Genomic DNA, 144,179 nt, shown 5'->3' on the forward strand with positions numbered 1-144,179 from the left:
GGGCAGCTGTGGAATGGATATACAAGTGACGAAGTGCCGCAGGGAGAACAGAGTGTCTGGATCCTGAAAAACAGTGAGTATGCTGGTTTTTGTGTGCTTTCTTGTGGGGTGTTCGGTCAAGTCCTCAACGGATTTTTGCCCTTCAAATCGGCAAAAGCGATATGACGCTCCCGCGTCTCGCGCGCATATCCACTTGATAGATAGGAGACAACCGGCCGGTGCGCGAGAGGTTTGACCCCTCTGTCATTGATGCGCGTGCACATAAGGCAAGGTCTCTCTCCCACTAACCCGACTATCACCTGGACATCCTAAACACATATAGGATAGTAACGTTACTGACTTTCACCCTACGGGCTCACGAATAGGCTCTCAACTTTACTTCACTGACAAGGGTAGAGCTTAGTATGCTTCCTCAGGGAGAGCAGCAGTCCACCGGGGAAAGCACGTATGTCTAGTCATTCCGTATTCTGGTGATATTTCTGACAAGTGGTCGCACGAATTTCTTTGACAGATTGTTCTAAATAGTCTTACATTTGAACTGTTTAATATTTTAACGTTCATGTGAAAACACTGCAGTTTTAATGCAGTCATTTGTTTCTCCTTGTGTGTGTTTTTTTTTGAGTTGCGATCAAATGATTAATCAGTTTTCGTCATATCTTGTGTATCCGCAAGTGCAAAAAATAAGTCGATATTTCAAGTTTTTTTTTCACAACGTGTTTTTTCCTCGCATAAAACACAGAAATTGTGTCATTGCTGAAACTCACAGGAACATAGTTTGTTTTAGAAGTGTAGCATATTAAAACAGGTCACAGTTTAATAAACATAATGCTTTTCAGATGCGAGAATCAAATACATGTCATTAAGTCTGTAATATCAGAGCCAGTGTGCTGAGTTTAGTAATTGAGGTGCCTTCTTTCTTGTAGCTCAGATTGCCTGCTTTTGTGTGCCACTTGTTACTGGGCAATCAAGATCCAAGGAATCTGCATGTCTTCGGCTTATTAGGAGGAATAAGCTGACTTTTATTGTCCAGCGGGCTTAACATTGCTGCAAATATCAGAATGCTTTGATTGCTGTGAATGCCATATGTGTCGTTGGTTCAATTACTTTTGGTGTGGCTGCCGTTCTACTCGTTTCTCTCACCCATCTCTCAGTGTCCAGGTTTTATATAGGGTACTCAGTGCATTTGACAGCGCTTCACAAAGCCTTCAGCCACCTCCTACCTAAATGTTGAAGTTCTGCTGGTGACCTGCATGGGACATTAGAGTTGGTTTGACAGCCTTAGACTATTCCCCATGGGAAAGCCAGGTTTTTGCAGAAGCCACCTAAAGGCTTGTCTGACAGGTTTGAAGGTGGCAGGAAGGTGCCGGTGATACTGGAGGAGGGCGCACCGTTTGGGCTGTCTCAGAGATTGCTGTTGCTTCAAAGTCCTCCCCAGGTTATAGTTGTTGACTCCAAGAACATAACCACCCACCATATAAACACACACATACACAACCCACCCCCCCAAAAAAACCCTCACTTGTTTCAGTTGAAGCAGCACAGCTTGAGGGCATTTTGGGACGACTGCCCAACAGGAAGCTGGCCTAGAGGTCTTGAAAAGGCACATCCCAGGGAGAAAGCGAGAGAGAAGCCAAATTGCGTCCTATTTTCCCCTCGCCTTTTCAAGCCCCCTCCCTACGGTATTCGGTGCTTGCCAGACCCCAGCTGTTCTGAGGAGCCAACTCCTACATCCAGCCCTGTCATGTCTATGCATCAGAGCTGTGTTACATCACCCTACGTACAAGACTGAGACTGACTGATATTTTTTCACAAGACTTCAGAGCAGTTGGAAATTGACTACATTATCTAACGTCATGTAGCGATCGTTGATTTGTTTGCGGCAGGGCGATATCAAGCCTCAACTGAATGAAGATATCACATTTTGATATATTAGAAAATTCTAATTCAAGATCTTTTTGATCATCATTCATAATCATTTAGATTTTATGATTTTAAACTTTAATCATACCCGAAAACCTCCCAGAAGGACTTACCTTGCCCTTTAAACTTAATTAAATGTCAAAAAAGAGATATAGAAGCAATTAGCCTCTCTATATTCCAAAATATGTCTCAACAAGTGTCAAAAAATGGGTTTCTAAAATCCACAAAGATATTGAATATTTCTATATTTATTATTTAACTAGTGAAATGAGACTGGCAAATGAATGTTATAAACGGACCTGTTGAAGGCTCGTCAAACCTTTTCACCATGGTACGGTTTAAATAACCCCTATAGCCTTCTGTTCTTGCTGTCTGAAGCTCATAGGCATATAAAACTGGAATTGAATCTAAGTGAAGAGGATGGTAGCAGTCGGCATTACTTTCCTGTGGTACCATATTATTTGTCAACATCACTATGCAAAGTGAGACTTAAAATCTTGACAGTGTAGCTTCTCAGAGAACTAGAGTGCTAATGATTTTCAGCAGCTCTGCATCCTGTTCTTCTCCTTGACGGTTCGTATTTGTTGATGTTGTCTTCTCACTGCTCGGCAGTGGGATCACTGGGAGGAACAACTCAAACGCTGGCTGCATCTGGAAATAGCAGGCATTTTACTTTAAAAAAAAAAAAAAAACTCAATGTATGCTACTGGGGAAGACGCTGAAGCAGCAAAACTGCTAGCTTTGAAGCACATAAAGGCTTGCACATGCGCGCGAGACATTTATGTTTGTGATATATTTTTTACCAAGATATTGATGCCTGGGGCTGGCCCACTGCGAAATCGAGGAGATTTGTCTTTCTTTCATATGATTTCAGCATTATGGATGCACCAAGCAGAGCAGACATTGTCCATTTGCAGCTAATGAGAATAAATGTAGTTAAGTTAAGTGGTATTATGTTCAGTGTGATGTACCAAACTCTTTTGGAAGCCCTCATTGTGCACGTAGGGTTTAAATAATGGAAGCCACTGTCTCAATGACAATTCTAGACCTGGTTTCACCTTTATTTTTACCCTTGTTTATAAACTCCTGTCCCCAGACGATTGTATTGCCATTCACACTCCCAGGGATACTCTCAGAAAACAATAGATTCGACTTTTGATCCAACTTTATGTCAAGGCAGGGTTTCGGCTCATCCACAAGGTCGACCTCAAAGGCATGCGACAGGAAGTCAATGGTGCAATGAAGCCACAATTTTAAATAGCTTAGAGTGGAAGTGAAGCAGTCAGTTAAGTTTACATTATTTAGTAAAGTGATTTCCACTTTGATTAAAAAATATATAACAAACATGATTAATGTAACCGTTTTAAAGAAAAAAGGTTGTTTTGTTATAGCTTTTGGAGCAAGGGCGCCGCCATCTTGCAGTACCACAGCGTGTGACGTCACGGGGTTTGTTCGCTCCGATGGAAGTATAGTAATATATGCATTTCTTAAAATTTTGAACACACGCTTGTTTTGAAATGGAGGAAGATGACCTTGAAAGCACTTTTGGGTCCATAATAAGTGCAATTGCCTATGCATTTGAGTCAATACGGCGATGGGACCGAGCAGTAGGGGTTGGAGAAGTCGTGAACCTGCTGGTTTGGGGTAAAGTGCGGATCGGAAACAATACTCGTTTACGTGAATACTCCTCAAGACTGTCATTCTGATTTGCTTTTGTGTGCATTTGCTGATGAAGATGCGAAAGAAAGCTCAATTTGGTACTCACGTGCTGTCTGAGCCGAGCTGTGGCTTTTTGTGTGTGTGTGGTGTCACCGGCGCGAACAGAAATGATCTATCACAACACGAGAGCACCGCATTTAAATCTCTTTCAGAAAAGGTCTATCACAGCATGTAAGTACCGCATTGAAATCTATTTCGTGCTGTCTCATGCTTGAATGGCTTAAAACATTTTAATATTTAAACTGACAAGGCTTAAAACACGTGAGAATGATACACTTTGAGGAAGCAGCACTGGCCCGATGGTTCAGAGAGGTGATTAGTTAAACACTACGGCCTGTTAACAGCAGGAAAGCTAATTGTATTCGCAGGTGAACATAAAATATGATACATACAACTGATGAACCAGTCAATGTAATGCATATGTCTGAATGGTCTGAATAACAATAAAATGCGACATGAATGATATTGTATGAAGCGTTGTTCGTTTACATCAAGTTGCGCCTCGCATTATGAAAACAATGTTTGGGATACCACGATCAAAACTTAGCATATAGACAGTTTGATGTTGAATATTCATCCAAATGATGGTGAAAACCAAATTATTTGTGTGTTAAAAATAACATTTGTGTGTTCAAAATGTAAAGAAATGCATATATTACTATACAGGCCATCGGAGCGAAACAACCCCGTGACGTCACACGCTGTGGTACTGCAAGATGGCAGCGCCCTTGCTCCAAAAGCTATAACAAAACAACCTTTTTTCTTTAAAATGGTTACATTAATCATGTTTGTTATATTTTTTAATTAAAGTGGAATAGGGATGCGTGGTATACCGGTACTGGAAAAGGTATTTCATACGCTGCAGTTTGCGTCCCAAATTACTGCGCAACCGGTAAATGTGACAACAGAACAACGTGATGTATCAAGCAGATGAAACTCTATCAACGCACCAGAAATGAATAAATAAAGAGAACAGTAGAAGTGAAATATGGCATTACTTTGCAAACAAAACAAATGACAAAGGTGAACGAACAGACTTTACTGCACCTCTATGCAAGCATTGCTATAATGTTGCCACAGGGACACATCAAATCTTTTTAAGCATTTATCGCTTGCTCATCCTGATCTTTTCAGAGAATTAAGAGATCGACAGGTGAGTGTATCATTCATAAATTCAGATTTAATTTGAACTTTTATTTACAACTGATCAACGCATCAACGCACATACAGATGTGATACACTAGCTCAAATGTGGATGTGAGACATGCTAGAACCAGGGAAGTTTTGCTCACATACTATATGCACTTGCATTTCATACAATCGAATATTAATTGGATTTGAATTGACAGGGCTATAGACTGCGTCCAAAGCGTCTGCTTCATACAGTGCGAACTTCAGAGCCGCGGCACATTGTAGCAGGAGTCCGATTTCACTGATCACGTGAAGAGAGGCACTTTCAGCGCGAGCGCTTCATGGGTAGAGCCTGGTTTATACTCGTTGCGTCAGCACGAGCGCGAAGGTGCGCACAGCGGACGGAGTGCAACGGAGGATTTGGTTTAAAGTAAAAGACCGCTTCTTAAACCAGAGAAGGTGAACATGTTGGCATTCTTGTAGAAAAACAAAACAAAACAAAACAAAATATGCAAGGGGGAAGTCGTGGCCTAATAGTTAGAGAGTCAGACTCATAATACAAAGGTTGCGGGTTCTGAGTATGGGTCACCATACTTGGCCGTATGTCACTTCAAGTCCTGTCAGCGACAGCCAATTTTGTTTTACTTTTCTTTTGTTTTCGTTTTGAAAAGCTTGTTATCTTTGCTATTAACGCTATGGAGGATTTCCTTATTTTTTATATTTTATATATATATATATATATATATATATATATATATATGTTGTATTATTATTTATTTGATTCCTCAGTGTTTGCTAAACAATTTATTAGTCGGTGTATAATACAGCATGTGTTGTGTCCTATGCCATGCCTCGTCTTATTCGTTTTTGTTAATAAATGTTATGTAAGACAGTTTGTCATTGCAGCCTACTATTTTCTTGTAGTTGTGCTTTTTAATTAAGAATAACAATGAATCCATCTTTTGTTTTAGTCTTAAAAAGTGAAAGGTGTATAGATTCAAGCAAAACAGACAATTATCTTTTCTTGTAAAACATAACACCAAGATCGCCAATGTGAAAGTGAAGGTGAAAGCGCACGAAAAAAGAAATTCCTGTTCACAAAATTTAAATCACAAATAATATTGATGAAAAAGAACGGGTTGAATGTTGAACACATTCATCAAATCAAAAATTCATTATTTCATTAATCAAATGTTGTAGCAAAAAAATAAAATAAAATTGCGACCAAATTATGTGCTCGTGCAACCAACTGAGAAAGTTAGTCGCAAAAGTGCGACCAGTGGGAAGAATGAGTCTAGAACCCTGATTGAGCAAGAGTTTTGCTATATTAATTTTAGTATCAATGATATGAAGGGACTGTTTCTGACGCGCTGCCGATCGCTACTATGAAGCTGAGAGAGTGAGATTTATATTTAATGCTTTTTCTTGGGCTGAGTCTGAAATCTGAGAGAGAGAAATAATAACGTGATTTTGAATATTACTTTGACTGTTAGAATAACACTTTACAATAAATAGGGGTGTGCGATATGACGATTTTTGATCATGGACGATAAAAATGTCTCCACGATCTGCTTTTGAAGAAATATCGTAGTATCGTGCAACAGAACACATTCTGTCAAATACAGTTCTGGTCTCCGTCTCTATATACTGTACAACACGACATACAGCAGTAGAGTTACTCTGACAGGACACTGCACTTATTCGCGATCGCAAAAGTACATTATTTGCACACAAGCCTTGCTGGTTAAATGTTTAATTCGCGCGCTGGTCTGACGTGCGCTTTTTCTGAGCGGATACACCTGAAGCACGCGCACTAAAAAGCCTGTCTAACAGCGCCTGATTACTCAACTAAGTTATATTTTGCGCTAATACTGTCAAAACACACAAGGTTTACATACAGACTGAGTTGGTTATCTCTAAAATTAAAGTAAATAGTTAAGAGAGAAACGGATGCGTGCCTGTATATTAGATGTGTGCAGCTCTTAAAGGGACAGGACACTAAACATGCTGTCGACTGTCATTAAAGGGATAGTTCACCCTAAAATTTAATTTCTGTCATTATTTACTCTCTCACATGTTGTCCCAAACCTCTATTAATTTCTTGTGCTGAACCAAAAATAAGGTATTTTGAAGAATGAGGGTAACCAAACAGTTGCTGGTCTACATTGACTTTGATAGCAAGAAAGAAAAATCCCATGGAAATCACTGAGGACCAGCAACTGTTTGATTTTCCACCTTCTTCAAAATAGCATTTATGTTCAGCAGAAGAAAGAAACTCATTCAGGTTTAAAACAACTTTTGAGTAAATGATGGTATAAAAATAAAACATTATGACAGAATTGACAGACAGATGACAGAATATTTATTTTTGGGGGAAATATTCATTTAACGTTAACAAAACAACAAAACGCAAAGAGAAAAATCACTCACTATTCTTGACTGAAAAACTTTAATACAGTTGCTTTAGGAATCAGTCTATGTAGTGTTTTATTTTTATATTTGTTCATTCACTAAATACACCTATTGTACCTGAAAATAAAGCACTTTTTTTTATTTGTATATTATGTGTATTTGTAATGTGTATCTTTGTTCTTATTTTTTAATAAGAAAGATAAAATAATGAAAAAGATTTTTTATCTTCACCCACTTTGGCCTAAATATCTGCCGTGCATCTTTGTCTTTCTAGTTTGGCTGTAATGCTCAGACAACTTGTAAAACCAAAATAGTAAAACTAACATGACAAAGAATCGTGATAAAATCGTGAATCGTGATATTTCTAAAAAAAATCGTGATATGATATTTTTCCCATATCGCCCACCCCTAACAATAAAGCAATATTTGTTTCATTGATTGCGCAACTTCAGTTGTATTTTTTCCCCCTTCAAACTCAGTCAAAATGTAACCCATGTTCCCGGTAGGTTTTTTGTTACATTTTGAGACATTTTGTTTGCACTATGTGTTTGCACTGAAAAGACAAGAAGATTTGAATATATTTTCATCTTATTACTTCAGATAGCCTATTTTTTTTTTCTCCAACATCAAAATGTAACCTATGTTCCCTGTAGGTTTTTTGTTAGTTTGATACAAAGGTATTAAGATATGAATCTTATTATTATTATTATTATCAATAAAATTGTTTTAAATTCACTTATCTTTTGAGGCTGGTTACTTATCACCTATGGTGTCGATTTAGTGTCGATACCGAGGTATTACATTCTGGTATCGTACCGGAGCCAAAATTATGGGATCGAGCCATCCCTACAGTGGAAATCACCTTACTAAATACTGTAAACTTAACTGACTGCTTCACTTCCACTTTAAGCCTTCATCACTTTACGTTACACACTCTTTGACAACCTTCTGATTGCATATATCACCATATTGTATCAAACCCCTGATTATTGAACCGAAAATTGAAAATAAAACATTTTATAAAGAATGGACCAAATGATCTAACCTCTTTGTTCAATTTATCACCTACTTCCGACTAGTATTTCTGCTTTCCTTCTAGCTATTCAATATCCTGTTTTTGCTTTATTTGGCTGTGAAAACACTCGGACCCCCCGCTGTATACCGTGACAGAGTGACATGATATTTAAACACAATCTCTCCCAATGCGCAACACACATTTTCTGTCTAATTGTCCTGCACTAGGCTGCCTGGCATTTGTCCTTAATTTGTAGCCTTTTGGTCAAGTTGTATTTTTCCCCCCGTCTCAAATGATATGTGGTGGAATGATGTCTTTGTCTTTCGACCACTGGGCTTGATTGCTCATCTAAATAAGTACCTTAGTGAAAAGGGAACAAGAGCGAACTGTTATTTCGCATCTGTTAACATCGTGGCTTGAAATCAGCTGTAAATTACCCTTGCTTATCGGACAGGCGTGAATGTTTTTATTTTTTTCCTTTTTTTCTTTCTCAGGCCATTGATTGTAAATCCCTTTTTGTTCCAATGTAAACTGACATTTTATCTGTGCTTGATGAAGTCTGAGCTGTGGAGTCCAGAGCCTCTGAAACTAAAGCTAGCCAAGCTCATCCTGGGTTCGAATTAATCCGACATGATGTCTTGTGGGGGTGGGCGGATGGTAGGGTGGGGTTTGCAGGGATTCCCTCCTTCTCTTTCCCCTGAGCTAGACAGACAGAAACCGGCTCCCCGCAAGCATCTGAAATTAAATCTCAGGGGCCTCCACAGATGTGATTTTCAACGTAGGGCAATATGGATTGCTGCTGCCACTGTCACTTTTACTCTTTGGTTCTCCACTCTCTCCTCCCTCCCACTGGGCTTTGGGATATGATTCAAATTAAGCTCCTCACCTTTGAGAGTTATTTTTTTTTATTTATTTTTTTGTCTCCTGAGTGGGATACGGTTTTGTGTTTGATGAGATGGATGAGTTTTTTCAGCTCTTTTCAATTGTACCTCAAGGAGGAGGCATTAATTTAACATGGGTTCACGGCAAGAGGCTTCTTTGTTTTGGACGGGGCTGTTTTCTGATGTTTCACCAATTTATGGAAAATGTGTTGTTTGCTGAGGTAGAAAGACTTCCATAGGAAATTTTTATTGCTCTGAGGTTGCTCTGTCACAGCTCAGGGGACTTAATAGGAGACTCAGATTCTTTTAAAGGAATATTCCATGTAAAAGTTAAGCAAAAGTGTTTGTAGTATGATGTTCATTACAACAAAAATGATTTATGATTTATGAGAAAAAAAATCAAGGTTGCAATGAGGCACTTACAATGGAAATGAATGGGACCAATTTTAAGAGCATGTATAAGCAGAACTGTGAAGAATATTTTATAACCACATTAACATTAACTTTAATGTGTGTATCATTAGAGTTGTAAAGCTGTTGTAACAGTAATTTTAGGGTTTAATAGCCCAACTTTACAAATAAAAGTTTAGTAAGTGATTATTCTTGCTCAAAAATCATGTGAACACACATATGTTTACTTGTGATTATACTATTAATATAGTGAGTGTTTTAACATTTATGGATTGGCCCCATACAATTCCATTGTAAATACCTCACTGTAACCAACATTTTTTACTTTTTTTTAAAGAAAAGAAAAGACAAGTGGAAATACATTTCTGTAGTTATCAACATTGCTACAAAGGTATCAAATCAACAAATCTATTGAGCATGACTTGTACTGAACCCACAATATTCCTTGAACTTTCAGTTAAAAATGAAACAAAATCAATTATTGCAAAAAGACAAAATATATATTTTAGATAGATAACATTGAGGTAGGGCTGCACGATTCTTGCTAAAATGTGAATCACGATTTTTCTCCATGGGAATTGAGATCACGATTCTCCTTTTTTCAACCAAAATGTATTGCACTCAAGTACAAAAAAACAGACAAAAAAACCCCACAGGACATTCAGTATAATAAAGTGCTGGAGTAACAAAAAATTGTCTCTTTTCTTTATTTTTTACACGTCACGTGAGTGACAGCGGAACGTGGCCAATGAGGGACAGGAGAAAAGTGATCAAGATTTATGTTTGATTGGTGAATTAATAGTGTTTTGTTACTGTGTGAGTGTGACCAATAACGCGTGAATGCAGCATGATCTGAATGCAGGGAAATACATGGAAGTGAATCGCCATCATTTAGAAATGAGATCGCATTTATGTATGAATCGAGATCGTAATTTTTTTTCGATTAATCGTGCAGCCCTACATTGAGGCACTAAAAAAAATTGTACACAAAGGACAAATTTTGGTCATGTCGAGTATGACAGTTACCCTGTTTGCCAAGGCTCTTAAATGAAGATGGTGTGTAATGGACTGGCCAGAAACATCTGGCTGTGATGCTCTACTCCGAGACAATTGTTATGGCTAAAGGCATTGTTAGTGTGAGGAGGACTAAAGTAGATACTGTATCTGTATATCTAAAGTAGATATCAATTTTTGTAGATATAAAAATGAATGTGGCTGTCATAGCTCAGATAATTTGGTCTTGGAAGAATTAAGCTTTTAAATAGCAATGATTTCAATACTTCGGTTTCTGGGTAAATCCGAGAGCATTGTGTGACATTGTTGAGATCATTGTGAAATACTAGAGGAGACACTTGAGATTGTTTGGGTTTTCTTCTTATAAGACTTTCACAAAAGTCTCCTTTTTTTCACAAAATTTTCTCCTTATTTAATCACATTGCTGGAGAAATAAAACAATTGGGAGGTCTCTTTTTCTTACCAGCTAGTTCCCTAAACCTGTTATGGCTTGGAACATATGTCAGGCTAGCATTCAGAAGCCACCCGGTTTACTCGTCAGAGCCACACTTAAAGTGATTGTATTGAAGATGAAGAAGCTCATTTGACAGATAAATCCAATGACATCAGTATCAAAGGATGAGAAGAGTGACTACGAAGCATTCAACTGTAACACTCACCCTGGGATTGTTTCTCATTAGCTCTAATAAAGTGCAGGGTCCTTGTGTAATGAAATAAGCCTTCAGGTGTGTTGTCAATGCTTTTTTGTTTATTATGTATCATCCCCCATTTTATTACTTTAGTCCTCTTCACACTAACAATGCCCCTAGCCGTAACAATGCTCTCGGAGTAGAGCTTCACAGCCAGATGTTTCTGCCCAGTCCATTACTCACCATCTTCATTTAAGAGTATTGGCAAACAGGGTAACTGCGCTGTCATACTCAACGTGGCCAGAATTTGTTCTTTGTGTGCAATTTTTTTTCAGTGCCTCAATGTTATCTCAGGATCTGGGAATGATATCTGGTCAGGGACTGATACAAAAGCCAAGTGTGTGGACTGTGTTTTTAGTAACTGCATATGGTCAGTATTATTGGAGATGCATTTTTAGAGACAGTGTTAAGACAAGACTTCAAAAACAAGGATGTGGTTGCAGGATGAAAATAGAGATTATATGAAAGTTGAATTCAAGGTTATGTATTTTACATCAACAGTGAAAGTGAAGTTGCGAGAAACTCTGAGACCACAGCTGGAATTTTGAGTGACGCACGTTGGCTTTATCTTAACATGCATTACTCGCTCTAATGCCATCAGTCAATCAAGGCTTAAAGTGGAGAGCACATCAATCACTACAGTCCGAGGTAGATTCACTTTTGTATGAAGACGCTGGGGTGCATACTGATTGTGCCAAATCTTGTCTTCTTGACTTTTATATCCATGTAGCGAATGCTTTGTGATTTGGGAAATGTGTGCTTGTATCAAGAAAGCCTTATTGCTTCACCAATGTTTGTGATGAATTTGACCATTTTGTCTTTTTCGAAATTCACAGAGCTAACACTCACTATAATGTTGAATTTGTACAAATCTCAGTTGTAGGAATTCTAGCTGAGCAGCTGCCAGGTTCATACACCAGTGAGCGAGACGACCTGCTCTGCTGATGCCGAGAAAGTTATCGCTTCAGGTCACCGAACCGAGATGGTAGGCTACTGGCAGGCCATCAGTAAATTTAATGTACAGCCAAACATAACAAAGATATAACACTCATTGATGGCACTGTTCCAGATTCAGTGGCATCTCAAATCTAGCTGCAGAACCCGTAAATGAGTACAGCTAATTTATTAATGATGCAGTCATAGTTATCTATAAAGCATGCATACATTTTGCATTTATCAGTGGATAAAGAAGAGCAAGGCGATAAAAGCAGCAGTGCTGATAGCGCATTTTGCGCATAGTTTTAAAATAGTGATATCATCCAATATAAGGCTCATTAGGCATCCAAATGAAGACAACAGATTTGATAGATCATATTACAGTAGAGAGTAGGGATGTCAAAGGTATTAGTATTTTTTGCCAAGATGCTTTTGAACCTTGTCATGTGAATTTATGTGGATGTTCTGTGAAGAGCACTTACTCTTAATTTTAATGATGCTGGAACAAAAATGGCAATTCTGTAAAATACTGTAAATGCAGCACATAGTGTTAATTAATGTTATCTTAATCAAACAACAGTATTAATGAGAAAATGGCTCTCTGTTCTTAATGTATTCCTCTCACCTTGTTTTATTTAAATATTTTTTATTAGAAATTTTGTGACAACCATGAAAGGAGACAATAGGGCCCTATGAAATCCATTAGTTTTTTCTCAAATTCAATTTTTTTTTTTCAAATAATGTTTTTCCAATTTTTTCCTTTTCAAATTTTCTGGAATCCTTTTTTTTCCATTTTAATTTTTCTGGACTCATTTTTAATTGTTAAATTAAATTTTATTAATCAAAAAGCATGTCTAATTAATTAAAATCATGAGAATTATACAATTTAACATCAAGTTTAACAAAAACTACATGTTTAGAGCCTTATGAAATGTTTTTTGTTTTTTTCTCACCTTATGTGTTATTATTGCTAAATTCTGTGTTTTAGTATGTCTAATTATTTGAATGCATAAAAACAACAATTATTTTATTAAAAACTATTTTTAAATAATGAAACATTTTATTTACATTTATTTAAATATTTTATTTTTGGCAAATAAAGGAGATTTACTATTAAAATTAAAACATGTAAGAAATATCCTGTGATGATTCCTTAAAGGTCCCCTGAAATGCTTTGAAAGACACAGCGTTATTCTATGTGTTGACATCATTTTAACTGAAACAGGAAGACAGGGCGGGATATATCAAGCAGCCCCGCCCCTCTTTAAAATAGCCATAAGCGTTTGTTTATATCACAGCTTGGGCTAAAGCCGTTCAGAGCCGTTGAGCTCCGTAAAGCCGCATTTGACAGGGTATGACAGCCACAATCTCATCCATATTGCTATAAAATATAGCATTCTGTGTAGAATTCAAATAGGTCCGATACATTTTGTGGTCTGCACCAACTCGTGCATGTGATCCGCTCCGTGCTATCCTGTCTCTGGACCGGAGCAGAGTGTGTGTGCAGTGCGGTGGTTAGCGTGACACAGCGCAAACTTTTGTGACGACTTTTTTTCCTCAATGGAAAGCATATTTACACTGTCTGAATCGTTCCCTGACCCCTATATAGTGCACTACGTGCCACTCACCGTACAGAAAATACTAATTCTGTGAACAAGTGACCTATTTCAGCCGCAGGCTTCATTGCACAGAAATTGCGCTGTGAGACACGTGCACATTGCTTGACAGTGTGTGCTTCTACCCGCCGTGTTTTACTTTAGATATGCTTTAGATATGCTTTCATTTATACCGTTTGGAATGCAGTACTATTAGTGGCACAAAAACCGCGCACTGACAGACTTTCACATGCGCTTTATGTTTGTTTGTCCTGAAGCTTGATTGCGGCTGCGGTTAAATACACTTGCATTTTCTAATACTTTTTTACAAAATTGATGTACACACAGCCAGTTTTGTTTTCAGAGCAGGACAAACTATCTGATATATCGAAATAGATCTGTGCATTAGTCTGAATGCAGCCTGTTAAAGCTGCCACTGTCGTCTGATCTCATCAGAATAATCAAACGGCAATAATGCTGAGGAAAAAGGAAAAAGCCATAAATATTGTCTGTAAACTTTCGGATAATTAAAGAACACTTATTTTAAATAAGTAATTGTTTTATAAAGTAGCCTGCTTATATAATAAAATATAAAGTAAATTTTGCACAAAATAAATTTGATTTAAAATTTAAATGAAAATGTAGCCATGTGCAGTAGGCTAATATTGAAAACTGAGAGTGTGATGCATCGTGATATTGAGTTGATAATGATAATCGTAATTGAATTGAATCATGAAACCAAGATTCACACCCTTACTTTTAAGATGGTAATACTGACACCCAGAGATTCCAACTATAAAAAAAAGCATAGAAACTGCAATTTTGGTTAAGATGTAAAGTTGTAAATATGTATTTGCCCAGCAGAAGAATTAATTGGGGAAAAAATGTTGGATCGTGACTCCCAGAATCGGAATCGGCCTGAAGATTCCCACCCCTAGATGTGACGTCAAAAAATCGTTGAGCCGTTTTGGCGGAAGTGATGAACTGCAAGCTTTGAATGCTTATATCTTCTAAATGCAAATTTTGTCACTGTTTTGGAACACACTGGCATACAGATAACCTTAAAGGGAACCCCGGGTATTAAGACTTGTATGGCTTAATATAACGTAAATGATGTCTCTTATTTAAATATGTAGTAGAAAACCCATGAAAATGTATGTTATTTAAAAAAATCTACATAATTTTTGGACTATGGGGGGCGCCATTATTTTATGTGCACAGTACATTCTGTGTCGATGACGTCAAATGGTTGCACTCGGTGAGCTACTGGCGCTTATTTCTATGGTCTTTGGCTTTTTACCGCAACACAACTCAGAATACACAACTCAGAAAATAAAATACTGATACGATACCACATTAGATACACTATCCATGCTAGATGCCATCTGTTAGGATGTAAACATGGCGTCGCTAATCATGACTCACGGCCGCTAGAGCAGTTCCTCAGCGCTGATTTCCCTCAATATTCGGGACATTTAGACTCCTTGTGGGGAAAAATCAATGGTACAGCATTTGGTTTAAACCTATACTTATATCCATCACCACCTGTAAGCTCTTTCAGTAGCTGTGGTCATCATATCAGTATTTTATATTCCAAGTTGTCTATTCTGAGTTGTGTTGTGGTAAAAATAGCATCAGTTAGCGCTAGTAGCTCACGGAGTGCAACCATTTTACGTCATCAGAATAATGGCGCCCCCCCATAGTTCAAAATATGTATAAAACGATGTGATTTTTTTAAATAACTTAATTATTTGATGGGTTTTCTACTACATATTTCAGTAAGAGACATCATTTACATTATATTAAGCCATACAAGTCTTAATACCCAGGGATCCCTTTAAGACTAACATATTTATACTAACACCCAAAAAACTTGGATTTCATGGGACCTTTAAAAAATAAAGTTTTATTAATTTGTCAACCGTAGTAGAACATTCTACTAAATAAAAGTAATTTACTTCTGGCACAATGTCTTCAAGTTAAACTGAACTTTTATTTGACGGGTTGCCGTGAATACCTTTAAATTTTTCTGTGTATATGGTATGATGCTATTTGTACTCAAATTAAAGACTCAAAACTCTCAGAGCAGTTCTGGAGATGTTGTCCGTGTATTTCACATTTAGTGAGATGGCAGACTCTAAAATTGCCGCGAGCGTCACATTGTAAACAAAACCGTGTGTCTGCGCCATTCATACACACAGAGACATGCTGGATTTATATTTACATAGTCTTTGCTGCTTCATATTTACAGATACTAGTCCATATCATGTTTTGATTTAAGTGTAATGACCTACTTTTGATTAATTAATTCAAACTCCATGACATTCTGCTTTATAAACTGTAAATTCCGTTTTTATAACTGGATTCCTCAATTCCGTCTGCGTTTTCTGCATCACGGAAATCATAGCGCTCTAAGACTAACATGCATAGTGCATGATTTAACTTGCATCAGGGTAACAAACTTAATACGCTACAAACTCAAATCTAACCTTTAAAATACAGCCTTATTGATTAAAAATACATATACAGTGCCCTCCAAAAGTATTGGAACAGTAAAGACAAAATTGCTCTGTTGGCTGTGAAGTCAAGACATTTACAAATATGATTAAAAGATGAATATGAGACAAAACTACAGAAATGTCACATTTTATTATTGGGTGATTCAACACATAAATATTTTACCAGCTAAGAAGTTCAGCACTTTTAGAGTTTCATCCGTCTATCTGATGTGAGCATAAGTATTGGAACAGTTGCCTCACAGGTCTTTCTAAGTGATCAGCTGTGTGCTGCATTAATTCTTCAGATATTAAAAGCAGGGAATGTGTCGTATCAGTTATATCCATTACTTCTGCATTCTGAATCTTGCATTCAATGATGACACACACAAACCAGGATGAAGACGAGGGAGTTGACTTTGAGAGAAAAGCAAGCAATTTGGATGCTAAAAGAAAAGAGGAAGTCCGTTAGAGCTCTAGCAAAAACTAAGGGCATGGAGAAATCAAGAGTTTAGAAACCACCAGCGACACCAGCAACCAACAACTACCTGATCGGCTGAGAAAACAACAGTAGTTGATGACAGACCAATCATAAAAGCTGTGAAAAAAAAAATCCTAAAAGACGTGTCTGTAAAATCACCAACAACTTCCAGAAAGCTGGGGTGATGCTCTGACAATCTACTCTCCTCAGGAGACTTTGACACAGAATTACAGATGCTACACAGCATGATGCAAACCTCTGACCAGCACCAAAAATAGAAAGGCAAGATTAGAGTTTGCACAAAGGTGAGTCAGAAGAGTTTTGGAACTGTGTTTATGGAACTGTGTTTATGGACCGATGAGACAAAGATGAACCTTTATCTAAGTGATGGGAAAGCAAAAATGTGGAGAAAAAAAGGGAACTGCAATGATCCCAAGCATACAGCCTCATCTGTAAAGCATGGTGGAGGTGGTGTCGTGGCATGGGCATGCATGGCTGCCTCTGGAACAGGCTCTCTCAACTTTACTGATGACTTAATGTATGATGACAGTAGCAGAAATGCCACCAGATTCATTGGGAAGTGCTTCATATTGCATCAGGACAATGACCCAAAACACCCTGCCAGTTCAGTCAAGGAATTTATAAGGGCAAAGAAATGGAAAGGCTTAGATTGCCCAAGTCTCCAGATTAAAATCCAATTGAACATGAATTTCACCAGCTGGAAAGGAGAGTAAAGGCAGAAACTCCCCAAAACAAGCAACAATTGGAATTGGCTGCATTAATGGATGGGAAAAGCCTTTCAAAGGATGAGACCAAGAGTTTGGTGATGTCTATGGGTCACAGACTCACTTCTGTGATTTTGGATCTGTAACTAAATAATAGCTTTTAATCTTTTATATTTGCCTTATGTTCAACTGTCCCAATACTTATGCTCACATCAATGAGTGGGATGAACTCTAAAAGTGCTGTTCTTTTTATTTGGTGAAACATATGTGTTGAAACGGCTAATAATAAAATGTGACATTCTGTAGTTTTGTCTCATATTCATCTTTTAATCATATTTGCAAATGTCTTGACTCCACAGCCAACAGAGCAATTTTGTCTTTACTGTTCCAATACTTATGGAGGGCACTGTATTGACCCAGAAGTCATGTGAATAATGCATGGATTTATTGAATCTTCTGGATTCTTGTATCCAGTGAAGAGTCTCTTTCTCTCTCTCCCCTCTCTCCCTCACACTCTATATATACAGTATACTGTATATAGGCCTATATATGGGCAATTCCACCGTTACGGACATGTGTAGGCCACAGATTTCTGAAATCTGAAATATAAATGATATTTATCACCAATATATTAAACCATCTCTTTATATTTTTTAAACCCCTTAAAATAGAGTCCAGACATCAGAAAAGTATCAGTCTATAACCCTGTTTTATATGTTAAATGTGAGGAAACGCATGCATTACGGACGTGATTAAAAATAACATGAGTTTCTGGGAGACAACATATTTTGTAGACTTTCTGCGAAGAAAGAAGTAACAACATCTGCCGAATGGAGAAGGGTTGGCTATTTACAAAGCATTAAATATCAATTTTGTTAAAATTTTCGTTTTTGTGTTTCAGAGGAAAAAATCAATGTTACGGACGTGACATCTCTCCGTTACGGATGTGACCAGTCTGAAAGCGGAATTCATCATATATATACATATATATGTGTGTATGTACATTTTTTCACATAAGACTAGTGAATGGTACAATGTGGCCCACACACACCACAGATAACTAGTAGATGTCATCAGGGACAGTTCTATTAGAAATACTCGACAGCCTCATGATCGACTGCAGCCTTGGAGATTACAGTGATGTGGCCTGATGTGGTAAATGTTGTCTAAAATCGGTTACATCAGCATCGGCCTGCATGCTTTGTGCATGTCTTTTTACAGCTTTCTTTGTTGAATTCTTCCTTCATGTAACAGAGCATTGCCATATTTGTTATTATTATACTCAACCACATCTATTATTTAAAATGTACTATTTATGACCAAATTTGTGTTCTTACTCAAATCAAATTCAACATGTAGTAACATCCATAGTGTTGGATTTTTTTTCTTCTTCTATTTCGGTTTCTTTACAAATACCACGATATATAAAAGTTCAAAATTCTAACTTATTCAATCATATTAAATATATAAGTGTACTAATTTAAATAAATTATGGATAATTAATATCTATTGTATATTTCTCTTTATTATAATTTATTATTAAATATATAATGTATATTAAATATTATATAATTTAGGGATGCATGATATTATCGGACTGATATCGGAATGTAAATGTAAATATCAGCATCGGCCTGATATGAAAAATGATGCCGATATGTCTTGCCGATTAGAGGAGTGTGTTAACTCACATGTGCTCAGGCTGTGCTAGTGATTAGATCACGTCAGTGTGTCTCATTCTTGAAGCAAAGTTTTGTCTGAATGACGATTAGATTGACTGTTTTGGATCGCTGCATTTAGTCTGTGAAAGCATCTACAGAATGACGCCTTTGATGTGTGATAGAGTAAACAGTAATAGCTCGTGCAGCGGCAGTGGCAGCCTCCCCTGGGTCCTAACGCCCGTTGGGTAAGGAGCTTTAATCTGTAGGGGCGCTGTTGGCCTACTTCTAATTAAATTAAAAGTAAAATACCCTACACAAATGACTAGACTGTGTTTCTTATTAAATAAAGCAGTAATTGATGTCATAAAATAATGATTGTTTTGATTTAATGGTCAGAATCGATTGATATAGTTTATTTATATTTATTTTCAAAGCTTCAATGTACTGTTAAAAAACCTTTTTGAATGAGTTTATTTTATTTATTTATTTTTTGCGTTAGAGATAAGATCTTGGTAGAGGCCTGCCTTGAAAGTAACGTTTTATAATTCGCTTTATGCAAAATTTTAGTCCTTCTCCATTTTGGTGTGAAATATCAATCGGACATGTTCTAGATTTTGTAAGATTCACCCAGTTTTGATTAAAGGTTGCATATTTATGAAAAAGGCTATTGTTCATTAAATCCTGAAGTGAGTTGCCTCTGGTTTTGTCTGTTTCTCAGATATAATGTCAGCTGTGCAAGGAAACTCAACGTGTTGATTGCGGTTCACCTTGAGTGTATTTTTTTGCTAAATTTGAAATGATGTTGTGATTTGTAAACCAGTGACTGACCCTGTTTAAGTATGAGAGTTCCATCTGCATGGTGGAGTGCGCCCTGAGGCCCCTGGCCGGCCTGCAATTCCCAGCAGCTCTCTTTAAGAGCCTGTGTCTGAGCCAGCTAAATATCAACTCATTAGCTCAGGCAAATGGGACTGCAATATAAAAAAACAGAAAGTGAAAGAGAATAATGAATCCATTTAAGCCCTGGTGAGAAACACAGGAACCACTTGCCTTGGAAAAGGTTGGAAACAGAGTTTTGTTAGCATTCTTCTTGCATATTTTTGCTTGTTTTTCTTTCCTGTAACAGACCTTCTTGCCACTGTCCTTGGTCTGTCCTCATATTTCTTGTTCCTCCTCTCTCGGTTTCTTTCCCCCTCACTCGCTCCCTGATTTTTTTTATTTTTTTTGGTATGTCTGTTCCTCCCTGTCTGTGGCCTATATCTTTTTCTTTCACTCTTTCCTTCTGCTTGAAACCTCTTTCACTTTTTGTAATCTGTAATTTCCTGTATAATATAGCTATGCTGAATTTCGCCCTCATTTTCCCAAGCCTCTTTTAAATCTGTTTAACTAAATGATTGTTAAGAACACTGGAAACAAGGTCACAGTGATGCCTGTTGATTACTTTCCCCTTGTTGCAGAATACAGCAGAGCCGGCCGGCATCTGTCGATTCATATGCTTGGAACCTCACAGATACCGTAACACTTTTTTGCTTTTAATTTTTAACACCTCATTTACAACAACAATGCTTTTTTTCATCACGTCGTCCTTTTGTGAATACAAAAGATTGCACCCGTGCCCAATCAACTGAGGCGTTCTTTTACCTTCAGTGTATCGTTTTATATTTCACTGCCTTTGACTTCATCGTGCTTTGGGGCTTGCTGGTTCTCAGGTACAATCTGCTCTCTTGCAGCGACACACTCTTGAAGAATATACATGAAGTAATGCGTCTGTGGTGCAATAAATTGCAATTCCGTGCTCCTTACACCGGTGGACTTGTGCCAAACTGCGTGGAAGACTGAATGAAGTTGTTTCATTAAATGACAGGACTGATTTTGCCAGGTGGGTCTCTGAAAGAGAAATGGCAATTTGCACCAAGGAACTAAAGATGGGATTATCATACACAAAACAAATATGCGATTAAATATTAATTTAACACTGTAAAGATGGGTTTGTGTGTCGAGGCATGCTCTGAAATTAGTGCCTGTTGCATAGGGGATGGAGGTGCTCTGAAGGGCTGGCACATCGGCATATGAATTAGTATTTTTTTAGGTGTGTGTAGTGCACGGAGTGCCACCCCTTTTGCGAGGGACAAGGCTGGGCCTTAGTGAGAGGAAGCCATCTTCAGCTGCATGAAATTCCATCTCTGTCAGAGCAGGGGCAGTGCCGTGAAAAGTAGTTCAGTCTTGACAGAATTTAATTTGTTTTTCTTCACTTTTCTCCTCCTTTCTTTTGGGTCGAGGTTGTGCAATATGTTGCTAAGAGGATGTTTTTGTTGGGAGGGGATCTTCGGCTTGATTGTGAATACAAAGATAACACCTCACTATAGAATCCTTTTCCACAGAGGAGGTTATTGCACCGCGTGGAGAGCACTTGTGCGTGCTCTTCTGCACTAGCAAGACTGAGGGGATGACGGCTTACATCAAGGTCCCCTCTGTAATGTATTCAATGAATTGGGTCTCTAACAGCAGGTTTTCAAGGTATTGCATATTATTATGTCATTAAAACATTCCTATGCGGAGGCGTTCGGGAGACGGTGGTGGACTCTGCGACCTCTGGAGTGACCGTGGGTGGACATTTTTTCATGTATTGCATTGTACAATAATATGACTCTGAACTCTGTGTTGTAACCATATATAGGCTTGTGCACTGTGAAATAGGAACTGTTGGAAAGGGCAGTGGGATCCGTCTTTATTAAAGTCAACATGAAATCGAAATTGACCTTATTTACTTGCTTGATACACATTTCTGCTCATATGCATGATTCATTGATGCATGTTATTCAAAAGAAAAAAAAATGCTTTTGTGTTCATATTTTCTTTGTATTTCTTTCATCAAAATGTAATAACCTCTGCTCCACCTCTGAAAACAGCTCCTTTTTGGCTGATGCCGACAATTCCTCTCATTTTTCGACCCCTTCCACCTGACCTCATTCTGATATGTAATGTCCACTTTTTACAATCAATCAATTCCAATAAATTCAATTGAGTTCTGCCCTTCACTGATAAGAATAAAAGTTTTCAATTGATTCTTTGTTGGAGAGTATTCTTCCAAGAAGAAACTAACATTCTGAGAACCTTCCCTTTGAACAAAATGTTCTCACTCTTAAAAATAAAGGCGCTTGGATGAACTAAAGAGGGGTTTTAATAGCAGTTCCACAGAAGAACCATTTTTGATTCTACTCAGTGAAACATTCTTAGTGTTTTTCTTATTGTGAAGAACCGTTAATAATAAACATGAATCTTTTTCCTCTCCGTTGATGGTAAAGGTTCGTAATTAAACCACAATGCCAACAAAGGGCCTTTATTTTCAAGAGTGACAAAGTGGGCAAAAATGGTTCTCCTTCACTGAATATTTATTTTGGGGTACCAAAAATGGTTCTCTTTTTTTTTCTTGTTTAAAATCTGATTTCACTCAGAAATAAATGGGTTATGGCTGTTGGTTTAACATTTACTTTTTGGTAACACTTTCTATGAAGCCCGTATTTATAATACATTATAAAGGTATTCTTAAGGCATTATAATGAATGCATAATGCATTATAAATAACTTGATAATAGTTATTATATATGTAACGATCATACTAATAGATAATAGTATGATCTCATGAATATTCATAAGAACAGTTTTAATGTATTATAATAGTTACTTATTTGTGGTTATAGCTTTTAAGAGTATGATGATTTACAATGAACATGATCCATCCGCTTAAGTTACAATGGATTATATTTATTATAGTTATAATGTATTATAAGTCTCATATCTTGCCACGTTACTTATGTTACTTTACTTAAAGCAGACAAAGACCACTTATAAGTAATAATAATAACAATAATAAATATTTTTTTTTCTCTCAAACAGCCATAAGATCAGATATCAGATCAGATGAATGTGTAATATGACACATTTGCTTTGAACCTTTTTTTTTTTTTTTTTTTTATAATATCAGTTTGATTATTTTGATGGCAGCCTTCAGACAGCTGTTGATAAGTAACTCTGCAACTACATGCCAACTAGCAGTCATGAGAGTATTAGTAGTGTGTCTGCTGAATATACTGTATGCTAACACTTTATTTTGATGGTTCCTCAATAGACATACTGAGTATAGGATACTTTGCAAGTACTGTATGTGAACATTCTACCTGCCTAAAGTCTACTAATTCAATTAGTTTTATATATATATATATATATATAAACATTGCACTCAAAAGATGTATTATAAAGATAAACAATGTCAAGCTATGATATAGCCCATTATAAATGAAGTAGATTTAATATGGTGTTCATTGTGTGTTATAAATAATCATACTCTTAAAAGTTATGACCACAAATACGTAAGTACCATAATGTATTATAATTGTTGTTATGATTATTCATGAGATTTTATAACACATAGGGTTTTTATCATGCATTATGCATTCATTATAATGCCTTAAGAATACCCTTATAATGTATTATAAATACAGGCTTCATAGAAATTGTTACTGACCTTTTTTTAAACAAAGGGAATGTTGAATGCATCCCTGAGAAGTCTTTGTAAAACCTTCGCCATGAGCTGTGAATGATGAAGGGCTCGTGCTGTTAGATGAGACACAGCAGTCTCCGCCATAACTCATCTCCATGTCCGAATCACAGACGACCGCATGTTAGACAGCGCTGCGCAACGCAGACAGTGATCTACCCACATCCCTTGTAGCAACAACAACAACAACAACAAAAAAAGACCTGCAGGGATGGCGGCTTACACAACATCCAGGTCTTTCACAAAAAAGAGACTTTGATATTGAAGATGTTGAAGTCAATACCGGCCAGACATTGAAAATGGCATGGAAGAGGTTCATGGTGGGCTTTTTCAGATGCTGATGCATGACACGGGGCTACCCGGATTAGTATCTCTTATATATTTATTTATTTTTCACTTTTTTTCACCCCGAGAGAGTCATAAGTGCTAGAAGCATAGAAGCACGGATAAGTGCTTCTCTCTGGAAAGCACTGCACTGCAGACCTATGATCTGAACAAGTGACCATCTGTTCAGCCCTCCATTTTTTTCCCCCAACAAGCAACATGCACATGTTAGAAGAAATCTGCAAGCTATTCAAAACTCAGCGCACAGATGCTACGGTGCCATACAAGAATATTTTTAGGGGTTCATTGAGGAACACTGAATGACTTTTACATGAAAGTGCGCTGCTGTAAATTTACCTGCAGCAAAATCCTTGTGAAGTGGTGGGATGGGGACACAGCAGAAGAGTGAATGATCCCAGAGATGTCATTTAGCGAGAATGTTATTTAAAGGTGCGTTATTAACATGAAAATGCCCCGAAGAGCCAGCATTTTCCAAAGCTGTGAGTAAAGCGTTTTTTTTTACAAGAAAAAAAAAAAACAGGTTGCTCTGAGGATACCAAAAGCACAACCAGTGCTTGTCAAAGCACTGTACTTCGCTTTAGACATTCACAGAAGCACAAATTGTTGTTTTGAAAAGAGTGCAATTTTGGATGTAGAATACCTGTGACTAAAAGAGCAATGAATTCTTGTTAGCTTTGTGAATAGATCCTGTTTTTCTTGGGTACGCCAAGTCATAATCATGCTGGCAAGTCATGAGGACTAGGAGAACGGATTCCAAGCCAGTCAATTTCTCAGAGTCAGTCAGTCGGATACAGAGCTCCACAAATTTACTGCCGCGTATACTAGTACCTCAAGCAGAACCACGCTGAAAAGAACCTACTTGTTGAGCAGCGAGTAGCTCTTATTTGATTTTCGCCCTTCAGTTTCCTTGACAAGTTCCACAGTTTATCTTGTTTGATGTAGTTCTGAAAGACTAAAATAACAATTCTGAAATTTTGTCATTATTTACACACCCTCATGTCGTTCCAAATCTGTGTGGTGTTGTTTTTTTTTTTTTTTAGTGCTGGTGAGTATAAGAAAATCCTGTCACTCTTTTCTATATATTAAAAGTGAATTGAGGCTGGGGCTGTCAAGATAAAAGAAGCACCATAAAAGTATTATGAAAGTGGTTCAAACAACTTGCATGTTCCAAGTCCTCTGAAGTCACACAATACATTTGTGTAACGAAAAAAAAAAACAGTTTAGCCTAATTTATAATGAAAATAATGTCTCATAGTTCATTATTGTAATCGGAAAGATGATTGACTCAAATACCGCTTGACAAACACAATATTGCAATATAGCCTACATGTTGTTTGTATTTCATAAAACTGTCATATTTTGAAAGCTAAGACTTTGAAATATCCCGGTGCTTCTAATCCGGGCCATTTGCATGCGCAAAAGACTAGAATAGCCTGTCTCAAAATATTATAACTATAATCTTTTTTCTCGAAACATTTAGACTTTAATCTCAAAACATTTTGATTTTATTCTAGTTATATTTCGACTTTATTCTCGAAACATTTTGACTTTTTTCTCGTTTTATTTCGACTTTATTCTCGTAGTATTTCGACTTTATTTTCGTAGTATTTCGACTTCATTTTCGTAGTATTTCGACTTTGTTCTCATAATTTCGACTTTATTCTCGAAATATTACGACTTTAATCTCGTAATCTTAGATTTTTTTTATTTTTTAACGAGACACTAAAACGCTGTCGTATAATTCAGATCATCAGCTCATTAAGAGAAAGCTTCTGAGTGTGCCAGATAAGAGAGATATACAAAATGTGCAGAGCAGTGGATCTGGATGGCCAAAATTCAGAACCACTGTTTTATTTATTTTTTTCTTAACTTGATCAAAACATTGATCATGAAAAATGGTAAGATTCAAAAGCAAACAAAAAATGTTTATAACGGGGTGAAAATATCGAGAGCTTGTGAATTGGAATCTAATCAAATTGAGAAATCAGTTCTATTCCTATTACTACTTCTCTCATGAAGCTTTTTGTAGAAATGTTAGTTTGGCTCATTTTGCTTCAGATTACTTTGCTTTAGATTATTGGTTCAGCTTCTTGAGCCCCAGAAACTGTCTCTACAGTACATATTGGAGAGCAGTGATGTGTTAAGATGTGGTCAACACCATGCAGAAAATATATATTGCTTTACAGTATGCCAAATAAATCTCAAGACATTTTTTTCTTTGACTCATTTCATCATGAGGTCACTCGCCCCCAGAATGAGTCAATTCTACTTATCAACACTGAACGGATTTGCACTGTGCAACCTGTGTGTCGAGACTGAAATATTTAATGCCATCATACTCTTGGGGAAACAACATGAACTCACACAACAATACCCCACAGGGGAAGGTAAAATTGCATACTATCCCTTTAGAATCCTATTTACGTTTTTTTTATATTCTAAAGTAGCATAATTTGAATAAGACTTTAAATTGTGGGGTGGTAGTTGATTTATTTCAGACCCGTGGCTTGCTCTGAGATCGTAGTATAACATATTTAAAGCTTGTTTAGCAGCATTAAGTTCTCTTTGTCTTTCAGTAGCTGCTTTGTCACAACATCTAGCTTTAAGTAATGTATATTTTCTGAAGAACAGTAAAAAAAAAAACATCATTTTGTTTACTAAATGATTGTGAAGTTACTGCTTGGTGGTATTTTCATTTCTATATGCAAGTTTAGTCGCCAGTGTGCTTTCATGAAGGTTACTTGTCATTTAGTAGAAGATTTCTACTATTCTACACAAATGGCAGGAGCTGTTTCCCTAGAGCAACATGGTATTAAGTGTCTTGATGAAAGACTTGATTGTGTTAGGCTTCACTTAGAAACTCCCCAGTTTATGTGTCAGTCCTGCCCAGAATCACATTTGTGACGTCTGCGTTATCAGCACAGAGTCTTAGTCACCAGACGGCCACTCACAGAGGCAGTGACTGGCCAAATTGCCTGACTTAGAGTGTTTTCACACTTTGTACGATTGCTTCAGTCCATAACCAATTTCAGTTGTTCCCCTCTGGTCTGCTTTCACACTATTTTCTGATGTGCCAAATTGCTTCCGTCATCAACATGTGGCAAAAAGCTTTTAAAAGCTCATAAAAATAGAGAACAATGCTAGTTTCACCTTTTCGGTTTTGCAAATTTATTTCAAGGACATTTCAAATCATTATTCATATTGAATAAATTAATATTTATGAACTTGGAGCAATGTACTTGTGTCTTGTATGTCTTAAAGCTTTTAATTTCTGTTTAGAAGTGCTTGAACTACTGTCTGGTTTCATTGTCGATATCGTAGCTGAATTCAGTCTTCCAGAGTCAAAAGCAGCCCACTCTTTAAGCTTGTCTTCAGAAAGTCAAGCTCACAGACTTTAAGGGCAAACAGAATAATATCTTGCTGTTTTGTCGATCATCTTAGTTTTTGCCCAGAGTAAGAGTGTGATATAGCCTAAACGTTTGTGAGCAGATCGTCAAATAAAAGTGAACATTACTTATTCAAATCCTGCACTGCTGATTTACTGTAACAGTGTTGGCTATGCATGAGTCCTGTAGATGCATGAATGTATGTCTACAATTGAAAATAGACATTTATAAATAAAACATAGAACAATTACTATTTGAATGAAATAACATTTTGAATTATTTTTGCAAAGAAAAAAATGTTTTTAGAGTCATGCTGCACGCGTCCTGAGGGCACAACCACTGGCGTAGATGACAAGAACCCTCAACCTCATTTTCACGAGAAGTCATGCGGTTCCTTGGTGTATACAAACCAGACTTTAGCATCAAACCAATCTGAGCATTTTTGACACTTGCACCTTTACAGAGTTCATAATTACCATGTTAGCCTGAGATAAAAAAAAAAAAAAACCTTTGGAAATATCTATAGTGGCTATAAATATTTACCCTATCAAATATTTAACCTCCTTTTCAAATTACTTCATGTTTAGAAGTAAGTCTGATGATTTTGCCTAAATTATGTGTTGGACTTCCTACTCTACAGTGTTTTTTGCACTCTCTTACTAATAAACCATTTGAATCGAACATAAGGAGCTATATACCGCCACAGCTTCATTTATAATCATAGTTAACTATCCAGAACAGATGCTCCTATCTAGACTCGGTCTACTGTACGGGTTATTGTTTTCTTATCCATCCGTTACTTCAAGTTTCAAGTTTATTTGTATAGCGCTTTTTACAATAAAGATCGTTGCAAAGCAGCTCTACAGGAAATTAAGTTTCCACAATATATTTATATATTGCAGAACCTTAATATATTTAACTTATGGCAAAATTTGGTAATTCTGTATGTCGTCTGAGCGTTGGCATCCTCTGAGCATTATCTTGGCATTATCTTTTATCTGTTCGGTCATCTCAGATCATTTAAGGGTTGGATCCAGACTGAAGCTTCTGTAATTCCTAGTTACCACGGGATGTTAATCCTGTGGCAGAAACAGAGAAACAAATAGAGACATAATTAGCGTAGCTGCTGTTCCATCTAAGCAAAAATGATTTGTTCAACCCAAGCTAAAGAATAATAATGTACATTTGATCAGATATAACTGCAGTACAAGATTATAAAATGCATTATGTGAATGCTTGGCTAAAGAGATGTGTCTTTAATCTAGATTTAAACAGATAGAGTGTGTCTGAACCTTGAAAGTTATCAGGAAGGCTATTCCAGAGTTTGGGAGCCAAATGTGAAAAAGCTCTACCTCCTTTAGTGGACTTTGCTATCCTAGGTACTACCAAAAGTCCAGAGTTTAGGGAGCGGGTTGGATTGTAGCGTGGTAGAAGACGAGTTAGGTACGCGGGAGCTAAACCATTTAGGGCCTTATAGGCAAGTAATAATATTTTGTAAATGATACGGAACTTAATAGGTAGCCAGTGCAGAGACTGTAAAATTGGGGTAATATGATCATATTTTCTTGACCTGATAAGAACTCTAGCCGTTGCATTTTGGACTATCTTGTTTATTGAAGCTGCAGGACAACCAGCTAGCAGTGCATTACAATAGTCCAGTCTAGAGGTCATGAATGCATGAACTAGCTTTTCTGCATCAGAAACAGGTAGCATGTTTCGAAGCTTGGCAATGTTTCTAAGATGGAAGAATGCTGTTTTTGTAACATGGGAAATATGATTTTCAAAGGACAAGTTGCTGTCTAATATAACACCCAGATTTTTTTACTTTAGAGGACGTAACAGTACATCCGTCTAAATTGTAATCCAAGAGATTCTGTGTACTGTTTTTTGGTCCAATAAGTAATATCTCTGTCTTATCTGTATTTAATAGGAGGAAATTATTGGTCATCCAATCTTTTACATTTTTTTACACAATCTATTATCTTATGAGATATATAGTTGAGTATCATCAGCATAACAATGAAAACTAATCCCGTATTTTCTAATAATATTACCAAGGGGCAACATGTATATTGAAAATAGCAGAGGACCTAGGACAAATCCTTGTGGTACTCCATACTTTACTGGTGATAATTGAGATGACTCCCCATTTAAATGAACAAAGTGGTAGCGATCGGACAGGATCTAAACCATCTTAAAGCCTGCCCTTGAATACCAGTATAGTTTTGTAATCGATCTATGAGTATGTCATGGTCTATAGTGTCAAACGCAGCACTAAGATCAAGTAATACTAGCAATGAGATGCAGCCTTGGTCTGAAGCAAGAAGCAAGTCATTTCTAATTTTAACAAGTGCAGTTTCTGTGCTATGGTGAGGCCTGAAACCTGACTGAAATTCTTCATAGAGATCATTTTTTTGCAAGAAGGAGCACAATTGAGCAGACACAACTTTTTCTAAAATTTTAGACATAAACGGAAGATTTGAAATGGGTCTGTAATTTGCCAGTTCATTAGAATCTAGTTGTCGTTTCTTAATAAGAGGCTTAATAACACCAGCTTGAATGGTTTTGGTTTATTTTTTTATTTATTCGTTTATTTAATAGGGACCATGCATATTCATGAACATTGTTGTATAAAAATACACCATGTAAATACGCCAGAATTAGTAACAATAACTACTTTTCATCTGCAGTCCCTAGGCAGGTAACATAAAAACAGCCAACAATAATACAACATTCGTTCACTATAAATGAAAAAATACACATAATGATAACATATACATTAACAACAAACAACAAGCAAAACAAAAATACATAATGGAAAAGACATTAATAAACATGTTGTTGGTTTAGATGCACTGATAAGTTTATTTAGCTCTTCCTGTCCTATAGTTGTAAAGCACTGCAGTTTTTCTTTGGGTGCGATGAATGAAGCTGAAATACTAGACGCAGTAGAATCTACATTTGATATTGTATTTCTGATGTTATCTATTTTATCAGTAAATAAGTTCATAAAGTCATTAAACTATGAGGGAATATTTAGATCGGGTGGCGTCTGTTTATTTGTTAATCTAGCCACTGTGCTAAATAAGAACCTTGGATTGTTTTGGTTATTATCTATGAGTTTGCGGATATGCTCTGCCCTGGCAGCTTTTAGAGCCTGTCTATAGCTGGACATACTGTTTTTCCACACAATTCTAAAAACTTCCAAGTTAGTTTTTCTCCATTTGCACTCAAGATTACGAGTTTCTTTCTTGAGAGAATGGGTATAACTGTTGTACCATGGCGCAGTACGTTTTTCTCTAACCTTTTTCAATTTGAGGGGGGCAACAGCTTCTAATGTATTAGAGAAGATAGTGAATCTGTCTTTGGTGGCTGCAACAATACTTCTGCCCAGACGATAACGCGGAGCCATATAATTAATATCAGTAATGCGCGATACAAGGAAATGATCAGTAACATCATCACTTTGAGGTACGATATCTATATCGGTAAGATCAATTCCATGCTACATAATTAAATATAACGTATGATTAAAACGATGAGTGGGCCCGGTGACGTTTTGTTTGACTCCAAAAGAGTTTATTAGGTCAGTAAACGCAAGTCCTAACGCATCATTTGTATTATCAACGTGAATGTTAAAATCTCCGACAATTAGCACTTTATCAACATTAACTAATAGATCTGAGAGGAAATCTGCAAATTCTTTTAGGAAATCTGTATATGGCCCTGGTGGTCTATACACAGTAGCCAGAGCAAGAGATTTTGCATATCTAACAGTGTAACATTAAGCAGACGTATTGAGTTAAACCTCCTGTATCCTGTTTTCTGAGTAACATTGAGAATATTACTATATATTGTTGCCACACCGCCGCCACGACCAGCTTAGACCGAAATATTCATTTGGTTTAAGCCAGGTTTCAGTCAGGCAGAGTACATCAAAATTATTATCTGTGATCATTTCATTTACAATAACTGCTTTGGGTGCGAGTGATCTAATATTTAGGAGCCCAAGCTTTAAAAAATTGTTTTTGTTAATTTATTTAGCGTTTTTCTGGTTTATCAGATTTTTTTCTAGATCCTGTATTAAATATATATTTTGACCACGCTATTCGGGGAACAGACACAGTCTGTATAGATCGGGCAACGCGAGTACTTCTGTCTTTTAAATGGGTAGAACAAAAGTCATGATAGCAGTTATTTGAGAATTGGCTTACTTGTCAGATGGAGCATAGCGTCCTGGAGATGTTGTCCGACAGGAATTCCGCTCTGACTCTGGGGTGCAGGCCATCAGCACGAAAAAGCCTAGGACGCTCCCAGAAAAGATTCCAATTATTAACAAAGAGCAGTTTCTGTTCTTTACACCATGACAATAACCATTCGTTTAAAGCAAAAAGTCTACTGAACCTTTCATGTCCTCGTCGATACGTGGGAAGCAGTCCTGACACGATGATCGTCGTCTCGATCAGGCTCCTGAAGTCCCTCTTCAGTGTCTCCGTCTGCCGCAGCTTGGCGTCCTTAACCCCCGCGTGCAGCACGACAGCACCAATGCTCTCATTGCCCTTCAGGATCGCGGGTATCTGTGCAGAAGCATCGAGAACACGAGCACCTTCAAGCAGTGAGTGTGCACTTTACCTTCAGCTAACGTAGCATGGACGTGCCGGATGATGGATTCTCCGACGATCACAGCGCCGCGTTCCGTCTCGCGGAGGGGAGCGAAGCGGTTCCGGGTGGAGAGCTCGAAGACCGGAGGCGGTGGAGGGGGAGAGGTCGTCGCCCGGGGCCTGGCTCGCATCTTCCGCTGCTGGTGCACCCAGGGTCCGTGGTGTCCCGGCGCCGGAGTGAAGGACATTTGGGAAGATCGCGTCGTGGGTGCACAGGGTCTGTGCAGAGAAACACACGGAGTAGAGGTGGTGGGAGTGTTAGCAGCGTGCTGTATACTTACCCCAGACTTATGTGCATCAGCCCGGGATGTTTCCAGCATGGCTCTCCGCTCTCTCAGCTGGGCCTGCTTCTCCACCAGGTCGTGGATCTGCTTCTCCACGACCTCCAGCACCAGCTGCACCGAATGCAGCTCGAATGTGTCCTCCCCTGCACTCAAAGGTAGACACAAATCCGCCATTTAAGCAAGTAACAGTGAAACAATGGTAATGTGTGTGAATAGAGTATTAGCAATATAAGCGAGATTAGCGGCAGCCACGCTGCCGATGCTAACGGGCTATAAGCTAATAGCAGACTCGAGAAATCAAAATAAAACTAGTGATAACAAGGCGCTCTGATTGGTTTTGTTTTAGAATGCTATAGGGGATATATTCACGTTATAGAAACAAGAATTCATATTTCTTTGAAGCAGAATTATAATTTTAATGGATTTTTATGCTTGATGCACAAAGAAGTCACCTTCTCTGGTCCACAATCCCTTTGGATTTCAACACACCAAATGAGAACTGAAACCTATAGCCCTTTTGCCATCCACTTTAAGTGCTGTGTGCTAGACATAATAACACAAGAGCCAAATACATTTTGTTTGTGTTCTTTCATTTAGTGTGCAGTATTTCCCCCTTACTCGCCACTGCAGTCTTTGCCTATAGGCCGGTGTGAATGCTGTAATGATGTGCTGAATTATGCAGCAGACCCTCTGATATGCCCTTTCGCCTTAACTCAAAACTCCCTTTTAGGCATCTGTCCTTTACATTATTGAACTCGCTCTTAAATATTTCTCTTTTTACCTCCTTTGCTCCTCGTACCTCAAACGCTCCCATCCAAATGTCCACATATCTTTAATTTTTTTCACCCCCTCTTCTCTGCCTATTGGTCTTTCCCAAACGGATCTTGCTTTTCCAAGTCTTAATCCCCCATTCTGTGTGTCTTTTTCCCCAGTGTCAAAAGAACCACAAGGAGAATTAATGGTGGAGAGAGAAGGAGGGAAATTAATGAAGAATTTATGACGTCAGCGTGTCTTCTGGTTCAAAGCTATGACATTAGCAGCTCCGGCGCTGAAACATAGCCAGTATGATGGAGAGATAGATGTGCATTTGTGTTTGTGGGTGTGTGAATGTGCTGCCAAGCCCTGAGTCAGTGCTTTACTTAATATGCGAATATAGGTACGCTTGTGATATACATCACACGGTATATCACACTGTTGCCTGTCTGTGCGCTCACGTACACATCATTTGTGTGTAAATAAGTGTGTTTACTGGGAGGTTAATTAAAGAGAGTGTATGTGCTCGTCTACAGAGAAGGCGGAGGGATGGGTGGGTAGGTTTTGATGGCTGGCATACAAAGTGACTTGAAAATGATTCATGGTGTTGCTGGCGCTTACATGGCCTGCCATTTGTATCAGCACAAGCACGCCGTCTCTCCCTCCCTCTCTCGTTCTTGTGTACTCTCGCTTTTTCGCTCATTGTGCGAGGAACACAAACAAAAGGCGCGGAGGACAGCCTCATCCCCTCTGTTTTTCTTTATATTTACTTTTATTTACTCAGTCTGTTCTGAATCTACCCAGGCAGGGATGGATGACCAGGCAGATTAATAGCAGAGAATCGAGATACTCTCCTGCATTGAAGGTTCTAATGCATGAATCAGTGCAGGAGGAGTAATGATTTCCCATGTTCCCTGGGGAATGGTGGGGTTCAGGGAGGTGAGATGTGTTAGCTTTCTTCTCCAATCCCCGTGCAGGGACTAAACTACCGCTGCCAGGTTAATGTATCTTAGTGTCTGGTGGCGTCCTAATTGATGCTGATGGACTGTATGCTGATGGCTTGCCTTTCATGTTTTCCCTCTGTTCAGTTCAGTTACGGAGTGTCTAACTGTTCTTCTTTCTTTTTATCCTCAAGGTCCTGCATAAAGTGCTACCCACCCAAGTAACTCTCTGGCTGTGTCATGGCGGCGAGACCCGCCCTTTCATTCTTATTGGCTGTGCTGGCATGCACTGGGCCGGCCCAGCCCTCCCCCCCACTGCTGCTCCGGCCCCGGGAGAGAGAGAGGGACTCTGGAGGGGCTTCGGGCGGAGTCAACATCGCTGTGGTCCACTCCGGCTCCTCCCACCTCCCGGAAACGAGCGCCGGGGTGGGGGGCGTGGGCGGCGCCTCTTCGATGGGCTCCGGCTCTGGTGCCGGGCCAAGCAGCAGCAGCAACTCGGGGACGGGTTTTCTGAGTCGGGCCTGGTCAGGACAGGTGGGTGAGAGCGTGATGACACCATGGGGACCCGCGAACGTGATCTGGCTGGCTGTGAACGAGAGCAGTCCTGGGAGCCTCTTGCTACAGTTGTGCGAGTTACTGGCTACCACTCCGCTACAAGGCCTTGTGTTTGAGGAAGAGAAGCCGCCACCACCCAACCGGGCACCATTGGCACCTATGCTGGAATTCGTCTCGGCCCAGACAGGAGTGCCTGTGATTGCTGTTGGAGGAGGGGCTGGCTTGGGGAGGGAGCCACAGGTAAGAGTTAAGATTCGTTCTTGATGGCTTACATTTAGGGATGGAACGTTCATTAAATCATGATAAAATTCCCCATGGTTAGTATAACCATTTCATATTTTAATTATCAATAAAACCATATTCAATTACCGTGACTTGAACAACTCAGGATAAATAAAAACTCTCCAGCATTATGGGTGGGACAAAAAATTTATGTGCAGATTTAACGCGATATTTCCGGCCGCGAGATGTTATCGATACTCTGGCACCAACAATCGATATTTTTTTAAACATACAAAAGACCTAAATTCATACCTACACTGTGTCCACTTTGGCTTAACGGAGCGGCAGTACCTCCAGACTTCTTGTGGTGGTGCTTCCCAGATTGCGAATGGTCAGATGAACAGAAATTGTAATTCACAGTGAAGAAGAAATATGAGCGTAAAAGCAGACCAACAACAAATCAGAGATGCACCGGCGTCTTATGTTTATGGAGATGAGAACTAAAAAACTGCCCCAGAACAGCTATCAGCGTGGAATATAGGCACTGATCACGTTATTATTGCAGAGCGCATATTTAGTCCGTTAGTAGCCTAACCTCTCAGCTCGGATTGCAGGTGGATTTCCCTCATATGAGTGAGAGAGAGTGCTCTCTCTATTAGATATTACAAGTGCAAGTTATGTAGTGTGGGCACTGACTGGCAGAAATATAAATCTGCACCTATGGCATGGACAACGAAACAAAACCTTGTCAGAGCCGTGATGTGGCGCAAAAGTGTGCAGTGGGTCTGCTTGCCGCTCGTCTACATTTGAAATAACGAACTTGAGCACGCAAAAGACGCGATGTGAATATGTCATGTGTCCGGGGCTCCATTTTTATGATGAGAGGAGGAGAAAGGTTGAGAAAGCACTCCAGGTAATTTTTTTTTAAATGTATATACAGGTATATACAGTCGTGGTCAGAATTATTGGCACCCTTAGTAAATATGATCAAAGAAGGCTGTGAAAATTAATCTGCATTGTTAATTAAAAGGATTATGATCTTTTATTTAAAAAATTTACAAAAATCTAACCTTTCATTGGATAATAAGAATTTAAAATGGGGGGGAAATATCATTATTACTTTTTGAAACCTCCATTTGCCAGTTTAACAGCTCATTTTCTCCCATAATGCCTGATGAGGTTAGAGAACACCTGACAAGAGATCAGAGATCATTCCTTCATCCAGAATCACTCCAGATCCTTCAGATTCCCACATCAATGACGGTACTTCTCTTCAGTTCACCTCACTCATTTTCTATAGGGTTTAGGTCAGAGGACTGGAATGGCCATAGCAGAAGCTTGGTTTTGTGCCCAGTGACCCATTTCTGTGTTGTTTTTGAGGTTTGTGTTTGGATTATTGTCCATTTGGAAGATCCAAATATGACCCATTATAAGATTTCTAACAGAGTCAGTCTCTTGTTGATTTTTTTATCTGTTGGTATTTGATAGAATCCATGATGCCATGTGTCTAAACAAGATGTCCAGGACCTCCAGCAGAAATATAGGCCCACAACATCAAAAATACAACAGTATATTTCATTGTACACATGGGGTACTTTTTATCCCCGTGTTCACCAAACACATCTTGAGTGTTTGCTGCTAAAAAGCTAATTTTTTAGTTTCATCTGACCATAGAAGCCAGTCCCATTTGAAGTTCCAGTCATTTCTGACAACTGAATATGCTGGAGATTGTTTTTGGATGAGCTAGGAGAATTTTTCTTGAAGCCCTCCCAAACAACATGTGGTGATGTAGGTGCTGTTTGGCAATTTTTGTGAAGGTTTTTTTGACCCACGAGACTCAACTATTTTTCTGCAATTCTCCAGCTGTGGTCCTTGGAGAGTCTTTAGCCACTCAAACTCTCCTCCTCACCGTGCATTAGGACGATATAGACACACGTCCTCTTCCAGGCAGTTTCGTAACATTTTCTGTTGATTGGGAATTCTTTATTATTGCCCTGATGGTGGAAATGGGAATTTTCACTGTTCTAGTTCTTCCTTAAAGCCATTTCACTAATTTGTGAAGCTCAATTATTTTTTGCTGCACTTCAGAAATATATTCTTCCTCCTATTTATATTTCTGTGAAACAGGAAGCCATGGCTGGATAATTTCATGTTCATAATCACCCTGGAGTGCTAAAGTCTTAGATTGCCAATCTCAAGTTAATCTTCAGATTTAAATCCGATTGAACATTAATTTCACCAGCTGGAGAGGAGAGTAAAGGCAGAAACTCCCCAAAACAAGCAACAATTGGAAAAGCATTTCAAAGGATGAGACCAAGAGTCTGGTGATGTCTATGGGTCACTGCTGTGATTGTGCGCAAGGGATCTGCAACTAAATAATAGCTTTTAATCTTTTATATCTGCCTTATGTTCAACTGTCCCAATACTTATGCTCACATCAATGAGTGGGATGAACTCTAAAAGTGCTGTTCTTTTTATTTGGTAAAACATATATGTTGTCATATATGTTTTACCTGCTGTAAGTTTGTGAAACACTTCAAGTTTCACAAAACTAAAAGTTAATTTTACACATTTGAGAGCACTTTTAAAAAAGATTGGGCAAAGGTGGAATTTCTGTTATATAATGTGATTTATTTGTTGCTTGCAAAAAAATGTTTTCCCTTAGAAATCCACAGATAGAAAATTGCCATCAATGGAGAAAGATGCTTTTTGTAGTTACGATATCATCTAGCAGGTGCTGCCTGCACTAGAGTAGCCAGACAAATCCTGACCCCTTGGTGCAATCTAATTGGAAAAAAAACAAAAAACTGATGCTCATTACTATTTTCTTTAGACCTAATTCTTTTTTTTTTTTCCTGGAATGCACAAAGCACTTTCCCCAGAGATGTAATAGTATTTGATCATTTTTCAGCCATGACCTCAGTTGTCCTCTCTATGTACACTGCTCTCAGCGGCCTAGAAAAGCACTGAGCTGTCTCCGAGATATGCCTCTTCTAATTCTAGTGAAACAGTGGGTAATTATTCAAAGTATTAAGCATTAGTCAACAATACAGGTCACCCAGAGTTGTTTTAAACAGTGCATGGGCAGTAAACAGAACAGAATGTTGTGTAAGAGGCCTGTGTACAATAGTAAAGTGTTTTACCAATGTTATGGTAGATACGTTTTGAGTTATGGTGCCTATACACACTGGAATTTATCTACGTTATGGCTTAGAGGAAAAAATTTAAAAAGGTTTGTGAAAGTTGATGCACCATCATTTGATCAGAAAATTGTGCCTTTTGACTTCTAAAGTTGTATCAACCCTCTAAAGACAATTCAGAATGACAGATCAACCCTCTAACTTTGCGAGTAGGGTATCAGATGTCCTGATTCGATTCGATTTCAATTCGCAAGCTTTCGATTCGATTATCGATTTTTTTTTAATTACATTCAGTGAATATAGTTTTATACAAAAGCTATTGATATTTCTAAAAAATTAACAGTAAACATCAGTTTACAAATGGTGAATTAATAAATAGAAATTAAGAACCACAGGCCTGTATTTTAAACCTATTCTTTTTTTGAATGGGGTCCTTTCTTAAACAATAATAGGGCCCTATAAAATGCTCTTCTTAATTTTTCTGGTAATCAGATGAAGGCATAAAACATTAATTTAATTGATCCTAATCAAATGAAAATTAAACCACACGTATGGCTTTGTTCTTGGTTCTCATCAACAGTATCTCCGCCATGATAAGCAATGAATGAATGACAGGCTTTCTGTTTTAACATCGCGCAAGGTAAATAAGGGTGACATCTAGTGCAGAAGACTAATGATAAGAATCAAATTAATCAGATCTTGTTTTAAATGTGCGCTGAGATAAATACTGGAAAAGATCGATTTGCGGCTTTTGAGAATCGATATCAAATCGATGTCATTAAAAATAAGGATTAATCAAAAAATATTTATTTTTTTGCCCAGCCCTAATTGCGAGTAAATCACTCGCATATGCGACTAAATCTTCACTCTGGGCGACTAAATGATGACTATAGCTATAGATATTAGCTACTGGCTAATAAATTCTCAGATTTTACTCGCCAGTGTGTAAGTTGGAGGCTAAGTATATAAGTTTAGCACAGATATATTTTAACTCGCCGAACACTATGACTGAGTGCTTCAGAGCTTCACTCTCCATCAAGCAATCTGTGCTTTTTTTTCTTTTTCAGTTCATCCGAATAGATGCGCAGAGCACCTGTGTTTGATGTACAGTAAACTCTAGTGTGAAGGCGCATGTCTCGTCGTCGAACACGCAAAGCAAGAAAGAGCGAGAGAGTCTTACATAACATGCAGAATTGACACACTACATGTAAACGATATTCTTTGTTGTATTTTCCCGCCAAAGTTTGTGCTCTGCATTTAACCCATCCAAAGTGCACACACTCAGCAGTGAACACACACACACCCGGAGCAGTGTGCAGCCATTTATGCTGCGGCGCCTGGGGAGCAGTTGGGGGTTCGGTGCCTTGCTCAAGGGCACCTAAGTCGTGGTATTGAGGGTGGAGAGAGCACTGTACATTCGCTCCCTCCAATTCCTGCCGGACCTGAGACTCGAACCTTTCGATTACGAGTCTGACTCTCTAATCATTAGCCCACGACTTCCCCAACAGCACCACCACCACTCCTAAGTTCAGTTAAAATGACTAATATGCATTCATACATGGTTACCAAGTTTTAATTCTAATTACTAAAGTTCTATCATTAAATAATAGGCCTACTTGATTATCATATTATAATGCTTAACTGACTGATGTTAGAGTATACTTTCACATATTTAAAAAGCTTTCACACATATATATATATATATATATATATATATATATATATATATATATATATATATATTTATTTATTTACATACATACATACATAGTATATCAGTCTGGCGAGTAAACAAAAAAATGTACTAGCCAATTTTTCATTTTTGCTGTTTATAGACCCTGGGGCTGTCAGGTAGGACATTTCAGGACACATTTTAGTGATAGGCTGTTTGCAAACACGTGATTCTGATGACGCGCGAAATGCAGCTGGAGGGCAGGAATTTTTTCTCCATAGGAATCAGTAGCAGAAACTCAAGATGCCTGTGTTTTGCATTGTTTATGAATGCTCAAATCGGTCAAACGGAGAAAACACAAGGAGATTTTATCGTGTACGAAAATGTGTTGTTCATGCGGAAGGAAAAATCAAGAAATTGACTGAAAAACGCTGGAAAATGTGGCTTGTAAACCTGCGTCTGCGGTCCGGAGGAGCCGATCGGATAATGCTCGTGTGTGCAAATGGTTAATATAAGTTATAATAATATAAGACATATATAAATAGATACAAGGTGACCCAGTCCGAATTCACTCAGTCCTAAACGCCACACGTAGACACGATGTAAATAAGATAATATTTGCAGTTCAGAGAGCTTCACTGATTATAAGGAACCACAAGATTGTGATAAACAGCATTAGTGATTACATGGAAACGCTATTTGCTCGTTTTCTCGGCTATAATCAAATCAGAATTTAAATAAAAGTTGTTTTACGTGCTGCTAACAGGACCCACAGCCACAAACCTTGTACATGAAGCAAAGTTTTGGGAGTTGACATATATCCCATATCCCTCATATAAATACGGGATTCACTTTCGAAATAGCTTGTTTGCAATCAGGGTTAGTTGCTTAGCCTATATCCACCGCTTCAGTGGCTGGCAAGTATTTCAATTTAGTTCAAAAATTGCTCCTCTTTATAACATAAGGATCACATAACATTGTGTTTTTCTGTTTATACCTTTCTATTGTTATAGCACCTAAACCAGTACAGTACAGACTTCTACGGAGATCTCATCCGTTCCCTGTCGATACTACACTCGTACTGCGTCGCTAGACGCTATGGGGAAAAACTCCTTTTTCTCCGAGGACTGAAGACTTTTTCAATCACGCAGTGTGACTGCACGGCCATTGGTTCGTGCAGTAATAAAAAACGAACCAATGGCTCGTCAGTGGTACTGCACGAGCCTATGGCGGCAAAGCCCGCCAGAGCCCGCCAGAAGGGGTGGGGTCATCTGGCTATATAAGCGGGCGCTTTGCCATAGGAAAACAGATCAATTCTCCTTCAGCGACGACGATCATCCCTTCGCTGACACTCGAGACTGGAAGACGCTCGCCGTAGAAACGCCTCGCTGCGGATAGAGGCTGCCTTTTCCTCTGCACCTTCTCGCTGCTCTGCCTGCTCTTCGAGCCTCTCCAGCGACCTGTGCAGATGCCAGCCTCGTCCCCTGCGGCCATCTGGTGAGTCTAAAATCTAATTTTTTTGAAAGAGCAAATTTCAAGCGACGTTGTTGCAAATGTCGCACTGCGAGTGTGGCTCGCGCAGGGAATTCTGCACGATGCAGAAGGGCAGTGAGCGCTTCGCCTCTGTGGGCAACGCCCACACAGACTGCGCGTTCATTGAGACAGAATGCTCACTCGAGTATGAGTCTCGCTCTTCTCCACTCGCTGGCCTTCTAGCAAGGCAGCTCCGCTCTTCCGTTTCCTCTCTCTCAGCAAGCTCGGAGAATGAAACGATAGGGCCACGGGGCTAAGTAACCGGTTTTGAGTGATCCCACGCCGGCTCAAGAGCCCGCGTGCTCACTCTTACCGCAGCACTCTGATCCGCCAGTGTTTTTACACGTGAGAATCACTGCCCCTCGTTACATGAGCGGCTATATCCTCTTGGGCGGACCGGAGTAGAAAGCTATCTTTGACAGCTTTGCGTGTGCGTGTGAGTCGCTAAAGCTGCTCCCTCACAAACAGACTGCTTTCGTCGAAAGCCGCCCCTGATTCGCTCACTATAAGGAGCCACTGCCTTCCCCGCTTTCATGTTCCTCTTCTCCCAGACACCTCGGAGGAAGGAACACTTAACTCGCGGAGCGATCAGGCTTGAGTGATTGCACGTCAGTTTATCTCGTGTGCTCACTTTAATCTGCCGGAGTGTGTTAAACACGCGAGGATCAGCGCTCCTCATCGCACTGAGTGGCACAATCCATTTATACAGATCTTACAATACTGCGCTGGTTGGCCCCGCCTTCCCCGCTCTCACTCTCTGGAAACTGAGAGATCGCGGGCAGGCTCGAGTGATTTTTGCGCGCTGGCATAGCCCCGCGTGTTTCACTCTGCACACAGCGCTTTGATCTGCCGGTGTGTTTGCACTAAGGATTAGCGCCTCTCGCAGCTCTTTGATCTGCTCGCGCTATTTTCACTATTAAGCTGTCCTTGCTGCGCTCGCGGTTGTACTACTTCAACGAAGTTGGCCCCGCCTCCCCTGCTCCCGTGTTTCTTCCCTCCCAGTTACCTCGGAGAAGAAATATCAAATCGCGGGTTTGAGCGTTCAAGCTTGAGTGAATTTACGCTGGCCAAAGCCCCGTGTTTCACTCTCCATACAGCTTTGATCTGACAGCTGACAGTCTGTGTCTTGCCCTGCCTCCCCTCGTCCGCTACGAACGGATCTGATGGGATGCGTGCATCAGTTTTTGATCTGCCAGGGTGTTAACACACAAAGATCATCAGCACCCCTCTTCTAATGAGTGGTTTGATATTTTTAGGCAGATTGATAGAAAGGGCTGTCATTATGATTATCTCTGTCAGGTTCAGACTTTAGACCCCGCCCACGGGGGAGTTAACTGCTCTCCTGATGGAAGCATTGAGTCTAGCGCCACGAAACGGCCTCTGTCACGCCTCTGAACACCCCGTTTAGCTCGGTGTGTCGACGGCAATGTGTTTGTGTACATACTGTTGTGAACTGGGCCCATTTATATAGCGCCCACACAGCCGATCACTACTATAGTGAGGAAAAATAAAACGCAAACATTTTCAAAGGAATAATTTTCTCTTAACAGGTGTGTCGAGTCCCCACATGGCGACTCGCCACCCAAATTAATTCCAACACCCTTGCCACACGGGCCGAGGCCTGGCAGGCCATCCCCGGAGTGTCACAGTGGGTTCTGGGGATTATAGAAAGAGGTTATACACTTCAATTCGTTCGAGGACCCCCGCGGTACAGCGACAGGGTCCCCACCTTAGTGCGAAGCAGCAACGCTCATGTTCTGCGAGCCGAGGTGGAGAAATTGCTGGTGAAAGGAGCTATAGAAATAGTTCCTCCAGCTCAGAGTGAATCAGGCTTCTACAGCCGTTATTTCCTCGTCCCCAAAAAGGATGGCGGCCTCCGGCCCATCCTCGATCTCAGACGTCTGAACCGTGCCCTCATGAGACGGCCATTCAGAATGACTACATTGAAGCAGATCCTCTCGCAAATTTGCCCAGAGGACTGGTTCTTTTTGCTGGATCTGAAAGACGCTTATTTTCACATCCAAATAGCCCCCCATCACAGACGATTCTTGAAATTCGCCTTCGAGGGTGTGGCTTATCAATACACGGTCCTGCCCTTCGGGCTGGCTCTAGCTCCCCGCACTTTTACGAAGTGCATAGACACGGCTCTCTCCCCTCTGAGACAGATGGGAATCCATGTCCTGAATTACCTCGACGACTGGCTCATTCTGGCACAGTCAGAGGCAGAGCTGGTAGCACACAGGTCCCTCCTCCTCAGGCACTTGGAGAACTTGGGACTCAGGATCAACTTAGCCAAGAGCTCCCTGTCCCCCAGCCAACGAACTTCGTTCCTGGGGACAGTTTTCGACTCCGCCCGCATGAAGGCGAAAGTCGCGCCAGATCACGTTCTGGCCATACGGCAGCTCGCGGCTTCCTTCAAGATTCCTTCGGTTGGGCCTTCTCAAGATGAGACCCCTTCAGTACTGGCTGAAACCTCTAATTCCGCCTCATTCGTGGCGTCATGGACGCATTCGTGTCAGGGTGAACCGGGCCTGCGTGTCAGCCCTGGCCCCCTGGAGGAACCTACGATGGTTCGAACAAGGCGTGACAATGGGTTTTGGTTTACAGAAGGAAGGTTGTTACAACAGATGCTTCCTACACAGGTTGTGGAGCTCTGTGCAACGGCAAACCAACCTTCGGCTCCTGGACGAACGCAGAAGGACAAATGCACGTCAACTGCCTCGAAATGGAAGCAGTATGTCGAGCTCTTCAGTTCTTCCTGCCAGTCCTGAAAGGTCACCACGTGCTAGTCCGCTCGGACAGCATGAAGGTGGTGTCGTACATAAATCGCCAGGGTGGGCTCACCTCGAAACGCCTTTTTGAGATGGCAGAGCGCCTCTTACTATGGGCACATCTCAACTTGCGTTCACTGAGAGCAGCTCATGTGCCCGGCATTCTGAACCAAGGAGCAGACATGCTCTCTCGGAGCAATGTCCCCTCAGAGGAGTGGATGCTCCACCCACAGACGGTTCAAGAAATCTGGTGAATCTTTGGCAGGGCAGAGGTCGACCTCTTCGCCTCCAAAGACAACTCTCACTGCCAGATTTATTTTTCGAAGAGCGAGGACGCGTTGGCCCACGAATGGCCCAACCTCCTTCTTTACGCTTTTCCCCCGATCGCTCTGATTCCTCAGGTAATCAGGCGGATCAGGGAATGCAAGCACAAGGTGCTTCTATTGGCCCCACTCTGGAAGAACCAGCTTTGGATCCCGGAGTTATCGCAGCTGCTAATAGCGGCTCCGTGGCCTATTCCCCTGAGGCGAGACCTCCTCTCCCAGGCGAACAGAACGATCTGGCACCCCCAGCCCAAGCTGTGGGACCTGCATCTATGGGCACTTGATGGGACTCTGTAGATCTCCCCGAGAATGTCCTGAACACCATTGAACAGGCTAGAGCCCCGTCCACGAGACGCCTCTACACCTCTAAATGGTCGGTTTTCTCCGCCTGGTGTCAAGCCCGCGGTAAAGACCCGACAACATGTGACATATTAGTGATATTGTCATATCTACAGGAGCTGTTGGAAAAGGGCCGCGCCCCTTCCACGCTCAAAGTCTACATGGCAGCTATAGCAGCTTCTCACGCTCCTATAGCCGGACAGTCGGTGGGCCGGAACAACCTGGTTGTTCGTTTTCTGAGGGGATCTCGGAGGCTCAATCCGCCCCGACCCCTCACAGTCCCTGTATGGGACCTGTCCACGGTCCTGAGAGCCCTTAAGGGCCCTCCTTTTGAGCCACTACAATCTGCAAGCTTAAAAACACTGTCGCTCAAAACCGCTCTGCTACTAGCGCTAGCATCGGTAAAGCGAGTAGGTGACTTGTAGGCTCTCTCTGTAAACCCTGCCTGTCTTGAGTTTGGGCCTAACGACTCTAAGGTCGTCCTAAAACCAAAACACGGCTATGTCCCTAAGGCGCTCTACACTCCGTTTAGAGCCCAGGTTATTACGCTCTCTGCGCTCCCCTCTTCGGAGGAGGACCAAGAGCTCAACCTTCTCTGCCCAGTCAGGGCATTGAGAATGTACATCGAGTGTTCCACGCCATTTAGGCAGACGGAACAACTCTTTGTCTGCTTTGGCAGCCGCACCAAGGGGTCTCCGGTCACAAAGCACAGAATATCTCGATGGTTAGTTGACGCTATCGCACTAGCATACTCCTCCCTGGGCCTCCAGAGCCCCATTGGAGTGAGAGCTCATTCCACGAGAGGCGTGGCCTCTTCTTGGGCGTGGTCTAGTGGTGTGTCTATGGCAGACATTTGTGCGGCGGCCGGCTGGGCCTCACCGTCCACATTTGCCAGGTTCTATAGATTGGATGTCCCGGCCTTACAGGCTAGGTTTCTCTCTGCTTAGATGGCACACACCTGTCTTAAAGCGGTCCCCTCAGGCATTGCCTGATTCTCCAAGAACGCTCTTGGCCCCATTCCTGGTGCTGAGGCTGTACTTATGACAGTTGAAACGATTTCTAGGCTGGACTGACCTCTGAAGATTTCGGTCCTCATGCCTCCTGCAGGATGCTTTCTGCTCATAATTGGTCCCTCTGAGCCTTACTGCTCAAGGCCAGTTTTATGGTTGTCATTTCTCTTCATGGCATGGCGGGATTGTATTTGTTCCCCATAGCGTCTAGCGACGCAGTACGAGTGTAGTATCGACAGGGAACGTACTCGGTTACTAACGTAACCTCGGTTCCCTTAGATACGGGAACGAGTACTGCGTACTATGCCATGCCATGCAGCTGCACGACTCAGGTCGTCGCTTCAGTCGAATTGGCCTGTTTTCCTATGGCGAAGCGCCCGCTTATATAGCCAGATGACCCCACCCCTTCTGGCGGGCTCTGGCGGGCTTTGCCGCCATAGGCTCGTGCAGTACCACTGACGAGCCATTGGTTCGTTTTTTATTACTGCACGAACCAATGGCCGTGCAGTCACACTGCGTGATTGAAAAAGTCTTCAGTCCTCGGAGAAAAAGGAGTTTTTCCCCATAGCGTCTAGCGACGCAGTACTCGTTCCCGTATCTAAGGGAACCGAGGTTACGTTAGTAAACGAGTACGTTCTCTTTTTTTTCAGTCACTCCTGACACTTTGCTGCATACAGGGTTTGTGTACATTGGTCCTAGCAGCACGTAAAGCAAAACTTATTCAAATTCTGAATTGTTTACAGCCTAGACAGCGAGTTAATAGCGCTTCTATATAATCACTAAAAAGCTGTCACTCACTTCAATATATTGCAATCTCACAAATGTTCCTTTATAATCAATGAAGCTCTCTGAACTGCAAATAATATCTTCTCTACATCGTGTCTACGTGTGGCGTTTAGCATTGAGTGACTTCTGACTGTCTCACGCTGAATGCTTGAGGTAGCAGCCTTGGATTATCTATTTATATCTGTATTAATATCTTAATATATTAATATCATATCTTATATTAAGCATTTGCACACACAAGCATTATCCGATCGGCTCCTCCCAACCGCAGACGCAGGTTTACAAGCCACATTTTCCTGCATTTTTCAGTCAATTTCTTGACTTTCCCCCCTTATGAACAACACATTTTCGTACACGATAAAAGCTCCTTGTGTTTTCTCGGTTTGACCGATTTGAGCATTAATAAACAACGCAAAACACAGGCATCTCGAGTTTCTGCTACTGATTCCAATGGGGAAAAAATTACTTCCTGCCCCCCAGCAGCATTTCGCGCCACAGCAATGACATCATGTGCAAACAACCTATTGTCAGGATTTGATTTGATGTATTCCAAAGAAAACTGCTAAAGCGCCTTTAATCTACAAACCCGATTCCAAAAAAGTTGGGACACTGTACAAATTACGAATAAAAAAGGAATGCAATAATTTACAAATCTCATAAACTTATATTTTATTCACAATAGAATATAGATAACATATCAAATGTTGAAAGTGAGACATTTTGAAATGTCATGCCAAATATCGGCTCATTTTGGATTTCATGAGAGCTACACATTCCAAAAAAGTTGGGACAGGTAGCAATAAGAGGCCGGAAAAGTTAAATGTACATATAAGGAACAGCTGGAGGACCAATTTGCAACTTATTAGGTCAATTGGCAACATGATTGGGTATAAAAAGAGCCTCTCAGAGTGGCAGTGTCTCTCAGAAGTCAAGATGGCAAGAGGATCACCAATTCCCCCAATGCTGCGGCGAAAAATAGTGGAGCAATATCAGAAAGGAGTTTCTCAGAGAAAAATTGCAAAGAGTTTGAAGTTATCATCATCTACAGTGCATAATATCATCCAAAGATTCAGAGAATCTGGAACAATCTCTGTGCGTAAGGGTCAAGGCCGGAAAACCATACTGGATGCCTGTGATCTTCGGGCCCTTAGACGGCACTGCATCACATACAGGAATGCTACTGTAATGGAAATCACAACATGGGCTCAGGAATACTTCCAGAAAACATTGTCGGTGAACACAATCCACCGTGCCATTCGCCGTTGCCGGCTAAAACTCTATAGGTCAAAAAAGAAGCCATATCTAAACATGATCCAGAAGCGCAGGCGTTTTCTCTGGGCCAAGGCTTATTTAAAACGGACTGTGGCAAAGTGGAAAACTGTTTTGTGGTCAGACGAATCTAAATTTGAAGTAATTTTTGGAAAATTGGGACGCCATGTCATCCGGACTAAAGGGGACAAGGACAACCCAAGTTGTTATCAGCGCTCAGTTCAGAAGCCTGCATCTCTGATGGTATGGGGTTGCATGAGTGCGTGTGGCATGGGCAGCTTACACATCTGGAAAGGCACCATCAATGCTGAAAGGTATATCCAAGTTCTAGAGCAACATATGCTCCCATCCAGACGTTGTATCTTTTAGGGAAGACCTTGCATTTTCCAACATGACAATGTCAGACCACATACTGCATCAATTACAACATCATGGCTGCGTAGGAGGAGGATCCGGGTACTGAAATGGCCAGCCTGCAGTCCAGATCTTTCACCCATAGAAAACATTTGGCACATCATAAAGAGGAAGAAGCGACAAAGAAGACCTAAGACAGTTGAGCAACTAGAAGCCTGTATTAGACAAGAATGGGACAACATTCCTATTCCTAAACTTGAGCAACTTGTCTCCTCAGTCCCCAGACGTTTGCAGACTGTTATAAAAAGAAGAGGGGTTGCCACACAGTGGTAAACATGGCCTTGTCCCAACTTTTTTAAGATGTGTTGATGCCATGAAATTTAAAAAACTTATTTTTCCCTTAAAATTATACATTTTCTCAGTTTAAACATTTGATATGTCATCTATGTTGTATTCTGAATAAAATATTGAAATTTGAAACTTCCACATCATTGCATTCTGTTTTTATTCACAATTTGTACAGTGTCCCAACTTTTTTGGAATCGGGTTTGTAAATCTAAGCTAGTATGTACATTATTAAGATGACATTGTATTTTCATAGTAAAGTGCCATCAATAACTGAAAATCTTTTGAAGATGGTTTAGTACCCACTCTTTGATTACAGTGAGCTAGTGTTATTCGTACACACACACATCCGGTACATCTATTATTGTCAACACATGCCCTGGATTTACAATATTTAAAATCTCTGTCTGTTTCGCACTTTTTTTCTTTTTCTTTCCCCTCTTTTGAACAAACACCGCCTGGGCTTATTTGGAAAAATCCCTACTTGAATTATTAATTCTGCAGCAACTGGGATCTGCCACTCACATGTGATTGTGGACTAAAAATTAACCGTGTCGTACTACTTAATAAGATTTCAGCATAATTAAGATGACCAATTAAACTCGAATAAGTTTCAGGCTACCTATGTTGTTTTATTCACACTCAGGAGACAGCCTCTCCACCACCGCATTTCTCTCCTGTGGAAAAATATTACATTACATTTTCATTTGCTTGCTTATGTTTTAATTAACTACACTTAGAAAGGCTCATGTGCTGTGGATTGGGGAGAGCGTGGGTTTGGAGCCATGGAGTTAACTCTCTCTCGCAGGGCATGTCTCCAGAGACTTCTTTTACCTCTTCACAAACCGCCAACCAGAGCAGGGCACAAAGGAGTCACTTAACTGGTTTAATTAGGACAGTAATTAATTACATCATGTGGTTAAATATTTCGGTGTGAGAAGAAAGTAGATGTTTCAGACACTGTTTTGGCACCCGTCACACTCTGCCAGAGCTGCAAAATGTAATGCTGCAAGTGCAAATCCAGTTTCAAGTGCTCAATGTAGATTGATTTCAGCCGAATCAAAGCTGCAGCATCAGAAGAGACTGTAGTCTGTTAGTACTGGGATTCTTTTGAAAACACAAACACCTCAGGAATTCGCTCTCCCCCTAAAAGAATGAAAAATAAATGTAGAATTGCATATTGCATCTGTTTTAGGCAGATTTTTTAAACATAGCCTTCCAGGGTCCATTTTATTCTCTGAAAGATTTTGAAGAAAATAAAATAACATTAGTCCATCTGGACCTCAATATGGCACATAATGCAGTATAGATGATTATTGCTGTCTCAGGGCCACAAGCTATCACGTGCACAACTTCTGGTTCAAGTATAGTGTGCGCATATGAAACCAGCAGGATTCGGTTGCCATGCCATTATAATGCAGGGCTTTGCAATGCTATAAAATGTGATATTCATGCAACAATGCAATACATCTTGAAGCCTTTCAAATCTCCCTAGCAACAGCACTAAATCTATCACTGTAGAGTCAATTCAAATGTTGTGACCTGTGATTACAAGTGGGTAATTATTAAAACAAAAGTTTATGTTAATAGCTGTAAGTGTTCCATTTAGATTGATAGACCCTTCAGTTGCCTATATGTGATATGTGTGAAAAAATGGCACAAAGCATCTAAATTTCCACTCCTAAAACAATCTAGTTCAAATAGAAAATGTTTCCTGTCACATTTAAATAGGTAATTTTTGAGAGGAAAAAAGAACATTGATTTTTTCTTACCAATATAGAATTGATCTATACGTTTCCAAAAATATGTGTTTGGTTTGGCTGCTGAGAGGTTGCAGAGCAGGCTGTTCCAATTCTCTATGTACAGAATGTAATTTTTAACAGAAGGTACTTCATTAGCACATATAGATTTACATCTGGGGTCATGTAGAGCTAAAATTGATCTAGTTGTTTAATATACTGTATATTGTTTTGCAATTTAATCTAAATCTTCCCACCTGCAATGCATTTAATGCATGCTATAAATCCAGTTTCGAGTGCTCAATGTAGATTGATTTCAGCCGAATCAAAGCTGCAGCATCAGAAGAGACTGGAGTCTGTTAGTACTGGGATTCTTTTTAAAGCACAAACACCTCAAGCAACCCAGTCCCCACCTCCAAAATGAATGAAAAAGAAATGCATTTAAACACATGCATTCAAGTTGGAAAAATAGAAAGCATTGTTCCCTTTCGATATTCCACTCGTACTGCATCTGTAGGACGCTTGTATGGGAAAAACTCATTTTTTCCTCTTCAACTGAAGCCTTTTCAATCACGCAGTGAAACTGCACATCCATTGGTTCGTGGAGTGCAGTGCCGCTTCATTGCCGCGTCTCAGATTTCTTCTCTTCAGCGCCGAAGATTCTTCCTTGCTAACGCCGAGATTCGTAGTTGAAACGCCTCAGCAGCTGGATTGGACCTCTTTGCAGCGCGCAGCTCGCATTTCCCAGGCTATTCCCTGCTGCCATCCGGCAACTATCTAAAAGAGCCTTACAAAAGAGCAAATACTAAAAGAGCCGCGGCGTTGTTTCAAATGCCACGCCGTCATTGTAAGACATGTAGGACTTCCCTGCACGCTGATGACGGTCACGCTGAGTGTGTGTCATGCTTGGGGCAATCCCACGCTGATGCTGCACTCAGCGGGACTGACTGCTCTCATTGCGAGAGTTTCAGTCGGAGTGGCCGCTTATATAGCCAGAGGCCCCGCCCATTTTGGCGGGTTGTGGCAGGTTGCTCAGCGCTGCCGCCGAATGTGCAGTTTCACTGCGTGATTGAAAAGGCTTTAGTTGAAGAGGAAAAAAGGAGTTTTTCCCATACAAGCGTCTTACAGACGCAGTACTCGTTCCCATATCTGAGGGAACCGAGGTTACGATAGTAACCAAATACGTTTTTTTTTCTTGTAATTAATAAAAAAACAAACAAAAAATCATCATCAATTATATAGTAAATACTAGGGGTGTAACGTATGATGGTTCTGTACGTACCTCTTAACGTCACGGTTCAGTATGATTTTGGTACAGCAGGGGGAAAAAATCATTTTTGTATTTTTTGTATTTTTTTAATAAACAGTGGTTAACTGAACAAGATGCTCTTTCTTTAAAAACATTCAGTTATAATTAAAATTTTCTTAGTGATAAAAATATGCCTCAGCTTGTGCTTAAAACCACAGGGAGCCCTTTTACATTATAAGGTTACAATTAGGCCTAACAGCTTAACCCAAACTTAAATTTAATTGATATTTATTTTTAAATAGATGATCAACACTCAACTTAAAAAAAAAAAAAAAAAAATTGTATGCAAACATGTAAATTGCACATAATGCAGTTTTTAAATTAACTTATAAATAATACAATTTCTAGGCTATTTGTTAAAATATATTCAATAACACACTTGCTGTCATAGCATGTTTCATAACAGATTAATTTAAACATAAATTAAATAATTAAGACTTAGTAAAATATGAGTATATAGTGTAATATTTCTCAAAATGCTTCTCTATAGACTTCATTTCTCTAGTGAACTGACAAGCTGTGGACACTGATGACTTGCTGAGGTAAATGAAATGCTACGTGACATTTTATTTCCACGCTGTTTTGTTGATGTTTTTCCACGGTTGAAACACTGATTGAGCAATTACATGAGGCATGACACTTTCAGTCATTTTTATTTGCATTAAAACTAGTAGTACAGAGGAAGGAATGATCGTGTTCACTTGCGCTCCGTTCTGCACTCGTCTGCGGCACATCATGGCTCAGGCACGGGTACCGGAGCTGATCGCGGCCGCTCAAATCAATGCTTGTGTTGGGTTTATACCAGCACGTTTCTGAACCGTCCCAGAAGCGGCTCTCCAAGGCGTTTATTCAGTGATCTGTCATGCCACATCAAAGACTGTCAAAACGCCATTTATTATTTGAATTTTCTGAAGAAAAAAATACTGTGTTTGTCCAGTACACATGCGTACCGAACCGAAAGACCCATACCGAAATGGTTCGGTACGAATACGTGTACGATTACACCCCTAGAAAATATTTATTTTTTATTTGTAAAACCACTTATTTTTTTAATTATATATTTTAATTTCAGTGTACATGTACGTCAGGAAGGTCTGAAATACCTCTCTCCCTCCCTCTCACTCTCAGTAAAATATAATAAAATATGTTTACCTGCTCCAATTTTGGTGTATCAAATTTATCAAGGTATTTGATTCCAATGTGGAGTTGAAGGAAATGTTGAAACGTAGAAAATATAACCTGACCCATTTAGGCGCTTCACTGCTGCAAGTTACAGTACTAGTGTAATCTCTTTGAGCTTTTACAAGCAAGTCTTCATTTAAATATAGAGCAGAGGTGAGCCTTTATGCCTGGTTAATGCTCTGCAGTCGTGACATTTTTCTCCTCACCAGGTTTGCGGCTCCTCTGTCTGGTTATTATTAAAAGACTCAACGTAATAGCCTGGCTTTATTCTTTGGTCACACAGTATGAACACTTGTTTTGCATGTTTGTGTTGTAATGAGTGCCTTGAATGCTGACAGAGATGTTAAAAAATTCCTCTCTGTATTTTACAGGTATGTATCATGAATATACTAACAGTGTAAGTGTAATTATAGAAAATAAACTGCCAGATTGCCAAGGTAACACCTAGAGGGAAATTATTCATAAGGGAAAAGTACTGCAGAGTTAATTGAGATTGTATTTGCATAGGAAGTGCTTGTAATGGGGAAAACCGTTCTAGATGAAGACAAACTTAACCAAACTTAGTTGCCATGGCCGATATTTTGTTGTGCCAGTGTGTCAGGTATCTATACTGGGATAAAAATAAGCCAATTTGGGTAGTTTTTAAACACGATGTCGGGTATATAATAGACTGAAGACATGCTGTGTTAATCTTATCCGACAAGTTGGGGTGCTCATTTACCCAGAAGGCTGGGTTACACATTTAACACAGATGGTAGCTCATTTTGACTGGAATTCTGGGTTGATTTGACTTCATAAAATGGTTATTATTTTAATCTTTATATAACTCTAGAAATAAATTGATTAACCGTGAACTGGAATAGGGTGATTTTGCAGTCACACAATTATTAATTCATATATAGATGACTCAGATCATTTAGACAAAATTGTCACTTTGGCTCTTGAAAATCAAATTAATTAAAATCCAGAAATAATGTCTGTGGAAAATATAGATGTTATAGACCAGAAAATAGATGTTATTCACAGCTTTCAGTCATGTGACTGGCTCGAAATCATAAAAACACTTAAAGTGCAGTAATATATTTAAAACGGTAATATTAAAAGATCAAATTCAGTATTCACCATTTTAATGATGCATGGTTTACATGGGCAAGCAGATGAGGCCGGGAATATGAACACAATAACGGTTCAGTGTTTTCCTTCTAATGGTTTTCTGTGGGAAGCAATTAATGTGAAACTTTGCACATTGCGTTTATATTCTGTCTTCATCTTCTTGACTGTACAAAATAGACATCATCAATAAGGTGTTCACTGAATTTTGTCTTTTAATATCTGCGTTTTACTACATTATTACTTAATGCAATCTGGGTAAAAATAACTGGCGGTCAGTGGAACAAAGCTTCGTTTTGCCACCAGGTGGGCGTTCCTATAAGGGTGTGACGTCTCGTGAAAACTATCAATAGACCAGTGCTTAAGTTAAATTCAATATATGAAAACCTAAGGTAATATTCACTTTTACAAATGGATGTAACACCACTTTATGTGTGTATCATCATCACCTCGATTATGATCAACAAAGCTGTCTATACTGTAACTGTGTGCAGTGACAGCTTTGATTATTATAGCAGGGGCCATCTTGTATGGTCACATCTCTTCACTCGCTCTGACACGGTTGATGTTTGCGTAAACCCAGCAACCCTAGCAAATGAAGTGAAGTTCTAAGTAAAGCTATACCAAAAACGGGCATTTTCTTGGTATATTTTGGTGCAGATAAGACAGGCGTATTTAACCCAGAGGTTTTTAAAGCATACAGACACAAAGCCCTCACTTCACACTTACATTTCTCTATGTAAAGTTCTCTAAAGGCATAAATACACTTGAAATATTTTCTATAGTAGAGTTTCACTATAGTTCCACTATTTCTATAGTGGAAATGATGATTTGTCTGTATGTAATTTGCATCGCTGCAGTTACAATATTTACTCTAATGTATTGTTTTAGCAGCTGCAGTATACACAAAACATTTGCCCAGAAAGGATCCTTCAAAGATCTACAGAGGTCACACTTAGCTCGTCTGCATTTTCAAGAAATAAATTCAATTATAAAGGCGGTACACTTTCTCATTTAATGGCCAGTGTCACCAGCAGGCACAAAACAGGTGTCATGCCACATTCGTGATATATTTGATCATAATTATGATGCATTAGCAAGTGTCAGACTAAGCATTGCTATTTTTCACTATCAGAAATATGGCTTTATGTCAGAGTCATAAATATCCTCGATTGTACAGTGGAATGGTCACCTTCCGGGGTATAGAAAAAAAGATGCTGAGATGAGCTGAAGCAAAGCCGAACTGACTGTTTCGAATCCTAAAGCAGCCAAGGACACTAATGTCACTTGAAACACAGGCTTATGAATAGCAATGAATCCTTTACGTCATGCTGTGTGGGTATTAAGAATGACTGTATTGATCTGAATGAGTAAGACGCAGAGGGTAAATTGAGGGAAGAAAAAAAACCTGATGAATGAGATATACTGAAACAAAGGACTTGATCTAAAACTACGAACAGACGTTCACAGAAAATTTAGGCTGGAAAGGGAATCTGTGATGCCCCAGTCCTTTCAGAAGTTTCTCTGTTTATGCAAAATACTATGTTGCAAAGTTTCTCTATGTCCCACATTTTTTTGTTCTTTCAGGAAAGCGGCTCCGTCTACTTGCAGTTTGTGTGCTCCACTGGCCTGCAGCTGGAGGTTATTTTCGAAGTTCTGGAGGAGTTTGATTGGACGGCTTTCTCTGTGGTTACCACACGCCACCACGGCTATGAGGACTTCCTGGCCATGGTAGAAGGCATGATAGATGGCTCCTTCATCGGCTGGGAGAGAAAGAGCGTGGTGATGCTCAACCTGACTGATGACCCTGGAGGGGCTCGTACACGCAGACTGCTGAAAGAGAATGAAGCACAGGTCAGGAGTGAGAAATAAATGCAGTTGATTCTGAACGTCTGAAACCACTCGTAGAAATGCTTCAGTTTTGAGCGCTTTTGTAACTGAATACATTTCACTTACAAATGTTATTATCAGCACAAACATTTTAGTGAAAAGTTAACATTTTAGTTTAAAAATAAACATATCAGAATAGTATTTGGTTTGTCTCTCTTTTGCTTTAATGACAGCTGCATTCAAGCAGCTGCTTGAACTCAACAAGCTCGTGTAAAACCTGATGATTGTGTTCTCCAGCATGATCTGAGAATGATCAAAGAGCATCTTGAGCATCAATGGAAACAAGAGCATCTGACTGTCTGTACAAAGGAGTCACATGATCACTGTTACAGCTTCACTTGCAGTTGATTAGCTGTATAGAAATAGTGCAGGATTATTAATGATTTTATTTAACTTTTTAAATCCTAAAATGGTTCATTTCCAGAATCAAATCCCAGATTTTCTGATGTTTTGACATTCATTCATTCATTCATTCAAATCAAATCTCAAAATCTCACTTTCTTAATCATCATTTCACGTCTTATTTCTTGGTTCAAAGCCTAGAAATCTTTAATGTGATCTGATGTTTAGATCCCACTTTCTTTCTTTGTAATTTTATTTAAATCCTAAAATGTTTATTTCCAGTTTAAAATAGAAGGCTTTTAATGACATATTATCTTATTGTAATTGTCTCATCATTGTTATTATCTTATCGTAATTGTTTATAAAGAGAGAGAGAAAGTGACTTTTTTATTTATTATTGGGACAGCTCACATTTAAAAAGGCCAAATTCCAAAGTTTTCACAAATAACTTTCTTGTTTAATCTGTTAATTTTTTTCAAATCTTCATATAATTCAATCCATTTTGTGAACTGCACTGGAAGCTCTCTCTCTATTGCGATTGTCCAGTTCATTCTCTTCTCTTTTTTTTCGTTTCCTTTCACTGAACTATCGTTCTCACTCCACCAGCTCCTATTTCATTTTTTTCCCCTTTTTTATTTCAAAGTGGCTTCTCTGCCAGCGCAATTAACAACTGTATTACCAAATCAGTCTTGGTTAATTATAGAAGTATGAATATGACAACGAAAAGAGAAAAGACAGCTCTAATGCCCCAGAGAAATTATTCCATAGCACTCCAAAATCAGCAACATAAGGTAAAGCTCTTCATGCGTTGTATAAGTCACTTCTTCCATATTCCTTGCTTGATTTCTCGATTAACCTTCTCTCTCATCGCTCATGTATCTGTTCCTCTCTTACTCCTATTCTTACTCTCTCGCTCACTCTCCTGCGCTCTTTGGCCTTTACGTGAAGGCTCCCAAAGATAAGGAGGTCACGTGGTCTACGAAAGGGGAGATGGCATTCGTAATGTTACTGAGCAGCGTGACATTAAATGACAGTTTCCATCTAACCAAAAGGTGGCCAACTCAATTCCCCACAGGACTGGCCATGCCAGCAGACATCCTCGACGTTCAACAACTTGACTGATTAATTCTCCACAGTGTCCAAGCACCCAGACTTTAAGACCCTAATCAGTGACTTATACAGGAGCACATTCAAAGTGCCTGTCACAGTTCCCGCATGAAAAATAATGAGGAAAAAATTGGGGTCAGCTTGATGCAATGTGATAGGTACTTTTTTGCTTTTTCTCGCAGTGATTTAAACATCAGTTTGGTTTTTGTAAGGGCCCAACAGACACACGCTACATCAAAGTGTAGATGTTATCGGCGAGCTTTGTTATAAATGTAAAAACCCTGCCTCCAGTGATTTGCTTTGAATTCTCATTGCTATAACAATATACTTTTTTTTTTTTTTTATTAAGTTGTAAAATATGTTTTGATATGAATAATTATTGTTGTATTTACAGTAAATGGTCAAACATAAAAATGTATTAACTTTTCACCAATTTATTTTTATTTATTTTATTTTTTTTCCAAAAATTTAAAACTTTAATTTGGTGTCTATATAGTAAACTTTTGCAACCCTAAATACCCTGTGTCACAGTTTTGCATGATTTGCACAATTTTTAATATAAGTGCTTGGGCCTCTGATGTTAAAATGGGAATGGATGGAACCATCTACAGTGCCAGCATGTCGAAGTTTGCATTGTAATCAACTGCAAGTGTCAATTGCATTTAAGGAGATGTTTATATTTTAAAAATGTTCATTCATTTTTGCCCATGAAACACAGAAAATAAAACCCATAGCCATTGAAAAAAACATTTGGGGGTGTAGTCCAATAGCCAGAGCCCAGTCTTGCCCTGATGGAAGGTCTGTTGATTGCACACTTCTACTTTCGCTGCAGTTGTTATACTGTAAGAATTGTTGGAGGAGTGCAGGTCACCAGTCAACAACCCTCAAGAGTAGTTTTATCTCCCTGTCAGGAGCCTGTGGCTACATGTCGACAAGTGGGATAAGCAACCCATCTCCAGCAAGAAAAACAACACCCCTGCACATCAAAGTAATTTCAAGATGTCTGACATCTCTGACCTTTTTCTGAAACATGTGAAGATAAATCCCTTGAACCCCTCTTCCATGGTTTGAGGTTTACAAAAAAAAAACCCCTCAGTCATGCTAAGGATATTGAAGAACACAAGTTAGCGCATGTATAACAAGCTGACCGGATCACTCTGTTCCGACAGGACAATCTCTGAAATTACAGAAGTATCATGAGCAGCCAGAAAGAGCTTATTGAGCTTGATGATTGTAATACGTTTATTTATTTATTTATTTTTGGCATCTCTTAAAGTCATGAGCAAAGATATTTTTATAGACCCCAAACCCTCTTTTTCTTTCTTAATGTGGCATTTTAGAGTGAATCAGTACATTTATTGAGAAAGAATTGGCTCAAGTTCCATTTTCATTTAGCATTACAATGATTTTTTTCTCTTTTTCATCATTATGCACAATAAAACCATGAAAGAGCATAAAGTAAATACATTTTGATTTAATGTCCACTTTAAAAGCGGTTAAAGTGGACATTAAATTTTTTTTTAGCGGTTCCTTTGAATACTTATTCCTTTCTTGCTCTGCCACTCTTTACAGGTGCGACTGCTATATTGCTCACAGGAAGAGGCGGAGCACATTTTTAAGGCTGCATGGGCATCAGGGCAGGCTACTCCCTCACACATGTGGTTTGCGGTGGGCCCGGCTCTGTCTGGACTTGGTCTTGAGGGTCTACCCAAGGCTCTGTTTGCTGTGCGACCCCAGGGATGGAGGGACGAGCCGCGACGGCGAATTGCAAAGGGTGTGTCAGTATTGACGCACGGTGCTATGGCTTTACGTAGAGAGTACGGCGGAGCTCGAGGGACAAGCTTTGCTGGGAACTGCGTGATGGATGGAAATCAAACACAGAGGGTACCGGATAGAATCAGGTGAGAAAATCTAATTGATAGCCGATAAATTAACGGCTTTGTTTGGTGTACATCCCTGTTTCATCCAAAAAGGAATTGAACGAAAAACAATATACACTGGCATTCAAAAGTTTGGGGTTGGCAAGTTTTTTTTTAAGTGCAAATAGCCCGTCTTGTTGGCAAAGACTATTTACACTAACTCCGCCCACCAACGTGTGATTGGGTTAGTCAACACTAAAAAAAGAAGTTTGTTTCACATCAGTTTCAGTGGCGTAGATGGGTTGATTGCGTCAAAAAGAATGCACCTTACCGAGTTGAGGTATTATTTATGCCTTTTGCCGAACTTTTTTTCCTCCCTTTTCAAATCTCATTTCGCATTGGAAAGGCATTTATTTTCAATAAAAATTAAGGAAATAATCAAAAAGTTGAAAATAAAAGTATCGGGTTGGGTTAGGGTAGTTGTAGGGAGGGCTTTATTGGCCCAAAAAGGTGGCATCCATTTAATAATTTGAATTAAAACTATAATTTACACTCAATACGTTATTATTGCGTACTGTTTTATAATGTACTACAATACTGAGGTGCAGATAATTGCCACTATTTTTATTTTAACATAGTGTTTTTCAAGTTTTTGTTTTGGCCTCTTAAGCTCTCCAAGGCTGGATTTATTTGATCAATAATACAGTAAAAACAGTAATATTGTTAAATTGCAATTTAAAATAACAGTTTTCTATTTTAATGTATTTTAAAAAAACGGTGCAAATGCCAGTAATTTAATGAGCGCAAATGTCAGTAAATCACATGATTCATGCATGATTCATTTTAATACTCTCCTTCCATAAATTTTGCATCTGAAAGGGAAACTCCTACAAATGCATATTCGATAAGGTCAGGCGCAAAAATAACTGTCCACACCTTTTTAGCGCTAATTCGTCACTGCGCGTCTTTGGTAAAACAGTACTATTTTAACGCTAAAAGACGGTTTGCACTGGCGCAAGCTGTTAGTAAATATGGCCCTTAATTTCTTTAAAAAAATAAAAATAAATAAATAAATTGACACCACTGATCTATAATAGAGAACTGGGTTGCTCATGACATCATTAAAGGGGTCATATGATGCGATTTCAAGTTTTCCTTTCTCTTTGGAGTGTTACAAGCTGATTGTGCATAGATAAGATCCCTGAAGTTGCAAAGACTAAAGTCTCAAAACCAAAGAGATATTCTTTATCAAATTTAAGACTCTGCCACGCCCTCCTAAAACGGCTCATTCAAACACGCCTCCACATGTCTACATCACGATGTGGAAATATTTGCGTAATGCCGCCCCAAATGTTCACGCAAAGAAAGAAGGCGTGGTTTCAGTAACCGCAGTAGTGTTGATGCAGCCATGTCAGAGAGACGCTGTGTGTTTCTAGGCGAAAGCAAAAGCACTTTATTTGGCCTTCCAAAAGTAGATGCATTTAGGAATCATTAAGATTACTAACAATAGAACAGCAATGCATTTTATGGACAACCGTTTCGTGAACCTAAGAGAGGAGGTAATTCTGATTTTGCTATGACAATCTGGTGCTTCTGAATCAACGACTGTAAGTATGTTTTGTTATTAGTTTAAGTATTTGCTATAAAATGCAGAGTTTTGCACATCGTGTGTGTGTGTGTCTGTGTGAGGGAGAGCGAGAGAGAGACAGGGTCACATCATAGTGGAGTCGGCTGTCTTAACCACGGCTTGTGTTTTGCAGTCGTAGCCTGTTCCCCTTTCGAGCTTGAACTGATGGTAAAACTAAGAACATTTTTAACTGTCTTTACATTTATTTTGAAAGATGAAGCTTGCGATTATGGAAAGGAGCGTTATATTTCCGACGAGTGCTTGCGGTGTTCGGCCAATCACAATGCACTGTGCCAGTTGGCCAATCAGAGCAGACTGCACTTGTTTGAAGGAGGGATTTTGTGGAAAACGACACGTTTGAGAGAGGCGGGGTAGAGGACCTACAATAATGTACAGTATTTGAAAAATAATGTGTTTTTTGAACATTAAAGCATGTCAACATATTCTGTTACACCAAATACACAAAATAATGATCTTTAAATGTTGTTTAATTAACAAAGTTCGGGAGGAGCACGTCAGATACTTAGCCTAATTAGACACAAGTGGCACGTGATCAAGTTCATCAATACACGGATATATATACAGCCGTCATACCTCCATTCATTTGACGATTAATCAGCATCCCTCCACCACCCCTTCTCCTCCATTTCCATTCAGTTCTCACCACATGGGGGGTACTCTGCGTTCGGGCAGTTCCCGAGCACGGAGCCCTTCCCCAGGACAGCACGCCAATAACGTATTACCATACTCGCCAAATACGCATTACATTTATCGTGCTAAATATATGTAAGTGTGAACTCGTGAATGATCATTATTTTCATCTTTAATGAAAATAATGATCTTTTCATATGACGTTGCTAAAAAGTAGGGCTGCAGCTAACGATTATTTTGATAATCGATTAGTTGGCTGATTATTTTTTCGATGAATCGGATTAAAAAAGGCCCAATTTTCTTTCTTTTTTTTATTATTGACAAAAAATACTTCCACATTCTGCCCAATGCAAACAAACGTGCCAACTGAATGCTATGAAAACATAGAGTGCTTAACAATTTATTAGACCACCTGTCATAATAAAGAGAAAACAAATATTTTAGGAATCTGTCAAAAAAAATTTACATATAAAAATGTTATTTATTGGGAAAATAACAAACAAACAACTAAATATTATTCATTCACATTATAACAAAAACGGCCTCCTATGTCTTTCATAACAGCTTGCATTCTTGTTGGTATTATTTATGCACGTTTTGACTGTAATTGGGTATCTGAAAAAAAAACACTATAAAATGCTTGACTTTTTTTTTGCTTTTCTTTCTTAGATAACAACAATAATTATATAATAGCATTAGAAATAGCCTACTGTTACTAAAGAGCTTATGCACATTGAAGGACTAACCAATACAGAAAGCTTTGGTTAGTTTAGAGCAGCAGACACAAACCTTACATCATTTGTTTAAAACCTTACATAAATTTGTTTTAATAAATTTGTTAAGCACTGTATATAGGCTAGTGAATATAGCCTAGTTTAAATCTCTGTTAAAAATTAAAATAATAATAAAGATAATAAAGACGAATAAAAGCACAAATTCAGTGTTAACCAACAGGTGAGAGGATTGTTCTGCAGGAACACGTGTTGACTTTGATCACAGTCACATCTTATTTCTTTATCTTTTTAAAGGGCGCCTATGAAGCCTCTGATATTTCTATTCAGACAATTACACGCGGTTATCCCTTTTACAGTTCCTACTCATAAAATGCGTGCACCACATGGACTTTTAAACCTTAATTTAATGTACAACAACAGATATTTCAGCACAATGAATATTTTTGCGCTGAATGTTAATTGTCTCCCTCTCTACTGTGTTCCATCTGTCTGACACGAGTGCACGCGCCGACGCTCATTCAGCTCATTCGGACTGTCAGGACGGGCCTTTATGCAAAAATGGAAATGCTGGCATGAATTTGTGACATTTACAGATAAGGATATGATTGTAAACTGAAAGTTTCTAACTCACTGCATTACGCTAATGCAGTGATTTAGTTTAACCCTTTGGGGTCTGAGGTGATTTTGGGGCCCTTGAGATGTTTTGACATGCCCTGATAATTGTGCTTATTTCAACTTCTTATAACATACTATTGACCAACATGTATTTTTTTTTGTATTCAGCACAAACTGTGCTACAATAATATGTGACCAAGATGGATGTACATATTTACAACGCTCTCAGAGGAAGGCAGTTTGAAGTCAGCAGGATTCATCTGTGGTGCAGGTATCTGATTCAATAAAATACAAACAACAAAACAAAAACAAAATTTGTGAGCATGTTAATATCAGGAGGATCTATATATATATAATATATATATATATATATATATATATATATATATATATATATATATATATATATATATATATATATATATACAGGGCTCCAAACTGCGACTAAAATGGTCGCATTTGCGACCAAAAATATTAATTTGCGAGTGAAGTTTTTGCTGAGGTCGCCACTGGCGACTATATATAATTTGCATGAAAGGACTTTTTTCCCGATTGTTTTGCGCTCACATCTTTTGTTATGTTCACGTATTAAACTTACATAAGACGATGCGCATCAAAGTTTTACTGAAAAGAGTTTAAAACAGTCCTCGTCTCTGCCGCACACAGTCTTCTGAACGCAGTGAGAGAGACCTGAAAGGCCCCGTTTACACCTGGTCACTTCATGCATTTTCTCTGATCGGATATCTATATGATTTGTTAAAACGTTTCCCCATTTACACTTGGCCACATAAATGTGTCTTCGCAAAACGGATATAAATCCGTTCTTCAATTCCCGCTTCATATGCAAATATAACGGAGTTCACGTCAATGAAAGCAACGGATAATTTTATTAATTATCAGCTAATTTCAATATCAAGAGAGCGCGCGGCATCAGCACTGGAAAGATAGGCTAGTCTCGCTACTTTTAATGAAGAAGATTGTGTGTTGAGCGTCTGTGGCTTACTTTCAGGTTCATTCAGTTTGCGCGTCGCTTGCTGAAGAAATAGTACTCCGCTACTCATCCGCGGTGATGCTTGTTGCATTGCGCTGTCATATCTGACTATAACATGCCATATAGCCTATAAAACGCTCTCACACGTCTATTATTTTAATATTATGGGAGGAGTAAAATTACCATATGTGGTTTCAACAACCAGATGCATTTACACGTGTCCGGTCGATCTTCTTATCGAGATCTTAGTCTATATGCTGTGTGCATGGACTTCCTGTTATTTGAAGCGCACTTGCCATCCAGTAATCGCAAAAAGCTTTGTGCTGTCTTACTTTTTAATAAACAAAGTATCAGCTTTAAAATGCTACGAAATTCAAATGATGCGGTTTGGGTGCTCTTTAATGCGGACCACAAGCGCACACTTTCGGTAATATAAACACCAGTACCCCGCGTCCACACGGTCCGTGTATGTGTCCGGATCGCGCGAGCGGAGAGTAGCGCACTTAATGCTCAGGCGCGATCTCTTTAGCACCTCAGTTAAAGCAGCAAGTGAACCCATTATATATTTCGATTTACTACTATAGTATGAAATGAACATGATCAAAAGGTAGGCAATAAGAAAGCCTATAGTACAACTTACTGAAATGTTTTATGTAAAAGCTCATTGTTTCAAACTGAGGAAATGTATAAAGCTTGTAAACATTGCATTGTAATACATTTACCTCAGAATAACCACTCAGTGTCCTTAAACTCATCAGTCAGCTAGAAAAATAACTATAAAGAGGAGCGTTTTGCTATATTTATGCGCTGTTGCATATTAATATTTTTACTTATTCTGTTGTAAATGATTCAACTCCTCCTATAAAATTGCATTTTACTAATGAAGAAAAACAGACTGAATGTGTGAAAGACGTGACAACATTTATAGGATGCACTGCACTCAGTTGCCAAGTGATGCTTATGGTCCATGATATTGGTATAGATTCTGTGTAACGAACAATTCTTTGTGACTGTATATTTCAAGTTGTAAAAGACATTTAATTCACACTTTAAGTGAACCTTAGTCCCTCGGTTGACCTGATCATCTACAAGATGGATTAAAATGCTGATAAAGCCTAGAAAAGATAAGACAAACACATGACAAAATGATTGAAATGTTAAAATAGGGGGGAAAAATAAAATGATAATAATAAAATAAACCACTTTTATTCTGTGGCACCTAAAAAAATAATTTGGCGCCTAAGTTTTTCTTTTATAGGAGCCAATGGCTCCTTACTCGATTTTTTTTGTCTGGAGCCCTGTATATATATATATATATGTATGTATGTGTATATATATATATATATATATATATAGGTTTTATAGACTCATGCATGCTTTGTAGACTGTTTGTTTTTGATAATTTTATAATACTTCATTTAAAAGTAAACACTTCAAGCTTTCTATAGATATAAGTCCCATGTTTCTGTGTTGAGAATTCGCTGAGTTACAGTTCATTTTAGTGACGTGTTTCTAAAAGCAATTCGCGGAGAAGGAGAAGACAAAGAGCGCACCCTGTTTGTTTTCTTTTTTTTTCCAAAACCACAAAGTTTTGTTGTAATCGTGAGTGTAAGGAGATTTTTTTAAAAGTCGGAGCATCGTGGTTTTCACTCGATCCAAGAGCGCTCCATCACGAGTACAATTCATGCCAACGACCTGTAATATAACTGCATATTTAGCAAGAATTCACGTTAAACATATTTAGCTTGCTAGATAGAAAAGGATCACTCAAATCAGAAAGAATGTGAAGGCTATGATGACTGCAGTGGACATGAGCGGGAAGTTATATTTCTCAAGGAATTTATTTGTTCCTTCTGAATATTTTCAGCTGAGAGCTGACTTTTTTTTCTCAGAATTGCGTGATATAAACTCGCAATTCTTTTTCCCCCCTCAAAACTGGACTTTAACTCGCAATTCTGACTTTATAACTCACAATTATAAAAGGAAAAAAAGTCATAACTGCGAAAAAAAAGTCAGAATTGTGAGATAAAATGTCGCAATAACCTTTTTAAAAAAAAATTATTCAGTGGCTTCCATAGAAGTGTGATATTTCAAACATACTGAAATACTTTAGATGCAGAGTGGTGTTTCTGATATCAGTGAGTGCGGAGTGATTATTAAATGCTCGGAGCGCGGAGGGGAAATTGTTGACGCTCCACTCCTCCACCGTCACACAAATTTGGCTTTTTGTTGATGACTGTCGCACGATTTTACACAGAGTAACAGCTCACTACCAGTTACAAAATACACTGTAACAGTCAGTCATAGGCAATTCTGGTTGCATTTTTCAACAATTAATATCTTAAATTATCCTTTGACTATGTTCTGGCCTGCCATCTAGTTGTGAATTTTTTTTTGGCCCAAAGCCAAACTTACTTGCCGACTCCTGCTGTACATTATTGTTGCTCTGGCATTATGTCTGCATTTGTGATTGGAGAAACGACAAACAACAAGCACTACTCTACACAGCTTAAAACTCGCGTTTGAAGCGTCAGTGGCAAATTCTTTAAATATGAAAACATACTTACAGGCTGTGAGTCAGAAGCGCCAGACTGTCCTTGCAAAGTTGGAAATACACCAGGTAACTGGATTTTGACTTTCTTGAGCTGTAAGCTCTAATCATCAAAATTAAAACAAAAAAACTTTTGAAATGTCTTACTTTACATGTTATGAATGTAAAATATATATGAAAGTTTAACTTTTTGAAATAAGTTACAAAAAAATAAGTTACAAAAAGTTTTTCATGATATTCATATTTTTTGAGATGTACCTGTAAAATCTTTACCCCTTTCTCAAATCGAGCCGATCTCAGATGCCTGTCGTGTGACATCACAAGGACGAAGGCCGTTCCCACGATAGTTTGATTGACATTAGCGTTTTAGCATAGACTGCACTGGTGTCTTACCTCAGACCCTCCCTGAGTGAGCTGTCATCAGTTGTTTCACCGCCGGAGCAGATGTAGACAAGAATGACTCCTAAGCAATTGAGGTGTTTTGTTGTTGGATGTAATAACGAATATAGCAATCGTCATTTACTCCCGTCATCTGAGCAGCTGAAGAGGATTACGTTTGGTTCTGAAGGGAATACACCCTCGATCTGCCTTAATGCGTCTATGTTCGCGCGAAGCATTCGTGATCCAGCTTTCACCTTCAGAAGAAGTGAGTTCAAGGTTTTTCAGAGTTCAATTTCCCCTGCTTATTAAAAAGATTCATTACAGTAGCGAACATCAGATGAACATGATAAACATCAGACGGACAAGACCTCAACATATATATATAACAAATGACAAAGTGCTCATTCTGAAATCTTAAGATTTATGCTTTGTATAACAGTTACACACATACCTTCATTTACCTTGTAGTTATTCATTGTTTATGTAATTTTGTTATAGTGGTTTTTTTGGTACAGTAGGCTTACTGCAAATGTTTCAACAATGATTTCGTTAACAGCATTCGTTTTGAAGCAGGTAATGATTTAAACGGTGGTTAAATTAATTATTAATTTAGCATATACATAACATTTTACATGGAAACTGTAATGCTAGTAACGTTAAACATATTTCCGTTACATTACCTGTGTCGGCAGTGCGCAGCAGACACACCCAACTAAACGATTTAAATACATCGCCTATCCTGCCCAAAAAGACCATAAACATTTTAAGTCAGTGTTTTAGCTGTGACTCAATGGTGCTCTCTGCCGATAGGGAATAGTAATATGGCGGCTCGAACACTTCCGGTGGCTTCACAGTGTAGAACACAATGAGCAATTCAGTCATTATAAATAGATCAGTGACTGACACCCAAACTTTTGAAACCTCTTAAAATCACTTGACCAGTGCAGATTTGGAGGCATTGGGGAAGGGGGGAGGGGAGGGGAAGGGGAAGTCCCCCCTGCCAAGGGGAAGTCGAGGCCTAATGGTTAGAGAGTTGGATTTGTAATCCAAAGGTTGCGGGTTCGAGTCTCGGGCCGGCAGGGATTGTAGGTGGGGGGAGTGAATGTCCAGCGCTCTCTCCACCCTCAATACCACGACTGAGGTGCCCTTGAGCAAGGCACCGAACCCCCCAACTGCTCCTCGGGCACCGCAGCATAAATGGCTGCCCACTGCTCCGGGTGTGTGTTCATGGTGTGTGTGTGTGAACTTTGGATGGGTTAAATGCAGAGCACGAATTCCGAGTATGGGTCACCATACTTGGCAGTATGTCACTTCACTTATTTCTTTTTGTAGTATGAATTAGATTGGGTTAAGATTGTGTTTCAGGTTTTAGTCTTTTTTCAGCAGAGAAAGACTGTAAATAAATGCAGATATCCACTAAAAGTAAATTCTGTCAACATTTAGGAGTACACTTGCATATTAAGGTTATTGTTTTTTTTAAGTTTTAAATAAAAGGCTTATTGAAGTATGTTTTACAAGAAAATGCTATTTCAGTCTTTCTACTTAAACATTTCATGATTAATTTAATATGTTACATGAACGTCTCTCTTAATTATTTGTGAAATTTACTAGCTGTTTCTGGATGAAAGTAGATTTACCACCAAATTATTTTCAGTGTAAGCTAAAACTTGGGTCCACAAATCATGTATTTTAATTTTATGATGTCTTTATAAAATCATGAACAAGTATTTATTTAACCATGATCTGCACATAATTGTGCAGGGAGAAAAATTTCCAGCTGCATTTGAAAGAATAAAAGTACTAACCCAAATGTAGTCCTCACTCATTCCACTCAAAATGTTTAAAGCATTCATTTGTTAATAAATATTTATTACATTTCTGTTGTAATATATCTCCCCACAGACTCCTAACACAAACTGAAATCTTTATTTCAGGGCGTGCATCACTGCTGTTAATTATGTATGAACACTGCATTGACTTTGTACTGTTAGAGGAAATGGCCCTAAACCGGGTACATCACGAAAAGCAAAACAAAACAAAAAAATTCTAACGAGTTCCTGTTTCACCTCTTGCAGCAGTGCGACTGTGATGACTGTATCAAAAACCTGTGTTGTCTGTTTCCTGGGTCTCTTTTCACCCATCACCCCAATGAGACCACATGTGTTCAGTCACACACACACACACCCTTAACCTGTGTTTGATTTGTATTTGACAGCCCATACTGCAGGGATTTGCTGCCTGTCAGTCATGTTTCTCACAAATCACTCAATCTCCAAAAAACTCTGGCCTCAAACAGCACCGTTGACTAGTCTTTATGGTGGGGGGAAGTGTTCATGTCACTCAGGCATGAACTGAGAGAATCATAAATCTTTTAACCACCTTTAAAAGTCAATCACTTAAACATGCCATCAGGTTAGGTTAGCTGACCCTGCCGGTTCATTTTCATACTGAGCGTTCTCTCAAGCCCACTTTACAAGGACCGTTATCAATCATCAGATTTAGTTTGATGTGACATCTGCATACTAGGTTGTAGTAATCTTAGCTCAAGGGGGAATATTATTAATTAATCATAACTTTTTATAATTAATTATAATATTTGGATAAGTTAACAGAATTAGCTCGATAAAGCAGAATTGACAGTACAATCAATTGACCAGGTCGTCTAGTGAACGTTCAGTATTGATTATTTATGAATTGAAAGAAATCTTAATTTCCAGTGTAAGAGAAATACCCTTTTTTTAAGGTACAGTACTACTCCGAGCATGTAACAAGATCGAAATCGTTAAATTGACTTTGTTGGACGCAGGGAATCAGAAACAAATACTCATATCTATTGTGCACAAAGTTTTATTAACTAAATCACAAACACATAACTAGACTAAACAAACACATACATATATATATATATATATATTGTGGCGGGAGGAGCAATTGACAGACACAGTGGGCGTGGCGTGAAGCCTCGGAGAGGTTTTTATTAAACAATAAGGGATAAAATAACGTGTCCAAAGGGGAAAAAGTGTCCAAATAAACGGGGAATCTGGTGTCCTCGTTGTGCCGCGGGGCTTGTGCAGGAAGGTAGTGTTCAGAAGGGAAGGGTCCAGGGAAGGGGCGGAGTCCGGTGGCCGCACGCGCTCCCCTCTCGGGGCCGGGAGCGAGTGGCGGCGGCGTCTCGTGCGCGGCTCCTTCCATCTCCTTGGTTCCCGGCGCTTCTGGGGGACTCGACGGCCCGGCATCCTGGCCCGTCAGCCGCCTAACGGGTGTGGCAGTCCTCCTCAACGCACCCTTCCTGGACCCACGAGAACACCAGCGTGCATGCACGGGGGAAGAGACCGGTCTCCCGAGGAGAGGCGCGCTCGGCATTTAACGGCGGCGGTGATGAGGCTCTATTCACATCAGGTGCGCCTCATCACACGCCGCCAGCCCTGGCTGTTTCAGCGCCCCTCCTCTCTCACACACCCACTCCCGTCGGGAGCCTGGTGAAGGGCGGCGAATACGGGACGGGGTGGTGATGATGGACAGGGCGGAGGCAGCCGACTCGTCACAATATATATATATATATATATATATATATATATATATATATATATACACACACACACACACACACACACACACACACACATCACGTATGCATGGTACATTAGAAGGGTAAGTGAGACTGGATTAATGAAACTAGACAGAAACAGGGGAAATGAGGCTGAGTTGACCATCTGAAAGATCCATCAGTCTCTAATTCAAAGCACAGTATACGATAGCTTACAACAAACCTGTGTGGTGCAGGGAACGATACTTGCATTTGGATACTTGCAACGAGAACGAGAGTCCTGTGAAGCTTCTGAAGAAGGTCTGGATGGTTCCATTCGATGGCCAAAGTTGCAATCTCTTGAAACTCCGAGGTTGTTCTTGACTCTGTTGGGGTTGAGAGAGTCCTCTCTCCTAAGTAAGCACATGGCTGGGTGTAAAGTGGGGCCTGTTGGCCCTGTGGGCTGCAGTGGAACTGCAGGCCACAATCCATAGATGAAGATGCAGAGACTGCCGGGAGCGGGAAGAGCGAAATGTCTGAGCAAGGGCCTTTCCATGATGGTAAATTCCAGGGTTGCGTGAAGATGAACTCCAGTGGTATTAAACTCCAGTGGTCAGGAGCCATCTACCCAGGCTGGGGAGACCGCACATGGCTCTATGCTGGGGCCTGCCAATTTATAAGCTCAAAAGGGAATTGTATATAAATAATTACATTTAATTATGATTAATTACAATTATTTATATCGGCTGACAGTGATAACTGTAGCAGAATTAAATTGCCATCAACTGATCTGTCCATCCATCGAACATTCAGTGCACGTTCGTATCAACTCTAAGAAAGGATATTTCCTTGGCCACAGGAAATACTTTCCTATTAATGCATTAGAGCATGTAACGAGGGTCAAAATCGTAAAGAGACATTTCATTTGCAAGGCAGAACCAGAAACTCATGTAATTTGCGCGTACAACTTTTATTAACTAAACACTAACGCAAACTAGTCTAACAAACAAACATACATACGTACAATCACTCATTCATGGGGAAAGGGCAAATGAGAGCTGATGGATGAAACCATCAGGAAAACCAGAGAATGCAGTTATGGAAAGTCATTTAACCACCTGAGTAAAACCATCAGCGCCGTTTATAACGGGGTCTATAACTTGTACTAATAAGCTCTGTTTTGTTTAGTTAAATGTACAATACTTGCAATGCATTTGGTTGTGACGAGTGTCCGGAATGCAGTCTAGAGTGGAAAAAGAGTTAAGAAAGAGATCTGCTGAGGTCCGAGGAGCTTTGGTTGAATGGAAAGACAAGGCCGCAAGGAACAGTAATAATATACACAATGACCTGAAGATATGTGTGTTCATTCAAAGACAGGTTTTTCTATGAATTAATTAGAGAAGAGTCCATGTCTCTTTCCTAAGCGGAAAAGAAGTGAGCTCCCGCATTCCTTTGAGCAATAAAACAAGTGTTATCAGATGGGTTGCCATGGAACCAGAGACCTGTTCTGCCTTCTTAGGTGTTAGATGCATTTCGGGGGGAAGGGTCCACAGACCCTCATAGTTGGTCTTTTGGTTAGGTGAGGGGGCATAAGAGATTATTTGTTAAATATAACAAATAGTTGTGTGTCTGATTGGTCCAAATGTTACAAGGTGTAACCAAAATGATCCATATTTTAACATTAATTTCTCTACTCTTCGCCTGAAAAGGGATTTGCTTCTCTACCTCAAAGTATTGCAACATCTATTCCTTCAGAGAGCAAACGGACAGCCTTTAAGAGCTGCTGCTATATTTTGCTCAAGGTTTTCCCATTGATCTCTATTAATTAGCGCTGAGCATGGAATCACATCTATAGATCCTTTATGAGTGCTTTCGTACAGTCTTTTCCATTGTTTCCCCCTCACTTAATTGTTTTCTTCCGTATTTTGAAATCATTGCAAAGTGGATTTGAATAAACTCATATCCGGTCTTCATTCTTCTCATATTGGATTTAAGCAGTGGGGGAATATGACACCATTAGCACATTCTGCATAGCTTTTTGTAGGTTAGTCACAGAGTACATTTTTTGTTCTCTAATTATTTAATTTTTTTTAAATTAATGGTTGTCCGGATCATATTTCAGTTCCAAAATCAAAACAAAAAAATAAGAAATTATACTTTGCATATTGCCTATTTTTAGGACTATTAATATTGTGACACTGTGACATAACCATATTTTCCTTCCACTTTCTCATTACAGCGATATATCAGGATATTTGACTTTTGAGTTTATTTGTAATTCTCATTATTTTCAATGGGGATTCTCATTAGGTTCTCATTAAATGACCTTACAATTTAAATAATATACCATTATTTGTTTCACTGTACGTAATGAGCATCTCTAGAACTGCTCTGAGAGAGAATAATATACCATTATTTGTTTCACTGTACGTAACAACATCTCTAGAACTGCTCTGAGAGTCACTCCATGAGCATTTTACCGTTTGATTTGAGTAAAACTTGCATCATATCATATACACACAGAACTGTAAAGGTATTCGTGGCAACCCGTCAAAATAAAAGTTTGGTTTAACTTGGAAGACACTGCTGCAGAAATATATTAATATTGTTCAGCAGAGTGCACATACTGCTACTACTAGGCTACTATTAAAATGATTAAAACTCCTTTTTTTTCTCATTTGAAAACCAGATACAGAACACAGAATTTCTGAGGAAAAATAAAACATTTCATAAGGCTATTTTAATAAACTAAGTAGTTTTTATGCATTTAAATAATTAGACATACTACTACACATAATTTAATAACAATAAAACATATGGTGAAAGAAAATAAAACACCCACTTATGAAAGTGGATAAAGATTTTAAATTTTTTGAAGTCTTTAACAATCTAGAATAAATGAATAGAAATTATGATTCTGTCTGAGCTATGCATTTTAAAACGAACACGCACTAGTGTAAACTGAAAACTATTTGAGCTTTATTAAAATTATTTGCACTGATTTATTGCGTTGGATATATTTTGTTCCTTTGTGCAGTGGCTCAGAAAATGAGTCTTTGGGTGCTTTCACACCTGCCTCATTTAGTTCGGTTGAATCGCACTAGAGTTCGTTTTCCCTCTTGGTGCGGTTTGTTTGGGCAGGTGAGAATGCAGCAATCGCACTCGGGTGCGCACCAAAAGCGGACCAAACAAGCGTACCGAGACCTCCTTGAAGAGGTGGTCTCGGCACGCTTTCAAACGAACCCTGGAGCGGTTCGTTTGTGGTGAAAACACGATATGACCTCAAACAGACCCAACTGCAAAAAGAACTGCGCATTTTTGGACTAAACCAGCTGCCGTAGTCAGCTGCGCTGTGCATTATGCGATCAGGAAGTGTTTGTTGACAGTTTGCAGTTTAGCATGGTAGGTCGCGGACAAACTTGGGGTTGTGAGGAGGTGCGGAGCCTCATAGAAATTTGTAATAATAATGTAATAGCAGTGTGCTGTCTGCTACATTTTATTCCTGTCTTTGTTTACTTCCGGGAGCACCGTTGGAATTTTCCCGCACACTCTTTCTGACTAATCGAAAAGCAGTTTAGGGAATGGGTTCAAAGACACATCTAGCCAACAAGTGAAGTGGATGTTGTCACGTGACTGCATTTTGGTTCGTTTCAGCTGGTTCGGACCAGAGCAAACAGTGTGGTGTGAAAAGGAACCAAAACGGCTAAAATAGCTACAATGTATAATTTTTTGCCTTTGGTCCGGACCAAATGAACCGAACTACAGATGTGAAAGCACCCTGTGAGTCTGTATAAATGTCAACAAGCTGAAAAAAATAAAGTTTTTTGAGATAATGTAATCTTGTTAAAACTGATTTAATAAAATTGGTATCGAAAAAAGTATCGTTCAGGAACCGGTATCGAACTCAAGGTATCGGTATCGATATAAAAAATCTTTGAACATACCCAGCCATATGAACCACACATTCTTTGAGCTTGTGGTCATGTATTAGTGAAATTGAATTGATTATTATAATGGTGGTCAGCTGGATAATGGAAAGTTACAATACAGCTTCTAGTCTGAATAGGATTCATCTACAATCCACTTTTGAGTTGATGAAATAATGAAATACTGCTTTGATTTATATTTCTTTGTCCTCATTGTATTCCAGCGTTATCTGCAGTCCAATCAATGGCCCCAGTTCACAGATTACACGTACGGTTACTGTATGTTATACAGATTCGTCTCTGACCATTGCATCATATGACGTCTGCTCTGGGAACAGTATAATGCAGTCACTCCAGATTAAATATGGAAGAAGATGCGCGGAGAGCTGTTCCTAAATCAGTCATTAGAGGCTGGCACAGGAGACGAGAGCGCTGGCATTACTATGAGTAAGCATATTGCAACAGACCTGTTGCCCCCTACTGCTAACTTTTTGTTACTGCTTAAGTTAATGGAGTGTGATGAATGCTCACCTGTACTCCTGCCCACTGTTATTCACCCTTCATCGCCTTTCTCCTCTCAACCCTTTCACCCTCTTTTTGGGCCGTTTTCTCTCTCGTTTCTCATTGTTTTGCTTTCTTTTAGTCTCTCAAATCCCCCGACTCATATTTCTGTCATTCTTTTTGCCTCTTTTTCACGTCCTCCCACTCTTTCATGCCAGTGCATTTTTCTGTCCTTGCACTCTTTCATAATAACTCTCCTCTCTCATCATGTCGACATTACTGTCCCCACTCTAATTCCATCTCTTTATCTCATACTCTTCGCTCTCTCCCGGACTCATTCTTTCCTGTCCCCCTCCTTTTCTCCTACCCTTTTGTTTGCCCCCACTGTCTCATCCCTTCATTTTTCGTCTCCGCTCTCATCTTGCCCCTGCGGGCGGCTCTAAAGAGGCACGTATGTGGTGTCATTTTGCATGTAAATAGGATAATTGGTTATGGTGCGCCGAATGCAGGGGGAAATATCACAGACTGTCACCAATGGAACTGATCTTGCAGCCACCCGCCTTCACCCACACACACTCAAACTCAATCTTACTCTCACTCATTCACTCACTCAAGGTCTGCTCCATCCCTCATTCGCTCACTCTTACGCCCACTTCCTCCTATTAACTCATGCTGTCTGTGCAGGATGTCGCAGCAGTATTGACGTCTTCAGCCAACTTTGCCAACTTCCTCTCTCTCACTCTCTCTCTCTCTCTCTCTCGCTCTCTCTCTCTGGTTGTGAGCTGCTTATCTAGACTTTTTTTTAATTTGATATCACAGGCACATTGAAACTTTCCTGTGTGGGTGCTTTCAAATATTCTTAATTTTGTAGCATTATTAATGTGTGTGAATTGTCCTGCATAGGCTTCTTCTCTTCTGCATAGGTGCATTCAAATATTCCCACCCAGACCATTTTTGGGATCAAATTTAGCAAATATCATGGGTACATTCAACATTTTCACAGATTAATTTTTTGGGGGCATCACGACTTCATTCAAACTGCATCATGGGTGTATTTTAACAGTCATATGTAAAACATTTTTGGGCATTTTAGATGTATTTTAAGCATTCTACTGTTTTTACAAATATTTTTTTTGGCAGCTGCACATTCTTAGACTGCCATTTTGGCTGTCATACATTTGAACATTTCTACCTGGATTTTGTTTTGTTTTTTGCATTGCAACCGCTTTCAAATATTTCTACATAGACCATTTCTGGGCACCATACATTTGATGCACTTGAAGTATCCCACAGTTTTGAGGCATTGTGAGCAAGTGCAAATGTTCCATCATCTGTTCTTTCAGACATTCCTAAATTGACAATTTTTTGGAATTTATAGATATATTTGAAGGCTGTGACCTACTATATTTCATTAAAGGGTTAGTTCATCCAAAAATGAAAATTCTGTCATTAATTTCTCACCTTCATATTATTCCAAACCTATAAGACCTTTGTTCAACTTCGGAACACAAATTAAGATATTTTTTATGAAATCCGAGAGCTTTTTGACCCTGCATTCAAAGCAACGTAACTCACACTTTTAAGGCCCAGAAATGTAGTAAGCACATTGATAAAACAGTCCATGTGACATCAGTGGTTCAACCTTAATTTTATGAAACTATGAGAATACTTTTTGTGTGCAAAGAAAGCAAAAATAAATTACTAAAATTAATAAATGACAATATCTTCTCTTCCCTATCAGTCTTGGATGGGGATTCATGACAGTACCATGCATTTGTGTGATGCTGAGCAGAGGAATGCACACGCATGTGTCGTACTCTCATAAACAAAAATCACACAAAAAAATACAAATTTGTCAAATAAAGTCATTATTTGTGTGATCTTTGCACACAAAAAGAATTCACGTAGCTTCGTAAAATTAAGGTTGAACGACTGATGTCATAGGACTATTTTATCAATATCCTTACTAACTTTCTGGGCCTCGTGTCAGTTGCATTGCTGTCTGTGGAGGGTCAGAAAGCTCTCAGATTTAATCAAAATATCTTAATTTGTGGGTGAGTAATTAATGATAGAATTTTCATTTTTTGGTGAACTATCCCTTTAAGCAGTAGTTTTCATATACAGCGATGTTCACAGACAGCAGTTTTAGGCATTGGTAGAGTGTTCCTGCCAAGACAGCTTTAGATAACCTTATAGGCCTTTTTGGGCATCACAGGCACATTTGAATGCTTCTAAATTGGCTGCTTTTTTTGGCCATGATGTGTTTGAAGACTCCAACCTAGACAGTTACTACAAACTCCATTTTTGGCCAGCTTGGGCACATTGCTTGTCCTTAGCCAAACATTTTTGGGGATCATAGACACATTTTTAAGTATTTGGCACATGCAAATGTTACATCATCGGTGCTTTCAAACATTCCTACATTAACCAGTTTTGGGCAAAATGGATGTCTTTGAATGCTCCAACCCAGAATACCTATTCTGCCCAAAAATACCTATTCTGCCCATTTTTTGGGTAGAATATGTATGTTGAATGTTCATAGACAAAAATTTTGGGCATCGTTAGGGACAGTTCAAACAGAACTCTTTTGCATTCCATTGCACTGATTTTCCGTTGTTGAATGTAAAAATGCACTAGATGGATCTGAGTGACCATTGCACTTGGGTCTTGCATTGCACCTTGTTCCTGTCTAGATAAACCTAGAGGCCCTTTTTGAGCATGATAGGCATGTTAAATTTGCCTAGAAAGTATTTTTGGGGCATCACCCTTGAGCGCGAACATTCATTCCTAGACGGTGTTTTTTCGAAATTTAGTAGGCATATTTGAATGTTCCTTCTTACATTTTAGGCATCATGGGTGAGCTTGAACATTCTTACGGAGACAGTATTTTTGGTCATTTCAATTAACTTTTTGAACGTTTTGAACCCCAGAAATGCTGTCTAGGTCTTGTTAGGCTTTGGAACATCCTATCTCTTTATGACTTTCACTCATAGGGTAACCATATTGCTGTTGTACACAACGATACTGCTTTGAGATACTGTCTCTTTCAAACACACACACACAGCTGCAGAGGGCAGTGCCTCTGCTCATCACCACACTAATGCTGCTTTAATGGATGCATTAAATCCCCTCAAATGTTTCTGATGTTTAAACACCCCTCTGATGTTTAAACATTCCACATCTCTCCTTATCCTGTCCTGGTGTGTGTGCGTCACACACTTTTTCCCCCTGCCTCCTCTTCCTTGTGTCTCCAGGCCTTTTCATTTCACATTCCGTGTGACAGTACATCACTGCTACGTTTCCATTTTGTGTCAGGCTCACGCTTCCTTTTTCCTGCCTCTCTCTTTCTCGTCTTCATTGTGATGACACAAGTGACATCTGTATTCCGCTCCGTGCTGTGCTTTAGGTTGTTTGTTCACCCCACAATGTAAGGCATTAGCGGAACACATGTAATGTCAATGGCTGTGTTGCTATGACAACCTTGCAGGGGTCTAGAGCGAGGGAACGAGGGAAGTGTGAGTGCTGGCATTGCCGACTCGAGGTTGTTAAGATTGTCACGCTCTCCACTGCACTCTAGAATTGAGCGCTGGAAAAATTAATTACACTGGATCGGACGGTTTCTTTAATTGCCGATCCGTGGCAGATATCATGTGTGACGGATCGTAGAAGTTTAAGAGCGATTTCTGAGTGTGCATGAAAAATTAACAGAGCTCCATTTTGTATTTCTAAAATTGTTTAGAGTGCCAGAGGAATGAAGTTTGGCTAAGCAATACCGGCTAAGCAATGTCACTTTTTCTAGAAAGAAGCAGAATTTACCTTGGCTAAATGAACAATTATGGAACTTAAAGAGACAGAGGGACCATGCTTTAAAAATAGCGCTTAAATCAGGGTTAGCTCATGATAGAAGGACATTTCAACAATTATGTAATAAAGTTGTAAAGGAGTTGAGAAAAGCGAAAGCAAATTTTTTTTATTGACCTTATAAATGATGCAAAGGGGAGTAGTAGAGAAGTATGGGAGAATATCAATAGAATACGAAAGAAAATAATTAAAACGATAAAGGCATTGAATTACAAGTTCATGGAAGTTTAATTCAAGATAAGCATCAAATTGCTAGTGTATTTAATAATTTTTTTTATAGATTCGGTTCAAGATTTAACACAAAGAATTAGTGTGAGAAGCAAGGATATTATATTACCAAATCATGATGTTACTGTTTTTAATATTTCTGAGTCCCATTTAATAAAACTTTTAAGCCAACTTAAGAGTTCTAGGGCCAAAGATGTTTTTGATTGTGATTCTGTATTTGTTAAAAAGTATGCAAATACTTAGTTCACCTTAGTTCAATTCTTAGTTCACCTATTACTCACCTGGTTAATTTGTCAATAAAACAATGTTATTTTCCAAGTGCCTGGAAGTCAGCAGTAATAGCACCTATATTTAAGACTGGTGATTCTGCTAATGTAACTAACTATAGACCTATCAGTGTTCTACCACTTGTTTCTAAAGTAATTGAAAAGGTAGTTTGTAATCAGTTAGTAGAGCATTTACATCTTGGTAATTTTTTTATTATATCCTATGCCGTTTGGATTTAGGGCACATCACTTTACAGAGACAGCGAATTATTTCGTTGAACAAATTAAATGCAGTCTTGATAGGGGAGGTGTTGTTGGTGCTGTTTTCCTTGTTTTTAAAAAGGCTTTTGGTACCGTTAATCATAATATTCTTTTATCTAAATTATCAAGGTTTAATTTTTCTACTAATACATTAACATGGATGGAGTCATACTTAAGTTTAAGAAAACAATGTACAAGAATTAATGATGCATGCTCACCATTTCTTGACTGTAATATTGGAGTCCCACAGGGGTCAGTTCTTGGACCAATTTTGTTCGGCTTAAACATTAATGATCTGCCTACAGTTTGTTCAGAGGTCCAGGTTCAGATGTATGCAGATGATACAGTTGTTTATACGTATGCTAAGACAAAAGAACAAGCTGCTATCAAACTTACTGCTGCATTGAACAAAGTCTCAGATTGGCTATGTCATTCTAGCCTCACTCTTAATGTGAGTAAAACTGGGAATGTATTTTTCGATCAAGAAAGTTGATGAGTGTTATCCAGATATTTTAGTTAAAGGAGAGGTAATAAATATTGTTGAGAATTTTAAATATTTGGGTATGATTATGGATTCTACTTAAATAATAATAATAAAAAAACATTAAAAAGGTTTCTAAAAGTACTAGAGCAAGCTTGATGATCTTCAGGAATATTAGGCACCAATTACCTGTGGCTGCTGCTAAACTTTTTATGCATACAATGATTCTCCTTCATTTATCTTACTATGCTACAAGTTGGTCCCATACAAGTTTAACTACGTTAAAACCATTATATACTATTTATAAACAAGCTGTGAAAATGTTTGCTAAAAAGCAAAGGAGTTATCATCACTGCAATATTATTAAAAAATTATAAATGATTGACGTTTGACAATTTTTAAAAAATTTTGCTGATGTGTGTTTGATGTACAAATTATTTCATGATCTTGCACCTCCACCTCTTAAACAATGTGTGACTTTCTGTACGGACAATATTAGGCAGACTAGGTCATCAGTTAGAGGTGACTGTTCAACTAAATTTAAGAAAACTGTTTTTTAACAATCAGTTTTTTCAGTTAGAGCAGCAGAAAGATGGAATTTAATACCTGTTTATATTAGAGAGTGTGCAACATTTAGTATTTTTAAAACTACGTTTAAAGTATGGCTTAAGGAAAATCAAATATGTGATCATTGACTTTATTTTTTTATTTATTTAATGGAGTATGATGTGATATTGTATGTGTTGTATGTATTGTATTGTTTTTGACTGAACATTGTAATTTTGTACCAACTTCCTGCCCAGGGGCTGCAGATGCAAATTAGCTTTATAGCTAACTCTGGCACAACACTTTTGTTGTGCATTGTCCCTGTATAAATAAATGGAATAAACTAAACTAAACCACTCACGTTCTATTAAATGGGGCATTAAACCAGAAGCCTGCTTTAGCTGTCATTGCACTCGGAGATTTGAAATGAACATAATCTCTCATATAGAGCTTAATGTAAATTATCGGTCAGATATCAAGTACAATTTCTCCCAAAGACAGAAGTGGAAAGACTTATGAGACATGTCTCATAAAAACGAGCCTAGTGTCCCATGCAATGACGGGCTAAAATAAAAAAGGGAAAAACGAGCTGGTTGAAAGAGTCTTTTTTTCTGGCCATTATCGCATCACCAGTGAAAAGAAAACTGCTGACAAATGCCCAACGAGAGGGGCAGCTTCCGCACACACAGGGGAGAAAGATTGCTCTGTCGCGATGTTCGCGTTTGCCGTCTGTTCCAGAGTTTGGGTGCTACTCTCATGCTCCTAGTTGTCATGGCGACTCACAAGAGCATCTCTGCAGCATCCTAAGAGCTCCAAACACTGAATATTTAAAACAAGCCACTGGCGAGATGACTGCCGTGTCCTGCCGCCGATCTGGAAGTACGATAAAAGCGCAATCGGAAACTTGGCTGCGGTGCCTTAGGGCATGTCATTCATCCTCCATCCACCCAGTTCCTCTTTCATAGATTCATCGATTCATTCCTCTGTAAAATTTGACTTTACCCTTGTTTTATTTTTCATCTGTCCATCACAATTTTTCTTCATAAACAGTGAAAAAATAAATAAATACAAATTTCATTTAATCTGACATTAATATTTTTCATTTGTTTTTTTCCCATAATTTATTCCATAAATACATTTATTTTAGTCATTTATCTATTCATCCACGTTTTTCCTATCTGCTTATTCATTCATTCATTCACTATTTTACCCTTTAAACTATTCTTCAATTTTTATCATTAATCCCTTTTTTTCTTATTTGTTCCTTTATTCATGAATTTGATTCTATTTTACCTGTCCATTCCTTCATCTGTTCCTCTTCTAATAATTCCTCTTATTAATAATATACTATACTTTTATGAAGGTTATCCTACAGTACTCTTCATTTTTTATTAATCTATGAATCTATGAAAGAATATATATATATATATATATATATATATATATATATATATATATATATATATATATATATATATATTTCATTCATCCATTCTTTCAGAATTTTGCTTGTTTGTTACTTCGTTCAGTCATTAAGTTCTTCCTTTCTTTCCTTCCTTACGTCCGTTTGTCTGTCTGTCCGTCCATATTGTCTTTTTTCATCTGTATTCATTGATTCATTTATTTGGTTAGGCAGTTATACTGTGAGTTTTTGGTCTTTCTGTTTTCAAACAATGCAGTCTTGTCATTTCTATTTAATGTTCATACAGTTTCATTCATTCATTATTTTTACCCTTTAAACTACTAATTTTTTATCCAGTCATCCATCCCATTTTTTTCCTATTCGTTCATTTATTCATGAAGTTGATCCTTTTTTACTCACATTCATATTTTATCTGTGTGTTCATCCATCTTTTTCTCTCTACTTTTTCATTCCCTAATTTATACATTCCTGAAGTTCATCTTTCAGCACCCTTCATCTTTTTATTCATCTATGCATTCGTCTACCCTTTCTTCCGGTATATTTTTTATCCATTCACAAATACAGTACATTCACCCTAGCTATTCATTCATTCATCAACTTTTTTTGTATTTCATTAAAAATTTAGCTTGTTCATTAATTAATTTATTAATTCAGCTTTACTTTCCATACTGTCGATCTTCTTATTTATTAATTCATTGATTCATTCATTTGGTTAGGTAGTTTTACCCTGAGTTTTCGGCCATTCTGTAAATGAATTTCTTTGTTCATTGAGATTCAGTGTTGTCATTTCTGTTTAATGTTCAGCAGAGAAGGTTTGCTTAAGAGTCCCTTAAGCATTCAGCACAAATCACACACAGCACCCCAAGTGGAGAGGTGACTAATGGAACTCCCATCTATCACTCTTTATCTCTCGCTGCTCTCTCTCCTTCTCTTTATCACTTTCACTCAGACTCCTCCTTTATCACCCTGCTCTTTTTTCCCTCTTCTCCTCCTGCAGGTTCTTCAGTAACATAACTCTATCTGGACGGGACTATTCCTTTAATAATGACGGTTATCTGGCAAATCCACTCCTGGATGTTATCTCCTACACTGCAGGAAGAGGCTGGGAGGAGGTAGGGGTGGAGCCATTAGTATGCTTAAATGTGTTTAGAAATTCATGGTTATCATTGAACTGTTTTAAATGCAGCTCCCAAGTGAGTTCACATTTTGCCTTGCCATTTAAATGCAATATAAATTAAATGTGAAGAATGCATTTGAAATGAACCGCGTGTCGCATACAGAAGGGACTGAAGTGCATCAAAGAATAAATATATGCACATTCACATTACATTACAATACATTTTGTGCAAAGCCCAAAAGTTGCATTGACACAATTATTTAAATTGCATTGTATTGTATATGCTGTGTCATGAAAATCAAGGTCTCAGTGGTGCTGTATTCATTGCAATTGTAATTTTTAAGTTGGTTTGATAACTTATTTTGTGTTTATTAGAATAACTATCCTTGATTTTTATATTCAATACTATATTTAGTGCATATACTTTTGATACAATGCAGCAAAACGATCAACTTACTGTGCACTGAGAGATATAAAAATGACTAGTCGGCAGTTCATACCTTTTAGTTTTTATATGCTTATTTATGTTTTACTGTATAATTCACAATTTTCCAGTTTTTCCAATGACTTGTCTGTTATTTTAAATTACTCTCAAAAGGGAAATTGTTTACAGGGCAGTGCACTTGAATGCAATTGAGCGGCAATTGCAAATGATTGCATACAGCATACAGCATTTTCCTGGCAAATGTAAATAAGCCATGAGAAAGAATAGATTTTTGTAGGAACGTATTTGGCATTCATGCAGTTTTTGACAGTTTGAAATGGCTGGTTTCACAAGCGTGCCAGTGGAGCTGCAAAAAAATATTCAATCATTTATTGTCGAGTGAGAGCAAGTCTTTTTTATTATATTTAATTGTCATGTTCACTGACAGATGGTTAACACTTGGGATTGGGAAGTTAAAAAGGTGCCATGCTGCAGTAGCTTTGAAAGGTTTGCATTTACGTGACTTGATGAAAGGTAAAATAGCTGTCACTTGGGACGACAGAAATTTTTAATGTTCTTCAGTTTCAGTTTCTTACTTGATACAGTTGGCACTACATCCACAGTCTGTCTTGAGAATGTCAAATAGGAAACTGATGTCAACTCCAATCATTTAACTTCTTCAAAGTACCATTATGAAAAACTTTGCATGTGTCTGGGGTCTCAGAAATGTTTTGTATCATTTTAATGGCATCTTGTTATTGTTGTAGGTAGGTTGCTGGGAAAATGGTGTGCTGCGTCTGCGTTACCCGCCATGGTCCCGTTACGGCCCATTCCTCAAACCTCTGGATGACTCCCAGCACTTGCGTGTGGTTACTCTGGAGGAGAGGCCGTTCGTCATCGTAGAGCCTGCTGATCCTGGAACAGGCTCCTGCATCAGAGACTCTGTGCCGTGCCGTCTGCCGCTCAACAACAGGTCAAGGTTCATTCTGTGGATTTTTAGACTGGAAATGTTCAACCTCTGAGGTTATCACTTTGGCAAATGTGGCAGTGAATATGTAGATGTTGCAAATTACATTCACATTACCCCAGGGGCATTCATTCCCCGTCCTGTCACTAGCACTGATGGAATTTAAATAAATTAGAAATGCATGTAGAAATGGAAGAGGTTGATCAATGATGGTTCTGTGTTAGAGCATTTTACTTCATTTACTTTATTTAAATGCAGAATTTCTCAGAATTCTTCCTGGTCTAGCATACAGCGCCTGGACGAATTTCACAAGAACAAGCCCAGGTCATATTTAACCACAAAAATCAAAAGAAAGATCAGCTTTATATAATTAGATACATTATGATTTTGTTTAACCAACCAACATTTTGCATAAATTAATAAATACAAAAAATTACAAGACATTTTCATTATAATTCATATATAAACAATTATAATTTAATTGCATAAACATATCTGCCTCACATATTCTCATTACCAGAAAAACATTAAAAGAAATAAAAAATTTAATATCTATATTAATTATATCAAATTGTGGATTTTTTTAGTTAAATAAATAAATAAAGCTGCTACTATATTTTGTAATGGCTACTTTTTGGAATAAATTGCATTTTAAAGGAAGTTCAAATAGAAAACCGTTATTTTAAAGGGGTCATATGATGCGATTTCTTGTTTTCCTTGTCTTTAGTGTGTAATGTAGCTGTTTGTGTATTTATACGATCTGCAGAGTTACAAAGCTCAAAGTCTCCCACAAAAGGATTTATTCTCTCTAAAAGAGAAGCCTGATCCAGACCGGGCTAAAACACCCCATTGTTCATTCAAACACGCCCCCACATGTCGACGCCATGATGTGGAAATATTTGCGTAATGCCACCCAAATGTTCACGCAAAGAAAGAAGGCGTGGTTTCAGTAACCGCAGTAGTGTTGATGCAGCCATGTCAGGGAGATGCTGTGTGTTTCTATGCGAAAGCAAAAGCAACTGTAAGTATATTTTGTGATTAGTTTAAGAGTTAAACTAATTAGTTAAGGAGTTTTGCACAGACGCGTCAGGTGTGTGTGTGTGTGTGAGAGAGAGAGAGAGAGACAGGTTCACATCACAGTGGAGTCGGCTGTCTTAACCGTGGCTTGTGCTCTGCAAATATATACGAGCATCATCACTGTGTCTGTCACGCGACTCTGTTCCCCTTTCGGGCCTGAACTAATGGTAAAATTAAGGACATTATTAACTGTCTTTACATTTATTTTGAAAGATGAAGCTTGCGAGTATGGTAAGGGGCATTACATTTCTGACACGTGCTTGTGGTGTTCGGCCAATCACAATGCAGTATCAGCTGGCTGATCAGAGCAGACTGTGCTTGCCGGAAGGAGGGACTTTGTAGAAAACGATGCGTTTGAGAGAGGCGGGGCATAGAGGAACTACAATAATGTACAGTATTTGAAAAATAATGTGTTTTTTGAACATTAAAGCATGTCAAGATATTCTTTTACACCAAATACACAAAATAATGATCTTTAAAATAGCATCATATGACCCCTTTAAATTGTAGTAATATTTCACATTACATATTTCTGTTTTACTGTAGTTTTTTTATAAAAATACATAATTAGTGAGGATTTATTGGATACGCTAATTCTTTCAAAAATATAAAAAAATCTTAATTATTCAAAGCTTTTGGCCACCAGTGTATATTTTACAGTAATTATTGCAGTGGTGATTCACTAAATAATCAGATGTAAAATTATGGGTTATGATAATGAGAATAAAGGGAAATGTGCTTAAAGGCAGGGTATGTAATTTTTCAAAAACGTTTTAGAAAACTGAGTCGGGGCCGAGTACCAAAACAAACTTGTAGCCAATCAGCAGTAGGGGGCGTGTCTACTCATGATATGGAGGAGAGAGCGTTCAGTGAATAGCCGAGCCGAGCGACAAAGATAGAGATGGCAGATAAAAAACAAAAGAGGAAAACATCTGCGGAACGATAAGGCAAGAAGTAGGACCCGTGTAAATATCAGATCAGCTTTCCAGCGCTGGAGAGAACTCAAGGAGCAGAAGGCCTGCGATTGGACGCCGAGGTTGCTTTGTTTCTTCTCGATAGGTGAGTAACACCGTATCTACACCGGACGTGGCGTGCCACAACAGCTAAAGTCTGCCTACACTGGACGCGTGCATTTCAGGCGAGAATGTAGTCGTTTAAAACTCAAATCTGTGGTTTATTTATAAAAACAGAGCCTATTTGAAAATGTGCTTCGCTGATGTCGGAGACGTGAGCTCCACACTAACCGAGAATGCAAGTCCAGAATTTGCGTGCTTGGTATTAAGAAACGCGCGCAGACCTAATGTTATGTCACCAGACTATTTGCCTAATCTTCTCGGTAGTTTAGACCGCGATGGAAACGCAGACAGCAACAGGTCTGGGGGAAAAAATTTCCTGAGACATATTGTTCCAAGTAATTTCGGTGGAAAAGCGGCTTATGTTTCACAGAACTAATCATTGCCTGGGTTGCGTAGGCTACATATATGTGGGGCGGATCTATCAAAATAGGAGCAGAGAACCTTTTGGGGTAGGGGCGTGTTTGTTTTGGTGATTTCAAATATCAACATTGGCTTCCAGAAATCGCTTACCCTGCCTTTAATTGTCATGACAATCAAGCCACAATCTAAAAAACATTAAACAATGGCTTCAATTAGGCAAAATTAATACAAAAATGATTTTTGGGTGATTTATGGCATACAGTCTTTCGATAAATAATGAACTTTTCCTATTTAATCACTGCTCCAGTTTCTATTGAATAGTGCTTGTTTTTAAAACAGCAGACCATTTCCTTTAAAGAATCTTATTCTTTATGCTGATAGACCTCAGATTATATGTGTTTGCCTTAGGTGACACGGCACTAAATTCTGAGCAGGGATGTTCATTTAGTTTCTTTTGCTTTCTTTCTACATTATTTCTTTCTTTTATCACTGTCCCCTTTGTGTTTCTTTTTCCTTTTCTATGTCTTTCTCCTCTTCTTCTTCTTTTCAATTACAGCATGGTTGTTGAGGGCATTCAATCCATGAAGCACTGCTGCAAAGGCTTCTGTATTGATGTTCTCAAGCGCCTGGCTAAAATAGTGGGCTTCACCTATGACCTCTATTTGGTGACCAATGGCAGGCATGGAAAGAACATAGACGGAGAGTGGAATGGAATGGTCGGGGAGGTCAGGCCCTCATTTTATCTCTCGACTATTTGTTCACTTTGATTTTATTATCACAAAGTCCACTGAATTCAGGTGCAGCATTTATTAAAAATGTTTGTCTTAAACTGTGACACTGGCAAAGCACCATAATATACAAGCTAATGTTTTATAAATTATAAACAACGAAACTGAATATTTTTTTAAATGTATGAACTAAACTGCATTCAAATTCACTAAGTAGTCCATAAAGGTTACTTACTATCTTGACAAACTTTTTCACTTTTATAAATGCACTTTCTCTGTTTGTAATGTTATTAGTCTCTTTCCCCACCAGGTGGTGTCCATGCGGGCCGACATGGCGATTGGCTCCCTGACTATTAATGAAGAGAGGTCAGAGGTTGTGGAGTTCTCTGTTCCTTTTGTGGAGACTGGCATCAGTGTCATGGTCTCTCGCAGCAATGGCACAGTGTCACCATCTGCTTTCCTTGGTAAGGGAATAGGAGGGAGCACCAGACTTCTTTTTTACTTTTAGGCATTTGGCATACACTTTTCCAAAGTAATACAGTTTATCAGTATGTACCTTTCCTGGGGAATCAAGCCCTTGACCTTGATTTTGCCGGTACTATGCTGTACCAGTAGCTACAGGCTTCATATTACTTTAGATTTAGTGTTATATTTCTTTTAAATGTTGCCTTTGCAATTATTCAGATAATTAAAAAAAAAGATTGCCTTTTGGCTTTTTATGCATACTGCCAAATGAGTGTTTTAAGGATCCTTATAATCTTGTAGCAATCCAACTTGGCCTCTCTCTAACAATTAACATTTTTTAATTGTTTAGACAATCTTGTCATCATCAAATTGTTCTTGATTTTTTTTTTTTTTAGATAAAAACATACTATGAACATCTTCCCCAGTCTAAAAAGAACATTTATTTCATCTAAATTGTTCTGTATAGAGATTAACAATCAATTTGTGTAAGCATCAACAAATGGATGATTTCTGCATGAAAAGTGAAATGTATTGGGTTATCAGATGAATAGATAAAAAGAAAAAAAATTATATCTGTTATTATTCCTAAACAAGAAGAAGGATAAAATGTGAGAAAGTTTGTCAAACCTTGTGTTGTTACTGGCTGCGTGTAGCACCTACTGCACTGCAAATACCTCTGAAGGATCCCAACATTAAAAAAATGACTGAAATTTATTTTAATAAGGTGCCTGATAATTTCTCATTTGATTTTAACAGTTTGTGTGGCACAATTTTGGGGTGGGGGGGGTGTAATGACGATGTTTGGATTACCATCCATTAATTTTTATACTTTTCCCACCATTTTAGAGCCATACAGCCCAGCTGTGTGGGTGATGATGTTCGTCATGTGCCTGTCTGTGGTAGCTGTGACTGTCTTCATATTCGAGTTCCTCAGCCCTGTTGGATATAACCGAAGCTTACAGAGTGGGAAGAGTATGTTGTTTATATATTTAAGGTTTTGCTCTAGGCTCTTTTATGGATGCAATCAGCAATGAAGGACTTGTTTACAGATTGTTATTATCATTGTAAGCGTGTTCCACAGTTCACCTCGAGCTGTGTTCCTTCTTTTCTCATGTGTCTTTTTGTTGTCTCCCTTTACTCTGTTATCACTGTGTATGTCATAATAAGACATGCCTCATTTGGCCTTCCTGTGTTATTCTTCTCTCAGAGGCAGGAGGTTCAAAGTTCACCATAGGGAAGTCTATTTGGCTGCTATGGGCTCTGGTGTTTAATAACTCTGTTCCGGTGGAAAACCCGAGAGGCACCACCAGTAAGATAATGGTGCTGGTCTGGGCTTTCTTTGCTGTCATCTTCCTTGCCAGCTACACTGCTAACCTGGCTGCTTTTATGATTCAAGAAGAGTACATCGACACTGTGTCTGGCCTCAGTGATAAGAAGGTAGACAATAATACCAGTGAATTTGGAACAAATTTCCCTTTTTTAGCTATTATGTTGAGCCGAGTTTATGGAGGTTGTACTTGTGTGGAAACATTTTGTATGATAATTTGCGAACAAAATAATTGTTATATTAAGGTATTTTGTTGTAATTTATAACTAATTATTTATCATTTATAATTAATAATAATTTATTATAATTTATCAACCACTATTGGATACTGAATTGTTTAGATGACCAATTATTAACTTAAAGGGATATTAGATTATAGTAAAAACAGCACCCTCTCTGAGCTATTTATTTTAGCTATTTTTTCAAGTATTGAAGGAAAATGTTTATTCATTACTCATTTTGCACATTAAGTACAGATTTATAATAGTATTATGATTATACTATTATAGTATAATTAATTAATTACTTTAATTTAGTGAAGTAATTTTGTTGTGTTTTTATCATTTTTATTTTATTTTTTAGTTATTTATTTTTATTAACATTTTCAGTATGTAGTATGCTAATGTGCTAAGGCAACATTTCTCATTTTTGTTCAAGATTACATTTACATTTTTCATCTAGCATTTATGTTTCGTTTCATTTCAGCTTCATTTCAATTACTTCAATTACATTTTATAGTAGTTTTAGTTAAAGATAGCATCATGGTTATCAGTTGCAAAATGTCACAATTTTAATATCAGTACATCCCTATTTACTGGACATGAAATTGTATAGAAGCTGAAATTGTGGTTTTATAACAATAACTGACATTGCAGTGATACGGATACACACTATAAATCTTTTTAAATGGGTCTCACTTGTATTTGAACCAGGCATTTGTTTGTGTGGAGCAGTTGGAGCCGAATTATGCAAATAAATCATCTGCCTATAATCATATGAAACGATTCAATTTTCATTCTTTTTACACCCACCACACACTTTAGTGTTTCCAATCATAGTTAGCCAAATGATTAATTATGTGATTTCAGTGGCCTACACAGTAATCTCATATTTCAGAAACCTAATGAAGTATCTTCTACTGTCGTGTTCAGTTTCAGCACCCTACAGAGCAGTATCCTCCTTTACGCTTCGGCACTGTCCCAAACGGAAGTACGGAGGAGAATATACGGAGCAATTACCCCAACATGCATCAGTACATGGTGCGGAACAATCAGAGAGGAGTGGAAGAGGCCATTGATAACCTTAAGACAGGGTGAGTGAATGACTACCATTGTGAAGCACAACATTAAAAAGATACAAATGAGGTTCAAAGGTGTACACACTCTCTCGGAAGAATCCATAGGTTAATCCATATGCATAAGCTGTATAATGAAGTGTTTTAGTAGTAGCCAGTTTAGAAAATTAATAATCTGCCAAATTCAAGCTTTGATCCTTCCCTAAATCCGACTACAAAAGTGTTACATCCCAGTGAATAAAGATGTTCTTTTATGCAATGGGGGAAAACAGATGTGCTCACAAGTAATTGACTTAGGGCCAGTTTTACTAACAGCTTGCGCCAGCGCAAACCATCTTTTGGAATTAAAATAGTACTGTTAGATTTACTAAAGATGTGCAGTGACGAATTAGCGCTGAAAAGGCATAGTAGACAGTTATTTTTGCGCCTGACCTTATTGAATACGCATTTCTAGGAGTTTCCTTTTCAAACGCAACAGTTATGGGAGGAGAGTATTCAAATGAATTACGCAACGAGATTAACTAACGTTAGCGCTCGTCAAATTACTGGCATTTACGCCATTATTTAACGACCAAAAAAGCATGTCTTTAAACTATTTTGTTCTTGAAATGGATGCAATTTGTTGCTGGGAGAGGCACCTCAGTGAACAGTGAGTGCGTGGTCGAAGGGAGCGGATTTTTTCCACACATATTAATTGATCTTGAATGCCAGAAGAACACATTATCCAAACAATATAATATTACCCTTTAATTTGCACGTTGTTAGTAAATCACCCGCAGAAGTTTCCACGCCCATCGGCGCTCTATTGGAATTGCACTCTAGCGCTAATTTGCCGTTTAGTAAAACTGGCCCTTTGTGAGCATAAGAGGCTTCTTTCAAAAACATTAACTACATTTAATTACATGTATTTTTTATGATAACTTTTAAAATCTCCAATTGACTTACTCTGACTTATGTTAGCCATTCAAAACATTTGATCTAGTTTGTGTTGTAATATTAGCTATAAGCCACTGTTTAGCTCTTTTGATTTAGTCAGATGTTCTTTGCTTTTAGTAGTTCAAGTTTAATACTGTCACACTAAATATGATCTTTGTTTTTATTCCAGAATAAATACAAAAACAAATCATATATAGTTGGCTAGTTGCATATTTAAAAGACTAACCTCCTTCTGGAAATGCAAATCTAGCCAGTAGTGTCATTACCTTTAATGTATTCATATAGAAAGCAAACAATAACACCTGCTTTAAACTGTAGTAGCAGAATGTGTTTTTGTTAGTGCCACATTGTGACCCTCAGCCGTGGCAGCTTAGTGTAGAGGCATGGCGGTATTATAGTTGTTCAGTCAAACATAGTTTTCCTATGATGGCGCTTTTATGTGCCGAGCCAGTTGACACCACTCTGCATGATGCTGGTTTAGGAAACAAAACTTTTTAAAAAGCTTTGTCAGATTTTGTTATACAAAGAGCATTTGATGTCATTCCATTTTCATCCGTTAGCGTTTAATCACAGAAACGAGTAATTCTGCATTTGTGTATTATTCATTCACTGCTCTGCATCGTAAGATGCCATGATGGTTCCAGAATTATTCAATTGCAATGTGGTGTCGCTAACACTGCCTCACTGCCCTCGGATCTGTGTGCATGAAAGCGTGTGTGTCTGCGGCCGTCCTATCTAAAGCTCAAGTCTCTGCATTATGCGTACAAAGGGCATGAATATGCATCCCATCGCAAAAAAAAGTCATGTTTGCAGGCTAGAATGTGTAATTGCAGTGTTCAGGCTTTGCAATTGCTTGTGAAGATTTCATCTGTCATTCATAAGCACTTGGTTTGTGTAATAGTTGTAGCCTGCAGAGTGAGACTTTCGATTTCAAGCCGTGCAATGCAAGGCAGGCCCGCCGGCCCACAAGTCAACAAGTCAGGTCTCCAACTAGGAGCTAGCTGATTCTCAAAGGCACTTGTATACCTCAACAGCCTTCCTACTGCTTTTACTGCCTTCCTATTTCAGTCGGGTTGCGGTGTGGGGCAGTGTGCTGTGCTATCAAACACCTGTCTGTGTGTGTTCTGTTCGTTTGGTTTCACCCTTACTGAAATGTGTGACTCATTTTCCCCCAAGGGCTCTGTTTTGTTGGATACAACACTTCTGACAAAAGCTGCCACCTTGAATGCTAATGTGATGCTTGCTGGTCTTGGAGGGCCAAGTTGAGCTTGTTAATGACCTCAAGGTGTGCTTAGCAAGAGGTTGAAGAGTAGCCAGTAATAAGCTGTCAATTTGGGTTTTTGCTGAGAAGACATTGGCATGTTACAAGGTAGGTGAAATACGATCAAAGAAAAGAGACATGGGAAAAAGGCACAAAGCTTCCTTAACTTCTTAAAAGCAACTTACTTTTATAACTTTACTGTAAGAGACTCCACTGCTGAATTATTTAGTACTATGAATATGGTACTAAGATTAAAGTGGATTTTTGCATTATTGGATTTTTTCATTAAGTGGCACGACTTTTGCCTGTTTTATCATGCAGCAGTTGAACATTTTCAGTCTGATTGCTTAGGAACGTAGTTGCACAAAATGCTGTATTCCGAGCATCACATTTCAAACTGTTACTCAACAATCTACACCATGGAAGGAATGTGTATTTGTGACAGCACAGACGTCGCAGGAAACTTGCTGCTAGCCAATCCAGTCCCAATTACATGTTTTTTGGTTTTTTTTTACGTGGGGTTTATTTGAAGACCAGTGTCTGCACAAATTAGCCTTTCTATTATGTGCTGCTCATTTCAGCAAAGCGAGCAGCCAGACAATATCAGCGTTCTTTGGAGCTATTCTGCAAAGTGCTTGTGCGCATATATTATCACATTTATGGCAGGGAAACAAGCCGTGTCCCAGAAAACTCTTGAGGTATTTGATTATACACCTGCATATAAAAACAGAGTATGCCTGCATGAAGTAGCTGTTTATTTGAGGCTTATTCATGCTACCCTAGTACCTTATAGTTTCATTTTCTTCACACCTTTTATAGCTTTATCACTGTATTTTTTAATTTATCAATTTAAACATTCATTGTGATGTTAATTGAAGGAATAAAGTGATTGCCAGTGTAGTGACAATACATATAAATGGTTTTACAGTTATTGAAATGGTTTCCAGTGCACCTGACCATTAAGAGTTTTTTTGAATGTCCTCCAAAAACTGGATTTTAATTTCCTGCAGTGGATGTACAGTATCAAAAGTTTAGGGACAGTAATTATTTTAATGTTTTTAAAATGTATTTTATCTGATGTAAATCATTACTATTGTGACACAATCACAAATTTAAAAAACTTTTCTATCTGAATATATTTTAGAATGTAATATATTCCTATGATGGCGAAGCTGAATTACTGCAGTCTTCAGTGTCACTTGATCCTTCAGAAATCATTAATTCAGCTGTGATTCACACTCGAAATTGAGGACTTTTTTTTTTAGTTATTTTTGCCTTTTTTTCTTCAGAAATCATTCTAATATGCTGATTTGATGCTCAAGAAACATTTATTAATAATGAATTGAACAAAAAAAATTATTAAAGTCCAAAAGAACCACATGATCCCAAAGTTTTAAACAGTAGTGGAGATTATTCTGGTGATTCTCTGCTCTGAAATATTACATTGGCTCTTTTTGAGTGAAACTCTATAAAAAACTATTTTTTTTAAATCCTTACACAGGAATCCAACTGGAAAACCCATAGAAAGCTAATGGAAAAATCATGGAAATTCAGTGTTTTTTTTAAGGCAGTTGCCAGCAGCAACAAAGAGCTTTTTGAGAGGGAATAAAAAATAAAAAAAATCCTAAAGATTTTTCAGTGCTGTTAAGCCAACAAATGCATGGTGTAGAACTGGGGTGGGTGCTTAACTGGCTTCACTGATTACCTGTTACACACTATTTAGCTTAGAAATAGGATTTCCCTAAAGATCATCAATGTTTTCGTCTTTACATGTAACAATCAATAAAGTGATAATTGGTCTCGTAAAGTAATTTCCCCATGCCTTTGTTTCCCATTTCCTTTTTGTCTCTGCAGGAAACTGGATGCATTCATATATGATGCAGCTGTCTTGAACTACATGGCTCGTAAGGATGAGGGCTGCAAAGTAATGACCATCGGCTCTGGCAAAGTGTTCGCTACAACAGGGTATGGCATTGCCTTACACAAAAACTCCCGCTGGAAGCGGCCACTAGACCTCGCCCTCCTGCAGCTAGTTGGAGACGGTAAGAGAATGAAATACCTAGGTACACCCCAGGTCCCACGTTTAACAACACGTTAACCCCTTGCTAACGGTATTACAGATCGGCCATTACGTTCTTTGTTTACATTAGTTCAGAGTTACTGCTAGTTTTAATGTAAAAGAATGCAATTAACTTCATAAGCTATACATCATTAAAAAGGTCTAAGACTCAAGCTTCATATCGATCTCGACTTTGTTTTTCATTTACATAACTCCTGGCATAAATTAAGAACTGGAAGATTAAAAAAACGAAGCTTGAGTCTTTTTGGTTTAGTTTTGCAGTGGCCATGAGATATTATTACGGGATCTTGTGGTTGTAGAGAAAAAAAACGACCAGGAGAACAAAGTAGCATCAACACACTATATCCATTTAATGAACATTAAACTCAAAGACAAAGGGAGAACTGAGGACTAATAAAGGAACAAGAGCAAACAAGATTATTATTATAAAACAGGTGAATGGAATAAAGGATGATTAACTAAACTAGGACAGGAAAAACCAAATAAGGGCAAACAGGAACTAAATGGAAACCGACACATGACAGATATCGCCCCCCTCCCGGAAGGTGCGTCCCGCACCGTAACAGACACATCGGGGAGGGGGGGCGGGCGACCTGGAGGCCGGAGCAGGGCCAGGACAGGGAGGAGACAAGGGAAGCCTCCAGGGTGGATCCGGGGACTCGGGAGGCCATGGCGGGACAGGAGACTCGGGAGGCCATGGCGGATCTGGGAGCTTGGACGGCCATGGCGGATCCAGGGACTTGGCCTTATTTTTTTGGGCGGCCAAGGCGGCTCAAGGGGTTCCGTGGCCTTGGCTCTAGGCCCGGCCACACAGGCAGAGGGTATATGCCCCCCCCCCCCCCCCCCCCCCAAAAAAAAATATTGGGGAAGTCCCCCTCTCGGAGCCATTGAGGAGGAGCGGGCTCTGTGGGGCGCTCTGGAGGAGCAGGCACTTGAGGGCACTCTGGAGGTGCGGAGCTGGACGGAACCAGCGGGGACACAGGAGAGCTGGATGGGACCAGCGGAGATACAGGAGAGCTGGACGTGACCAGCGGAAACTCAGGAGAGCTGGACGGGACCAGCGGAGACGCAGGAAAGCTGGACGGGACCAGCGGAGACGAAGGAGGGCACTTGCGAGGAGCAGGCACTGGAGGGCACTTGCGAGGAGTGGAGCTGGCCGACTTGGGGAAGTCAGGAGACGAAGGGCTGGACGGGACCAGCTGAGGCGAAGGAGGGCTGGACGGGACCAGCGGAGACGAAGGAGATTCTGGGGTTAGAGTGGGCGCAGCAAACTCCAACGGTAGTGCCATGTCCAGGAGCGAAGGAACAAGTGTCGGTGGGCCTGCCATACTCTTTGTCGGCAGGCTTGCCATACTCTCAGTAGGTGGCGGTGGCGGCACAATCTTCGCCACGGGTGGTAGAACCATCATCGTCGCGGGCTGAATCATCATCGTCGCGGGCGGCGGAACCATCTTTGCCACGGGCGGAATCATCGTCGCGGGCGGTGGAACCATCATTGCTGCGGGCAGAATCATCATCGTCGTGGGCGGCGGAACCATCTTTGCCGCGGGCGGAATCATCATCGTTGCGGACGGCGGAACCATCTTCGTCGTGGGCGGCGGAAGCAGACTGATGATCCCCGGACTTTCCTTGCAGGGAACCAAAATCAGCCGCCTCCTCATTTTCTGTATAGGCCTGAGTTTTTGTTATGGGATCTTGTGGTTGTTCTGTAATACTGTATGTCATAGCCACGAGATCCTATTAAGGGAACAACATCAATTTATCGTGGCCACGAATTTAATCATGCATAAACAAACCCGCATAGCAATCTGGGATTATCAGAGATTGATAAAATATATGATTTAATGATGCATAGCTTATGAAGTTAATTGCATTCTTTTACATTAAAATTAGCAGTAACTCTGAACTAATGTAAACAAAGAACGCTGTGCGTTGGCATTCTCTCACAGGTTAAGAGATTTTAAACAAGCACTGTTAATACACATTTAGTTAACCAAATGAAACAATACACATTTTAATGCTATAAAAGTGTGCACATTGAGAGAAATAAACAGCAGCTGTTCATATTAACAACTTCTTTAATTTGAGCAAACGCTGCTAATACACATATACAATTGTTAATAAAGTTAATAAAATGAAAACATGCATGTTTTAAAGCTAGTGAATAAAAGGAAACGATCCACCCCCATGCCTCTGCTCAATGACGGTGCCTGGATCAGTTGTGTTCTGCGTCTCGGGCCGATGATGTCACTTCCAGGGAGGCATGCCCAGGCCTGTTGTACACGCCCCTGTCCCATGACTCCACCCCCATGTCAAAACAGTGACACAAAGTGATACATGCAGAAACGTGAAGTGCAAAGGGGAAAACGGTATCGCAAGCTCAAACTTGACTGAAAAGCAAAATAAAAGCAGCGTTGCAAATAAATGAGTAGATATGGCCATGGAAAATATGTATTGTAAAATCATTGCTTTTGCTCTGTTTCATTTATATTTTGCAATTCTTTATTTTTGTTTGCAAAACGTCTTTTTTTCTCGCAATACTTCATTTTCTTTTGCAGTTCTTTATTTTTGTTTACAAAAAGCACATTTAATTTTTCTCAATACTTTCATTTTCGTTTTCAAAACTTTATTTTCTTTTGCAATGCTTCAAATCTCTTGCAAATATATATGGCATTAAATTGACTCCATACTGCGAACCAACATCCATAACAAAGATGGTATCACTCACTCACTCAAAACTGTTCAGTCCATACACATTTGAATCATCTATTTTCCGTGTCCACTTTTCTTTACTTCACACTTGCCATGTTTTTGCTGTCACATAGTATCTACACTGGACGCGACAAAGCATTGCAAATCATTTGAACTTTGTGTCAGTATGTCACAAATAGAACGAGTAAGCAGTTTTCTGTCTGGGATTTGTCATGCAGCGCTGCGCCGTATCCAGTGTAGACACGATGTAAGTTAATGTCAATTTCTGATGCTGCGTTTGAATTTTCATGCCACATTATTTGAAATTAGCGCGGGCCAAACATTTTGGGCCGCCTAATGAGGAACCGTGTCCTAGACTCAGTCTCAAAGCCCTGATTTTAACTATGACAAACAAACATTCCTGCTGTTTTCTTTACATAGTGACAGAGCGGACTTTTTGGGTGTTGTTACACTTGTTATTCTGATTCTCTGAGGCACTTCCCCCTTTCTCCATCTGGCATACGCACACATTCGCATGTTTTTCTCTCGCATTGCTTGTTTTTCTTTGATCAGACTCGATGATGTGGAACCTAGTGCCTCATAATGATTAAAGAATAAATGAAAGGGAGCTGGAAGAGTCTCACTGAAATATGATAAATGATATTAAAAAAGAATCTCACAGCAAATTAACACAATTATGAATAGCCATAGGGTCACTTCAGTAAACAGTGCGATTTTTAATTTTGACGCATTCCAATTTGAATTGAAATTCTCAGGGCTGATTTTTGCTTGTTTGAATAAATAAATATAATGAAAAATATTTGGATTTCAGTTCCTGTGATTAAATTTTCCATTACCTAAGCCATAGTTCAAGGCCATATTGTCATAAATTGAAACACATAATTAACCTGTGGGTCAACACAGTTTGTTTTTATTCTTTGTTTCATATGAAAAGAGGATTTAGACTTATCTCTCTTCCTCTTTCGTAGTGAAGGAATAATCCTCGATATAAAGCCGGCATCTAAATGCATATGTCATTTTTCTGTCAGAAACATGCCCTTGTCATGCCTTTATTTTTTCCACAGTGACATTTTCACTCTAATAAATGCACTAATGGCTATTGTTGGGAGATAGGCCCATCAGTCTAGAGCTTTCATCTCCAAACTACTCTGGGCCTGTTTTATCACAAGAGCCTCAAAACCAGGCCATTTCAGACCTCCATCAAAGCTGTTATTATCCTCCAGTCTCTCTTTCTCTCCTTCTCTCGTTCCTCCTCCTTGCCTTTCATGATTCTTTTCCTCTTTTTTTCTTTTCCATTTTCACCTTTTTGTGAACATAGTGTAATAATAACCGAAGCTAAACCAAGATCTCCACTGTCTGGAGATTTGAATTAAAGACTCACTTTTCCCAACAATAGGATTTGAATACAGTGCTCTATTGCTTTCTTTAGCCTTTCTTTTTCATTCTCTCCCTTCTGTCCATCTGTCTTGTCCCCTGTTTGTAGGCCTGCTTATCTTTCATGCTTCTTATCTCCTGTCATTTTGTCATCTTTTCCTTCTTTTTAGATGAGATTGACATGCTTGAACGACTCTGGCTGTCTGGGATCTGTCATAATGATAAGATTGAGGTGATGAGTTCCAAATTGGACATAGACAATATGGCAGGAGTCTTCTATATGCTTCTGGTTGCCATGGGCCTAAGCATGCTAGTGTTTGCATGGGAGCATCTCGTCTATTGGAAGCTCCGCCACTGTTTGGGCCGCTCTGGAGGACTGGACTTCCTACTGGCTTTCAGTCGGGTGAGTGACCCAAATGAAATCCATTATAATAAAAATAGCAGGACTGTCAGTTGTTGTTGTTGTTGTTGTTAAAAGTTAAAGGAAAGAGAACAAAATAATATATGTAATTATTGTTCTTCAATACTGCATTTCGTTGCCCTGTACCTTACATGTGCAATGACAATAAAGTTGAATCTAATCTAATCTAATCTAATCTAATCAATTTGTATTAATGGCACTCAGAATACATGTACTCCCCACTACCACCACCATTGACCCACAGTCCTCCGCTGGTGATTGCATTAACATTTTTATGAATGACTGCGTTTCACTTGTGGATGATGTTTCACTTTTTGAGCCTCGATGATAATTAAATTTCATTATATAAAGACTGCAAATGACTTTACCATTGTTAAACGTCCCATCTGGGTTTGATTTATAAATAAATAATCTGTAGAATAATGGTTTTCTCAGTCATTTAGGCCACTGATAAACGGGAGCTCCCGTAGGGAGCATGCGTGTGAGAGAGACTTGCGCTGTGGCTCCAAACGGTTTCGTTTACTTATGAAAGTTTCCCATTAATTTTTAGAAATCACACAAAACGGATCTAGTTCAATATCAGATTGAATAAATGTGTTCATTTAATTAATCACAAGCATTAACATGTTAATTTTCACAGCCCTTATAAATATACTCATTTTCAGAATATTTCTTATGAAACTCTGCAGCAATTTGAGAGAAGGTGATAAAATATATAGAGGAACAATAATTGTGCCATAACGATCATTTCATTCCATCTCTGTAAACTGAAATCAGTAGCCCAGGAAATGTAAAAATTAACCTAAGAAACAAAACTGAAATCATTTAAATGTATTTGCAAGTAAAAGGAAAGATTACCCTTTTTGCAATTCTTGTTATTTGCAGCAAGAACAAAGACTGACATGCAGTAATCTCTTGCAATCAGGCGTTAAATCCTTAGAAGGGGACTTCGCAGCACACTCCTTTAATTCCTGTCATTTCTAAAATGTGATGGCACATCCAGCATTCCCACTGCACACACAGAGGGATTTTATGAAAGCCCATAACTTCTCTCATAGTAATGAATAGGGGAGGAAGAGGATGACAGAAGATGGATCATTTATTCATTCTGTACTATCACTATCTGTCTTTGCTTACATTGTGGAAAGAATGAGAAGAACCTTAAATCCCCCTTGCAAGCAACCAGACTTTCTATGAGACAATTGTAAGCCAGTTAGGTTAGATGGGACATTCAAACAGTGAGGTCAGCATTAGGGCTGCAACAACGAATCGATTAAATCGATAAAAATCGATTACTAAAAGAGTTGGCAACGAATTTCATAATCGATTCGTTGTGTCGCGCGACGCGGAGACGTTTGATTATAAAAAAAAAAAAAAAAACTTTAGTTGAGCGCGGAGCGGAGTGAACACACTCGGGGTGCTTCTCAATTCTTATTTGTGCATCCTCGTTTCCTTTCCTTGCGTCCTTTCCTCGCATCTTAGCTCCACCCCTTCAGGATACGAGGGAAGGATGCACATAAAAGACGCGAGGATGGAGGAATTGAATCAAGTGAAATGATATATCCTCGCTCCCTTTAGCATCACTTTAGAGCGTCATCAGCTGCGCAAAATGGATCTGCCCTTATGTTGTTAAAGTTTGTTTTTTAAGACTTTCAAAATAAACATTAATAAAGCAAGATGCCCTGTTGAAATATATGACATGTATGGTTTATTTAAATTGCAAAGGTAAAATATAAATTAAAAATTATTACAACAGATGAGAAGGGGGAGGAGAATTTACACGTGCGTCAGGTTTTTCGATGAAAAAGACTTCCGAATAGGATACACCTGTGTATCCTCGCTCATAGCTCCTTTGGAAGGCTCCTCACTCCTCGTTCCTCGCCTCCTCACGGTGCAATTAGAGAATTGAGATGTCCTTCAAGATGGCTAAGCTCGATCGGTTTCCGGGTCATAGGATGGAGGACGGAGGAGTGAGGAAGCGAGGAGGAATATTGAGAAGCACCCTCGGTCTCTCTCGCGCACGGATGCTAGCAGAGTTCGGCGCCTCATAGACAGGGCGGAGCTAAAATAAAAAACGAGCGGCGGTAGAGGAAAGATACATGGGAGGCAGAGAAATCCGTGCGACCCAAGTCATCCAAGGTGTGGGAGCATTTCACACTAAATAAACAGAAAAAGTGTGTTAACTGCAATGCAAAGTGTCTGAACAAAGTAAGTGTGTGTGTGTCAGTGTGTGCATCTGCGAGTGTGTGCGTCTGCAGTGTAGTGTAGAGAACAAGTTCTGACATTCAAACAAATCCTGTTAAATTTTCTGATTTGTATTGTTCTTTATTTTTTATAAATTATTTATTGTTCTACAGGTGCGTGTCTACGTGGTTAGGTGCCCCCTCTACCAGATGTCTTGCGATAGGCTTGTTTTTAGTAAATTTCTAACTGCATCTGGCGTATCTTGGCATGTGTAGTCAGCTACCTAGGGCCGCTTACTTCTCTTCTTTATTAATTTTAGGCATTTTAGGGTGATCTAAATGACAGATGTCGAGAGCGCATAATGTTACGCGATCATGTAATGCGCGAGCACGCATCTCTCCACTTGCAAGCGGATTTCCGTCACTCGCACAAAACTGGACGTGTGCTTTTAAATCTACATGGTTCTTTTATGAATTGGCTCGGTTCTCACTCAGATATTGTGTGTATGCTCAAACGTTATCCTCGCATCACTGAAGACCAGAAAAGCTTTTTTTTTTTCTAATTCAAGTGAAGAGTAGGCTTTTCTCACTAAATGGAAGCAAGCTGAATATAGTTAGCCTTCTCTAGTTATTAATTTTATTAATACTTATTTTAGTTAAGTGCTTAAATTGTAAATATGCATTTATTAAATTATTTTATGTAGTGCATTTGTATTTTGTTGTTTTTGTATATAGTTATAGAAGCATATCAACCAGGTTCCAGAAATAATCACCAAAGCTGCTTCTGAAATAAGTGGGGGTGCTCTCTTAATGCACATTTTCACATATTTTGTCCCTTCTATTACTATCAATATGCTGATACTTCGAGAGCGAATCCTGCATAAATATGCAGATGTCATTCCCAAAACTTTGCAACGTGTGTGTGGGCAAAAAACAAAGTTCTACATTTTAAATGGATTGCCTAGAAAGCTTGCAAAGAGCGCTCATAACCAATAAAGCTGTCACTCTTTGTTCATCGCGATCTCACAAAGTTCTGTGAGGACCAATGAATCTCACACTGTGCAATTAATAGCATATATAATATAGGCCTATTAACATCATGTATCCAACCCCTCCCCCCGGCCACCCTCTTTTGAGGCAGTGCCCCAGACTGGCCCCCCCATTTAAAATGCTCTAGACACGCCCCTGTTGTTCTGGCAGCTCAGGTGGCACTTTATTTAAAAAAAAAAGTCTATATATTTGGCAGATGTAAAGCATACATGTGTATGTTTTTTGTGTTAGTCCATTTTTATTTTATTATTATTATAACAGCTCTGGGATGTTCAAGGAGCAACGTGTTTGTGCACTTTCTAAATATTTTATTTCTGTTTTTGAATAAAGGGTTGGAAATGAATGCCTTGTTTTTTGGTTTTTTATCCGATTCATCGATTAATCGAAAATATAATCGACAGATTAATCGATTATTAAAATAATCGTTAGTTGCAGCCCTAGTCAGCATTGCCATTACCTCAGAGAAAAGTTAGCTGAGTTTACAGTGTGTACTCTTGCATCATCAAAGCACTGGGAGCTTTACAATTTCATTATTATGGTAATGTTTCTCGTCTTTACCGAGACATTTTCCAAGCGCCTAAATCGGTTTGTATGTCACCAAGGGGAATATTATGATATCCTGAACTGTTTGCTAAATAAATCTTTTGCTTGTTATCTCTTACAGGGAATGTACAGCTGCTGCAATTTTGAGGATGAAACAGCTCCTGGAGGTTCCCAAAGTACACTTCCTCAATATCATCATGTCTCCACAGTTCCTCCTCCTCCACCGCCTCATGTGATCTCTACAGCCGTGGCCAATCCCTCCATCGCCATGGCACAACAACAACAGCAGCAGCAACAACAAAAACAACACCACCAGCAGCCACCAGTATACAGTGCTCTTCTTCCTGGTTCCCCTCCTTCAGTTGGACATTCTGGAATGGCCCTAGGCCCGTCAAACAGTCCCATTCTTGGAGCACCCATGCCTTGCTCTACATTCCTACCACGGCATGATCGTCGATTAGCTGTGGTGGATCGGTGGACACGCCCCAAGGTTGGTCCAGAGAAGCCATGCGGTGTGAACAGTGGGATAACAGACTTAACACAATTCAAAGGCATGCCCCCTCACTGGGGTGCAGGAGTAAGTGGAGGAGATGGGGGTCTGGATGAGTATAAGAGATACTATGGGCCAATTGATCCAGAAGGCTTAGGGGTCTCTGTCGAACCTCAAAACATAGGCACCCAAACTCCAAAAACGAAGCATCGAGGGACGAAATCCTCTGGAAACCCACGGTTACCTCCTAAAGGTCAAGCCTCTGGACACTTACCAATTAACCATGCTTTGCCACATCCCTCTCCACCTCAGCAATCTATCTGGAGGAGAAGCAGCTTCTCAAAAAGGAAGGGCTCAGGTGGGCCACTTTACGAAAACATCCTTCCACTTGGAAGGAGAGGTGGTGGCAGATATGGAATGAGGGATGGCGGTGGGAGAAGAGGACGTCGTCCTCCTCCCCTTCCTCTGCCTATACCTGTGCCCCTCTCTTCCCCAACACAGACTCCGCCCTCACCTTCTCCATCTATATGCTACACATCCACTTCATCCAGCAGCTCCAGCACCTCCAGCTCATCCTCTTCTTCAGAATCAGTCTCCCGATCCAATTCTCCTTCATCTTCATCATCGTACACATCATCCCAGAGCTTTAGATATCGAGCAGATGAACGAGATGTATATGAGGACTATGACACAGATGAGCTTACGGAGGAGTCGAGCTTGCTTTTGGGGAGGAGAAAAAGTCATTCACGTATGTCCTCTCGATCCCTGCCCAGTAGTCCTCCACCACCACCTATACCACCTCGCAAACCTTGTGGACAGAGGGCGCAGGTGAGAGACAGAGCAGGCAGCCAGATTGCACAGCTTCAAGAGTGGTGGGCCTCTTGGGGGGAGAAAGAAAAGGGTAGAAGAGCAGCTGGAGATAGAGATGTTAAGGAGGAGAAACGACATAATAAAGAAAGGGAAAGAGAGAGAAAGAGGAGGAAGAAGGGTAGAAAGAAAAAGAAGAGAGAAGAGCGTGAAAGAGAAAGGGAGCGTAAAAGACGTAAGGTGAAAAAGAAAAAGAAAAAAGAGGAGAAATCAAGAAGAAGGGAGAGGGAAAAACGATCTGAACAAGAGGAGGTAGATATGGACAGGAAAGATGTCTTTGAAAAAGGTATAGGACAGGAATACTCTTCTTATCCTGCTCTAAGGAGAAGCTCTTTCCGAAAAAAGAGCGAAAGCTCTACAAGGAGTTATGAGTGGGATATTATCAGAGATGGAGTTAAGAGAGATAGGGATGATCAAGGTGGAGAAGATGAAGAAGGCAGTAGAGGAAAGGAAAGGCATCAGAGAAGCCCAAAATCACAACGCCACTCCAGGCCAAGGTCCAACAACAAGCATTTTTCTAGCTCAAACAAACCTTCTTCAACTGTCAAATTTTGGAGTAGTGGGAACCCAACTTCTGATTCGCCATCATCTTTTGTACCCTTGCTTCCCATATCTAAAAGACGAAAGTCTGTAGGAGCTGAGAGAGATGAGCGAGGAAGAGGTGGAGAGAGTCGGCCCCTTTTGGAAAAAACCAAGAGAGTTAAGCCTTGTTCGAGAGAAGGCCTGTCATTTCACGAATGGGATTCCGAGGAAGAAGATGAGGAGTCTGAAGTGGAAAGAAGCAGGCCAGAAGAACAGGGGCGACAACGAGAAAGCAGAGGAATGAACTCTGAATCTGACAGGCACAGAGAAAAAACTGTTGAGATATACACAGATGATGAGGGTTCCTCAGGAGAGTTTGGTAAGTTTGAGAGATATTGGGAGGGTCACGAAGGAAGGGCAGTTGGAGGCATTGGAGGAGGAGGATGGTTCTTTGGCACCTACCCTGCCAGAGAAAGAGGAGGCAGTATAAACAGTAGAGATGACTCCTTTTTGGGGTTGGGTGGTGGAGAAAGTGGCCTGGGTTTCGGAGCGGGAACAGGGTGGGGATCAGGAGGCTTAGGTTCAAACCAGTGGCCTCCAACTCCATTGACTCCGCCACCTCCTCGAAGATACTGGTCTATTGATAAGTTACCAGTGAAGACTGAAAAGAAATCTAAAAGCAGGTCTCAAGAGAAGAGCCGAGCCCACACATCCTGTTCCTGCCAGTCACCCCATCACTCTGCCAGCACTCACTCCAAATGGAATCGGGTGACTTCTAGGAGTCAGGAGGAGCTCCTCCCCCACTGCCACAGTTTCAGCAGCAGCGTAAGACCCAAACGGCAATCATCCAAACCGGATCGGGCTCAGAGCCAGGCAAAATCTGGAAGCCAATCCAACCTCAATGCACAAAGACCACAGCGCTCAGACCGGTCCCGACAACCACCATCCCCTCCTCAGAGTCTACCGCCATCTTTACCCCCTCCAATGGTCCCTGCACTCCCAGCCCCACCCTCTTCCTCTCACCATATACATGTACCTCCACCTACCTCCTCTTCATCAGTTTCCTCCCCTTCAGTTGTCTCATCTACTCCTGGTGCCCCACAGCCCTCCTCTTTGTCCTCCTCTAGTGCTAAGCTCCAGTACCAGAAACTGCGATCGGTTCCCCAACCCCAACGGTATCAATCCCCACATCTTCCCCTCAAAACCAAGAGCATGTGCTCTCGTCGAGGCTCTGCCCACTTCTCCAGTGTGGAGAGCGAGGTCTGAGGAACATAATTAAATGAGGAACATCAGCAAGTTGACCCTTGGGGCGATCAAATCACCTGCTCATGCCACAAACTGTTAACTGTTCATAGCAGTCGAGTTGGGTTGTTTTCGCTGGAACCCATCCCTTGCACAAAACTCTAATGCTCAGAGACAAACCTGGATTGGGATGTCACATAAATTGTAGCCCTTTCTCTTTACTTGTGTAAAAATGGAATACTGCCATGCTGACAAAACTGGTCGACGTTAGCGAGGCTGTTTGTATGGGATTGGCTTTGCTTTTCTTACTACTTGGGGGCTTTAAGGTGAAGCCTCAATAATGTGGGTAAATGTGATTGGCTCAGGAACGATTTGTTCAAAGGGAGATTCTGAGGTCAAAATGCAATGCCCTAACACCCCACACCCATCTCTCTTTTTTTTTTCTCTCCTGCTCTCAGAGCTCTGAATCACAATGTAATTGTTGTGTATATTTGTTCAAAATATCTCAAGGGAAGCATTCACAAAGGAAAGTAGCAAACCATTTTTCTTGACCTCCACCTTCCGCAAACTGACATCTAGCATTCTGTGTGTTGTTGTGTGTGTTTGTATTCCTAGCAACAGGGTAAGTTAGCCATGACTGATCACATATTGGCTTACTGAAGCTGAATGCCAAACTAAAAGTGGAGCTGATGTACAGTCCTGTTCTGTTGAAACCATTTCACAGGTCCTCATGTTTCATTCTCGTCCCTTGAGCAATACATAATTAACTACAAACAACATACAATTCATATTTTATATTTGAAAGTTATTTTATTATATATAATTTATATGTTTTGTGATCTGGTTCAAAACATTTGTGTTGAGTTATTAAAAGAATATAAGCACTGTGCTGTATTACCGTAGGGCACATGTAATGTTTCAACTACCTATAATCGGTGGCAGCCCTTCCCCTCTCGACTGAATGTACATGTTGCCATGACAACACAGTGTGCTGCAACCAAGACACTTTTAAGATCGTAGCTTTCTCGGGGGAGACCTTCTCGTCGGAGCCAGTTGGGATAGGTTTGAACGCTGATATTGAGAGTGCCAGGATGACAGGGCTAGCCATACTGCAGCACTGTACTCGCTAACCGAGATGTCAGTGAGTGATGAAAGACATGTCATCATTCAGAGAGTGATAAGCAAAGGAGAGCACTGTTTACAGTTTAACACTGTGTTTTTACACCTTTTTTTACAAGCTGCTCTGCTCTGAATTTATTAGCTTTGGACACGATACTCATACTTGCTTAGCAAGTTTGCTTAAGCTGTAAATGTTGCAGCAACAATAAACTGGTCAAATGAGAGCAAAATAGAGTTGCAGTTTTATGCTTTTACTAGACATATCTGTCAAGTAAAAAAGAAAGCCAGATCAAGTTTTACTTTTAGGAACTGTGAGGAAAAGACTGATTAGCAAACCAGTCAGTTAGATGTTTTGTTTAATTTAGCTTTTACCATTAGCCAAAAACTAGCATCTTTATAGTGATCGCTATAATTGACTGTGAATATCGCTAAGGGCAATGCGTGTTGGCAGTAGGTCTGAGTCAACTGTTTCATTTTATTTATTTTATTTATACAGTATTTAAAATGTTGTTATCAGAGTTTCTTTTGTTTCATATTACTGGATTTTGTAATTATGTTGCCTTGACAAAGCTATCGCATACTATAACAACAAACATCCCAACACCTTTCTGAAGTAATCAGAGGATGTTCATGCTACATCCATCCAATCCTTCAGGCTGTCCTGACTAGTGTTTGGGGTAACACATTACAAGTAATGCAAGTTATGTAATCAGATTACTTTTCCAAATAACTAGTAAAGTAACACATTACTTTTAAATGTACAAGAAAATATTACTTCAACCTTATTTGAAGTAACGCAAGGTACTTTGTTTCCCTATTTATTCACTGACACCTCTCCTGTCCTGTGTTGAGAGAAATTAGGCGTGAGGTACAGGACATGAAGGCACTTCCTTCAGCCTGAGGCTTAATAGTTTCACTCTTGGTGCGAAAGGGCCTTTACAGTTGCCAAAAATATAACTTCTGAGTTTTCTGTTGTTAAAAATAAATAAGAAATCCCAGCCCAGGTGACAAAAAATAACTCAAATGTAATGTAATGCATTGCTTTCCATAAAAAGTAACTAAATAACGCAATTAGTTACTTTTTATGGAGTAACGCAATATTGTAGTGCATTACTTTTAAAAGTAACTTTCCCCAACACTGGTTCTGACTTTGGTTTGTTTTGTTTTTCTGATCAATCCGGTTTGCGATTTATTTTTTATTTTTTTCACAGAGTATTCTACAAATTGACCAAAATTAAATAAGTATATCCTGTATATGTATAGATCTTTTAAGCATTCAAACTGAAGTTTATTTGAAACTTTCAGGCAGGGCTTTGTCAAGCCAGCAGCAAAGTTTGACTAATTTCAATATGGGTTGAAACATTGTATGTTGTTATTTACATATGTATGAATTTATATAAGTGCATATTTGACACAGAACCACGCACAGTCCAACAGGCTAGTTGTTTTTTTGTGTGCTTGTAACTGCATCTGAGCCATATTAAGCTTATTTGTTGTATGCTGAGCTTTTTACAAGTAGTACTAATTAATTGGGGTATATTTTGTTGTCAATGGGCTAAAGAGTAATGTCAAGAGACTTTGGAGTACTAGAAACATAATGGGTGATGATTTTTATTATTATTTTTTAAACACTGATGACTTCTGTTTGGTGAAATCGGGAGGGCAGTTACACAAATCTTGTAAATTCTGACCAGAACCATAACAAACTTGCCTCACTGTCACAGAGTAATTCTGAGTAATTTGACATTAACATTTAGAATATTTGGCAGCTTATGTATGTATATCCTTTTGACTCCAACTTTGTTGTGTAATACGTGTCTGGATTACTTTATATATGGATGTACCTCATATATGTGTTTGTGACGTTTAGATAGCAATAGAGAAATAGCTGTTCAGCAAAGCAGTATAGCTGAAGACAAGAGTATTGTTTTCAAACATTTCTCTCGGCAGACTTGATAATTAAGATGTTTCATGTATTAGCTGTGAAAAATAATTTGGAAATCTCTTTTTATTCCATTGTGCACATTAAAGTCAGTAGACAGCTTTGATAAAACATTTGGGCTGAAACAGCAAGGACCCTAAGATAATGTCTTTTTTCTTTTCGTTTTCAAATGATAAAATATCAGGCATATTGCACAAGTTTTAGTAGGAACCGCCGCCACCAAGACTCTTAAAATGGCCTTTCTCTAGACATGTGTCTTGTGTTGATAGTGGCTTTGACGGTAAATGTTTTGTTTGTTTGTTCGTTTATTTGTTTATTACTCTAAGAATAAGTCTCTTATCGAAGCAGCAGCATATAAATATATACATATAGATATAAATTATATATTTCAACAAATAACATGCATATATATATATATATATATATATATATATATATGTTTATCAACTAAATTTATTATCTTTGAATTGGTCTTCTTTTGTCTCTTTGTCCTCTCTCGTCTCATAACAGCTGACATCAGAGACCAGTTTTCAACTGTGTTTTATGAATAACATGGCCGACCATCGACTACGATGAATTTTTGTTGCGAATAACCAACGCTGCGATTGAGGTGTGTATGTGTACATTTTGGGACGTGGTGATGCACAGCTGTAGGCTCCACACTAGGATCACCATGAGCGTGGCAAATGGATTTGACCTGACTACGTCAACCTTTGCAGTTTCCACGTGTGTCACACAGGTTCGGCGTTGGAAACGTGTGTGTGTGTGTGTGTGTGCGCGCTCTGTTTGTGCCAAGCTGCAGTGTGTTATGCTGAAAACACATTCGAACACATGCGATGCTGCTCTGTAATGCTTTATGATAATGTAGCTGAGCAGAGCCAGTTATGTTTTATGCCACTCTGTGCCAGGACGGTAGTGCCCCCCCGGTACCACTGTGTTAGGTTCTTGTGCCATACTCCTTTCAGTAGGGGAGCCTCACAGGGGGGCCACTCGCTGAGCCGCTCGACCATGGGAGACTATACTATGCTGTGCTGTGAGCAGAACAGAATAAAAGACTTTTAATACTACGGCGTTTGGTCTGTTTTGTTGTTTTCAGCGTGTGTTCGACAGAATGTTTGTGATTGACAGCAAACGCGGTGAATAATTCTTTGTTTTAGTCTTTGTTTTCTAGGTTTCTGGGGGGAGAGAGGACATGAAAAGAAAGAGTGAAAAGCCTTTTGAAACCACTGGTGAGGACACCTACGTTCTACCTTGATTAATTAAAGTTTTAATAGAGTTGGGAGTTTTATATCGCTCAATTTTATATTGCTGTAAATCACAAATGAGAGCTCGTTAATATATCAGATGTTTCTTCTAGACAGGGCCAACACTTTTCATCAAATTTGTCTGAGCATTACATACTTTAATGTTTAGTGTTATTTTAATGTTTGTATATTATAGTATTTATTAATGTTTTGAATTTAGAATTTTTAGTATTTTCAGATTTTAATTTATTTTTTGTTTCTTATTTTTATTTCTTTTATATATTAGTGTTGTCAATAACTAATTAATCACATGTTTTTTTCTGAAATTAATCGCGATTAATGCCACCTAAAATGTAACTTTTTAAATATACTTTTATATTGCAATAATTTCACATTTAATCTTCAAATTAATGTATAAACAACATACAGTATATTTTTAATATTTGTTTAATGGCATCTTTTTTTATGACTGAAGGCCAGTGTCACTGATACCAATGCTACTGATGCCTCTATAAAATTGTTATTTTTTTCCTAATATTTAACCATTGACTATAGCCATTCAAAATTACAGTATAATTGAGAGCTATCCATTTGAATATTTATTAGACTTTAAATAAAATAACTTCTAATTGAAATGAACTTTAAACAATCTTCACATAAACCCATTAAAACAAATGTCATATTTGCCTGTGCCCTTCAGCAAGTAGGAAATATACAGAAATTGAATAGTTATCAAACACTAATAGTTATCAAACACTAAATTCTAAGTTAAATATAGATGAATCCTTAAAGCTATAAAAGTTAGTGATTTCCTCTTTTTCTTTGATTAACAGACATCACAGCAGCTGGTTTATAAGGTTATTTGGGCAGCTGTTTCTTTAAGAGCTGTTGCTGCTGAACATGACGCGGATCTGACACGCCTCATATTCTCACCCAATAATGAGCTGATGAGCTGAATCGGGCGTGTTAGATGAGGGAGACAGTGCTGGCTGCTTCAGGACAGTTTTGAAAACAATTTCAGAAACGTTCTTAAATGTGACTTATATAATATATTACATGCACGCAGTTTTAAGGCAGCTTTAATCGGCTTTTTGGTAAACTCCATGATAGAACTGACCACGACATTGCATGCATGTAGTTTATTTGGCGCTTTGATATGAAAGGATGCAGGCTACAGCGTGCGCCGGTGTCTTTGTGCGTGCAATTGAGGAGCGTGCGCTGAGCACACTACCATTTCCGCGCTCGATCGACTGGTGCCTGGCACTGAGGCAAAATGAAGCGCGCTTCGGAAAAGTCTCCAGTTTGATGTGGTCATAAAGACGTTCTGCGACTGAATAAATGCGCTTCTTGTCAAGAGAAGAAGTGACAGAAACAACAGTTGTGAGTAATGTGTCCAAGATTAGCCCCGCCCCTGCGTTAAATATTTTTAACGCGTTAAACTGAAAAAATTAATAGCCCTGCGTTAACGCGCTAATTTTGACAACACTAATATAGTATATATATATATATATATATATATATATATATTATATAAAAAACATTGTGTGTGTGTGTATGTAGTAAGTATTTTATAATTATAATATATATTTTTTTGTACTTTTAACTTTTAAAATGCATTGTTTTGTCATTTTAGTTTGTCATTCTATGTACTTTTGTCATTTTATAATATTGATTCTAATTTTATATAATTATGTTCAGCTCTGTTTAACTGTTTACAGTATTAGGTTTACTTTTATTAATACTTCAAATTAAACATGTTTCTGTTAAATATCAAGGACACATTTCAATTTTATATATATTTTAGAAGTTTAAGGCCCGGTTTCACAGACAGGGCTTAGACTAAACCAGGATTAGGCCATAGTTCAATTAGGACATTTAAGTGATTTTTATAAACGTGCTTAGAAAGAAACATTGCTGGTGTGCATCTTGAGACAAAGAACCTGATACATTTTAATATCAGTCAGTGCACGGTTCTTTCAGATAAAACAGCTCAGACTTACATGCTAGTCTAGGACTAGTCTTAAGCCTGTAAATCACAAATGAGAGCTCGTTAATATATCAGATGTTTCTTCTAGACAGGGCCAACACTTTTCATCAAATTTGTCTGAGCATTACATACTTTAATGTTTAGTGTTATTTTAATGTTTGTATATTATAGTATTTATTAATGTTTTAAATTTAGAATTTTTAGTATTTTCAGATTTTAATTTATTTTTTGTTTCTTATTTTTATTTCTTTTATATATTAGTGTTGTCAATAACTAATTAATCACATGTTTTTTTCTGAAAAGGCTTAAGCCTTGTCTGTGAAACCGGGGGCATGTTTTCATCTAATATTTATATTTTATTTTAGCTTTATTATTATTATTATTATTATTATTATTTTTATTTTTTTTTACTGTTTAATGATTAACGATAACAACAGTGCAGTATATGGGCCATTCTACACAACTGACCTATTGGTAAATATTTAAAAATAAATACGATGGGTAACTCAAAGCGAGGGTTTACAGATCACAATGTAAGCGGGAGACGTCTCATATTATGGTCGGTCATCACGATCGTGGATGACAACATGCAGGATCAACACTGTTCATGTATCGCAGGGTACGATTAAATTAATTTAACCAGTTTAATATGGAGAGACACTGAAATGTAAACCTCGTTTATGTGTTTTTGACCTACACTGTACAAGACACGAGAACAGTCCGCTATTTAGGTTTGTACATTAGCATGGACTCACCAACTTTAACTTTAGCTAGTTTTAGCCAGGATACCTTGCTAAAGCACAAGATAACATTAACGTTCTGCTTGAGCAGATAAAAAAGTGAAAGTGAAGTGACATACGGCCAAGTATGGTGACCCATACTCGGAATTTGTGCTCTGCGTTTTAACCCATCCAAAGTGCACACACACACAGCAGTGAACACACACACACCGTGAACACACACCCGGAGCAGTGAGCAGCCATTTATGCTGCGGCACCCGGGGAGCAGTTGGGGGTTCGGTGCCTTGCTCAAGGGCACCTCAGTCGTGGTATTGAGGGTGGAGAGAGCACTGGACATTCACTCCCCCCACCTACAATCCCTGCCGGCTCAAGACTCAAACCCGCAACCTTTGGATTACGAGTACGACTCTCTAACCATTAGGCCACGACTTCCCCAATTCCCTAAAAATTGTAACTTATGAGTGTATATACTTATATACTATCTTATAGAACAAAATCAGTTTTAATCATTTAACCACCACAGCGTCTTGTCTCCATTGGCAACACGCACAATTCGTGTGGATTGCAAGTGACGTCAAGTAGGGCTCGCTGCAGTCCACAAGATCCAGGGGGCGTGGTTGGATCCACATCTAGGGGGTGGAGATTGGTAGGTTTAGGGGTGGAGATGGGTAGGTTTAGGATTATGTAAGGTGGGAGGAGTTGGATCTGGATCCAACCACGCCCCCTGGATCTTGTGGGCTGCAGCGAGACGCTCCTCAGTGATGTCGCAGTACCTGAGAGTGCAAGTGGCGATTGCAAGTAACTTTGTGATTTAGTTTCTTTTTTCTTGTCTTCACCACCTGGCTACTTGTGTAAAATGTTGAGAGATTCAATTAAAAAACATAATTAAGCAAATAAAATAAAAAAGACTGTAAGTGATGTCACTTGTGGAAGTGCAGGTGTCTGAGAGTGCATGTCTGAAAATGCAAGTGCATGTCTGTATCCGAAATCGCCCCCTATACCCTCAAATAGTGCACTATTCAAATCTTAGATGTTTGCTAAGATCCTTCTATTATCTGTTGAAACCCACAATAATATTTAAAATATTAGTAAGCTTAATATATATATAAAATCATCATTTATTGGGTACTTTCAATTGGGAGGTAGCTGTCCCAAACCCTAACCCCTAAATTTCAAGTTCTGGAAATTATATTGAAATCATTTTTGTATTTTTGCATTGTTGTTTTTAAAAGTATATTTTTGATTCTTTTAAAAAGTGAAGTTCAAAAAAACTATTTATTTTGTATTTTCTTTGTAAATTATGAAACTTTGTTAAAAAAAAAAAGTGTCATGTCAGTCCATTGGCTGAGACTGATTTCAACTACACCCCTACATTTATGATCAGGAAATATTAGTGTCACTCTCATAGCTACATGGTGAGTAGACAGGCCCCATTCTTTTGGGGTAAATGCGATTTTTTTTTTTTTTTTTTTTTTTTTTTTTTTTTTTTTTGTCAATAATAAAGTATACTGAATTATCAACTAAGATGTTATGATAGTTTTTGGTGCAATGTATATTCAAGCTAATTGATCCTTAACTCTGAAATGTACGGAAGCGTATTGCATTCACTTGAGGAAAAAAAATCTACTCTGTTTTTCTGAATTAACGAGTTAATTATCTCGTAATTCTGAGATAATTAACTCATTAATTCAGAAAAACAGAGCAAAAACTTTTTTCATAAAATTATCTCGTAATTCTGAGATAATTAACTCGTTAATTCAGAAAAACAGAGTAGATTTTTTTTCCTCAAGTGAATGCAATACGCTTCCGTACATTTCAGTACATTTCCGTAGAAATGAGTATGATCAACTTTTTTTTTTTTTTTTTTTTACAAAGAAAAATGGATTCAAAATATAGCAAATCTCCTAAATTACACTTGAAATATTGTTAAAATAATTAACTGCACAATTACTAGAAATGTGTACCTTGGATATTATACAATTTATATAAAATTTTTTTTTGGGGAAATAGACTTTTTTCTCTCTCTCTTACCAATTCTGTAGAATGGCTCATATATACGCATACAAACATATGATTTTGTATAATTTTATCTTATGTTTCATATAGTTTTCCTAAAATTTAAGGCATTATTTATTTGGCCTATGATTTTTCTTTTAAGTAACTTTAAGAGAAGTGTCTGAAACAAAAGTCTGAGCTCCATTAAATCTCCTGAACTATGAAAGGTTCCTCTGGATAAATTTGATTCCAGCATCACAGTAACCTACTTTCACAAAACCTGGGGATGTAAATACCACAAAATTGCAACCCGTATCTTGCGAGGAAAATCTATCACACCTTGGCCATATTGAATTGCATGATGTCCACAGGTGTTGGCTTCCAGTAGCATTGCTATCTATTCACTGTTCTCAGCAAAGGATTTCAGATGAATCTAACATTTATTCTTCGATTCCAAATATGCCAGCATCTGCAGTGAATTCAGCATGTGTCCTCTGTGTGAGTGAGTAAATTATGTGGGAAATATTTGGAAATAGGAGATAAGAGAGCTATTGGACACAAGCTGTTGGTATGCAGGAACATTAGAGATTGTACAACCCAAGAGAAATATAAGCATGTAAAATGCAGATGACAGCAAGTTTGCAGAAAGCATTGCCTCCTCATCTCAGCAGACATGAGGTGACGGCAACTAGTATTACTCATTTTCCAGAAAGAAAAAAGTGAGAACGAGAGTTTACTGTGGGTTACCTAAGTAATAGATTGAGCATTTATCAAACCTCAGATATTTTGAACAGACTCCTGTCGCATTTTTATTTTATTTTTTTCTCACGTCTCTCTCTCTCCATTTTTGTTTGGTATCATAAATCCGTGAACTCTCTCTCCCATTTTTTAATTAGTTACAAATGCAAGATTTATGTAACCACACTGTTTCCATGCCACCACAGAGGGAATATAATTAACCGATGGGACTTACTGGAGATTAATGGATGAAATAAGAGGCGAGCTGTAAGAAAATCTTTACCTTTCAGGGCTTTAGTTGGAGAGTGTGAAGATGAAGGAGAAACAGAGAATGTTGTTGAGAAAGCCTTGTTCGTTATACTCTTACTTTGTAGGATTATATACAGTATGGATGATGATTGATTCATATCAAACGTTCTTAGCATCTGCTGTTACTCTGAACTGCAATGTAGGATTAGAGGGTTATTCAAACAAACAGTGACGTTTGACTCTTTCAATTATGTCTTATCGCCAAACCAATTCTATTTGATGTTGTGCCAGGGCATGGGCAAGTATCTCTCTAGACTTCGAAAGATTTTTCTCTCTCACCTCCTTTTCTGTAGTAGAATGTAGAGCAGAAATCAGGCCAAGGAGAAAGAAGATAAGAGCTGAAAAAATCATACAGGAAGGTTTGAGAAAGATTGGGAAAAGGACAGACGTATAGACAAAAGAGAGAAATCTGGGATTACGGGGACTGGGAGAGCCAGATAAAATGATCAATGTTAATTTGAAATTAATTTAACGGTGTGATTTGCGAAAAATGCACTGATAAACTGCCGCCTCTGGTGAAATGCACTCAGGAAAATTTCTATCTTGATAGAGCTCCTGCTATTGTGTTGAGGTTGGATTACAGCATCACAGGAAATGGATGCCTGCAGTGAGATTATCCGACTCCAATCTGGAGAGGAGGAGGGCAGGAGTTTGCTAATCACTGTGAAAAAGAAAAGATACTTTTGGCACCATTTGGGTTTCCTCTGATCGTCACACTGGCAGAAGCCTCTGGAGAACATCTAGGCATGCTTTTGAAGGTACCTCTAATACCTATTCCTTACTGACAGAACTTCAAATATGTATTTCAAGTGCCTCGAGAGTCTTTTAGAGTTCTTGCAGGAACTTCCATTTTAGAGGTTCTCCAGAGGTTTCTGCTAGTGACAATCCGAGGAACCCCAAATGGTGTATCAAGGATCTTTTTTTCAGTGATGTTTAATTTCTGTTCAAAGGGCATCTTTAAAACTTTAAGAAATTATCTTATTTTATCTTCTAGGTTGTTTGACACATTTAATTAATGTTTTGCCTGTTAGCAAAATGATCATTTATGCTGGTATACAGTGCGATCTGTAATGAAAATGCTCAGAATGTCTGAGATCAGCAGTGAAAAGGCATCTGTGTTTTAAAAAAATCACTTAAATAGTTTTATTGACATAACAATTTGAGTCAAAAATCATGATATAAAACCTAATGATCATGTTCTCCAGCATGATCCAAAGAAAGAGTAGCTTGCTTGATCCTTGAGCCATAATTTATTTATTCTTAAATTGATAAACTTTGTTTATTATTAGGTTAAAATAGGAAGGAATGGCAGGTTTTCAATGTGGTCTCAGACAGATCACACTATAGGCTATGTTCAGTGTTATTACATCAATAAAATCTACGAATATAGAAAGGCCCATATATCACGGCATTCTCATACAATACCACAAGAGGACAGCATTTCCATACTTCCTTACAGGAAATTCCCAAACGGACACGTTCAACAGTATAGCCCATAAATCGGAATGACAACCAATTACACAGCCTTCTGCCTATTAAATCCACTACAGCCGTATTTAGGGCAAGAACCTCCTTGGCAGACAACATACAAAGAAAATATGGCCCGCCTGTCTTGACGCATTAAATTTACCAATAAACTCCAGAGTGGTGGATAAATTTATCCTGCGCATGTGCTGCAGCTGACAGCAGCGGGGCACTCTCAGGCTGAACTGGGGCAGTTTGACGGGGAATCTCTTTATACGCGCGTGGAGGATATCTTGGGCATGTAATGATGACGCGGTGGAATTTAATTTGCATCGCTAAAACAAAAAAAGAAAACTCGTAACATGTCACTGTCAATTAAATATCTAAGCGACGAGATATAATTAGGAACGAGAAAACTGCAAGTGGGAGCCGATAGGTGAGGTTTTTTTTGTTTTACTTAAACTTTTTTAAAATTTAAAATGTTCCATGTAGGCTAGTCACACATTTAATATGAATTGAATATATAATAAATATAAAAAGTCATGTTTTATTATATTTTATAAAAGAAAACATGTAAAGGAATAATAGTAGGCTTTATAATAGAGATATGTTTAATTGTTCAATTATATATTTATATATATATATATATATATATATATATATATATATATATATATATAATATTTAATAGTTCAAACACTAGTTCAATTTTTCAACTAGTTCACACAGTATTTACTGTCAAATTAAAAATGAAAACAGAATTGTTTAGTATGTTATAACAGCTGTCAGTAGATTACAGGTATTGGCCTATATGTGTGTATATATATATATATATATATATATATATATACAAACACTGTCATGACCAAACATATCGGCACCCTTGGTAAATATGATCAAAGAAGGCTGTGAAAATTAATCTGCATTGTTAATCCTTTTGATCTTTTATTTTAAAAATTCACAAAAATCTAACCTTTCGTTTGATATTAAGAATTTAAAATGGGGGGAAATATTATGAAATAAATGTTTTTCTCTAATACACATTGGACACAATTAACGGCACCCTTTTATTCAATACTTTTTGAAACCTCCATTTGCCAGTTTACCAGCTCAAAATGTTCTCCCATAATGCCTGATGAGGTTAGAGAACACCTGACAAGAGATCAGAGATCATTCCTTCATCCAGAATCACTCCAGACCCTTCAGAGATTCCCAGCTCCATGACGGTGCTTCTTCTCTTCAGTTCACTCATTTTCTACAGGGTTCAGGTCAGAGAACTGGAATGGCCATAGCAGAAGCTTGGTTTTGTGCTCAGTGACCCATTTGTGTGTTGTTTTTGAGGTTTGTGTTTGGATTATTGTACGGTTGGAAGATCCAGACATGGCCCATTATAAGATTTCTAACAGAGTCAGTCACTTATTGATTTTTGTATCTATTGGTATTTGATAGAATCCATGATGCCATGTGTCTAAACAAGATGTCCAGGACCTCCAGCAGAAATATAGGCCCACAACATCAAAAATACAACAGTATATTTCATTCTACACATGGGGTACTTTTTATCTCTGTGTTCACCAAACCCATCTTGACTGTTTGCTGCTAAAAAGCTCATTTTTTAGTTTCATCTGACAATAGAAGCTGATAATTGAATATGCTGGAGTTTGTTTTTGGATGAGCTAGGTAGGAGAATTTTTCTTGAAACCCTCCCAAACAACATGTGGTGATGTAGGTGCTGTTTGACAATTTTTTTTTTAAAGGTTTTCTGACCCCGAGACTCAACTATTTTCTGCAATTCTCCAGCTGTGGTCCTTGGAGAGTCTTTAGCCACTCAAACTCTCCTCCTCACCGTGCATTAGGACGATATAGACACACGTCCTCTTCCAGGCAGTTTCTATTGATTGGAAATTCTTAATTGCCCTGATGGTGGAAATGGGAATTTTCACTGCTCTAGCTCTTTTCTTAAAGCCATTTCACTCATTTGTGAAGCTCAATTATCTTTTGCCACACATCAGAAATATATTCTTTGTTTTTTCTCATTGTGATGGATGATTAAGGGATTTATATTTCTGTGAAAACAGCTCAAAATTGTGAGAATGAATGGGAATATACTTCAGAGATATTTTACTCATAAGAATTTCTAGGCATGTCAATAATTGTGTCCAATGTATATTTGAGAAAAACATTTATTTCATAATGATATTTCCCCCCATTTTGAATTCTTATTATCCAATGAAAGGTTAGATTTTTGTGATTTTTTAAAATAAAAGATCAAAAAGATTAACAATGCAGATTAATTTTCACAGCCTTCTGTGATCATATTTACCAAGGGTGCCAATATTTTTGGCCATGACTGTTTGTATGTATGTATGTATGTATGTATGTATGTATATATATATATATATATATATACACACACACATATACGTATACACACACACATATATACATACATATATATTTATACAGTGAATCAAGTAAATTAGCATTAGCTGTGAGATGACTAAAACAAAGTGTTGATTTTTCTGAATCCATCTTAATTCATGGTCTTCAGAGAATTCATCCATCTAAATAAGCATGAATACTAACAGAAACTGAAGATTGAAAGACCAAAACAGTCCCAAAGTTTTTCTCACTCCTGGGAATGAGTTGTCAAAAGTCAAAAATGACAGATGAGGAAAATAAACAGTTACAAGCTCTAATGACATGAGAGACGTGCCGGCAGCACACAACCGCTCCATACATGCAATCCAAACATCATTAGATACAAATGGCAAGCTGTGGCCTTAAGACATTTTCGTGACAACAAGAAACTGTGATCTGACACCATAAGCGGCTGCACTCTCAATTCTATCTGTTAGATAATCGCGGGGAGCAGGAGTGAATGCCAGCAGTGGGTGTAAGGCAATTTTAAATGTCCCTTTAGTTATGACATTTTCTAGGTAATAATATGCTCTGAACTATAACTAATGGTAAAGTCAAGGTGATAATTAAAGAGGCTTGTTTTAACTGTTGGCCACTGAAGCATTTCCTAGTTCATTCCTGGCTCAACTTGGTATCCTAATTAGTCAAATTAATTAATAAATGGGCCTGTTTCTCCTAACAAGACTATTAGCAGCCCTGTATGAGTGTAGCTAATAAGAACAGATTGCGCCTGTATTTTGACCTAAAGGGGCTTATGAAATTTGTGAGTTTCTAAGTGAGTTTGTACACACTAGTGTGTGTGTCTTTTTGCACTCAGTAGACTTCTGACAGTAATGAGCAATTAAGGTATGAGGAAAATAAACAGACTTTTTCCACGTAATGGTTTTTTGTATAATCCTTGACTGAATTTAACTGCATTGCTTCTCTATATATCTGTTTGCAACTTCAAATGCCTATTGCAGAATCTGCAGCATTTACCATTTTTCAGTGAAAATAAGAGGGATCATATTATTTTTATTTGTTCTACCAGGATGCATTTTTTTTAATGAAAGCTATTTACATGTATTCTACAAGACAAAATTTTCAGAAATTATCCTGTTCAAAATTCTTGGTTCCTAAAATCATGTCTTGTCTCCTCGAGCATTGATGGCTGTTTGTAGTCTTTTTTGTGGTAGTTTCATGAGTCACTGGTTTGTCCTGAGCAGTAAAGCTCTTGACAAACATCCTCCAGGACCTGCCAGTTCTTTGGAATATACTGAAATCTGTTATGCAGATATTTTAAAACCAGGCTAAATAATAATAATAATAAATCTTATTTTAAGATACTCCATTTAAAACTTTGGGTCAGTAAGATTGTTTTTAAGGTTTTTGGAAGAAGTCTCTTATGTTCCCCAAGACTGTGTTTATTTAATCAAAATACAGGAAAAACAGAAGTATTGTGAAATATTTGTACATTTTAAAATCGCTGTTTTACATTTCAAAATGTAGTTCATTCCTGTGATGGCAAAGCTGAATTTTTAACAGCCATTACTCCATTGCTTCAGTGTCACATACATTTCAGAAATCACAAAAACATTTATAACAGTTGTGCTGCTTAATGATTTTGTGGAAACCATTTTTTCAGGATTCTTTGATTAATATAAAGTTCAAAAGAACCATTTTATTTGCATCCTCATTGAATAAAAGTGTTAATTTCTATCTATCAATCTGTCTGTCTTGTTTTTAAGTAAAATATCACAGATTCTGCAGGAGAAGTACATTTATGATTATGATATGATAATGATATATGTTGTGCTTTTCTTGTCATTTAGGATGGGCTTTTCTGATACCTATAAGACACAAGTAATGGGACATTTTTGAATAATCATCTTCCTTGATGCTGTGTATGAATGTAAATGTAATTTTTAAAGATATTAAATAATCATTTTTAAAAACTGCTCCAAGTAAAATAAAAGAGATTTTATTAGGCTATTGATATAGTCTTCTAGTTGGAGTCTTGTGTATCTCGTGTGATACCATTTATGGTATATGTACCATTTATTATTTATTTCTGTTTAATGAGCAACAACATTGTTGAATATAGTACATTTTTGGAAAATATGTTAGATTAGAAGTGATCAGTTATTAGTAGGTACTGAACACAACTCATGATATCATGCAACACGTCAGAAGACCTCAAAAACTTGAGTTCCAGTGATTTTTTTCACAGATGTGGCAGAGCTGGACAGCTCGAGGCCACACACACACACACACACACACACACACTGAACATCAAGGCACAACACAGCGCTGCCCCGAACTGGGTCACAGCCACAAAACATAACAGTCCTAAAAAAATCCAGGAAACACAAACACTTTTAATCATTTCCATGCACTATATTTACATGAATGCTCATTTTTTTAAAAAATATTTCTATAAGTAAACTTGTGAATGCTTGTAGGCAGGTTTGATGTCTGTCAGTTTAATTTTTACTGTAAACCTTTTGACAAATTTTCCTCACTTTTAAAAATTGTGTGTGTGTGTTTGTGTACTTGTTTATTTTACACTGTGGTGTCCCCACAAGGACAGTAAAACCTGAAATGTTTGACAAATGACCAGTCTGCATTCCATACAAGGGGGAAAAAATATTAAAAATAGTAAATGGTGTTTACCTGAAAGTGTAACAATGCAAACAGGTTTTCTGTAAGGGGTAGGTTTATTGTTAGGGGATAAAAAATATTGTTAGGTCAGTATAAAAGTAATAAAAGTCTATGGAAAGTCCCCACAATTCACAAAAACAAGCGTGTGTGTGTGTGTGTGTGTGTGTGTGAGAGAGAGAGAGATTGTACACTTGATTATGCATCATAAATCAGTGTCTAGGCATCCGTGGTTTACATGGATGGGTGTGTATGTGTGTCTTTATGTGAAGGTGTGTAAGTGTATATATGTATCATAAATGTATGTATCATAAGTGCTCATTATGCTCATAATTAACTCCCTTCGGGATTTCATGACTGCCTTTGCTCTCAGGGACCAAAGAGAAGAGCGATAATGCTAGTTTTAGATTTTTAAAGAAATGACTAGGCACTATACTGTGTGGGTGTGTGCGAGAGAAAAAAATCAAGACGCTTGTATAAAATTACATGCCTTTTCAATTAATTAATTTCATTTTCTGTGTGTAGCTGCAGGAGTAGTGCTCAATAATGTTTGTATATTTAATTTTATGATGACACTTTTTATATTTTTTGAAAAATCTCTTTATCTCTTTCATTCTCCATAAAATAGTTTTCTCCCTGTTGCTCTTGTTCTGACTCCATCTATCCCTCTCTGTACGAGCTGCCTGTATCCCTACAAGTTATCCATATGCATAAATATATTCAAATTATCTGTGCATGTCCCTATAATCTGTCCTCATTTGCATAATCTTCACATGGGTTCTTATGCATTTCCCGCTCTCTGTTCTCACTGACTGGACTGTGAGCTTCTCCCTCTTGCATCCTTGCCTTCCCCTGTCCTGTTCCATCAAACTCTAATTCACTCTCTCTTTCTGTTGATTTCATGTTTTAACTCGCCCCTACTTCCCGCCTCTCTCTGATGAGACCTCCTTGAAGTCATGGTTGTCACAGCAACGACATGATAGTGAGGGTTGGTTGCGGGCCATTTCTCTGTGGAACGCTGGGGATTCTCTGATCGGTCCAAGTCTATTAATCAAACTCCAAAATTACCTTTTTTCTTGGTAAGTGAATACGGTAATCATTCAAGCACAATGGTAAATGTTCACCCACAGTGCTATTTTTCCCCCAATACGTTTAAAGACGTCTGTAGTCATTGCGTGCTGTGAAAGCCGTTTCAAATGTCACTCCGTCTGTGATATTCGAGAGTGCGATAATTCTTAGATACAGGCTTGAATGCTGATTTTAGGCCGTCCTTGAATGGAGATATCAGGTCAGTCAACAGCACTGTGTGTTATTTTTATCACACATGTATCAGGTTTCCCCACCAGGGGTCTAAAAATAGACAAAAACAAAAAAAGAGGAAGGGAGAGGCAGTCTTGTGAGGAGTGGGAGGAAGAGGAGAGAGAAGAAGAATGAGCAAGTGAAAGACTAGCCCGCTCCTTCTCCTCCTGTGCTCTCTCTACTGGAGTGGATCAATCACGAAGACCCTCAGAGGGGCTCAATCTCAAGACCACCATAAAGTGAATTCTTTATTGTGTACTGCCAGTGACAATGCCTTTTCCGTGTCTCTGTGCAAATTGAAGCCTGAATTCGGTGCAAGCTCTAGAAATTAGATGAAGCCTATATTAACGAGGATATCACCAGATAGTTTGACAGATTCATGTGTTTACATAAAGCGGTTTTATAATATTAGCACTACATAGTCAAAAGCCATGTCTGCTTCAATTGACGCGAAAATTGTGAACCTACTTGACAGTTTGCAAAGAGCTGACCAATCATAACGCCAAATCTTGCCCAACAAACAAATCATTCAGGAGAGTAGATTAACTTCGGTGGACTTAAACTTGAAAAATTGTGTATAGACCTATTGATGTTTATTTATTTATTTATAAGGACAACACACATTAATCAACATTTCTGTAAATGTGCCAATGTTTAGCCAGTCGGCAAATTTTCAACAGCAGTCCTTTGGCAAAATGTTTCAAAACCCTTTAAAAATATCAAGAACACTAAACAAAACATCATGACAATAGTACTAACACTATGACAACAATCAACGTTTTCACGCAATCAGCCGTACAAGCACATAAAGCGACAACACACAACCTTCAATAGGTAGCTGTAAACATGCTGAAAAACATCAATCATTCATGAAGCACAAAAGACTCCAACATACCAAACAATTAGTAAAATATAAAAAAAATAATACAACATGTCTTTCCGCAGTTGAAATAAAATACATTCTGAGGTTCATGTTTATTTTGTGCTTTAAGTAAATATGAAAAGACTATTGGTTCACGTGTGCCGGGACACATTAAAGAGCCACAAAACGGTATTTATTGTTTGAATTTCTTTAAAAAAGACAACATTTTAAAACTGAGACCTTGTTTCATACCAGAAGTAACCCGCTCTGTCTTGTCTGTTGGTGTGTTGTCAGTTTCCTCTTTGCTCAGCGTGAGAACATGTGTGTGAGAGCGGCATGGCTTGTCGGACATAGCAACAGTAACTAAGGAGGCCGGGTTTATGCGAAGGGTCAATTGTGCATTTAAATTAATTGATTTAATTTAAAATTCACCTAGAATGTATTAATTCTATCATCCTTTACTCACTGTTTATTGATTGACTGTCCATACAATGAAAGTCAATGGAGTCTAATTTTGTCTGGGCAAATTCTTGAATATACTTTTGTGTTCTGCTGAAAATAAGTAAATCATACAGGTTTATGAGGGTGATTGAATTGGTGAAATTTCCCCTATAAGTCAAAACTATTTTTAACATCACTAAATCAACTTAAATCCATTGGGTTACGCAACACAATTTAAGGGTTACTGTTATTTTCTACTGTTTGGTGCATAAGCCTAAAAGATGAGAATGCCTACGTTTATCCACTGAATTATTAACTCTAAATCTATCTTTCAGCTCTGCTATTGATCCTGAATGAATTGATTGAATGTTAAATGTTTTCAACTAAGACACAAGAAGTACCTGAGGAGAAAAAGGTGGGTGATTGTGTTTGTGCAGTACACTGTCAGAAAAAAATATGCAAAAAGTGTACCTTTAGGGGTACAATCTTGCGACTGGGGCAGAACACCTTTGTATCTTTTTCACCTCCAAAGAGTGCATATAGTAGTGCATATTAGTGCTGTAAGAGTAGTAATATGTACTCTTATGGGACTGTTATGAACACTTTATGAGTTAAGAAGGTACAAAGCTGCCCCAGTGACCAGAAGTTGTCGTGACGTATTGACCCATACTCGAAATTGGTGCTCTGCGTTTAACCCATCCAAGTGCACACACACAGCAGTGAGTAGTGAACAAATGCGCACACACACACACACACACACACCGTGAACACACACCCGGAGCAGTGGGCAGCCATGCTGCAGCAGCCGGGGAGCAGTTGGGGGTTCGGTGCCTTGCTCAAGGGCACCTCAGTCGTGGTATTGAGGGTGGAGAGAGCGCTGGACATTCACTCCCCCCACCTACAATCCCTGCCGGCCGGGGACTCGAACCCGCAACCTTTCGATTACGAGTCCGACTCTCTAACCATTAGGCCACGACTTCCCCACGTGGCCTAATGGTCAGTTGTACCCATAAAGGTACAATTTTTGCATGGTTGTTTCCCCCTCTGAGAGTGTATGTTGCATATGCATTATGTTGTGGTTTAATCTAAATATTTCCACCTGACCAGCTTTTGTTTTTTCACTTTACTCCTCCTCGTTCAAGCACAAACGCACAAATGCACATGCACCACAAACATCAGAGCTTCTCTGCTGCATGAGCAGGTTAGGAGTAAAAAAGCCCAAGGCTGTGCAGTGCAGCACCTTGAACCACACACACAGACACACACTTTTTTTTTTCTTTTTTTTTTTAGCACACAATGGTTTGTCATATACAGACACTCAGAGGCTGCATACAAACACACACTGCAGTGTTGTAAACATCTGCTTATGTGCTGCAGTCTAGTGGTATCTCTACATTTCCCCCAGCAGAATTAGCTTTCTTTTACTGCAGTACAGTGGGCATCTGTGGACCTAAACATCTGTTATTCACCATACTTTCAGATGAGCATCACACAGGAGTTTGTAATAGTTCCCTTTGAGAGAACATAGTTTAATTTGACATTATGCCTGTAAATATTGGGCAGTTCTGATATCGTTCCTCATTGTTTTCACCACATAGCTTTTTATATTTCTTATCAGTTTAAAATAAAAACTGAAAATTGTTATGCACTGTAGAAAATGTTAGTAAAAAGTTGCCTTATAATCTTATAATCTACTGTAAAAATCTATCAAATTTATACATATTAAATTCATCAGGTTTTTTTTTTTTTTACAAAAACGTTGTCTTTTAAAATATATTTAATATTTTTAAAACAAACATTTACAGTAAAAGTATGTTGTTAAAATGTTTTTAGAAGTAAAAAAGTGATTTAGTTTATATTTAAATGTTTCTAATTATTTTGTTATCAGTTATGTACATTAGGTTCTTTTGTGTTGCAGTTTATGTTGTTTTTTTGAAGCATGTTGCATTATTTTAGTGTCTTGTGTATATATAAATTATTAGTAAAAGGGTTCCTTACTATATACTGTAAAAATATATTTTTAAAACAAATACATGTAATTTTATTGTAAAGGTATGATTTCAATATATTTTCTATTATATATATTTTTAAGACCATACATATACTTTTACAGTAAAAATATATTGTTTAAATTATTATTATTTTTTTTATTATTTGAGAAAACTCTATTGTAAATATATATATATATATGTGACCCTGGACCACAAAACCAGTCATAAGTAGCATGGACATTAGTAGCAATAGCCAACAATACATTATATGGGTCAAAATGATCAATTTTTCTTTTATGCCAAAAATCATTAGGATATTAAGTAAAGATCATGTTCGATGAAGATATTTTGTAGATTTTCTACCATAAATATATCAAAATGTAATTTTTGATTAGTAATATGCTTTGCTAAGAACTTCATTTGGATAACTTTAAAGGCGATTTTCTCAATATTTTGATTTTTTTTTTTTTTTTTTTTTTTTTTTGCACCCTCAGATTTTCATATAGTTGTATCTCAGCCAAATATTGTCTGATCCTAACAAACCATACATCAATGGAAATCTTATTTATTCAGCTTTCAGATGATGTCTAAATCTCAATTTCAGAAAATTGACCCTTACTGGTTTTGTGGCCCAGGGTCAGTATACATTTAGTAGTTTCAGGTATCCAATCAATTTATGTACAAATCAATCAATCAATCACATGCACCACAAGAAAGTACGTATAAGTAAGCACGTATGCAGCTTAGTTTTTGTTGTTTAGGGAACAATCTGCTAATTAAATGTTACATTCTCCGTGTCTGACTCACATGCCTTCACCGACATATGCAGACCTAAAACTAACCGTGACCTTATTGAGCCTCATCAGCGTCAAACTGCATGAGTGAAAGTCTCTCTTCTGTCATCCCATCCCCATTCAGCCAAATCACCGCAGTGCTGAAAGAGTGAGAGAGCGCGAGAGAGAGAGAGGGAGAGAACACGCGTGTGTGGAGTGTGTGTTAGTGTGTGAGAGAGCGAGTGAGGTAGAGAGAGAGGAAAACTGCAAAATCTGTCAAGGTTTCCAGGCGTTCGCTCATTCCTCTCGACGCCTGTGCCGCGCTGACTCGGGTCGCGTGCTGGACGGTGAGTGCTCGCGCTCTTCGTTCTTCATGCACGTTACAGTCGCCTTATGAGTGGCGCGTGATTAGACAGCATAGTTTGAAGTCGAGAGATCGATTCGTTCGGGTGCTTTCGAGCCAAGTATGACAGAATCAGTCAGTTCATATCTTATAGTCCTTGCATGTGAGTATATCTACTGCGGACCTCGTAATATAGCTAGTGAAACGCTCATTTAATGTTGTTGTATTTATGTATTTTAAATTATTTTCGCGGATTTTCCTGAATTGTTAGATGTGAGTTTTGTATCGTTTATTTTTTAGACTGCTAGTCAGGTAAGAGCATAGGCTCGTGTCGTGGCGGGACTGGTACTGTATGTGTCATGGATGTTGTACATTCCTCTAGTGCTGACTTTGGTAACGCCACGAGGAAGAGTGTACTGCGGTTGTGGGGATTTGAGAAGGGGTAGTCACGCTGTTTGTGTGTGGGTCAGGATTTGGCTTCATTGTGAGGACCAAATGACCATATGACAAGGATAATAAAACCTGAAATCAGCTACATAGCGAAGACCAGCTTACATACTGTATAAGTAGGCTAAACAGGGTCCTTATGGTATGTAGATCTGCAGAAATGTTTCTGTAAGGGTTGGTTTTAAGGGTAAGGGATAGAGAATAGCGTTAGCTGAGTATTTAAACCAATAAGAAAGTCCTCATAATGATAGAGATAAAAACGTTTATCTCAGTTGTAAGGACCAAAAGGATGCCAAGGATATCACCTACTTTGTGGGGTCCATCCAGCTGTTCTTTTGAGGAAAATAGCTTAATATGCTAAATAATGTAATAAAATAAAACACATCGATATACATCGAAATAAAAACAATAAAGGTTCTTTTTTGGAATCGATGGTTTCATGAAGAATTTTTAACATCCATTGAAACTTTTCATTCCACAAAAGGTTCTTTATAGTGGAAAAAGTATTTTTAGATTTTTTAAATATTCTTTAGACTTTGAAAAAATGGCTCATTAAGAACTGATGTCTGAGAGATTCTTTGGGGGACTCTATGACATTGTTGCAAAACCCCCCTTTTGAAACCTTTATTTTTACGAGTGTAAGGAAAGTCTCCTTAGTGGTTGTGTGTGTGTGTGAGAGAGAGAGCAGATGAGGACAAAGTGATGTGTAGAATGGCCGAATTGTTTTATATATATATATATATACACTGTTGATTCTACCTTGAGTCACGTATGATTGTTTTCTGGCTTCTTGTGGCTCAGCTGAAATAAAGATATTTGAGCTTTATGAATGGTGCTTTCTATCTCTGTGAAGTGAGCTGAAGTCATGAATGTACACATGTGAATGCATGTGCGTATGCGTGTATCATTGAGAGCTCGCACATGCGTGCAGGCCTGCATGCACGTCTGTCCTCTGAGATATTTTGGGCCAAGGTCTTTCCCCAGACCCTGTCCTTTTTTTCCTCTTATTCCTTTTGCTCTGCTTGAATACCATCCTTTCACAAAGCATGCTTCTCTCTGTTTTCTCTACTCATTTTCCTCCCACACTCTTCCCACTTGCCAGTTGGCCTAACCTGCTGACAGGGGAACATATTGCCATCTCAACAGAAAACTACACTCCCCTTGGGCTCTTGCTCCCCAGTCGAGTGGACACACCATCTGTGGAACCCCCAGTACACCACGAGGGCTGTCTTTTGAAATGTGGTCATGTCTGGCATGTATTGAATGCCCTCTGACATAAGACCTATATTGTCCAAATCCCCTGGAAGATATAAAGGATGACTGGATATTGTTCTGTTGTCCTGTACATCTAATAGGGGCTGATGTTTTAGATTGGTTGAGTTATGTTATAGTGTTTTTAATGGTCACAGCAGTGAGGGTTTTATTGAGTCTTTACTGGACTGCCAGATTGTCAGCCCAATGTAGATTACAGCACTGTACAGTTAGTTTACATTCCACTTGGATGCTAGTATTTTACGGTGGGCATAAAAGTTTTTGATTACTTCCAGAATCCACATTTCTTTTTATTTCAGTTTATAAAAGAGGTTTTATCTACAGTAGATTGACTACTTTTACAAGAGTGCATTTTTGATACACATATGTTTTGGACAAAATTTAAAATAAAAATATTTCATACTTTGTATTTTCACAAATCGCTAAACCGCCAGAAACCCTTCTTGATCAAGATTACAGAGCTTTGGTGAGAGAACACAGATCTGTGCGTCGCCTGATTTCAGCACCACTGTGACCGACAGCTCCCAATTGCCTCACTGTTTTCTCTCCCACCCTGTATCCTTGATTCGCTCTCTTTTATCTTTTTCTCTTTCATTGAGTGTCTTTCTACTCACTTCGCCCCTCACGGCTTTAAAAACGTGTTACATTTGGTACCTGTACATTTACATTTCAATAGCCGTATCACATGACCAGCTGTTTCTGCAGTATGCACATATTGACCACAATGATTTATTTATTTATTTTTTATCTGTTTTATCTGTTTAGTATGACCTTATGCTATTGGTACACTATTTGCACAATTAAACAGAGGTTCAAATGTTATCATTTTACTCATACTTAGCATTAGGGATTTAAACAATTCCCTAACTCTGTTTTGACTAAATACATTTAATTTATTATTTAAAATGGTATATATATATATATATATATATATATATATATATATATATATATATATATATATATAAAACATACAGTGGGAAAAAAAATATTTGATCCCCTGCTGATTTTGTATGTTTGCCCACTGACAAAGAAATGATCAGTGTGTAATTTTAATGGTAGGTTTATTTTAACAGTGAGAGATTCCAGATTTTTTTTTAAAAAAGTTATAAATTGATATGCATTTTATTGAGTCAAATATGTATTTGACCCCTTCGCAAAACATGACATAGTACTTGGTGGCAAAACCCTTGTGGGCAATCACAGAGGTCAGTCGTTTCTTGTAGTTGGTCACCAGGTTTGCACACATCTCAGGAGGTATTTTGTCCCACTCCTCTTTGCAGATCCTCTCCAAGTCATTAAGGATTCGAGGCTGACTTTTGGCAACTCGAACCTTCGGATCCCTCCACAGATTTTCTATGAGATTAAGGTCTGGAGACTGGCTAGGCCACTCCAGGACCTTAATGTGCTTCTTCTTGAGCCACTCCTTTGTTTCCTTGGCCGTGTGTTTTGGGTCATTGTCATGCTGGAATACCCATCCACGACCCATTTTCAATGCCCTGGCTAGCTTCAATGCCCTGGCCCTGACAGTACATGGCCCCGTCCATCGTCCCTTTGATGTGGTGCAGTTGTCCTGTCCCCTTAGCAGAAAAACAACCCCAAAGCATAATGTTTCCACCTCCATGTTTGTGTTCTTGGGGTCATAGGCAGCATTCCTCCTCCTTCAAACACGGTGAGTTGAGTTGATGCCAAAGAACTCAGTTTTGGTCTCATCTGAACACAACACTTTCACCCAGTTCTCCTCTGAATCATTGGCAAACTTCAGACGGGCCTGTACATGTGGTTTCTTGAGCAGGGGGACATTGTGTTACCAATTGTTTTCTTGGCGACTATGGTCCCAGCTGCCTTGAGATCATTGACAAGATCCTCCCTGTGTAGTTCTGGGCTGATTCCTCACCGTTCTCATGATCATTGAAACTCCACGAGGTGAGATCATGCATGGAGCCCCAGACCGAGGGAGATTGGCAGTTATTTTGTGTTTCTTCCATTTGCGAATGATCGCACCAACTGTTGTCACCTTCTCACCAAGCTGCTTGGCAATGGTCTTGTACCCCATTCCAGCCTTGTCTAGGTCTACAATCTTGCCCCTGACATCCTTGGACAGCTCTTTGGTCTTGGCCATGGTGGACAGTTTGGAATCTGATTGATTGATTGATTGCTTTTGTGGCCAGCTGTCTCTTATACAGGTAACAAGCTTTATAAAATTATAGACTGATCATTTCTTTGTCAGTGGGCAAACATACAAAAATGTATATCTATATCTATATATATAATTATTTGCATTCTTTTTATTTTCAATTTTGTACAGTTCTATAATATCTAATCTTAAAATTAGTGCTGTCAAACGATTAATCGTAATTAATCGCATCCAAAATAAAAGTTTTTGTTTACATAATATATATGTGTACTGTGTATATTTATTATGTATATATAAATACACAAACATACAGTATATATTTTGAAAATATTTACATGTATATACATTTATGTATTTTATTCTTATATTTTATATTATATATAAATATATTTAATATAAAAACATAACATATTTTCTTAAATATATACATGCTTGTGTTGTATTTATATATACATTATAAATATACACAGTATACACATGTTTTGTAAACAAAAACCTTTATTTTGGATGAGATTAATCGTGTTTAATTGTTTGACAGCACTAATTAAAATCATTAATTTTTTAATAATTTCTATATCTATATGTGTTAAGATTATTTAAATGGCGTTATTTAAATATATTATTTAAATTATTAAATTCAATTATTTTCACTTATTTTATTTTAAATGTTCAAAATATTAAAATACTTTAGTTTTTTATGGACAATGAATCATCATAGATTGAGCAACTAATTTTTTTAAAAAGCAATCAAGCAAGATTTTTTTTTTTTTTTTTTTTTTACGACCAAACATCCAGCATACTCCAGACACATGCACATATTGCTCACATTTTCTTCATAAAATGTACTACTCTTGCACTGCTGGTACCCAAAGTGCTAATGCTTTCTTCAGAGGAACTTCATTATTCACCATATTATCTTTCCCGAAGCCATTTTTTCTCACCTTTAACTTTCTTCAAAGCACCCTTTTTGTCCTCAGCTCTGCTCTGTCAATGCTCTGTGGATTATCTTAACCCGCACACATAAACCACCATTCTCTATGAATCCTTCATTCATTTCAAGCACACCCTGGGGCTCCCGACACTAACCGGCGAGGATTTCACCAATAATAACCCATTATTGTGTTCTTCTCTCCCTGCCAAAAACCAAACCCCCTAAAAAATGTTAATTTTCTGGGCCTCTAATCCACCAGCTATATGGTGCCATTCAGTGAATTAAGGGAATTGTGGGTCTTCTGGAGTCATGCCAATCAAATTCTCACTCGTGTTTTAGAGCGTGAGAGCAAAACGTGTAGCCATCCAGGAGGTATTACACTGCAAAAGCTTTCTGATACACTTCACATATTCTACATTTCTCAATTATTCTTCCTGATTGTCTCTTTCAGTGTTAACCTTCAAGCTTGGATGTGTTGATCTATTCAACAGATATACAGGTACATTAGTGCAATAGGCAGCTGCGATGCTTCAAACCCTACAACCCTGGGTTCACCCTTACCCTTTAACCTTAAAGGATGAATTTAGCTAGTGATCCACACCAAAAAACCATCAAATAAAATAACTAATGATTTATAGTGTCTTTAAGCCCTCATGTAATTCTGAAGATATGTCTCTCTGCACGCTTGCCCCTAATCATTTTAGTCATACACTATTTAAAGGACACTGTTTGTCCTTCATCTGTTTGTTCTGTTGATGAGTCACACACTAGTTCAGTAGTCGATGGAGAGGAATTTTTCATCAAGCCCTTCAGGCACAGCTAATATAATCACTCCTGGCTTATAGTTGTTATAGTGCACTCTGTTCCCTTAATTGGTCAATGGTTGATATTGAAAGAAAACCCAGTAAAGGCATTTTTGAGTTTTTCCACATGATTTTGCACAAATTAAGTACTGTGAGTATGAATCATTGGCAAACGGTTGTATCATCATGGGTACTTTTTTCCAAAACCATAAGTTTTTTAACAATTTCCGAATAAAACTAAGTAGAATTAATTTTTAATAGTTGCAAATATTTGCTTTTATAAACATAAATTGATTGACTCTACAAAAGGTAAGTAGCAACATTATTAAAAACAAATAGCAGCTCATTTATCTGCTCTGTTTATCAGTTGCAACACCAAGCTCATCAGTTTCGTTTCTTAGGGAACACACTTAGAGATGGGGTAGAATTACCTATGTAATCTTATGTGATGAAACCTACATATAATTCACCCAGGACATACACAATCATTTAAAGGTTTGGGGTAGGTAAGATTTTTTTTGTGTGTTAATGTTTATGAAAGTCTCTCACCAAGGCTGCATTTATTTGATCAAACATACAGCAAAAGCAGTAATATTGTGAAATATTATAAAAATTTTAAATAACTCTTTTCTTTTTGAATATATATTAAATAGTAATTTATTCCTGTGATGGAAAGCTGAATTTTCAGCAAGCATTACTCATTCTAATATGTTGATTTGATATTAAAGAAACATTTCTTCTTATTATCAGAGTTTTATTTATAGTATTATTAGTGTTATATTATATTTTTGTGGAAACCAAGAAACATTTATTTTCAGGATTTTTTATATGTGTAATAGAAATCTTTTGTAAGATTTTAAATGTATATAATGCCACTTTTGATCAATTTAATGCATCCTTGGTGAATGACAGTTTTTTTTTTCTTACTGACCCTAAAATTTGAAGATTAGTGCATCTAGAAACAGTCCAGAACACCCTTGCAACCACATAGCAGTTCCCTGGCAGCCATCCACAATATATGAAATTGTATATTATTTATTTATGCATGTTCTTCTCTCCCGTCTTTCTAGATGAGTTCATTTAGCACCAGGGCACTGACGCTCCTGTCGTCTGTGTTTGGGGCGTGTGGCTTACTCCTGGTGGGTGTGGCTGTGTCGACGGACTACTGGCTGTTAATGGAAGAAGGCATTGTCCTGCAGCAGAACCAGACCACAGAGGTGAAGATGGCTTTGCATTCTGGACTCTGGAGGGTCTGCTTTGTGGCTGGTAGGTCCCATTTCTGATGGTGCTGCATCATCTTCTATCGCTGACCAGTTTGTTGCTGAAACAGATGCCTGATTAAAAATCAAACGGCAGTTGATTGTGGCGTAATGCTGTTATGCATTGCTTTGTCTTGACTTTGACTCCTGCATCAGGTGTTACACGCAGATCTACAGTTGAATCCCTGTGCATCGGTGTATCATCAGAAGACAGCGTCTTGGTTAAGTCGCGGTTTATTTGCGGGGCGTCCTGCTGTGTTATGCAGCTGGTCTTCTTTGTCCCTGCACTGCACTCGTGTGGCATCCTATTGCATCACCCTCCCAAATCGTGCCAGACATTGAAACAGGAACTAGTGAGGCTGTGTGGGCAAATGGCTGCGAGATGGCAAATCAGTAACCACATCAAATTCTTAGGCTAATAAAAGATGCAGTGAAACAGGCATTTTTCGATTTTGCTTATGGAAAATTGCATTTTTATGTTGCTTTGCTTTGCATGCTGGTTTGTTTTCATGACACTGACAGGAAGTGCTGAGGTGGACTGAAACGATGCCACACCAGTTGGCTGAGAATGGCTGACTAAGAGAAGTGTGAAGATGATGTCACCTTGTTTCTAGCTTAACCAGTCCTGGTATTTAGTTTGTCTGTATATGGGAGTTTGATAAATCACTACAGGAAGACTCTTCGCCAATTAGGTGTGTTGTATGTATAATTTGCACACTTTTCATGCGCTCCAGAGAGCATATGATTTATGTGTGCTCAAACAGGATCTAGTTTTTTTTTTTATGTGTGTGCCGAGAGGGAGGTCTGATGTGCCCTGCTTTCATGCACGATATGCAGAAGTGTCATGCACATTCAGATTTTTGATCTTACAAGTATCTTTGAAAATTACATTTAATAAAGTTAAAATAATTAAAATGACTTTAGGTTAAAATTTTTTGTAAAAAAAAAAGGGTTTTCAAAAGGGGAAGGAAGGTTGATTGATCAATTATTTAATTTAATTGTCTTAATATCAACATTTTCCACACAAAATATTATAGTAGCCTTTATATTTCAGGAAGGGAGGCTCATATTTGGGGGATCCTAAATATAAATATAATATATATATATATATATATATATATATATATATATATATATATATATATATATATATATACTGTATATATATCTCGCTAAGACTAAGTCGAGACAACCACTGGTGCAAAAAATTAAAATAAAAATGCATGATGCTTCTGACTAAGTGCAGTGTTTATGTGTAATGCATGTGAGTTTGTGAGTTTTCTCACCTTCTCAGTGTTTCAACCAAAATCATTGCTGTGTTTCTCTCTGTTTGTCCCTGTCTCCCCTACTGTCATTGTCAATCTCTGTCCCGCTCTGCCTCTACACTCTATCTGTCTCTCTTTGTGTCCCTGTCTCTCTCTTTCTCTGTCTCTCTTTGTTCCCCTGTCTGTCTCTCTCTGTCTCTCCTTCTATCTCAGGGCCAGAGAAGGGGAGATGTGTGGCATCTGAATACTTCACCGAGCCAGAAATAGAGATCACTACTGAGAACACAGCCAATATACTGAGTAAGAAAAAATTATGTACTTTATTGTTTATGAATACAAATGGAAAAATCAAAGTGTAAGTAAATATTATGTTATATTGTATTATATTATTAAATATATAAATATCTATTATTTATTTGTATGCGCTCCTAGCATATTTTAGGTGCTGTGACTGCTGATGTGCTTGAATTTTTAAATAATTTCTGCATTTCTATTTTTAAATAATTGAAAGTCATTTCTAGTCTTTAGTCTTTTGTTGTGACAATAATTTTTAGATGTACAATTTAAAGATTTTCAATATATTATGACACCATAAAAAACATGCATATTAATTATACAAAAATATTATTATATTATATTATTATTTAAATATATATATTACATATAAATATTTTACTATTTTTTAGGTGCTGTAACTGATCATTTGCTTTAATTTTATAAGTGTTTTTAATCACGTTTTAGTTTGACAGTTTTAATACAATTATTATTGTACAATTATTTATCAATACTAAAAACAGGTTATAAATAGTTTCGGATGAAGCATGTCACCTGTGACTCAATGATTTTGAGGGACTATTTTTCTGTCTCTGTTAGAAATGGTCAGGACAGCCACCCCGTTTCCTATGGTCTCACTCCTCTTTGTCTTCACGGCCTTTGTCATAAGCAACATCGGCCACATCCGTCCCCAGCGCACCATCCTGGCCTTCGTCTCTGGAATCTTCTTCATCTTGTCTGGTAGGTTATATGGAAATATAGTGTGTGGAAATCTGCTAAATAAGTTCTTGATTCTCATCATCATGTTTCTAACAACAGCCCATAGTTGTGTATCTGCTTACGAACTCTAGATTAGATGTGGTTTGTTGATATCCAGTTTCAGTGGTGAGCCTGGTAGTTCTCCACAACTGCGTCCGAAATCAGGCTGAGAATCCCACTGAGAGACTTGCATATTTCATGAATGGTGTTCCCGATACCCATCTATGGTAATGTGTGGGACACAATATTCATTAAATGCTTTTTTCTCACAAACAGTAATTAATAACAGCGGCCTCTCTCATCAAGTCAACAGAGCTGTGCCTAACAGCTGTCGTTTGCATTCGGCTAATAGAAACAGATTGTCAAGAATGTCAAAGTGTGTTTAGATTTGACTAATTTGCATGCAAAGTATGTCTTAAAACGGATCTGGTGTGCATGAATGTTCTGAAAGAAATCTTGAAGCATTAGACTAAATACGTAACAGATATATGTAGGGCTGGATTGATACCAAAATAATACTGCCGTTTAATTGCTAATTTTCTCAAGGTGTACCAGTACAGTACGTTCAGACTGAACCGAGGAGCTGTGAATTTCACAATACTCAGTGTGGCTTGAAGACAGCGATGTGGCAGAACTATATCAGTTGATTGTATCAGTTTCCTGCTGACAGCTGTACAAATCAGCCTGCGGGAACAGATTTCCCATGAAGATTTAGAAAGCTTGTGTTTGAACAGTTCTAGAATGATGGAACAGGACGGCTTTTAAACAGCACTCTGGAATATTTCATTTTGTTTGCAGAATTCTGAATTCAGTCACATGGTTTTATATAATTTTCACTCATCTGTGCAACTGATCATTGTCCCATAGCTGTGTTTTGTGTCTCTTGTATCATGCCACAGTCTTCTCAAATAATAAGATCAACTCCATACAGGGTCCGTGTAACGGTTTGCAGTTCCCATACAGGATACAACAGTGGTTCGCAACATTTTTAACTCCTTACAGGCCATGATATTTCCTTTGGTATGTCTGCTGATTATAAGGTTTATAAAGTCAATTCATCAATCCATCAGTTATAAAGAAGGTATTGTTTTATTAACAAACTAAAAGTATCAGTGGTTTTAAATAATAAAATGTGATTATTTTTGAATGCAGATGTTCTAAGAGTTCAATAATGTTCTTAATTAAAAACTTAATGGAAAAAAAGAGAAATATGTCAGTTTTTGGTTATTTTAATATATTTGATTTTTTATTCATTTAATTTATTTTCAAAAATTGAAAGAAATCATGCAGTCCCCTTGAAAGTTTGCTGAGGCCCCCTGGTGGCCCGGCCCCCTAATTGAGAACCACTTGAACATTTAAAAAAAAAATTGAAAGAAAAGAATGCTTTTATTCAGCAAGAATGCATTAAATTGATCAAAAGTGACAGTAAAGGCATTTATGATGTTACAAAAGAATTATATGTCAAATAAATGCTGTTTATTGCAGTTTCCAAAAAAATATTAGTCAGCACACCTGTTTTCAAAATTGATAATAATATATATTAAGCACAAAATTAGGACATTAAAATGATTTCTAAAGGATCATGTGACACTGAAGACTAGAGTAAGGGCTGCTGAAAATTCAACTTTGCCATTACAGGAATAAACAACATTTTAAAATATATTAAAATAGAAAGCATGTATTTTAAATTGTAATAATATTAACAATTTTACACTGTATTACTGCAACATTAAAAAAATATTTCTGCATTTGTGATCAAATAAATGCAACAGTAGTGTGAATTATATAATTGATCATTGTCCCAGGTAACTGATTTCCTACATCTTTTTTAATTTAATTGATCTCGTCTCACTCATCGCTTTTTTCTTCTCGCATGATACGATAATAGCTTTCAACTCAATAACTTTATATAAATTGCTATATTCACTATACAGCATAGTCTCGCATAACTTATTGCTTAATTGCAGCACTTGATTTGCACTTCTATGTGAGACCATTTACACTCCAATCAAAACAATCAACATTTGCTAATTAGAATACAGTAAATCACAGAGTGGCTGTTAAAATCTAATTTGCCTCACCGTCTTCATTAGATGCCAGGAAATGAACAAAGAGGCAAAAGCAAGGAGTCAGCAGCAGTGGGGGAGTGGAAAGCCCCTCAATCGTTTGCACAGAGCCAGGTCAACATGTCCCATGCATTGCAGCTGATACGGCTCTAATGCATGCACTACTGCAGTTTAATAATAATGGATTCTGTAGTACGACTGCAGATTCCTGTAGCAGCGCCGGCAGCCGTGTAGCACTGCATCAGGTGCTAATGTTACATTTAGCTCAGCATTTTGTACTACAGAATTATTAATAAAGCACAAGACACCACAACAGCGCTGTTGCAAAATGCTGAACACAGACATGCACAACACTGCAAAAAACAAAAACGCAGCCTGTGATGTTCTTAACTGGAGTATATACAGTAGTTTACTATGGTATAGAAGCAGGTAGATCCAGTTTTTATGTATCCTACTTGCGCTTGGTTATTTGGGAATATATGCCCTATTAAACACAGCAGTTTATTATCCAATGTCTTGCATTTCTAATGCGAAAAGGAAATATGTAAGCGCATTCCTTGTCGGTATTCGCAGCATAGACAGCTGGCAGTGACAGACTGCGATAATGTTTTTGATTATGCCAGAGGCTTTCCTTACCGCTGTTTCCCCCTCTCTCTTTTTTTTTTTTTCTCCTGAGCTTCACAATTACCGCAGCAGAGTTTTCTCCATCATAACACAGAAACATCTGAGCACGCTATAAATGTTAATGTTTCCCGGTATGACAGGTTGCGTGTTGGTGCGCTGCTTTATCGTTCCCTCTCCGCACCGAGCTTTCAGAAGAAAACAATGTTGACTGTTCAGTAGCATAATAGGAAAACACTGCGACATCAACTGTACTTTCATCCAGATATTTACAAGGCATATTTGTCATGAGAAAAAGTGTGCTATTAATTGATCGATGAAAAGATTTTAGTGTGAAGTATGACCAAAAAAACACACATTTTGAATGGGAACGCTCACTTTTTCTTTAGATAATGTTTCTTGCAATCAACCAAGCAATCAATAAAAATGTAACTAAACCAGCATAAACCAGGTTTTATAGGGGTTTACAGCAATGTTCAGCTGGTCAGGCTGGAAGTCCAGCTAAACACAAGCTTGGTCAGACTGGGTAACCATCTTGAATAAGCTTAGACCAGTTTAAACCATCTAAGACCAGAGACTGGTCAGGCTGGACTTTTGCCTGGTTTTAGAGGGTTTTGGCGAAGACTAGGAGTCCAGCTAAACATCAGCTTGGTCAGGCTGGTAGACCATCTTAAACCAGCTTAAACCATCCAAGACTAGAGCCTGGTCAGGCTGGACTTTTGCCTGGTTTTAGAGGGTTTTCATCTGGTCAGGCTAGGAGTTCAGAAAAACTGGTCAGGCTGTGAAACCATCTTAAACCTTGTACTGTGCTGACAATTCTTTATTTAATTTGGTGTTTCTAGTCAAAAATGACTGGCCTTTCTTGTAAATTTCTTGTAAATCTCTTATAATGCTATATTATTACCTTGAATTCAAGCTTTTTGTCAGATTTTCTTTTATTTAGCAGAGGTATTTTTTTTTTTTGGTACTGACTGATCACAGGTATCACTGATCTGGGCTTATGCATCTCAGCTTTTGAGTTATGAGTTTTGAGTTATTTGTTGATAATTTTGGCAATATGTATTCAATAACTGAGATGTATGAGAAATCAGCCAGTTTGAAAAAGAACAACAAAACGTGTGCTAATTGATAGAAAACAAGTTGATAAAAAGATTGAGCCCAATATTGAGTAATAATATAGAATAACACATATTTTTTTGTAAGCTGTTTTTGACAGGGAACACCACAAGTGTAACAAGGAAATAATTTTTTAATTATTCAATAATTTTTTTTGTTTGTTGTTGTTATCACTATATAGGTAGGTTTTTGTCCAGTGCAATCTGATTAATTAGCATGAGGGTTAAACCAGTTTTTTTATGATTTACCACTTTTCTGTCATGATTTACTGTTTTACCCTCTTTTATTCTCTCTCAGGTTTGAGTTTAGTTGTCGGTCTGGTGCTGTATATCTCCAGTATCAATGATGAAGTGATGAACAGGCCTCGGGAGCCGGAGCAGTTCTTTCACTACCACTACGGCTGGTCGTTTGCCTTTGCTGCCAGCTCCTTCCTGCTCAAAGAGGTCAGTCAAAGAGACCAGCGACTGTTATCACTCGAGTTGACTGCGTGTGTACTCTTATCACAGAGCTCAGTTCATTAATATGCAGCTGTGTTAACAGCTTTCACTGCTGTTAGCTGCTAAACCAATAGGTCTGCCCTCATCAGTATGCATTAATTTTAGCCTAGCTTTTGCTGGGGCGAAGGCTACACATTTTCGTTATGCTGCATATATGTTAATTAAGTTCAGTGCAGCAATTTGTAAATGTCAGCATTTACTGTCTGCAGTAACCTCAACTTATATTCTTATGATATATATGCATATACAGTAGAGTCCAAAAGTCTGAGATCATACATATACAGCTCAAAATCTAATTTAAGCCTGGATATAGACAAAGGTTTAGGATTAAATTAGTAGTCTTTCGAACTTCTGCCAATTTTGTGCACTGTCATTCAAAAGCTTGGGGTTAATAAGATTTTGAAATGTTTTTGAAAGAAGTCTCTAATGCTCTCCAAAGCTGGATTTAGTTAATCAACAATACTGAACAACAACAACAACAACACAACTTTAATATTGTGAAATATTTTTACAATTTAAAATTGTATTTTTGTATTATTTTTTTAATATATGTAATATATTTGTTCTATTTTGAGAGATTAAATGTAATTTATTCCTGTGATGGTAAAGCTGGATTTTTTAGCACCCATTCTTTAAATATGAAGTGCAAAAAAACACGTTTATATGAAAAAAAAAGACTTTCATAACAGTTCATGTAGTTTATTCCATCAAACTACACAAGTACATTACATTCGAATGGCTGTCAATGCAAAAATATGCTTTTTGCCCCCAGATGGTATAGTTACAGCTAACTGGGTCATGCTAACCAGCCAAACTTGACCCCTTGGGCAGAACATTTCTAATTAGCTAGTTTTCGGCTAAAAAAAAAACACAAGCTCAACCCCTGACACTTTTTTTGGAATTTTTGCATAGGAATATCACAGAGAAAGGTGTGATTTCTCAGAAAATCTGTTTGCAGAGATATCTGTTAGGTTGTAGGAACATTAGGGTTCCTATTAGGTTCTGTTAGACTGTAGGAACATTTTATCTATATATAAAAAAAGACACTTGAATTTGAATTTAAAGAGATCACTCAAAAATGAAAATTCTGTCATTAATTACTCACACTCATGTCGTTCCAAACCTGTAAGACCTTTAAAAGTTCATCTTCAGAACACAAATTAAGATATTTTTGATCAAATCCATGACCCTGCATGCGTTGTGGTACTGTCGTGAATGTACGTCGGGAGTCTGACACGGAAGAGAAGTATTGTTGAATAATTGTTGTTTTTTTTGCACACAAAAAGTATTCTGGTAGCTTCATACCATTACAGTTGAACCACTGATATCACATGGACTATTTTAACAATGTCCTTACGACCTTTCTGGGCCTTGTACATGGTAGTTGCGTTGCTGTCTATGCAGGGTCAGAAAGCTTTTGGATTTCATAAATAATATCTTAATTTGTGTTTCGAAGATGAACGAAGGTCTTACAGGTTTGGAACGACATGAGGGTGAGTAATTTTTCATTTTTGGGTGAATTAACCCTGTAAACTGAATAATGTTGGTGATTGACTAGTTTTGTTGTACCAGGGTGCTGGAGTCATGTCTGTCTATCTCTTCATGAAACGTTACGCTGAGGAAGAGATGTATCGGCCCCACCCTGCGCTGTATCGCCCTCGCCTGTCTGATTGCAGCGACTACAGCGGCCAGTACCTGCACCCCGACTCCTGGCCTCCTCCTCAGCGCGGACGCAGCGGCTCCGAGGTGTCCAGCGACATCTCCATTCAGCTCAACCAGACCCCGCTGCCTCCTCCGCCGAAAAGCGGCGGGCCCTCCAATCCACCCTCTTCCTCAGGCCCCTCGTCCGGGACCAGCTATCACCTCCCACCTGCTTCCTCCTCCTCTTCCTCTTCCTATCCTCACACCATCCACTCCACCCATTCTGGTGGCCACGCCCTTCAGTCCCTCCCAATGGCCATGCCCCCATCTGCAGTCCCGCCCCCTCGCTACCATGCGCATATGCGTATGAGCGCCTCCCCATGTTAGATTTCCTCCGATTAAGATACTTAAACAACAGAAATATGGGCAAAACATTAGATAAGAGGATGAATCTCCAGAGACTATGGGATCAAAAGGGTGCTAAGTTGAAAAGAGGTAGACAAGGAAGCGCTTCTCTTACAACTCTGTGCCTGAATGAAGTTGAACAGATTCTCAGAGCGAGATTAATAAGTGAAGGAACAGCATTTATACATATAGAAAGAATGTATGGAGAAGAAAGGTACAAAATACTGACTTGCTGAAAATAGTACATATTTAAATTTCTATGTAAAATGTTTAAATCTTATTGCACACCATAACATTTTTCATCCCCTCATTCCTCATATATCATGAGCACGATGAGGCTATTTATACCATTTCTTGTTTATACTAAAGCAAAAAGACACGAATGTGCCCTAAAGGTGGCGGATTTCTTTAAATGGTGTCGCAGATTTAT

At 38.4% G+C, this 144,179-nt stretch overlaps 2 protein-coding genes across 2 annotated transcripts; both read left to right on the forward strand.

Moving 5' to 3' along the window:
- Positions 1-34,724: 34,724 nt before the first annotated feature.
- On the forward strand, positions 34,725-105,976 carry LOC306847458 (uncharacterized protein; the record flags this gene model as incomplete). Its single annotated transcript, XM_079381405.1, has 13 exons — positions 34,725-34,805; positions 55,257-55,523; positions 58,581-58,909; positions 82,434-82,548; positions 83,745-83,950; positions 87,014-87,182; positions 87,496-87,649; positions 88,497-88,622; positions 88,858-89,087; positions 90,129-90,289; positions 94,323-94,510; positions 98,805-99,037; positions 102,953-105,976. 13 exons carry the CDS (start codon positions 34,725-34,727, stop codon positions 105,974-105,976), a joined length of 5,283 nt encoding a protein of 1,760 aa, XP_079237531.1.
- A 28,941-nt stretch (positions 105,977-134,917) lies between these two features.
- Positions 134,918-143,731, forward strand: LOC306846876 (voltage-dependent calcium channel gamma-7 subunit-like; the record flags this gene model as incomplete). Its single annotated transcript, XM_079380551.1, has 5 exons — positions 134,918-135,113; positions 136,585-136,671; positions 137,245-137,385; positions 141,504-141,649; positions 143,276-143,731. The coding sequence occupies 5 exons, from the start codon at positions 134,918-134,920 to the stop codon at positions 143,729-143,731; spliced, it is 1,026 nt and encodes a 341-aa protein (XP_079236677.1).
- Between the last annotated feature and the right edge of the window lie 448 nt (positions 143,732-144,179).

Source organism: Barbus barbus (assembly GCF_936440315.1).
Source record: "Barbus barbus genome assembly, chromosome: 27".
NCBI classification, from domain to species: Eukaryota; Metazoa; Chordata; class Actinopteri; order Cypriniformes; family Cyprinidae; genus Barbus; species Barbus barbus.